This window comes from Anoplopoma fimbria, chromosome 1 (assembly GCF_027596085.1).
Source record: "Anoplopoma fimbria isolate UVic2021 breed Golden Eagle Sablefish chromosome 1, Afim_UVic_2022, whole genome shotgun sequence".
Classification (NCBI taxonomy): Eukaryota; Metazoa; Chordata; class Actinopteri; order Perciformes; family Anoplopomatidae; genus Anoplopoma; species Anoplopoma fimbria.
In genome coordinates this window covers 17,467,624-17,608,189 of record NC_072449.1, presented here as the reverse complement: position 1 = coordinate 17,608,189, position 140,566 = coordinate 17,467,624, and the positions used below count along the sequence as shown (strand labels likewise).

Below are 140,566 nucleotides of genomic sequence, written 5' to 3'. Positions count from 1 at the left end.
ACATGCCCATAAATCACTAAGACTTTATTTTTATAAAAGACACGATAACTATCACCATATTATTCAACACTTTTATATCTTCTTCAGCACAAGCATTTTGCCTGAACCACAGTGACGGAAACCTGGGACCGGGCTGATGCTAGTTAGCAGCCCCCCTTCTCCACAGGCAGCTTTTCACAATGAATGGCCTGTTTGGGATTGGCACCACTTTACCGTGCAGTCAACACAGCGGACAACAAGAGTGCACATAGCGACTAATGACACGGTGACACAACAGAAGCACTGAAACGAACCCTCACTCTCTAAGCACCTCGGTTGTCTTTTCTTTGAGTCCTTATGAATTATCCTTCACTTCTTTATTGTTTCAATTATTTTCATAAATAAGTTTGTCTTTCTGAAGGTTTGGCCACACATTGTTTTGTTTTCTTTGAGCTGAAAGAGCTCATAAACAGAACTTTAACTCCACATGGACAAAACAATATATATATAAACAGCACCATTAAGGCTGCCCTTTGCGTTAACAGTGGTGTGTTAGTCTCTTTCCATATTCCATCTCTCAACACACACACACACACACACACACACACACACACACACACACACACACACACACACACACACACACACACACACACACACACACACACACACACACACACACACACACACACACACACACACACACACACACACACACACACACACACACACAAGCAGTCCTTTATTGACCAGATGTGATTGTGCAGCAGATCTACAAAGTGATGGAGGGGGTTGTTTTCTACACAACTGGTCACATTCACACAACCCCCCTGTATTTGTAAACCACAATCCTGTTCATATGGATTAGTGAGGATATGGGATCTATGGATTAACTGTGACGGATATGTTTAAATGCACCTCTTTGAGTATGTACAGTATGGTGTGTGTCACAACTAATGTGTGTGTGTGTGCAAAATGTGTCTTATATACATGCATGCTTGTATGCGTGTGTGTATTGAGTCACATAGGGAGATTCTCACATACGGAGACAAAGCTCCCCCCCCCCTTGCCAGTTTAAATATTCATATTCACTGATAGTGAAAGGATAGTGAAGGCCTCAGGGGAATTATTGAAATCAAACAGCCTCACAATTATAGTAACACAAATGTGTGTGTGTGTGTGATCACGTGCACCTGCTTGCTTGATTAAATGGAAGGCATATCCATTAGACCCGAAACAGGAAATGATGCAATCTACAGGAATTGTAGCATGACATCACTGTGTAGTCATTGTGTGGCATTGATTGATGGTGCAGACACACACATCGTATGAACAATGAGGCCGATCTGCACATGGGGGAGGTTTAGGTTCTCCACCTGAGATGAAAATGACAATAACTGCACTACAGATTGACAGCCACAACGGTGGCTTATGTTCTTTTGTAAAATTAAATATTGATCATGTGGTTTATCAAATGAGCTTCAGATTATTTAAGGCTCTACCTGGATAGAATTATATGATCAAGTGTTAAAACCTCATTAAAAAAAGGGCACAAAACTGCCTTCAATCCCAAAATACATCAAGCCAGTCATTAAAAATCTCTGTAAATCTCTTTGGGGGTCAATGGGAGGGGTCCATGCTGATTATAGCACCCAAAAAAAAAGACACCAAAGGGTAATTTACATAAATATGAGCTCATTAACGTTGAAATGTCCAGTCAATTATCATCATAGAATTTCAAACAAAGATGCTTAACATTATGTGGCTGTGGCTTCTTAAATGTGATGTTGTGTTGCTTTACTTTATCCTATCCTACATTTCATAGACTAAATAAATTGAAAATTTGAATTAGCAGATAATAGTTAGACGCATCATCATGGGTGTAAGTTTATGCAGCGTTATTAAACATTTTGGGGTCACATAAAAGTCTCCCTCATGCACACACAGTTCGATCAGCAGCAGTGTGTCACCTGCCCTCACCTGAGCATCGTTTCTGCAGGGAGAGGATCTCCAGGTGGAGGCCGTGGAGTAAAGTGAGGTGCTCCTGCCTGAGGAACACCACGCTCCTCTCCACGCTGCCTATCTGCTGAGACAGGCTGCTCTCATCAGCCATGGCCGAGTCTGGAGGGACAGAAGATAGAAATCAGAAGGATGGGACTGATAGATGTTTTTAATGACCTGCATCCATCCCGTTCCTCTCTTCAAGAGAGCATTTTCCACTTTCATAATACACTGTAAAGCTTGAACTCCAGCTGCTAAATGTCCCTTCCCCACACTGGGAACATTGCTTATGTCAGCCACAGAGAGAGGGATGTGCAAGTTCTGAATTGAGGTCATGTGGTGGCTATAAATAAGGTATTGATGACCAGAGAAATCAGCAGAAATGGGAGAAGACATACAAATTCCAGTCAGGATGCAGCTACATCAACAATTAGGCTTTTGCAATAGATCTTAAGCCGATGAAAACATGGATCTGCTTACCTTTTAATGCGTGTTAAGTGCGGAAATCTACTAAATATGATTCTCAAGCGTTATAAAAACGTCCTCCGATCCGCGCATGCTGGCCTCCAGTGCTGGTCCAAACCCTGTCGGCTGCGGCATTCATCCAAACACATTTTTTTTTTTTTTTTTTTTTTTTTTATATCTGAAGCGTTTAAGTGCTTTTCAGCTGCAAGTGACGACGTTTTGATTAGAGGATGAAGAAACTGGACAGCTGCGTAAAAATGCAAAAGCACCAGGACGCATGGCACGGCGGCGCTCCGGCGGAACCGCTCCGCGTCTTTCCAACACCCAGCATCCTCATCAGGAAGAAGAAGAGGATGTTTTGTCTTCAAGTGCGTCGATTTATGAAAGCCCGCGAGGAAAAAGTGCGCAGTCTATTTCTCCACACGCGCACTCTTCTTCCTCGCCCACCACAGACTGAGACATCAGGCTGCTGTGGACCGGGGCTGAGCTGGGAAATGATGAAAACAAGCCAGCGGGAGGAGAACACGCGAGAACATCGTACGACGGAGTCAGCAGCACAGCTGATTGGAGGGACCAGCCCCGAAACGGCAATACGTCGACTCTGAAGAGGATCAATACCAAGAGAGTGCGTGGGGGGAGTAGTCTACAAAGGAAAACACAATACCTCAAATAATGAAATAGAAATGCTTCCTGTAAATCTGTCAGATTGTTTATTTTCTGATTCTATACAAAGTGACTGGTTTGTGTGATATATGCATCATGGAACCAGGCTCCTCTAATGGTGCTCAGGAGTTCTACTGTTACTTCTTTCACAGGTGAAGAGGATAGTGAAATATTACGGTTGCAGGCTGCTTAAGTAGAGAAGTAATTGTATCAAAGTATCAAAAGCAGTAGGTGCATGGTTCAATTTATTTAAGAAAAAAAGTAGCATCTATATTTTTTAAATGAATATTTCTGCTCAAAGTTAAATGTATTTCAATTTAAAAAAAAAAGGATAGTTCAGCTGCAACTGAAAATCTAGTCCCATTGTTTCAGATCACAGCTCTGTGGGCTGCTATTAAATCTGAAAATATCTAAAATCTATAATATCTGACAAGTAAGTTTAGCATTTAATGCAAATGATTCCAGCAAAAACAGTGCTGAAGTTTGACCAAAGAGAGAAATACTTTTTCTTCTGCTGATGTACTGTGATATTGCATAAATATTTCAAAGTGTGCTATACTGCTCAAAATTGGTAGCAACTGTGGGAACATAACTAAGTATATTTTCTTATGTACTGTATTTATAAGTGCTATTTCTGTTCTGCTTGTTTTACTAGTTATATTAATCCCAGAATCTGCAGTAATGACAGCTGTCAGACAAATTAGCTTTATTGTCAGCAAAAGAAAAACAAATTGGTATCTTCAATCTTTATTTTAACGTAAAACAAATAATGTTAATGTATAAACATATAAATTGGAGTTTTAATTACAAAACAATCTGCCAAAACATGAAAAAATAAAACTGTTATATTTACACTTAAAGGCATAATTTTGTGAAACGTGACATTGTATTGCTCCGAGAAAGCAGATGATGTTTTCTTTCAGGACCTTAGTTGATTTTGGTTGCTTCAGTGTTCCATGATTTTCCCCTTAGTGAAAGTTTTTTTAAGTCCTTGATACGCTGCACAGTGTCAACAGTCTTAACTGTTGTTGTGAATTTCATTTTTTCATAGTTTGCAACAGACAATATTTCACCAACCACCATGTACAACAATAAATGAAAAAGCAAGGGTATAAAACTGGTATTATTTTGTTATTTTTTCATTCTGTGAGATCAATGCAGTTGAACACCACATTTACAGAGTACAATGAGAAATGTGAGGCAGATCATGGCAACGTGACTTCATAACCGCTGCCACTTTCTCCTGAAATAGTTTTCTCCTTGTGTTCATCACCCACAAATATAAAAGCAAAGAATCATCCGTGGCCTTTGGACAGTTTGAAATCAAAACCGTACAGATCGCAAAAAAGAGCAGAAATCAGACTGCAGAGAGCAGAACAGTAGCTTGTTTTAGACCAGAAGTCCCTCAGTGTCATAACGACATTGATATGAGGAGGCAGCTCAACTCAGCTGTTATATTTTATCACAATTCATAAAAGCACACAGCAACATAATGTATAATTCCAATAACATTACAGCCTCATACGACACATTCACAAATATAGGCTTGCTTGTTAGAAATCACTTAAATTGTCACCAGTTGTCTTCACTACAACATAAAGTCAAGCTGCACATCAAATTCAAAGTATTGAAAAAAAAACCGAGGCAAATCTACAGTTACAATAAAAATTTAAAAAGGGTGTGACGCCTGTTCTTTAAATCTGGGAAACAGCCACGACAAAGACAATACAAACTTAACCGTCTTCCTCCCAAACCGTGCCGTTTCTTTAGTGCAGTGATGTCTTGAATTTAACGTGGACAAGAAGTTATTTTAAGGCCTGTGTTTGTGTCATTTAATCAGTTGCATTCAAGCGTACAGTTTGTGTGTCCAGTTTCCTTCCAACAGGAACAGCATACAGTATGATATGTCTGTTCACTGTGTTTGTAATGTGGTTGGACAACTTGGTTTTAGGGCTTGACGACGATGAGGTCACCCCTTTATACATATGGCTAATGTAAATATAAGACCCAAAGAGGCACAATGTCCCCCAACAACACAACTAACGCAATAATATTTACTTCACTGTCATCAAGACTTTTTTTTCATAACAGGGATTTTCATTTAAAATTATTTTCACAACTTCTTTTTTAGCACAATTAAATTACAAATATACACAATTTAACCCCCTAAACTATGATTATACACAAAGAGGCAACAATGCCAAACATATATGGCATCATATGTTTTTGTGCCACATAAGGACTGTAATGCTATGATGTGAGTGGTAATAGAAATGTGTTTTCTCTTATTCACAGATCTCAGACCTGTTTGTTCCTTTAGGGATTTTTCTCCGTGCTTCGTGGCTATTTAAAATTTAAGGCAGGAGGCAAAAGTTTACAAAGATGTTTTTTTTTTTTTTTAAAATAAGACATCTCTGGTGTTGTTTGTGATGAGATCACTGAGGTGATGTTGAGGAGTATACTGACCTCCAATGGCCTAATGAAGAATAACAACTTCTGCCTGTCTGAAAGCTCCTACTGCAAATTCAGAGACCACTTAAGGAATACATGCAAACCGTAAAGCATTAATGTTGGCTTGTTCGGTAGCGCCATCTGTTGTCATTAAACTTGACTGCTGCTGGACACTGATGTCATTGGTGGTGAAAACACAACTACCACTATCGTTTACCATCAGATATGAGAGGCTCAAATTGTTTTAAAGATTAGGGTTATACTATAATGAATATAAAGCCTGCTATACAATCGCTCATTTGTTCATGATTTCTAAATTATTTATCCTAGATGTTTTAAATCAGTTTGGCAAAGCATGAAGTTGTTTAGCTACGAAATATCAAGTTGTTCTGCACTGTGTCATCAAATCTGATCATTGTTATTTAGACGCCACTTCAAAGTATTCACTCATCACCCTATTCTCTCCTCGATTAAGGATTGGTATTTTATTTTATTTTCAATTTTTCTGCTTTATTTAACAAAGAACCTGACCGCAAAGCTTGTGTCATATTGAGGCAAAGACATAAGCTTTCTGAGGTAGCAGGTGGTTTACAGTTGAGGAGATTTGTTGGTGGAAAAAAGAAAGATACATTCACCTCTGCAGTGCTAGTTGAACAACAAGAGGGTTTGGATACCACAGATTTTTTACTCAGTGGTAAAAAAAAACCCCATTATTCTTAAGATATTTGTACTTGTTTCCTATGTTTTCTTTGGAAAAATAATGAGTTAGTGGGTTTGTTTTATGAACAGAGCGCCTTCAAGCTACATTTTAGAACAGATTTAGCTGAAACACATCCGGTGGGAACTAAGGCTATTGGTGTCGTTTTACAAGACCTTTCCTTGTTCATATAAAGAATCCTATATCCACCATTAGTGAGCCACTAATGGAACTTCAGGATTATTGGACCACACACACACACGTACACAAGCCTAAAGTTAAAACTACAACCAAGTGTAGCTTTTAACATTATGGCTGTGAGTGATCTGTGTCTGACGTAAGGCCATTTGCCATTTGTTTACCACTTGTATGCGTGTACCTGTACACTATGAGAGACAAAAAGATCCCTCCATCTCCCAGCATAAGAGCATGTCACAAAAAAAAAAAAATCGGTACCAAAACTGATTATTTAAATACAGTAACGAGTGTGTTTATAGATTATAATCCTTCCTCCCCTCATCTTTACATCTCCTTGTCTTTCTTGTTCTCCCGGGCGCTGCTCTTCAAAAAGTCGCTCCTGAGCAGCCGACAAAACAGGACAATGTTCATGGCCGTCATGATGGCCATCCCCACGCTGCCCAGTGTGTAGGCCAGCAGGGGCACGTTGTCCCTGTTGATCACCAGCCAGCGGGTCATCCAGGCCAGCGTGTTGATGCGAAACACCACGTACGTGCCCAGGTTGATGATGCTGTTGACCCGGTACAGAGTGCCCACAGCATTGCCGGCCATACGCAGCATTTGCCGGAGGTGGAGGAACACAGAGTTGATCTCCACCAGCAGGGCCACCACGGCAAAGCCAATGTAGCGGCAGGACAGCACAGAGAGGCCGAAACAGGTGATGACCTGCAGAGGGAGACAGTGAGAGAGAGAGACAAGGGAGAGGAAGGTTACAATGGATGTTGATGAGGATTAAATAACATTTTCAATACTGTAATGACCTATACCACAATAAACTGCAGGGAGGCACTGATCTGGTGTTTTGAAGCAGACAAATATGAACTATTATTTTTTTCTACAGGAATCCAATGATTTTAATGCTAAGATGTATTTTTGGTTAACTGTCCCGGAAAAAGTGCAAAACAATTTAAGCTTTTAGACTTTTTTAGTTTTTTTGTCTGTTGGATTTGCAATGGCATATAAGACAACACACATACAAATATATGGCAAAGGTGCATCTGATTGTCATAAAAATAATAAAAGTGCTGGGTGGATTTCTCTTCTACTGGCACGCAGACCAATAAAACCTCACAACATAGCATGATGAGCTGCATTCTTAAAAATAAGTAAATAAATGTACACTAATACATTAAAATTAAGATGATTGATTTACATTTAGTCAAATCAGTGGCTTTAAGAGGAAGTTTGTAATAATTCTCAGATAAACAAATTTTCCATATTACACTCCTTCCTTCCTGATGTCTGAACGCTTTGTTCACCTCAGACAGTATCTTACTCAATGACCATGGTGAAGGACACCACCCCATGACTCATATCTGCTGAGCAATTCTTATGAAAGTTTGTGTTATAACCAACTTACAAAAATCTCCACAAGGTGGCAGCAACATCTCTTGAACAACAGCTAAACACAGGCAACTCAATGTATCCTCTCCGCTGACTTTACACTGAGGAGGCGGCGGCTTCATTTACACTCCGAGCACACTTGTAGTAGCAGGAGGACAAAGGCTTGTGGGCACCTTACTGCCACGATTATAAATCAAGAGCGTATGGTGGTAGTGAAGGGGAGACAGTGAAAGAACACTTCAAGTAGAGAGCAGTCCAAAGCAAGTCATGTCTGAGGTTAATTAGTGCGGGGCAAGGGATACACATTATGTGTGAGGGAACGACCTTGACCCTTGTTCATGGCTCAGTTGGAGAAGCATCTTGTGTTTGTACACGGGTGTGTCGCGTATGGAGGTCACAGGATGCCCTCTCTAACAACCAGTCATGCGATGCTCTGCAGTGGGTTAGGCAACAAGGCATGTGAGGAAAGTCAGCAGTGTCCCTCACTGCCTCTTCATGAAAGTTACTGTGAGGAACTTTTAACTGGTTATGAAACAGTTTCAATTTTATACTGATGCCTGGCTATGACCTTTATAAGAAAACAACACAATCAGAGAGAAGTTTTTTAAATATTTAATTAGGGAAGGGAGTCACAGGAGAACCAGGACCGAGCGTAGCAGACTGTCAGACCCTGCTGCAGTGAAATGAGAGGTTTTCTAAAAGGGACTCTGGTGAACTGAAATATTACCGCTTTCAGCCCCAGGGAGCGCTAAAAACAACACGAAAGGAAAGTCAGTCAAGTCAATTTTATCTATATAATCTAAATCACAATTTTGCCTCAAAGGGCTTTACTATCTGTACAGCATATGACACCCTCGCTTCAGATAAAGAAAAAAAAATGGAAGAAACCGAGAGGGATCCCTCTCTCTGGATGGCCAAACAATCAATAGATGTCGTGTGTATATTATGTATTAACTGTTATGTATTGCCTTAGCCCTGCTCACCCTCCTCCAAAAAGTTTCAACAATTCAAAATGTCATCAAAATGGTTTGGGGTGGCACAGATCCGACACTGAGTCCTTGCCCAGTCTTGCCATTCACACAGAAACCACCATCCTCATGGCCCCGTTGCTATCTGAGGAAAACACATAATTGAACTGTGAATTCCATGGCTGCACAACAAAACAGTGGTTTGAGGATTGGCTCTGACTCACATGGCGTACATTATAATCACAACACAAATCAATGTCTTCACCCGTTGTCAGGCGATGACAGCGATGAGGAACAATGTCAGTGAACAATTAGAATGACGACTGTGAAAGCAACACAAACCACCTGCATTGTCAAGGTCAGCGAGTTGGGAGGGAAAACAGTTATGTCAACAGAACGAGTGGCTTTTCATACAACACAAAGCCCCCACACACACACACACACACACACACACACACAAACATAGATGTGTGGGATCACACTTTTGTGTTGGGCGGACATTTCACTGTGACAGCACAGGTGCCAGACCAGTATGAGAGGTGATGCAAATGCTGTGTTTGAAAACTCTTGAATTAAACAAGGTGTGTTATGACACCCTGTTATCAAAGTCACTGAGGGGGAAAAACAACAACAAACTAATCAAATGATGGGAATTACACATTTTGTGATCATTGCAGTCAATATCAGAAACCATTGGATCAATGACTTGTTTGTTCTGCACCTCAATGCTTCTGGTTCCAGGACATTTTAAAACTCCACTTTAATTTACCTCTATCACTAAAAACTGCACAAAAGATGTGAGATCTAGAACCAATTTCTTTTTTTACGCACACATAATTGGCTACACAGATGCGATTCCGTACAAACAACTAAAAACCAAGCTGAATATGAATCACACTAAACTCCAGCTTTACAAGCAAACATGAGATGAAAGCAGACAGATGACGAGATACATCGTGGAGAACATATACTGTGCATGCGCTTCCTAGTTTTTGTTCAAACCTACAGCAAAAACCACATCTAGATTAACTTCTAAAAATACCCACATACACACACACCAAGGCCACAGACACATCCATCTGTGGTCTTAAGTAAGACTCATTTTAAATCTAATCTGATCTGGGGAGATAAAATGCGACGTAACATGGGACCTGGAAGGTCAAAAGAAACTCCTTATACAACGCTGAGATAAGATGATGAAGATACATTAAGTAACAAAGACTGTGAGTTCCTTCATCATGTTGATGAAGTAGAATCACATCAAATCACGATTACATTCTGACAAAAGATGGAGACACTTTTTCACAGGTTTCTTTATTTAAAAAACGGGACCCTGTTTCTTTCCTCCTGCACGTGTTTCTAGTTTTATGGTGGTTATCTCTCTCTTTTTATAATGTTTCTTCTCCAGTTATTCGTTACCTATTCTTGGAAAACACTGATAGCATGAGGGCTCACGTGATCACACTCTATATAACACACAATAAAGATGGAGCCATTCATCACAAACACATTCACTTCACCTTTTCAAATCTACTATCAGTAAAAGAAGAAGTGATGAACCATAAAAAGTTATGTGGACCACTTTATCTCAACACACCAGGTCATCATCAGGGGAAAAATTATGGCATTAGGCTCAGCAGCCAAGCAGCCAAGCAAAATCATGGATGCTCTCTCTGTAAGCATAGATGAGGACTCTGTGAGTGCAGGGTTGGTGCTACACTTCTGCAATGACACCACCGGTCAGGATGACGTTATTAGCCGTAACCGCAAAACAATGCACAGCAGCAGTTGTGAGCTAGCTAGTAGGGCACACACACCTTCACCAACGTGCACAAAAAGCATTTGCGACCAGCCTGGCTACATCAGCTAAGCAAGGACAGGCTCAGACATTACAAGCAAAGAGGGTGAGTGAGTTCTCCGTTCTGGGAGACAGTACTATTCTATATCTTTACGTAGGAAATTGTTGCTTGCTACAATATTAATGCTCTGAATGTTGTATATTGCTCTATTAAGGTAAAGTCCCACAACCTGTAATGCTCTCAGCACCCCCAGTCGAGAGGGAATCACTGAAATCCTCCAACCAGCCCCCTGGATCCATCAGATGATGAGATGGATTCAGCATTAGCTGGATTTACCTCCATAAACTCAGCAGCCCAGAGACTACTGATCAACAAGAAACCCTAGGGGACAGACAGAAACCTGCCATGTATCATACAGATACATTGATGCTACTACCTTAGCGACACTCAATCTATTCTCAATTAATTGCAAAGTACACGATACGGTTTATATATTTAAAAAAAGGGGAAAGAGCTAGTTATGTAGCAAAGGAGTTGTTTTGAGGTAGGAAATATAATGTATAGCTCCTATATTTGAGGAAGACTATGTGATGTGATTGAAAGCACCAGAATATTTTGTTCATATTGTAACTTCAAGAATAAACTTTCAATCTAAATCTTTATCAAACAAGGAAGTTATTAAAATGCTCAGAAAAAAGGACATCTGAACATCTTGACAACTGGGCAAACTTCATCTTCTGAGGAAGACCTATACGATCGAAGGCTCCAGAATAGCTACTAAAGGACCTTATGGTGAGCTTCTTTTGCTAATTTCAAAGCTTAAGAATGAACTTTGAATCGCGACACCTAAATTATTATTCAAAAACATTCTCATTAAGCCGTGTATCAATAAGCTCAACAACCAAGCGCTACAGACAGTGAGGAAGGTGGTGTTTAGGTTTCAATAAGTAGAAGACCACAAAAGGAGTTATATTTAACCTTTGGACTATATTTATATACATGAATCTACTGTTTACAGCTACCTCAATAAAATCCAAGCAAAGGGCTGAAAAACAATGAGGCATTGGTGTTTGTTCCCTGCGTTTTCTCCCTGTGGGCTCAATTAGATGTTCTCTACGCCCTGGTGAGGGACCTCCTCATCCCACTTTCAGAGGGGAACCCTGGGTGCAAAGATGGAAGATCAAATAAAAGAGGCTCTGGCATGAGGAAAAAAACCTCGACCCTAACACTGACCTTTACAATCAAGAGGACTCGACCACACTGATCAAAGGTCAACCAAGAATTGGCATAAAGTTCTCGTAAGCAAGTTCGTGTCAAGATATCAGGTACTGGTGCTTCCAAATTGAGCGGGTATTCAGACGGCAATCTGAAAGGAAACCTTGGGCGAGATAAAACAAACAAAAAAGATAAAGTTTAGCCTCAAACAAGATTGCAAAGAAAGATAACACCTGAGAGTGCCTGTTACATTGTCAAGATTCAAGCTAAAAAGGTAAACATCTGCATCTTTTACAACCGTTGAAAAAATACTCAAATGATAAAGCTATCTTGTATTTACGGTTTTCATTTACAAGAATGAACTTGCTTGTTTAAGTATTATGAACACATTTTCTAAAGGCATGTAGCAAAATTATTATTAACCATCTGCACATAAAATCAAAAGTTGAAGGAAACTGGTTAGAAGCCTATAAACACTAGAGTCAAAGGTCTAATCAGTGTAGTAACTTTTCATATAACACATGCTTCTCTGGGCTGCACATATGCAAACATGCACATGGTAGTTTAGAGACATGGCAAGTTTGTTTACACATGTACATACAACTTATGGGTCACGCACAAACATTATTCCATCTTTAGTCAGTATGTGCAGTGATGTCGCTCAATCTCTGCCTGCAGGATTTCCAGGAGGCATTAACCTGATGTGGTAGCACCTGTTCAGCCTCTACCAGCCTTCTCCTGTCCCCCTGAGGCTAAACATTTTGCAGGTTTTGCTTTCACACACACACATCCATGCATGTCTTACACCACTGATGCAACAGACATTCACATCCCATGCTTCTCCTTTGCAAATTTTGCAAATAACCTTGATAATTTAAAACAAAACCTGGCTCGTCTTTCCTCCTTGTCACATAATTTTGTTACAGTAGATTAAAGCAGAAAGGTTGTTAAAGGTTTCCACATCAAACCTGTTCTCCTGCCTCGAGCTGATAACTGAGCTGGCTCAGTCAAAGGAGAATTTCAAGTTCATTACCAGCAAAGCATGTTTTTGTATAGCATTTCTTTTTTTTTTTTCACAACAAAAGGGAGCGTTAAATGATGAAAGTAAAAATAGAGCGATGGTGGTTTGGAGGTTCACTGAAGCTTCACACAGTCTAGTGTGTGTGAATGTTTTTAAATAACTGCACACACGCAAGACAAAGATGCTTGTGAAAGCTCACACCCATATTTGTGGAGTGATTGTTGAATGTACTTTAAACATATCACCTAGGTTGCCTTGCAAAAACTACGTGAGGCAATGTTAGCAGCAGCTTTTATGAGGGAAATTTAAGTATTAGAAATACAAACCACAAACATTTAAGATATGTGACCATCAGCACTCTGACACATGGAAAACCGCGTCCATCATCACATTCCACAAAAGTTAGTATTCAGGTTTTAACTATTGCTTGAACTGGAATAACACGGTGTGAGTACTGTCAACCTGCTGCCTGTATAAAAGCATTACAGAATAGAAATATTTAATATTGAACTGAATAAATATATAAAAGTATACTCATAAAAATATATATTATACATATACTATACTTGAACATAATTGTATCTTAGCAGCACTTACCACTTCTAACTAATTGTTAATTTTTTTTTTGTGAAAAATGTTATAAGTAATAAAAAAGTGCAGAAAAGTGTGATTTTGTCCTTAAAGGTGGTGTTAAAATATAACTGTTTACAAAGAAGGATTTAAGGAATTTAAGGTGGCATTATTGGCTCTGCTTATTTTATTGTTCATTATTTTTAATCACAGCAAAGCCTCAATAAAAACAAAACCACATGACCTGACATTGGCCTTCAAAATATAAGCAGGCTATTTTGACACATATTCTATTTTCTGATAGAGGTTTGCCTAAAACTGACACCAACAAAATTGTATTGTTTCTTTAGTTTCTCATTTTACTATAATGCAATATTTACAAAAAGCTAAATGCCTTATAGTTTCTTTCAATACCAATAAAGTTTTAGTGCGAGCAAACAATGAATCCTTACTCCTGCCCTAAAATACAGCCTACTAAGTCTAATGAGTCTTGACCTCAACATGCCATGAATTTATGTCACAAACATTAATAAGAATAATTAAAAAATCAAGCAACTGGGATCAACTTCCAATTTATCCATCAGTATTGTTTGGTGATTGCAGAGCATTTACCAACAGAGTATGCTCAGGGTGAAACCAACAGACGAGAAATACTTTTGGGCAGGAAAAATCAGGCCAAACTACAACTAACTACAGCGAGCATACGACCACAAAACCAACTTAACTAAAATTGTGCTTCGCAGACACACCTGTGACTATTTGTGACACAGATAGTTGAACTTTGAGTTTGATTATGAATGTATTTAACAAAGGCATTATTCTCTGTATTCTTAAGATAAAAGAACACGAACATTATTGCGTTTCCTAAAAATACATTATTAGACACCTGGCAGTGCTACCTTAATACGGGTCAATAAGTGATAAGAAATTGGCAAGTGAAGCAGATGGAGAGGAAACTAATAGGAAGCTCAATAGAGAGACGACGCCTTCTGGTTATAGGAAGACCAGCTGTGGACTCCAAGTCAATAAGAGTAAATGGAGGGAAGGATGTGCAGCCTAGAAACACGAGACGGTAATGATTACACACACACACACTCAGAGTTCAAAGTTTAAATATACACACACACACACTAGAGGACTGAGGGATGGTGGTCATAACTACTATCATGCGACCTGCGTTAACTCCCGTCAGCTGACAGAAGCACAGCGAGTCACTTCATCGAGTCAGAACTTCACCAGATGAGCCCAAACACAATTATTTACGGGAAAATGTGATCAATTAGGATTGCGTGGGTATTCAATTGTAAGCGTACTATATGTGCGTTTCGGCTGAGGGAGTCTTTCCCCTCATCTTCACATGAGACATCAGGGTGAGGCTCCATGACTGTTAATAGGTGTGTTTTTTTGTGAATCGTGGTCTCTTGTAGTATTCAGACAGTGGGTGTTAAAAGGGAGGAGCCTTGAGAGGAATGTATGTCATTACCTCACTTCTCAGAGTGGCCAAAGAAAGATTCCCAATGCTCTTAATGCTCATTAGGACCAGGAAGCACCAGAAAGCTCTTGAGATCTGATGATATTTTACGATTGTTCACGGGTTGCTACACTATCAGTGTTGAGATTGGACACTGTAGTGTTTACTTGTTTATCTTTGACTGCAGAGAGAAGCAGAAAATATTCACTTTCCTCAACTATTGTTATGTTTCCATAATTTTGCATCCACAATTAAGTATTAAATGCATATTCTTGAAGGCTCAATGTGTAAGATATGGCCAGAATTTGGTTTATAACATTGAAAAAAAAAAATCTAAAACACACTATGTATTATCTTGTATTATATGGAAATGAGCATGTTAAACAGCTCACACAGGTCGCCCTGTCTTTTTAACCTCTTGTACATCGAGACTCACTGACGAAGGCTTGATGCGTTTGCTTTTGGGTCTAACATGACTATCCCGTTACAATAAACATATTTTAATTGTTTAAAAACAGAGTACCTAGTACCTGAGTTTTCTTGGGAATTTCCTCTCATATTAATAAAAAAAACACTGAAATGGTTCAACTCTACTTACTACAAATGCTCAATGTGAGCTTACTGCTTGCCCGCCCGCCTACGCTGCTTTAGGAAAGCACTCTGGTATTCCCACTGCAGCTGGATCTCAGCCAAGTTCGTTCTCTATCTTTTTTCATGCTTAGGTTCTAGGCGGTTAGGTGTGTCACTCACGGAGAACAAACGCACAATTCCTACTTTGCCCCACCTAGCTCTTTGGCAATGACAAATAGCTTACAGGGTGCCAACTCCCTCCGTTTTCTAAACACGCTGATGGATGGACGCCTCAACAAACAGCATTCCTGGTCGTTATGCCAACGTCAAACAAATGCCACCTCCTTTTCTGGAGCACTCTCCCTTTCCAGCCTCCAGCCTCTTTGGGAAGCATGGCACGTGTGTGTATGAGTCTGTAACACAACAGTATTTTCTGCTTTCTACCGGTAGATATAGTTAATACAAGTTGTACTGTAAGTCTGTTTTTACACACACACTGTCAACTGATTTACTGTTCGAAAACATTTTAAAAAATGATCCGTTTTTCACAAGATGTTCCTTAACTTTAAATTCCCAACCAATGCCAACAGCTTTCTTTCTCTGTCGTTACGATCACAACACATCTCCTAGGATTTGTTTGTGCATGCATTATCTACGCTTTCTCACTCTAAAATGCTCATGTTAATGGAATATTTGAGACATGAAAACACATGATAATACATGACGATAAAGCATGTGAAATTAGTCTTGATCTCAACTTATGCTTTGCTACTTTGTAATTACATGATTTCAGGAAATATGTACCTTACTACTGAGGAAGCGCACACACATCTTGAGAGCTGAAAGCTATTTTCAAGCTTAGGTACCTCAGAGTAGCATCATTGCGCTTGATAAAGAGACAAGAAGCTGCCTCCATTAATCTGTGAATTATATTTTGTTTGTTGCCTTTTAATAGATAATCGTAAACTGTTTCTGACAAAAAACAATAGCTGTGGAAAATTCCTCAATGTAAGACAGTCTTACCATGAGAGGAAAAACAAAACACTACAGCGAGATATAATACTACCAGAGCGCGGAGGCTCTCATTGGTTTGTAGCCATGTGAGTGGGTGGTACAAGCTGCAGAGAGTGGGTGTACGAGTGGGGGAGGGGGAGATGTTTGGAGGTCTCATTAAGATAGGGGGGTTGAGAACAAGGCAGCGTGTGTGATATATGGAGGGGAGCCGCGGCACAGAAATGTTTTGAGGGGGTGGACACATTTGAAGAAGCCCCTTCAGGAAGCAGGAGGTTTAATGCATCTCTCTCTCTCTCTCTCTCTCTCTCTCTCGCTCTCTCTCTCTCTCTCTCTCTCTCTCTCTCTCTCTCTCTCTCTCTTTGGGGACTGAGGTTCATGTGGAGACCAGATGTCTGTCCTCCTGTCAGGATCCACACAGAGTGGAAGGAGCAAACTTTCTTGGGTTCCCCGCCAAAAGGATGAGACTTCTGAGACACTCACATCACCCATCTTTCCCCGCCAAAAAAACCCTCATGTGCACGTTGTATTTTCTATTTTGCAATAAGGGTCTCTCTCTGCCATCATCATCGTCAGTTCACTCAGCTTACTGTATGTTTCTACTTTTTACTTTATCTTACGATAGCGATTCTTAAACACAACCCTCGTTCCATGTGGTTTGTCACACCAGAGGGTGGGTCAAAAGGAGGAGTGGCAGCACCCACAGACTGTGGATGGCTGGAAATATATCTGTGGGCTGGCTAGCAAAAACAAAAACATAAATTCAGCTGCTGCTATAAATTATCAAGGAGCCCTCGCTGTTTCAAGAATGAAACAGAAAAACAACACAAGGATGTATTAAAAAACATGCTCTACACTTCTATTTGACATTAACACTCAACAGAATGCTTCATAACGCTCTAGTCAATGCAAGATCAACCTCTGGAGGAAGTGCCTCCATCAGGAAATGGACCAGTTGAGCTTCGGATATGTTTGAATAAACAGGGCCACCTTAGCAACAATGGAGACCTCAAACCACAGAGGCTTTAGGGATTACAAATCTGCCCACTACAGTCTGGCTGTCTGTACTGCTGCCACACTACGCTGCAGGTCGGTGCTCTTCAGACACCCAGCCGCTAGTGGGAGGAGACGCTGGAGCAAAGAAAAGGAAGCGATAAAGCAAAAGACAGTAACAGTCCTACAGGATAATCAGGTTGTACATAGTTGAAGATGTCGAGATCTGCTGCGTTCCAATGACATGTGGTGTCAAAACATGACCAACAACCAAATAAAGTGTGTCCCCGCAAAAGGAGGTGACATCCCTTATTGGTTATGCAAGACAGCTTCACGCTCTTCCCACAAATATCTGTTTTCATGCCTGGTCAACTGAGACAAGTTCCATTTATATCCGAGGTTGGTGCAAGATGAACCTTCAAGAGGGAAAATGTGTCTGAGGCTAAATGTGGAAATTACAAGAGTTCAAGCTCCTTAAAGGATTTACAGCATAAAAACAGGTTTTAGTAAATCAACTGAACTCCTTACATACTGTATATATACCATCCACCAACAGAAGGAGGTGGGTGTAGATGAAACCCTTCTCAACATTAAACAATAATTCAAAGTTTATGTTAACTAATAACACTGCATCACTCACGTAAACTCATCTCTTAAGAAAGAGCAAGAGGCAGCTCCATGCTGTGTCTGAGCTTTCTATTGGCTGAACAAGGAAACGTTTGAACTGAATATAGAAATAAACTTAAATGCCACAAATGCCCAACAATGACTTTAATCAGACAGATAAACTGCTTCAGACTTTCAAAAAATATGAAAGTTATTGGAGATGCCCAACCAAACTCTTAAAATCTATAAAAAGCTTTGAGGAAGATTAAAGTCTCCTCATCTTGGTGGAGCAACATTTATATTACTGCAGCAGAAGCTGATATATTTCTGTTTGATTAGATCAACGCATTTACCTCATTCAAACCTGAGTAAATGTGACTGATAAATAACAGTTTACTGTATTTGTAACAGGCCTCTTGGGCTGATTATTGCAGTTAAGAAATCAATTACTTTTCCAGATTGCAACAGAATCCTTTTTTTTATTCTTCATATGTGTGTGTACAAGCAACTTGTTCATTTAAGTATTCACTGGCACTAATTAGAGTATAAATGATGATGAAATGTTACACGTCTAAGATCCAGATAAGTGGCATAGTGGGGAAAATATTCAAGAGCTGACAAATATACTGCTTTCAGATTTGAAGAATGTCGGGATGAGCAGATGTGATTGGAAACGGCACGGATTCTCAAATAGCTGATTAATATGTGCAACCCTGATCTGTTTAAGAAGAGTTCTGCCTTGGGCCGTCTTAACGAAGATAATTGAATTCTGCCTAATGAGAGTAGGGTGAGAGGCATAAATGGAAGGAAACAGCAAACATGCTGCAAAACTTCATTATTCCCCTGAGAGAGGCCAAAGAGAGAGAGAGAGAGAGAGAGAGAGAGAGAGAGAGAGAGAGAGAGAGAGAGAGAGCTGGTTCACTTGGTGTTTCCACTGTGTATTATCGATGAATAGCTCAAGAGACAACATTGGACGTACTGCTATTCACATGATCTCGCCGGAGCACGGAAAAAATAATCTGCCCTTCTGCTTGGCATCCTTCACTTCTGGCTCATATTTTTAATTTCAAGCTCACTATTTCCAAGAGTCATGAGAAAACGAGGCTGAAACAAACTCAACATGCAGACAAGATTTTTCCTTTTTTTACAACAACGGCCAACAGACCTTAGTTTTACATTAACCATATGCACTGAAGTTAGTCCAGCGAAAACCATGGCAAAAAAGACTAATTTCTTTTAACTTTACTCTTTCTTAAACACAACACTTAACAGGCTACAAATTTATCTATGATTACTTCTGCACGCTATGTTTGTTCAACGATATATATATATATAGTAGGTGCATACATATTAAATCTCCTCAGAAGGAAGGCACCTTATTTCCTGTTTTCCAAAGGAAGCAGGCGGTAATGGCTGACAGGATCTCATCAGGAGTGAGTGACTGTGACAGAGCCCACATGCTTCTCAAACAGAAACAAGAAGCTGTAATCTTTATTTCAGTCAGTAAGAAGAAAAAACTTTCCATGGAATGTTTGACTTTATTATTTCTCCTGGACTGCGACAACAGGGATCAACAAAACTCATGTTACACCACGTGCTGTTTTCCTGCATGCTTGGATATCATAGGAAACCCTCAGAGGTGAGTACAGAAATGAGGATTGCCAGGAAAAAAATGTGCAAATGTGCAATTGAGCCGACATAAAGTGGTGGAAGAGGATTTGGGTCAGGACAGAGAATAAGAGCAGAGGAGAAAACACAAACAGGGATGGACAAGTGACATAAACATTTGATACAATCTCTTTTGGACACTTCAATCTTCAACCTTGGAACTTTAACACTAAAGACATGTTTAGGCTAATTTATTACTACCATTTAGATTTTAGTGTGAAAGGTCTGACCACAATTGTGACATTCAAAATGTATATTTTTGAATTTGTTTTAAGGGACAAACCACCTTCTGGCCTTACAGTTAAATCGGAATCCAGTGAAATTATCCACAAAGTCATGACTTGCCTGTTTTAGGTTTTATCCGTCAGCTCTATGTATAATAATAAAGCACCATTTTGTTTTATCATCAATTGTTGCCACAGAGTTCAAAATTTTTCCACTGAAGACACACCCCTGCGCTCCTTCTAGATTGTTTGTTCAGTCACGCATTAAAGCTTTAGATGCAGCACGGTATGTATACATTGTGATGTTTGCAGAGTTGGTACACATTAACATAAAGATGTACTGTACTTTGAACTGAATCAACCTACAAAACCAAACCACCTTGATATTTTTAGTTTGTGTATGTCAGCGTCATGGCAAGCGTCCAGGCAAAAGCAGATATTTCACTAGTAATGTGAGAAAAGAGGTGCAGGGTGAAATATGAATCAGTGGGCTCCAAATAGAAGGAGATTAACTAGAGATCAACCTCTTCAGATGACACTTACATTTGCAAATCAAGCCCTGACTTGCTTCTTTTGCTTGACAACCCTTCATGAACCTCAAACACAGTAACTTAATTTATACCCTATAAAACAAAAAAGAACAAGAAAACAGCCAACAAAACAATAAAAAAGGCCAGATGAGGACAAGCTTGTTGAAGGAGGATGGCCTTTCATAAAGATATGTGGACGTCAGGGAGTTAATATCATAGATAAGAATGAATGAAAGTCTTGATGATGGTACGACTGAGAAACAAAAGGAGGTCAGAGAAAGAGAGTTAGCTCGCTGAGAAACACAGAAAGCCATGTGAATGAGGAAGAAGTCTCTGTCCGTCCCAAACTCTAGTGACAATCCAAGGCCAGCTGGCCCGACCAAAGCATCCATTAATTTGGCTTCCAGGAAGTGAAGGAGAAAAAAAGACTTTCAGAAAAACAACAACATGTCGATCTTCCTTCAAACTTTGCCACCAACAACCGCTCGGTGTTGGAGCTGTTTCCCACAACTAATCCTGAATGACTCTTAGTATTTCCACCACTGAAACACTGGTTCTCACCTGGCAAAGATTGACTCAGATGTGGGTTTAAACTTGTTTGGAAACAAAGGGCCCCTGATGTCCCAGAATAGTACAATCATCAATCATCATCAGGTCAATGCCTAACCAGTGGCATCATGGGAATAAGGGAGGACATTGACTTTTGACTTGAGTAAAAATGACCGAAAATGACAATAAAACCATAATTTGGCGGTCTGTCAAGGAGGCCAACATTTTAATGGCAAAATGGTACTCAAAGTTAATGAAACATAAATGAAAAGTTTGCCAAGAAACTGCACAAAATAGGCAACTATTTAAAATGTACTTCTATGTTTTTTGTACATTGTTGGATCACTGAGTGAAATTACACTTTTGGGAAAATCTACTACCTCAGGTTTATGACGGCACATGATGAAATAGTGACTCTCCAGCAACCAACACAGGAAACTCTTTAAAATGTTCACTATTTTCTAACATGTGTATTATTTATTTAAGCGCAAATACAGCATGTGGTCTGTTATGGTGGTTGTTATGCTCTGCGTTTGTTGCAAGGAATACCTTATCACACTGCCATCAGACTACCTAAGACAGAAGAAATGTGGGCCAGTTGATGAAATCTTTTGACATTTTGCTGGAACATTTTAGCCTCTATGCTGTTGTAAAAGCCCTCAGTGTGTTTGTGTGAGAGAGTTACTGAAAAGGGCTACCAACTGAGATTGAGTAGTTGTTTTGTATGTTAATGTGCTGGAAAAAATCTACAGAGTACACTTAAAGGACCAGTGTGTAGGATTTAAAGAGATTTATTGGCAGACATGGAATCTAATATTATTAACTTTGTTTTTGGTAGTGTATAATCACCTTCAACTTAGAATCTTTGTGTTTTTCCTAGCTTAGAATGTGCCCCTTAAATATTCATATAGTGACTGTATCCTCTTCCACAGATTTCTTCCCCAGTCATTTTACGTTACCACCCAAGTTCTCTACACCCTCTTCACCCTCTACACACTTAGAAAGAGGCGGGTTTGCGTTGGGTATTTAGTTGGTTTGCAATGTGCAACCTTACAGTAGATGCCACTGAATCCTTCACAATGTTCCTTTAAAGTGATATTTATCAGGATAGAATATATGTCTATATCAAAGCGTATGTTTACATTTGTATATATTGTATGTCTGTATTCACACATGAAGTAAACGGCTATAACTAAGCAAGGTTTTTAAGGTTTTTCTTTTATAAATCTGTAACTGGAACGTCAGCGTGCAATACGACGCGCCGCGTACTCATTGCCCTAATTTCTAAACTCTACTAAGAATTATTTCCAAATACTTTGGGTTTTCTAAACATGTCTGCATTAACACCCAAACACACATAAATTGTGGCTTCTGCGCAGTGCAAATCCACTCCAATCCTGTCAGAGCACTTCCAATAAAACATTTAAACAAACAGCTCCTGCGAGGTGAGTGATACACTACAATAACAAGACGAGAACTTGGCAACAGAAAGCCAAAGCAGGGCGGTCTTGGATGTAGGTCACGTAGTCCCAAGTAGAGAGATAAAAATATTCAGTCAGGATGTAGATCTATGCTTCCACTTCAGGTTATTTTCCATAGTGTTCAAAAGCAGGAATGGGGGAAGGGTTAACTGATCTGACCTGTGCTTCCCCTCAACTTTCGCGAGGCATGAGAGTAGGCTGAATGCTTGGCAGGAGGAGGGGGGGGATTTACTCTTTGTTATTTTGTCACTTGTTATGTCCTTTGTTAAAACCTGGTATTTTGTCTGTCCCATGTATGTGCTTCTGAAAGGTGTGCTCGGGTTTTCCCGCCGAATTTATCTGTACAGTGACTACTGTGAAATGAAGTCATAGGTACAGGTCGAGGACTTCTACCTATTTCAAAAAAGTTAGATCTTGTCTACTGTCAGTAACAATCAAAGTGAAACAAGACCTACCACGATGTGATGAAAGAGAAGCTCCCAGGACTGAGTCAGCTTCTGGTTCACCACCATGTCAAAGAAGTCATAGATGAAGTAACCTGTGAGGATAGAGAGCATTTAGCCAATGTAAACGACATATTTAAGTTCAACAATTCATAAATCAAACAAAGGATGACGGATTTATCTGGCAAAGAGAAGCCTCGAGCATATGAAGCGTATCAGGGGGGACCCTGCTTCCATGACGACAGCCATGGCAAGCAAGATGCGTCTTGGAGAGAGGCTATTCATATCCAACCAACCCCACCCCTTCCCCACCACCAGCCGTATCCATGGTGACAGCTATTCAAAATGCTGGAGAAATAAAGAAGTGTTGAGGACGGGGATGAAGGGTTGCGAGGGAGCTCGGGGCTTTGATGCGACTGGATTTAACCTCATTGTGTTGGAAACGGGACACTGGGACCCAATATGGCGGCGTGATTGTTCTAAACATTAGCAAATGTACTTGCTACCAGCCGCATAACACATCCTTCTCAAAAGATTTAATTTGCATTATCTAGTTCATATAGTTTCATAAGAGCATTGACAATGGACAAAGGGGGGTACTCAGCGGAAATGTGGTCTTTTCAATAAAAACCTAGAATGTGTTTCTGTCAAGTTTAGCCATAAAAAGCCAATTGGAGCTGCGTGCGACTCACTAAATTAGAAATGGCAGTTAACTGATATCGCAGTATTGTGTTTTTATAATGATTCTTTCAGTGCAGATACATTTGTATTAAGACCCTACAGGGGGAACGAAGAATGGCTAACATCTACACTGAGAACAAATGAATCAGATACTACTTGATCTTCCATCGCCTACCAACCAAAGCCTGAGCAGGAAGAAAAAAATGGTTTCTAGTAAAAATCCTCCAGAGTGACTTCATTGGAACGTTTACATCAAAACCAGTTAGTCAAACAACCGGGTTGCAGGCTGATGCAACACAGTTAAAGCTAGGGTGGGCGAAAACAGCCGTTGAGATTCCGTCGCGTGCTCTCTGGCCTCTCCCTGCCACGCTACCTGCTGTAGCTCCTCCCACCGAACGTCAGTTATGCGCGTTCATGTGAATTCAGTTACATTGATAGGAAGACGAAACACGCAGGGACGCACCAACGTCGTTGCCAAGGTGACCGGACAGTCCCACAGCCAATAAGAACGGAGAATCGGAGCCTCGCTCTGATTGGTCAAAGTGTACATGAGCGGTGGCAATTTTTGGGTGCGGCCCACAGAGGCAGGGGAGAGCAAAGTTATGAGCAGATATTCTCAGAGCACTTCACCTACATATAGCTGACTGGCTATTAGGACAGTTTTGCCAAATATTACAGTAAAGAAATTAATTAATTAATACCCACCCTAGCTTTAAGTCTGTGTTAGAAGTTTAAGAAACCTGATTCAAACACCTGGCTTAGTCTGATCCGGGTCAAGTCACAGAGGCATGTAAACATCTTATCACTGTGGCTTTTTGTTTTTACAGCCTGTTTGAACTTGACTTTCATTATAAAGACTTTGTCATACTGTTTTACAAAATGTGCTGTATGTCTCTATTTTAACTGTATTGGAGGGGATTTGCTATTCTATTCTATGGGTGAACGACCACAGGTAGAGAGCATTTTTCTTTAAATTGGGCCATTTATAGCAACGTGGAGAATGCGGAGAGTGTTTAAGGTATTGTACACATGAGACGATTGTTGGGTTCCTATGCAAGACATTGTTCTAGGCATTGCACAAGGTCTTCATTCAACAAGTGGAGAATCATCTACGGCATGCCACTGCGAGGTTTGGAGCGTGGTTTCGCAGTGAATCGGGCTGAATGCACAAATCTGGAGAACAAAACTCCTCACTCCGGCCTGCTGAGGCCTCAGAATCCCACCACATCTCCGGTGGGCGGACTCTGGAGATGTGTTTTTTTGAGTGAATGACTCCCGTCTCTGTTACCACTGGCATCTGACGGGCACGGATCGCATAATCTACTGACTTTTTCTGCCTGCTTACTGTCCTGGTGATGTCACGTGACTGTAGAGGGGTTACGCCTGGTGCCTAGGACTGATAATAATGCCCTCCATTGATCACCACATACCAATGCTGCCCATTTGCTTTGCCAGCTTCCAGGGCCAGGCTTCCTGAAAGAATGTCAAACATCCTGGGAATCCTTGGGGAGACCTTGTTGACCGGCACAGATCCAATAAATTTGCGGATTTAAGATGGCTCACGTGGCCACTTGTTGCTACAAGAACACTTTAAGGATTAGTGTGAAAAAGTAAAAACAAGGCGGGTTTCTACCTAAAGGAAGTGGGGTCCCATGTGCATTTAGGTTTGAGGAATCTTAATGATATCAAGCTAAATCTGATCCATGAAAGTCTCTAATTTGGTTTACAGAGAGTCGATTGTAAAAGTGAATGTAGCCTACATTGTGGTTTCAAAGAAGCAATTTAGTAGGAAAAATAAATAAATCTACAGGTAAAGTGAACTTCAGTCAAGCCAAAGAGGATAAATGTGGTCAAAGTCAAATTAAAGTGAGGGTACACAGGAAAACATAAATAATTCATTGATAGATAAGCCAGTGAGGATGTTTACATTTGAAAGACAATGGAAAACCTTTATATTTTCCATTATACTACAATATGGTAAAAAAAATAGCAATAAACAAGCACGCAGCCATCATCCAATAATGTCAGTGAATTGTAAAACAATGAACAGCCATATGACTTAAGAAATGATGGACCATATTGACATTAACAGCTACTTCATTGATTATTCAGTTTATTACTGATTTGTTATTACTGATTTGTACCCTATGTTTGACATACAAGCTTCAGGTTATGCAACCACTGTAGTTATGTGTAATTTATGGTTCACATGCAACCCTTTGACCTGTAACTGCCCTCACACCATGTAAAGGAGACCATGGGATGGATAATGGCACCTATGGGTGCACCAAACACCACCACCCCAGCCCATTCAGAAACACAATTCATAAATGAACACTGTAGAAGTGCTGGCAGGCTACTCACCGATAGAAAAGGACACCAAAGCGTGAGAAAACACAGAGTGAGTTTCTATCAAATCTTCAGCCATCTGTGGGTGAAGGAAAAAGCTGAAAAGATGAACACAGGAGTTCAGATAAATAATTTCAAAAGTCTTTATTTTGGAGTGATATCTATATAATAAAGTACACAGTCAGTGTCACAAGCTTCTTAATAGCCTTGATCATATATTTAAATGTATCATGAGTAATTGGTAGAAAATCTGGCCAAACAGCATGACAAAGGTCGAAACTAAAATTAAGTCAAAATATATTTATAGAAAGATTGAACAAAACGGCGCCAAAAGCCTGCATCCATTAATAAAAAACCATGCTCCCGAGATGAACATATGTAAAGTGTGGATTTTCAATCAGATCCTGATTTCATTAAAAACAGAATCAACATGTTTGACTCACCAAAGCACTGCCCATATAGCAGTGATACAGCTGTGCACGAAGGACGCAGAGATGTTTCTCCACTTCCACGCATTCCTGCAGGCAGATTCAGGCATGGGCAGCTTTCTGAACCCGGTGTTGACAAGTCTGAAAAATCCCACCGAGCTCCCGGTGGTGAGGATCACTGAACTCAACTCCATGGCTGAAATATCTGTGTGATACAAGTGGAGACTTCACAGGCCACAATGGTCCCCAAAAAACGTGAAGCGCACTGGTGTGGTCCAGACAGACAGAGACCGAGAAGATCACGTTTACGCACCGATCTGTACTCAAACGCGTTTCTTTCACGCTTGTTGTGTAAAGAAAGAAGGCGTGGACGAGCCTGTCAGATGGTGAGTGTTTGTGGTATTTCTCTGTAAGTGATCCCTTTTTAAAGAAAGCTGTGTTTCCACAGGTGTGACCGGTGGAGGATGTGGGCGTGAAGCCTCGTTTGTAGTTGTGAACCGTTCTGTTGTAAAACCCCAGATACCCTCGCTTGTGTAACTTTTTGACATCAACACAGAAACCCAACGACAGCTTTTCCACGCCCTACTATAGATAGGGGGCGTGGCCAAAAGCACGTTTCATGTGTGGTGTGACGTTCAAGTGCTGTCGGAAATAGGAGCAATCAGCTACGGGTTTATTGCCTAAGTAGGTATGCATATAAAATGACTTTCATAACGATAGATAAGGTTCAAAAGTCAAGAGACGTAATAAAATGTAAAAAAAATGACAATAGAAAATTTGAAATAATTTAAGATACAGTCCCAGTCAAAAATTTGGACATACCTTCTCATTCAATGGTTTTTCTTTATTTTTATTTTTATTTTTTTCTACATTGTAGATTATTATTGAAGACATCCAAACTATGAAGGAACACATATGGAATTATGTGGTAAACAAACAAATGCTCAACAAACCAGAATATGTTTGATATTTTAGATTCTTCAAAGTGGTTGAATGAGAAGGTGTGTCCAAACTTTTGACTGGTACTGTATAATAAAAATATATCTGTTAAATTGGAAAAAAAAACTACAGTTTTGTGCATTAATATGCAAAATGATTGACCAGCGGCTTTGCAAAAGTTCACAATATAAGATGGATGGATGGATGGATATAGGGACTTTAGCTGTGTATCGAAACCCAATCATTATTTTACTACTGACAGAGTAGTCCGAACCAATACTGACTAATATTAAAAACTCCTGGTATTGAACATCTGGTCAGATTTGTATCATATTATCGTCAACATTTTGCCAAATGAGGCTGTAGTTTTTTTTAGGCAAGGTTTGTTTGTGTATTGACACTGTTACTGTGAAAGCCTGAAATACCCGTTGATCGAGAAAACACTACCTTTCTGTGAGCCTAATCCTCTCTGTGGTTCAGTGTCATAATAACTTTTAAAATTCACATTAGAAAAAACAAAAATTAGATTTGCTGATATTAAGGTGAAAGAAAGACTTGACTAGACATTTGTATTGGCAGGCAGCAGTCAACATAATGAGGAGAGTAAACATTACATTCCTGTTCATTTTTTTTTGTTTAAATAAATAAATACATTTGCTGCCAATATAGGTTTTGTTACAGTGTATATTATTTATCTCACAAACTGTGAACAACAAAGTACCGTCACAGGAAGACGCAAAGTACGAATAGCACTTGAAGGCAACATTGATGACGTATTTCTGTTGGCCAACCCCGGATTATGGTATCGCACTGGTTCCCTTAAATAAAACCAATTAGATTTTTCCACTTGATTTGGGGTTATTGCAGAAAATAAAACTCGTGGCAAACACATGTTTATCATACGTTTTGGTCAGCAAAATAATTTATGCACCACTCTTTAACGAACAACCGATGATTCATGGGAAATGGAGTTTATCTCACATATAATTAGAGAATAACGCATGGTACTTTTAATTGGCACACTCTCTATTATACATAAGTATTGTTTGATCATATAACTGGAGCTTGAAACATAATGAGTACTTCTCACTATTTCATCCAGTGGAAGTGTCCAGGGCCTGACCATGAACATGAATGACTGCTCTAATATTTGGTGACACAGCGCCACCTTCAGCAGCCTTCCCCCTCAGCTCCCATTGTACTGTCATTGGTATTGTCAGCTTCAACCTCCATTGCACAACGTGAGACTGATAGACAACAATCTAGCGTTAAAAATTACAATTACACAGAAAAAAAATAGGATTTTCTACAAATTCAAAAGCCAATCAGCTGTTTGATCAGGAGACAGACAGGCGTTTCTCGTCCTGCCCTGGTTCGTGCAGCGGCCGCCTAGATCTCGTGAGTTTATCGGTGACCACGTGTGCGTAACGTCAGAGCAAGTCTGTATCAAATCGGACACAAATCCATCCGGTATTCATCGCGCAGCGGTCGCAGGAGATCGATCCCCTCAGACTGTCTCCTCTCTGAGGAGCGATCTGCGTAAGACCAGTGTGCGTGTCGACGGATGCGTCATTTCTGACTGTAGCTTTTCAACAGAGGAGAACAGGTGAGTGCAGCTATATGGAGGTTTCATGTTTTACTGATTTAATGTCTGACTTTGGGATGAGGCTTGTGTTAAAAAGTGAAAAGCAGGTTCTAGGTGCTAGTTGCTCTACTGACCCGGGATGCTCATCCTGTCAGACTGGCATCAGTCTCATTAATTGTTACTGTTAATGACCAACCACAGCATGTTTAGTAGCAGATATGCAACCCTTATGCAGTAATTGGGAGTCAAATTAGTGTCTGTGTAAGGTATAGATAAGAGTGTCAAAACAAGCACAACTACCAGAAAACATAGGCATTTAAGTCTATCTTCAAAAAGAAAATATTCCAGCAAGCAGGCTCAACAAGAGGTAAATATATATTGTACAAATGTGAACCAAAAAAACAAAGGTTATGAGGTAAAACAAAGGTTTATTTTTTGTGGTGCACATGATGCTCAGCCATGGAATTGATAGTTATGGGAAAGAGTAGAAAACGAAGATCTATGACGAAACTTTTAAATGAAACAACACTAAATGAAACTCCTCAGTTCCTGTATCCCGTGACTCCTTTGCGGAGCCTGTTTATGGTCCATAACCCTCAAAATAGTCATATTTTCCAATATGCATTGTATTTATATTTATTGTGGTCCATCATGTCTTGCAGGAATGAGTCAGTGTCAAGGTGAGGAGCAGGAGGAGGTGACTGAGGTGGTATGTCAGGAGGAGGACCTGAAAGATGGACAGTAAGTCACAACTGGAAAAAAAAAAGATCACATTTTTGGTATAGCCACTTCTATCAGTAAAGTGCAAACCTTTAATGACCTCCTGGAGCTTTTTTCTTCACTATATCTCTTCTTCCCTCTTTTGTGTTTACAAAGGATGAAGGAAGTGACCGTGGGGGAGCAGAAGGTGTTGCTTGTTCGCACTCAGGGTCAGTACAGCGCTGTTGGAAGCAAGTGTTCCCATTACAACGCTCCCCTTGTCAAAGGTAACCCTTCTATCTCTATATAATATAATTAATGCATTGAATTTGAGAATTATTAATTCCATGTTCTCTGATAAACCAGGAGCACTGGTTGGCGACAGAGTGAGATGTCCCTTTCATGGTGCTTGCTTTAATGTCAGAACTGGAGACATCGAAGAGTATCCAGGTCTGGACTCTCTGCCTAGTTATAAGGTAAAACATGTCGGTAGAGAGCAACATTACATAGCAATTAAAAAGCTCTTTTAACATGAAATTAATCCAGGAGAGAGGTTCACTCCAGTTTCAAATTTTGTCACAATTTATATGATCTACTTGAGGATTATTTCCATGTACAAAGAGTACCACATTATGCAAACTATGCACCATGCAAACTACACTTGAATGCAATATATAAAAAGAGTTTAGCAGGGAAAAGACAGAGAAGTTGAGAGATTACATTAAATGTGTTGATGGCAGTTAATCCCACAGCCATTATGTATTTTCCAAAGAGACTAATATTTGCTCAGCTGTTACCACACAGTTTATGACTTCTGTCACTATGTAAGAACATTTAGACTTAACTCCATGTTGAGCAAATGTTTTTAATCAACTTTTTGCAAGAAAAGTGCAAATTTAGACTTATCCTTAGTTCTCTTCATTTGCAGTTCTGTTACCAGATATATCTATTGTTCAGAGTATTTCCTCACTCTTTAAAACATGTCTCTTTTGGTTGTAGAATAGATGGTTTTGTTAACATTCCACCTGCTGCAGACAAATGACTGTGATGTGATCAGTTTACACTTTTGGAACAAAAACATATTTTTTAATATTTCACAGGTAAAAGTTGAGGATGGCAAGGTGTATGTTTCCATCAACAAAAATGTAAGTGATGGCCATTTAAAAAGATGAAAAATGATCACAAGTTTCCCATATAATTCTGTGTTTTTAAGACACTATTTTAAATTGTCCCTCATTTGTTTGTGTCCCTCAGTCTCTGAAGTTGACGAAGCGCGTGAAGGAGATGTGCAGCAAGGCACCAGACAACAAACACACTATTCTGCTGATAGGAGGAGGTTAGGACTAAATGTAACACATGATACATTCATAATAAATACATTTTTCGGGGGCTCACAAATCCCTGCTTGGAGGATTAAAAAAAAGAGACTTGTGCTCAAGTGAATTTGATGGTCTAGTGCTGCCAAAAGCTCTTAAAAAATGACACATTGAATATGAGTTTTGTGATTTCAGGACCGGCCTCGCTGGTTTGTGCTGAAACACTGCGGCAGAACTGCTACGAAGGTCGAATCATCATGGTAACCAAAGACACGCTGCCTCCATTCGACAAGCCCAAACTGAGTAAGGTGAGAACTCAATCAGAGAGGAGAGGTAACCTGTAATCATCCTGCATTGTTTGTATTTTTGAGGTAGGTCTAGTCTTCTGTCAGTGTTTGGCGACAACCAGTATTTAGTCGTTTCCTCTTTCAGGCTTTGGATCTGGACAGCAGCAGCATTCTCCTCCGACCGAGTGACTTCTATCAACAGTATGGTGTTGAGGTGTGGACTCAGAAGGAGGTGAGAAGCTAAACAGACTATTTATTTGCAATGTCTTGAGGAAAACTGATCAACCTCTTTTTGGTCAAGTTAAGACATGTGTTTTGTGTTGCAGGCGGTGTCGGTGAACCCGGTTGATAAGGTGGTGAAGTTGTCTGACGGCTCTTTGCAGCGTTACGACCAGCTTCTAATCTCAACCGGCTGTCGGTAAGAGTCATCATCCTGTTTCTCAAGTTCTCCTCAAACAACAAGAGGACATTTGTGGATTGTTTTGTCACACTCTGGTGTCATAAGACTTATTTAACACAAAAAAAGACAATGGTAACATTCATGAACAAATGTCCATGTGACAACAGCAATGATTACAGTTAATTCTCCATTTTGTTCACAGAGCGCGACCGCTCCAGTGTCCCGGTTCGGACCTGAAGGGAGTGAAGTTGCTGCAGAGATATGAAGACGCCAAAGAGATTCACAACTCCGGTCTGGGCCAGAAAGCTGTTGTGATCGGATCCTCCTTCATAGGTCAACAAGTTCAGTTTTGATATCACATAGCAGAAGGAAACTAGGATTGTGCATCTTTGATTTTGTGTTTGATTAACAGGCTGAAATTAAGCTCCATTTTGAGTCTGTCATTGCGTCGTTTATAGCCTTTATCTGAATTAAATCTGTTATGTAAATATTTGTACAAGATAAAGCTTATTCACAATGCATGTATTCACAACCACATTGCAGAGGGTTAAAGTGTTTTTCCATTAACACAATAGGTATGGAGGTGGCATCCTACTTATCAAACAAAGCGTCCAGTGTGGCCGTGGTTGGCACTTCCAGATACCCGTATGAGCGCTCACTGGGGCCAGAGATCGGCAAAATGAGTATGCAAGTAAGAAGCAACGATGACCGCAGACTGTCACTGTTATCAATCAATGTGATTTCATCAAATGGAACAAAGTTTAAACACAATTTCTTCTTTTAAGATGTTGGAGGAACAAAATGTAAAGTTTTACATGAACGACGGAGTCACTGAAATCCAAGGGGAGAACGGCAAGGTGATTCTACTTTTACTCCATTAGCAGTGACTTTTTTTTCATTGTAGGAAACACACGGGTGTGACTAGATACCTTAACAATGGCTCTGTTATGTTCAAGTGAACCAGTAAGCCATGACAGCATGCACAATACCAGGACAATGAAACGGAAGCAGCTCAAAGGAAATCCAGCCATCATTAATATTACTGTTTATACCTGTGTTTTTTCTACTGTGACAAGTAAAAAGTCTTCAGTGAAAAAAGCCCATTGTCACTGAAACAGGAATTGTGCTGCTTCAAACCTTTGTGTACCTACAGTGTATTATCTACTGTAGATCCATATATAAGTCTCTTTTTTTTTTTCCAGGTGAAGGGAGTGGTGCTGAAGAGTGGTACAGTCCTGGAGGCTGATGTGGTGATTGCCGGGATTGGTAATTTTGTCCTTTTTATATTGCACAAATCCAGTTTTGGACTATTTAAAATATGTAGTTCTGCAGAAATCAAACACAAAGTTCCCTGTTTTTAGGTGTCATCCCCAATTCAGACTTCTTGGCAGGAAGCCAGTTGGAAGTGGATTCAAGGAAAGCTGTGATTGTCGACAAGGTAACACGCTAGATAACAAAGCCATTATCCCTGTGATATTGACATAACTAATGAAGGATACATTTTGGCCAAACATTAATATTGTAATGTCCCTGAATCTCTCAGCTATTGTGTGCCCAGGTGACTGAAACGTATAACTTTATAAATACACTATCTTTGTGAACATAAATGTTAAGGCTCCTGCTGTTAACTCTTTTTATCTTTTCTAACAGTTCATGAGGACCAATATACCAGATATTTTTAGTGCTGGAGACATCACATCTTTCCCTCTGACCATTCGTGGAGACCAAAGGGTCAACGTGGGTCACTGGCAAATGTCACAAGCTCAAGGTAACTGAAGGATTCAAAGAGCCAGTTGCATGTTGCAGGTAAGGCTGAGTTCTGTTTGGATATTTCTTATCATGCATGTATTGTTTCTTTAACCATCAGGAAGAGTAGCCGCCTTAAACATGCTAAAGAAACCAACCAAATGTGAGTCTGTTCCTTTCTTCTGGACTGTTTTACTTGGGAAGAGCATCAGATACACAGGTAGAGTATTTATTGAGGAAAGTATCACCCTTGCATTAGTATATTTAAACCAATAAAACCCCCCTGTACTGGATCTCATTTCCCCCCTTTCATTTCCTCTTTCTAGGCTATGGGGAAGGATACACAGAAATCATATTCAAAGGCAAAGTGGAAGAAAGAAAGTTCCTGGCGTTTTACATCAAGTGAGCAGCTGTGAAATAACTCCTGATACAGCTGAATATGAAAAGTATGCTTTGTGCTGAATGCTTTTCATTTGTCCTTTAACAGAGATGAGGTGGTGGTAGCGGCCGCCAGCCTGATGTTCGACCCAGCTGTGGCCCAACTTGCAGAGCTGATGGCGGCTGGCCGGATTATAACAAAGGCACAGGCTCAGTGAGTGTCATCCTGCTTTCACACAAACTACACTATGTTTTTATATACTGTTTGCACATTAAAGACATGGAACGATGATGGATTCTGAAGCTATGTTATGTCATTAGGGAGGAACCGCTTTCTTATTGTTCATTTTGGCCACTTGGGGGCAGCGGAAACGAGCTGTGAACAGGTCAACGTTTTATTTTGATAGGGCGAACCTGTGACCAAATATTGCTAATTTCCTCATCCAGCAGATATGGAGCAACATTATCATTAATTTGGCGTCATGTCTGTCTCAAATGTTCACTCTCCTTTAAGCTATGCTATGCTAAATGCTGCAATATGTTCACTATGTAAAACAAAAATGAGCTGAACATTCTGTAATGCCTAAGTTGATAATTCTTTGTGGGTCGTTATCTGCAAGTGACTCATTTCACGTTACACAAATTAATTTGATCCACTATTAATATGAAAAAAATGTATTAAAGCAGCAAACTATTATACTGTAACTCAGTTTGTACAGACATGACAGAGACTTGTGGGAAACCTGGATGACATTAAAGTCATGTAAACACTTCACAGGGGTATAAATCATCGGGGTACTTTATGTTCTTTAGCATCATATCTCAAAGCACAGGGCAATTTTGCTAAATATGTGTTTTCTCACTTCCTCCTGTTCAGAGCTGATGACCTGAGCTGGCTGCAGATGTAACCAGATGCCTGCTGTGTGATAACACCTGTCAGTGACGAAGGACCTCGCCTTTCTCTTTCTCGTTCCTCTCTTGTTTTAACTACAGCTCTACTATAAGCTTTTAGCCAACCAACATAACTATGCACAAACATTTTTTTTTACTTGAAACTCCAAGATGCCAAAAACACTCACTTCAATAGCATTTTGTAGTATAGTCATATTTATATAATAATAATAATAATAAAGTAATAGTATTTTTCATACTATTTTATCCACTTAAAACTTTCTGAAAACACACAAACCACTCCACAATATATTTAAGTAACTTTGAGTAACTTTTTTTAGAATCTAAAATACAAAGGTCAGTTAAAATGCTGTGCTCAACAAATACATTGATGAATAGGTTAATTATTAACAGTTTTTTTACTTTCATCAATACCGCTGTTATTTAATCGATCATAAATGTTAATAGCAAAGATATTGTTTATCTATCATATAACTTGTAATTCAAATCCGCATGAATGAATAGAAGAAGAAAGCGCTTTAAGTAATCTTACCTTTAATTTACCTTTATGCTGGATGACAATTTAAGCTCAGGTATTAAACAAACCAGATTGTCCAAATCATACTTACTGTTGTCAGCTGCAGAATGAGGATGTTTTTTCTGTCTATTCTGTGTATTTTCTTAAATAGTTTGTTACACTGATAACAATAAATCATTACTCAACAGTAGATAACCTTTTCATCGGTTTTAGATTTTCAATTGCTTCTGAGTTGGTGACGCAACAAAACACGACTTTAAAAATCTTAATCTTTAGTTATAGTTGAACATTTCTCATCAAACAGCAGAGTGATTTTCAGCCTTTGGAGTTTTACTTCCACTTTTGTTGCTCATTGCTGTTTTGAGTCTGTGTGTCCTGGTTTCTGTCAATTTGCCCTTGTGCATTTTATAAACAGCCCCACTACTGTACCTGCAAGCAGGGAAGTCCACTCTCAGAAGTCTTTGCTTCTTTGCTTACGTCACTGGCTGCAAAGAATTAAACCGGTCAGAGTCTCAGTCTCGTCATGTCTCAGCCATGTAACCGTATAACCTTGTTTGTATTCCATGCGTCGTCCAGTCCTGTTTGAAAGAAAAACAATAAGCTTATGATCTTTAAAAAAAGAAGAAACTCTCTCATGGTGCACAATGCTTTCATAATAAAGTCAAGAACACTGGCAAGATGCTTTTATTGTCATTTGTACACAGAACCTTTAGCTTGTTCCTTTACTCTAGTATATTAAAGCATCAAAAGTTAAAACAATTACTACAAAATGTTATTTTAGTATTTTCAGACTTATTTATTATATAACTCTCAGCACTATCTTGTAAAACAACTAAACCTTGACAAATTACCAATATAACAAAACTTGGTGACAACAAGCATAGAATAGTCTCTAATGTTATGAACTTTTAAAATGCATGTTATGATCTTATTTCAGTTCCATAATGTGTGCAGAACAATCTCCTTTCTCAGGATTCAGCTACATCTTTATTTGCTCGTTTTGGAGCATTGTTTCACTGAAGATCCCAGTTTGTCCGCCAGCAGAAATGGGTTGAGGTGGCAGTACTGAGGAACAAATCAGGAAAAATCATGTTTACTTTCACACGAGAGAGAAACAAATCGTTGCTACAAATAGAGCTTCTTTTTGTAAAACTTAAAAAAACTCTAGGCAACCTTCTTGCATGCAAAACATGGGTCAACATTACTTTATTTCTGAATGCAGTCACTATTTGTTTTTCAAAATGAAAGCATGTCAGCTAAGGTAAACCCAAAACATCAGCTACCTTCGGTGTTGACTCTAAGTCAGACTCTGGTTGATCCGATGCCTGGATTTTGAAATCCGTGGAGAAACGAGAGCTCTGGAGGATTGATACCATCTCTCCATTCACTGCCACCGCCACGTCTTTCTGCATAGCACAAAAGAAAACATTGATATAATCTCTCCAAAACATAACAGATTAGAATAAGATTAGAATATGCAGCATTTCTTTTTATTATAAAATACATATATAGTCCTACTTTTGCTAATACTGGATTAATAAAGGCATAGATTAGTAAATAATCTGTGTAAACATTGATAAAACAATATAATTATGGCCTGATTTGACTTCTCTGGCTGGCATTTTATTATACCTTGAAACAGTGGGAGGAATCAAAGTCTAGCTGATCTGGGAAATCTGCCACAGTTCCTTTGTAGATCACGGTCGCCCCGGACACGACTGGACTTTTGGGCAACTTAAAGAGCCGGTATGTGCCCGAAGCATAGCTGACATCACCTGAAAAAACAAACAATTGGCTCAACTGTTAAGCAAAAATTATCTTTTCATGTTATCAAAATTCAATGTTGCCTTTTTGTTACCTGCTTTTGCTTTGAGCTCACTGTTGTAGATCACAATGTGGCTGGATGAAACAAGATGTGGAGTGCTGAAACCTATGCTGTGTACCAACGAAATGAGATCCTGCCAAAACAGAGAACCGCCCATTCCTTCACCTGTGCCAGAAAGCAAAGGTCAAACACAGGAGAGATTGTCTGTCATCGATGCAGGTATTTTTCTCTTTTACAATGACTTTTTTAATAATAATGTAATATTATTTTACCCCATAGGACTGGATCTTCCTTCATGTGATCAGGAACGACTTTGCTTGCATACATGTCACTATAGTACAGCTCACCTCCCTCCTGTGTGTAAAATGAGTGATGAGAACCATAAACAGAGAGTTCCCTTTACACCTTTCTTTATACACATTAACGCAGCTGGTAGAAATTCTTCAGACTAACCTTCAGGACGTTGTAAGCTTGCTGTAGCACTGCCCTTTTATCAGGACACAAGCAGATGACACAGTTGGATCTGGATAAAATAGAGGGAAAAAGAGTTTTGTTTATAAAACTAATCAAAGCCGTCCTATTGTAATTGTAATATTGTAAGATAATTTGGAATCACATCCATGTTTTAAACCTACAACACAATATCCACCGAGTCACTCTGTATGCCAGCTTCACTGAGCTTCTCCATGTACCCCTGGACAAAGGTGATGTTGGGCTTCTCATAGCCAAACGTCTTCTGATGATACTCAATGTACTGACGAGATGCTGTGATCTGAAGAAATGCAATTCAATTAGCAGAAAGCACAGTAATATATTGTGTCAAACTTTGTGTGAACATGTTTGTGTCATCACCAGCTCTTCAGTCATATCGAGCCCTGTCACATGTCCGCTCGGCCCGACGAGTTTACTGAAGGCATAACAGTCTCTGCCAGAGCCGCTGCCGAGGTCCAGGACTCTGCAGCCCTCGAGCTTCGCTGGGAAGGGAAGACCACAGCCGAAGAATCTGGAGAAAAGAATCATTAATGAAAACATTGTATAACAACAAAATCACTGTGCAATGATGAGAAATACAGAGATATAGCTATGAGCTCTAACAGCAGATTAATAAAGACAAGAACTGAGGCTAGTTCCTCTGCAGGATGACATCTTTAATCACTAAATTAAAGCTAATCAGTAACATATTTGAGTAATGGACGATACAGGATGATGTCCACAAAGTTTTTTAACAGTAATTGTATGCTTTATGATGTGTTTACAGAGAGGTTCAATAAGTAATTCGTCAGTGAAACTGAGGCATGATCATCAATGGATTTTTTCCTGACCTGTCGATGACTGCCTGAATGTGTTTGATTTATAAGAGCCCTATCTGTGTTTTGTGCTCTTTTCGTTGCTATGTAATCAATTTAGTTCCTCTCATACCAATGACACCACCTGATGGCATGTGTAAGAAAGTTGTGTGTGGGTAATCAGTCAGAGTCAAGAGTCAGTTATTTCTAAAGAGGATGTAAAAGTAATGGTGGGGTAAGACAGCCTACCTTTTTGTTACCTCTGGGTGAACCTGGCTCAGTGCATCCTTGACACTTGTGGGCAGTGGCCGGCAAGACTTACTGCAGGAGGTAGCACTTGTTTGCAGATCACAAGAGGACTCCAGTCGGCTGCCATAGTACTTCTGCACACATAATAGTCAGTATATATGGTAAACAACTGCCTTTAAACATGCTTTCACATCTAACTACTATGGGCTCACATGGAAACTAGTGTTACATCATAACTATCATTGCATGCCTTCAACATTTGAATCCCTACATTTGAAAGAGATTACATAACATAAAATAAGGTTCATGAATGATGAAGCAATGAGTATACGTTTTTCCTCCTCCTAATCATATGCATTTGTTTTGACTGAAGAAACGTGAGTATTTTCAACTTCAGGAAAATATTCAGTTGGGTATCAATCAAACAAGGATATGCACTATTATGCAATGTCAGAACTGTTTCTGCAGAAAAACTGAAATCTGAACTACAGACCAATCTGAAGTATGCCTACCTTCACATTTTCCCTCACGTCGTCACAAGACGCCATTATGTCGGACATTGAAAAGACTATACGGAAAAGCAACAGTCTCTACAAAGCTTGGTTTATAGTTGTATTCGTCAGACCTTTGACTTACACTTTATATGTGTTAAGACCTGCCCACTGTCCAATGATCAGCGGACTCTATATTCCGGCCCATTTTATTTTTCACAATAAAAGCATACAGCATTGAAACTTCTACAATAAAAATAGACAAACACAAAACATAAGCTAAATGACATGTGGAGGCTACAAAGAAAAATATCTTGGAAAAAGCAGATACTTCAGTAGCAAAGTGTGAGTATTTTTATTCTATATATTACTTTGATCATTGTAAAAGTCTAAAAGAAAAGAATCACATTATTTATTGCTTTTCAATCAAATTTCACACAGTTCAACTTTCATTGTACCACTTCTGTACGTCTGTACTTTAAGAGCACACTCAAATGTAAGTAAAAGCAAAACAAAGCATTTTCTGTAGGCCTACTGGTTGCATATCATACTCTCAAATCTCAGTATCAAACTAAAATTGTGTCAAAATAATGCATGGGTCTACAGGGTTTGTTTTATGAGTTATTGGAGCAGATAAAAAAAAAAATAAAAACAAAATAATCACCCAATAATCAAGATATTTCCAGTGTAAAGGAAAGAAAAAAACAAACAAGTATTTTAAATAAGTAAGTAAGTAAGTAAGTAAGTAAGAAAAAACATATATAAATAAATAACATCTCAGCATATTAACTGGGAGTAGGTCCATGAAAACATTTTGAATTCATATTTAGTAAATCTATGCATAAATGGATCCACTTATCTAGAGAGGGACATAACAGCGGTATGTAGCCTTTCTGTTTGTTGTTTAAGCCCTGTAGTTACACTCCGACCCTACAGGGGGCAGCAGTGCGCCGGAACCGGACTCATCCGGGTACTTGAGAAAATTGCGCCCGTCCAACGCTTGCGTAAGTTTTGACGTAGAGCCCTGAGCATTTAGTTCTACGTCAGAACGTATATCCGGCGTAGCGGTGCTCCGTGAATCCCAGCGAGCTGCGTTCATCGTGTGGCCGCCGTCGTCCGTCGTGCGTGCTGCAGTTTTACGAAGACAAACCAACACAACAGTGGATCGGGAAAAAGGACGAAACAACGTTGAGAGAGACATGTTGTGGTAGCCGATCGTGTCTTCGACGTTAAGAAATCACCCCGGAAGTGAAGGTAGCGAGGTGAGTGGCGTCTAAAGCGTTCCCGTTTTTTGTTAGCATCCAGTTGTTAGCTGCTATGCTAGTTTTAGCAGTAGACCCACGCTTGGCCCAACTAACAAACTAACTCTAGACTGCCGACGTCGACTTGATTGTTCGTGAACTTGTTGTGCATCGATTTTAAAATAATAATTTAATTGCGTTTTGTTCTGTGAAGTTCACCGAAGTGGTAATGAGTCGAGTCCGCTGTTCTTAAAGGTCTGCACAGCGTTGTGCCGAACGGAAGCCATGTTGCTAAGCTAGCTGGCTAACCAGCTAACCAAATGAATGGCAATGCTAGTTTTACTTGGATAAGATAATGTGCAATAGTTATGTTTTATATTTAAGGAGACAAATACCAGTTTTTATTGAATTAACAAGATCAATTTTAATGTAAGGATTTCTCAAACGTCACATGGTTTTGTAATAACTGTGTCCTGATGTAATGGAGAGGCTTTCATAAATGTGGCTGTTGTGTAATCATGTTTATGTTTATTTTATTATTTATTTTTAATTCTAACTTACCCCACTCCTTGATATCAAACAGAAATCAAATCTACATGTTGAGGGCTATTGTTGATTGAAAATTGTTGTTTTGTTATTTGTAGTGACGCGCCATGGCAGCTACCTTCCCCTACAGAGGGGCCCCTCCAGGAATGCCCCCAGGTGTCCCCCCTCCGGTGCCTGTCCCAGACTACATGTCCGAGGACAAACTGCAAGAAAAAGGTATGTTGACTTTCACTCACTGCAGCATATTCCTGGAGTGGTTAAAAACTACAGTGATATATCAAAAGTGCACCTGAATAATTTTTTATTTTTTTTTTATTTCCTCCAACTTCACAGCAAGAAAATGGCAGCACTTGCAGGCAAAGCGCTACTCGGAAAAGAGAAAGTTTGGCTTTGTTGATGCGCAGAAGGAAGACATGCCACCTGAACATGTCCGCAAGATCATCAGGGACCATGGAGACATGACTAATAGAAAGTTTCGTCATGACAAGAGGGTGTACCTCGGGTAAATATAATTCACACCATAGTAAACGTATCAATGTAAAACTTAGTGTATTTTTTGGTGTAAGCTTAAAACTGATTGTCTTTGTGCATAATTTCTTGGTTTAAAAAACAAATCTTTTAATTATTTTCTTAATGATTGTCTGCTAAAAGAATATCCATCACCCCTGCCACTGCTCATCCTGTGTCTTTCTTTTTGTTGAACAGTGCTCTCAAGTACATGCCCCATGCTGTACTGAAGCTGCTGGAAAACATGCCTATGCCCTGGGAACAGATCAGAGATGTGCCTGTCCTCTACCACATCACTGGAGCTATTTCCTTTGTGAATGAAATCCCCTGGGTCATCGAGCCAGTCTACATCGCCCAGTGGGGGTAAGAGAGAGTGTGACGTTGGGTGATGCATTTGTGTATCATGTTTGTAGTTCACGGTGCTTGCATGTTTGTATTTCTAACATATTTATAATCATTGGTATCCCTTACCCTCCTCCCAGCACCATGTGGATCATGATGCGACGTGAGAAACGTGATCGTCGGCACTTCAAGAGGATGCGCTTTCCACCATTTGATGATGAGGAGCCGCCGCTGGACTACGCTGACAACATCCTTGATGTGGAGCCACTGGAGGCAATCCAGATGGAGCTGGACAACGAGGAGGACTCTTCAGTTGCAGAGTGGCTCTATGAGCACCAACCCCTCAAAGACACTGCCAAGTAAGCCATCACGTCACTCTTTAAAGACATTTTAAGTCTTGCATATTCAGCTGATTTGCATCTAGAAGAATCAAACAACAATTAATTTGTGTCCCCTTCAGGTTTGTGAATGGCACCACCTACCGTCGCTGGCAGTTCACACTGCCCATGATGTCCACACTGTACCGCCTGGCTAATCAGCTGCTCACTGACCTGGTGGATTTCAATTACTTCTATCTGTTTGACCTCAAAGCCTTCTTCACTTCCAAGGCCTTGAATATGGCCATCCCTGGGGGACCGAAGTTTGAGCCACTGGTTAGGGACATCAACCTCCAGTAAGGACTTCTTACCTTTTGATAAATTATAGACCTACAGACTTTACACTTTCCATTTTACTGCATTGTGCAGGCACTTGACATGACCACCTTGTTAGACTTTTTATTCATGTTGCATTTTGAAAATGTGTGTTTCATGTAATTGTTTAAATAGTCGTCTGTTTTACCCCAAACAAAACAAGTAGGAGTAGATGCTAGACGATTTGTGCCTTAGTTGATCCTCTGTCTCCTGCAGGGATGAAGACTGGAATGAGTTCAATGACATCAACAAGATTATCATCCGACAGCCTATCAGGACAGAGTACAAAATCGCCTTCCCCTACCTGTACAACAATTTGCCGCACCATGTCCACCTCACCTGGTAAGAAATCAATAAATGAATGAATTGGTTATTTCTTTAAGTAGCAGTTCATTGAAAGTTAATTACATTTAAATAAAAAATATTCAGATGTAACTTGCTGCTGAACATCATTTAATGACTGTCAGAAATTAGTAGATATTCATAACTACCTTTTGCAGGTATCACACACCCAACGTGGTGTTTATCAAGACAGAGGATCCAGATCTCCCAGCGTTCTACTTTGATCCGCTGATCAACCCCATTTCACACAGACATTCTGTCAAGGTGAGTGTGGATGATTGTGGCTGTTTCTCCAACTTCTGCCTTTGTCAGCTGTGAAAATATCTCGCATCACATGTCAAGTTCTGAATATAGTCCTCCTACAAAGGCGCACTTGCATTGGTCTGCTTGCCTGTGCGTAAGAACTGGAGGAATATTGAAATGAATGGGGAATTTTACCAGCTGCAGTAGCAGTTGACCCTTCACCGTTCAGATATTGCTTCTAATTATTTCAAGTTATAATTGATTTGGGGTAAAACTCCAGCAGAAATGAAAATGACTGAAATCCCTCTTCCTTACATTTAGCTGTTCTTTAACTAACCCTTAAACTCTCATTGTAATTTCCTGAACCCACAGAGTCAGGAGCCTCTGCCTGATGACGATGAGGAGTTTGAGCTTCCTGAGTATGTGGAGCCCTTCCTCAAGGAGACCCCACTCTACACAGACAACACTGCCAACGGCATCGCTCTGCTGTGGGCTCCGAGACCCTTCAACCTCCGATCTGGGCGCACAAGGCGTGCCATCGACATCCCGCTGATCAAGAACTGGTGAGAAAACCATCAACACGTTGGACCGAGACTAAATGTTTCATCATTTACAGATTGAAAACTGATGGGTCGGCTTTGTGGAAAATTGTGTGCATCTCATTCATATGTTTAATGATCATTTTTGGGATATTCTAAATGGAAGTTGTTACGTTTTCGTCCAGGTACCGTGAGCACTGCCCTGCAGGACAGCCAGTGAAAGTGCGTGTGTCGTACCAGAAACTGTTGAAGTACTATGTGCTCAATGCTCTGAAACACAGACCACCCAAAGCCCAGAAGAAGAGGTGAGCATCCTTTGACACTTCATTGGTTTCCTCTAACCCCGTCTTTCTAATTGAAGCTGTTTTCTTTAGCTCATGAGTTTTCTTCAGTTAAATTTAAAATCTGTTTTTCAGGTATCTGTTCCGCTCCTTCAAGGCCACCAAGTTCTTTCAGTCCACCAAGCTGGACTGGGTGGAGGTGGGTCTGCAGGTTTGCAGACAGGGTTACAACATGCTCAATCTGCTTATCCACCGTAAGAACCTCAACTACCTGCATCTCGACTACAACTTCAACCTGAAGCCTGTCAAGACACTGACCACAAAGGTACAATCTCCAGGGCAGATCCATCTGGTGGTGTTGTTGTTTACTGCAGAGCTAAAATGTTGATTACGCTCTGTTTTATTGTTAAAAGTCCCTTTCTGTATTCTGGTGCAAATAGAAAAAATTACAATTAATTCCAATAAATGACAACTGTGTTCTTGCTTCTGTCCCCCAGGAAAGAAAGAAGTCCCGATTCGGTAACGCCTTCCACTTGTGCAGAGAGGTGCTGCGTCTTAGCAAGCTGGTGGTGGACAGCCACGTGCAGTACAGACTGGGAAATGTTGACGCTTTCCAGGTTAGTACAGCAACAAATGTTAACCTGCAGCGCACTCACCTGGTCACAGCATGGACTCGTGTCATTAAAGCAGCACAATTCCTTTGTATCACACTAGATGAACATCATATCAATGCAATATGATAATAAAAATTGTAATGCACTCAACAAATTCAAAGGCATGTTTTCAATGAAGTCCTCTTACAAAGGCGCACTTGCATTGGTCTGCTTGCCTGTGCGTAAGAACTTGAGGAATATTATAATGAATGGTGTGTCTTTTATTTATCTCTGGCTGCAGCTGCAGTTTTCTCCACACCATTCAGATATTTTTTCTTATAATTTATACTTAATTTGTACTACATTCTTCTTTACATAAAGCTGTTCTTATGCCACATGTTTTTTATTTATAATTATTTAATACTTCAATACTGAAGCCCAGGTTTAAATTATTTTGCCATCACACTAGATGAACATCATATCAATGCAATATGTGTCTTTCAATTTAATTAAAGACATTACATTTCAAGTATTCTGTTATTCTTCAGTATTGTTTAATACATTTTCAAAAGGTTTGGTGTATTTTCTGTGTTTTTTAAAAAAACAAACAAAAATATCTGGCAATACCCAAAATTGAAAACCTAAAAACTACTGAACAATAAGCAAATGTCAAATAAGAATATTGGGGTCCTGCACTGCTGTTGCTGTTCTTGAGAAATCAGTTCTTGAAACTGTTATGTATTGAGTTCGATGGTGGTGATGTTTTAACATTTGTTAACTTTTATTATTTTACAGTCATTTCACGCTTGACTAATCCCAGCATTTTGCCTCTGAATTGTAGTTGTCTGATGGGCTGCAGTACATCTTCGCCCATGTTGGTCAGCTGACCGGCATGTACCGCTACAAGTACAAGCTGATGAGACAAATCCGGATGTGCAAAGATCTAAAGCATCTCATCTACTACAGGTTCAACACTGTAAGTATATCATCTACCAAGTGTTTGTGTATTTGAGATATTAGGTTTGGTTTCAATAGAAAGCGTTTCCACAAACTAAACAAAATTATTTTAGCCTGCCAGCTTAAGTTTGGTTCATCATGATTTTTTTCTTTTTTTTAACAGGGTCCTGTGGGCAAAGGTCCAGGCTGTGGCTTCTGGGCTCCCGGCTGGAGAGTGTGGCTGTTCTTCATGAGGGGAATCACTCCCCTGTTGGAGAGGTGGCTGGGAAATCTGCTCGCCAGGCAGTTTGAAGGTATGCATAAACACACGTGGGGGTTAGGGTTATGTTGCTTACAGGTTTGCGTCTGCAGGAACTTAAAAAACATTTAAGCAACAACTATTTTCAATTCCCCCAAACAGGACGTCACTCCAAGGGCGTAGCCAAGACGGTCACCAAACAGCGTGTGGAGTCTCACTTTGACCTGGAGTTGCGTGCCGCTGTGATGCACGACATCTTGGACATGATGCCCGAGGGCATCAAACAGAACAAGGCCAGAACCATCCTGCAGCATCTCAGTGAGTCCTGGAGGTGCTGGAAGGCCAACATCCCCTGGAAGGTCAGTGCATTACAGAGATCACTTCCACTGTAACTGAGTGTGATATGGGAGAGGGGCTGGGGTTTTTTTTGGGGGGAAAGGCAATGATTATTCACAGAATACTTAAAGCACTGCTTTGTTTAAATTTAGTATATGTCTGACTTTCATTACAGGTGCCAGGTCTGCCCACTCCCATCGAGAACATGATCCTGCGCTACGTGAAGGCTAAGGCCGACTGGTGGACAAACACTGCCCACTACAACCGTGAGCGAATCCGCCGTGGAGCCACTGTGGACAAGACGGTGTGCAAGAAGAACCTGGGGAGGCTGACTCGTCTGTACCTGAAAGCTGAGCAGGAGAGACAGCACAACTACCTGAAGGTAAAGCACAGGGGAAAAAAGAAATTTCTATTCAATTAAAAGCTGTATTTTTGTGTTTTTTGCACCGTCAATATTATTGTAATTGTAATGCACTCAACAAATTCAAAGGCATTTTCTTGATGAAGTCCTCTTACAAAGGCGCACTTGCATTGGTCTGCTTGCCTGTGCGTAAGAACTTGAGGAATATTATAATGAATGGTGTGTCTTTTATTTATCTCTGGCTGCAGCTGCAGTTTTCTCCACACCATTCAGATATTGTTTCTTATAATTTATACTTAATTTGTACTACATTCTTCTTTACATAAAGCTGTTCTTATGCCACATGTTTTTTTATTTATAGCATTTTGCCATATTTGTTAATGAAGTGTATTTGTCCTGCCTACAGGATGGTCCCTACATCACAGCTGAAGAGGCGGTAGCCATTTACACCACCACTGTTCACTGGCTGGAGAGCCGTCGGTTCTCACCCATCCCGTTCCCTCCACTGTCCTACAAGCACGACACCAAACTGCTCATCCTGGCCTTGGAGAGGCTCAAGGAGGCTTACAGGTAAACACAGTTTCAGCTTGAACAACTTCATCAGCAAATGCAGCAACATGTTTTCTACATTATCGTTTGTGTTTCTGCTTCCCCTAGTGTGAAGTCTCGTCTGAACCAGAGTCAGAGGGAGGAGCTGGGGCTGATTGAGCAGGCTTACGACAATCCTCACGAGGCCTTGTCCAGAATCAAACGTCACCTGCTCACCCAGAGAGCCTTCAAAGAGGTAAGGACCAAGACGTGATGATATTTTTAGTTAATGGTGAAGTTTCTACAGCACACTTTCTTTAAACCACTGCAGGAAAGGTTAGCTCTAAGCAGACTGTCAAAGCTTGAACTTATTGTTATTGTTATAAACGTGTCTTACACATATGCGATTCCTGTCGAGTCTAAGAACTACTTCTTCTTTGCAGGTGGGTATCGAGTTCATGGACTTGTACAGTCACCTGGTGCCCGTCTATGATGTGGAGCCCCTGGAGAAGATCACCGACGCCTACCTTGACCAGTACCTGTGGTACGAGGCGGACAAGAGACGCCTCTTCCCACCATGGATCAAACCCGCCGACACTGAACCACCACCACTGCTGGTCTACAAGTGGTGCCAAGGTCAGAACCAATAAGTGTTTACTGTGTTTAAAGTCTGATCATATTATGTTAAACCTCAGTATGCCTTTTAGGTAGGATTAAACTTTTGTTAATAACATGCATCTCATCTGATGACTACCATTCTGTTAAAAGGACCAAAAGTCAAACATAATCTTTTTGTTAATTCTCCTCAGGCATCAACAACCTGCAGGACGTGTGGGAGACTGCAGAGGGAGAGTGCAACGTGATGCTGGAGTCCCGCTATGAGAAGATGTACGAGAAGATTGATCTGACTCTGCTCAACAGGCTGCTGCGTCTCATTGTTGACCACAACATCGCTGATTACATGACAGCCAAGAACAACGTGGTCATCAACTACAAGGTAAGCACACTCTTATCGTGTGTGTAGACATACATGCAGTTATGTATTTACTTGTACTTGATCTAAACGTTTTCCTTATTGTCTCTTGTCCATCTAGGATATGAACCACACCAACTCCTACGGCATCATCAGGGGGCTCCAGTTTGCCTCGTTCATTGTTCAGTACTACGGCCTGGTGATGGACCTGCTGGTGCTGGGCCTGCACCGTGCCAGTGAAATGGCCGGCCCGCCTCAGATGCCAAATGACTTCCTCAGTTTCCAAGACACACCCACGGAGAGCGCCCACCCCATCAGACTGTACTGCCGCTACATCGACCGCATCCACATCTTCTTCAGGTGAGATTGAATCACCAGAATGATAAAGATGTTCCACACATGGCTTTTTGCACATATTGCTTTTTGGCTACACAAGCTTTAATGGACAACATGCATTTTACACTGCCTGTTCTTTTTTAAATTACTTAAGCTAGTAACGGTGTATAGCTTCTGCATTTGCTGCCAAACGGTACAGATTTCTGAACAGGAATTAAAAAGGAGGTTTTTGTTGATGAATTTTAAGTCATGGCTTTTTCATGTGTCCACCAGGTTCTCTGCTGATGAGGCCAGGGATCTGATTCAGAGGTACCTGACCGAGCACCCGGACCCCAACAACGAGAACATAGTGGGTTATAACAACAAGAAGTGCTGGCCCCGTGATGCCCGCATGAGACTGATGAAGCACGATGTCAACCTGTGAGTTCCACCTCTTAAACAAGCTGTATATTAATTATTAAAGCTTATCATATAGGGAACATTATACTTGCATTTAGAAACAAATAGCCTTAATATCTTTTTCTAATCTTATTCTTCTCAGGGGACGTGCTGTGTTCTGGGACATCAAGAACCGCCTGCCCAGATCTGTGACTACTGTCCAGTGGGAGAACAGCTTTGTGTCGGTCTACAGCAAAGACAACCCCAACCTGCTCTTCAACATGTGTGGCTTTGAGTGCCGCATCTTGCCAAAGTGCCGCACCAGCTACGAGGAGTTTACTCACAAGGACGGCGTGTGGAACCTGCAGAACGAGGTGAGGAATTGATGCCCAAAATAAGCATCTGTCATGTTACTAGGGATGCACCGATCTGATACCTGGGCTTTAGATATTGGTCAATACAGAGTATTGATCAAATACATTACTGTACTGACAAATGCATCTCATGGAATCTATCTTAAAGTTGCCATAATCACAATCTTGTTTTAAAGTTTCTGAATTGTATTGTCTTGTGTAGGTTACCAAAGAGAGGACGGCGCAGTGTTTCTTGCGTGTGGATGACGAATCAATGCAGCGTTTCCACAACAGGGTGCGTCAGATCCTGATGGCCTCTGGATCCACAACATTCACCAAGGTCAGCTGACAACCTTCTCTCAAAGAACTAGAGTGTGTAATATGTGATTTAAAAAGGAAAAGTGATAATTACCTTGTCAGAATAGTTCAGTATATGTACTCTCTTTCCCTCCAGATTGTGAACAAATGGAACACTGCTCTGATTGGTCTGATGACGTATTTCCGTGAGGCTGTGGTCAACACCCAGGAGCTCCTGGACCTGCTGGTGAAGTGTGAGAACAAGATCCAGACACGTATCAAGATTGGTCTGAACTCCAAAATGCCTAGCCGTTTCCCTCCTGTGGTCTTCTACACTCCCAAAGAGTTGGGTGGCCTTGGCATGCTGTCCATGGGCCACGTGCTTATTCCACAGTCTGACCTTCGGTAAGTCAGCATGCAGGCTGCTGTTGTCTAGATCTATTGGCAGTGAATTATCTTGTAAATTCAAGTCTTTACAACTGGTCTTTAATTCCACCAGGTGGTCCAAGCAGACAGATGTGGGAATCACCCACTTCAGGTCCGGAATGAGCCACGAGGAGGACCAGCTGATTCCTAACTTGTATCGTTACATTCAGCCATGGGAGAGTGAGTTCATCGACTCCCAGAGAGTTTGGGCCGAGTACGCCCTCAAAAGACAGGAGGCCATTGCCCAGAACAGGTATTGGATTCATAGGATCTGCTGTTCTGCTCTGATCTAATAGTATTATTAACACAAATGTGAGCTGTAATTAGACAAGCTAAATAGCAGTGCGTTTGCTGTGTTTCAGGCGTCTGACCCTGGAAGATCTAGAGGACTCATGGGACAGAGGAATCCCCCGTATCAACACACTCTTCCAGAAGGACAGACACACACTGGCCTATGACAAAGGCTGGAGAGTCAGGACAGATTTCAAACAGTACCAGGTATGATGGAGACACCACTGATGGGTTGAGAGGAACAAGTGTCTTGGGATGAAATCATGTGCCACTGATCAGTTGTATTGAGTTGATTCTAATACTAACAAACCGCTATTTACTTACAGTTTTCATGATGAAATGCTGACTTGTGTATGTTGATATACGAAGGTTGCACTTTGACACCAACATGCATACATCTATTGATATCTCTGTCTTGAATGAATGCAGGTGCTGAAGCAGAATCCGTTCTGGTGGACTCACCAGAGGCACGACGGCAAACTGTGGAACCTGAACAACTACCGCACAGACATGATCCAGGCTCTGGGTGGAGTGGAGGGCATCCTGGAACACACGCTCTTCAAAGGCACTTACTTTCCCACCTGGGAGGGTCTCTTCTGGTGAGAGCACCTTGATACTAAGAATGCTTATCGTATGAGAATTGAAGAGAAATAAGAATTTGATCCTTTTACGGCTCAAACATCTATCAAAAGAAGATAATTTCTTGTTCTGTGAGCCAAAGTGTGTTACCTGAGACACTTGCTGTACTGTGTTTTCTATTTTCCTCCCATAACACTCATATCCCTGTAGCTGATTTTTCAAGTTGTGGATGTGTTATATTCCTTCATTACAAAAAGCATCAATTGTCTCAATTTCTGGGTTTAAGGGAAAAGGCCAGTGGCTTTGAGGAGTCCATGAAATGGAAGAAGCTGACCAATGCCCAGCGGTCTGGTCTGAACCAAATCCCCAACCGTCGCTTCACACTTTGGTGGTCACCCACCATCAACAGAGCCAACGTTAGTAAAACCAACATTTGTAAATGTATCCATCAATGTATTATGAGCTACCTGAAGAAATCATGAATGAAGAACTGTCCAAATGGTCTAAACATGTCTGTCTTTGTCTACATTTTCTGTCCTCTCTTAGGTGTATGTGGGTTTCCAGGTGCAACTTGACTTGACAGGAATCTTTATGCACGGCAAGATCCCAACACTGAAGATCTCCCTCATTCAGATCTTCAGGGCTCACTTGTGGCAGAAGATTCATGAGAGCATCGTCATGGATCTCTGTCAAGTAGGTTTAATTACTTTCACCTCTTCATGGAGGTTTTCACTCAACACAACAGCAGAAGTGTATCATTCTGAAGTTTGTCCTAAATTAGATTTTCACTTGCTTTGTGATTGTTCTTCCCACATTGCTAATAACTTTTTTTCCCGTTTTTGTTTTCAGGTGTTTGATCAGGAGCTGGATGCTCTTGAGATTGAGACAGTGCAGAAGGAGACCATCCACCCCAGGAAGTCGTACAAGATGAACTCCTCCTGTGCAGACATCCTCCTCTTTGCATCATACAAGTGGAACGTCTCTCGACCATCTCTGCTGGCTGACTCAAAGTATGACTTTCCAAATTATCTTTACATGACTTGTGCTTTCAGAAAATAAATCAATGAGTTTATTCAAGTTACAGTCGGTGCTCTGAAGACAATGGGTTTCTTAAACTCCATAATGGAATAATTTTAAATGTCCTTTATCTTGTCTTCAATGAATTAAAATGTGCACCTCCTCCTACAGGGACGTGATGGACAGCACCACCACACAGAAGTACTGGATCGACATCCAGCTGCGTTGGGGTGACTATGACTCCCATGACATCGAGCGCTACGCCAGAGCCAAGTTCCTGGACTACACCACCGACAACATGAGTATCTACCCCTCCCCCACCGGGGTGCTCATTGCCATCGACCTGGCTTACAACCTCCACAGGTACATGACCAGTACGACGGCAAAGGGAAACGTAAAAATGTGGTTCCTCATAATTATTTAAGTTAAAATGTGATCTAATGATCTAGCATAAGTATCTTAGCTGCAAAAAAGCTGTAAAATTAACTATGTATGGCAAATGTTTGACAGCATTGCCTGAATTCTGTCATCCCCTTGTTCATGTCAACAAGTACGCTCTGAAGTAGCCTTGGGAGACTTCACACTATCTTCCTAACTTGTTCTTTCATTAGTAAATCCGTTCAAACGGTGTTGTTGGGTAGATGTGCTCTGACCTCCATGAAATATTTCATTCTCTGGGTATCAACAGAGGAAACGTCAAAGAAAAAAAAAATATCTAGAGTTAGTATTTAACTCTTTGTGGTTTAATTTCCTCCACAGTGCCTATGGAAACTGGTTCCCAGGAAGCAAGCCTCTGATCCAGCAGGCCATGGCCAAGATCATGAAGGCCAACCCTGCCCTGTACGTACTCAGAGAGCGCATCCGCAAAGGTCTGCAGCTGTACTCCTCCGAGCCCACTGAGCCCTACCTGTCCTCACAGAACTACGGTGAACTCTTCTCCAACCAGATCATCTGGTTTGTAGACGACACCAACGTGTACAGAGTCACCATCCACAAGGTGAGGACCGCATGAGAATGACATAATGAAAATTAAGTTTCTGAATATGTTGTTTTTGCAAAGGAATATTAAAATGTATCCTCTGAATTCAGTCACATTTATTCTGTGTCTATCTCAACAGACCTTTGAGGGTAACTTGACCACAAAGCCCATCAATGGAGCTATCTTCATCTTCAACCCCAGGACTGGTCAGCTTTTCCTCAAGATCATTCACACATCTGTGTGGGCCGGACAGAAACGTCTGGGACAGGTACGACCCGGCTCTGCTCCTCCACCCCTCACTTTAATTATCTACAGCTTTTATATGGATTTATACTGATTCCTATTGTGTTTTGAATCTCATTGGGGTTTTTTTGTTGTTGCTTTTTACATATCTTCAGAGAAAAGGCCCCCTACTGCTGTTGCATTTTTTTGTATTACAGAAACAATGCAGCTAAATTGATAATGTATCTAGATTGGTTGATCTTCTCAATACTTGTTTATTATAACTGCTATTTATTTGAATTTGTGTGTTATTTATCAAGTTCATTACTCTACAATACTCAACTTAGTGACACTGATTCTCTCAGAAACACCTTCCTACCCCTCCTAAGTGGCTAGATAGATACATTCCTTTATTTAATTCTAACTTCCTTCTTGCTTAATCCTTGCAGCTGGCCAAGTGGAAGACAGCTGAGGAAGTGGCTGCCCTGATTCGCTCCCTCCCCGTGGAAGAGCAGCCCAAACAGATCATTGTAACCAGGAAGGGCATGCTGGACCCTCTGGAGGTAAGACTCTTTCATGCTAATGACCACTCTAATAATTACAGGCCTTGAAGGATCATGGAGTGTAATTTCTAAAACTTGGATCATCCCGCCAATGCTTTCCTGATCTAATGCTGTTGTTCTCTCTTTGCAGGTCCACTTGCTTGACTTCCCCAACATCGTGATCAAAGGTTCTGAGTTGCAGCTGCCATTCCAAGCCTGTCTGAAGGTGGAGAAGTTTGGAGACCTGATCCTGAAGGCAACAGAGCCTCAGATGGTGCTGTTCAACCTCTACGACGACTGGCTCAAGACCATCTCGTCTTACACAGTGAGTATCGCTCTATCCCACAAAGAAGCTTAAACAGGATTTAATGGATCATACTGAATTATTCTCTATCGTACTGTATTGTTTACCGGAGCTGATCCATGCTAATTCCCAACAAAAACTCATTAGGGTGCAAATCAACTTATCCCCTGTGTAAATAGTTTGTGTTTTGTTGTTCGTCCCAACCTCTAGGCCTTCTCTCGACTCATCCTGATCCTAAGGGCACTCCACGTCAACAACGACCGTGCCAAGGTGATCCTGAAACCTGACAAAACCACCATCACCGAGCCTCACCACATCTGGCCCACACTCACTGACGAGGAGTGGATCAAGGTGGAAGTGCAACTCAAGGATCTCATTCTGGCAGATTACGGCAAAAAGAACAAGTGAGTATTAATGCATGGACTGAATATTTGCCTGAAGTAAATACAGTATGTTACTCAGATGGTTGTGTATGCAAATGTTCTGTTCAGTAACTTCATAGTACATAATTAAAGCCAGACTTGTATCTAGTAATCAATGCTTCTTTTGCCTTCCTCCAGTGTGAACGTGGCCTCACTGACCCAGTCTGAGATCCGTGACATCATCTTGGGTATGGAGATCTCCGCTCCGTCACAGCAGCGCCAGCAGATCGCTGAGATTGAGAAGCAGACCAAAGAGCAGTCGCAGCTCACGGCCACGCAGACCCGAACCGTCAACAAGCACGGTGATGAGATCATCACCTCCACCACCTCCAACTATGAGACCCAGACCTTCTCCTCCAAGACTGAATGGAGAGTCAGGTAAGCAGACTGAATTTGTTTTGAGCATTTCTTCACTCAGAAATGACATTAATATACATAAAGAAAAATAATCATAATAGCTTATTGTAGTAACTAGGTAATCCTAACAGGTTTCCATCTCAGTTGGCTTTAAATGTTCCTTGTGCTTCACCTGTTAGGGCCATATCTGCTGCCAACCTCCACCTCCGAACCAACCACATCTACGTGTCGTCTGACGACATCAAGGAGACGGGCTACACCTACATCCTGCCCAAGAACGTCCTCAAGAAGTTCATCTGCATCTCAGATCTGCGAGCACAGGTAGGATTCATAGAGCTGCAGTTGATGGACGAACTCTTTCCTTTTGTGTCTGTGCAAAGTAAAGCAACAAACTGCCTGTGGAAACTGATGTGCGCTGTTTTGTTCCAGATTGCAGGCTACCTGTACGGCACCAGTCCACCAGACAACCCCCAGGTGAAGGAGATCCGTTGTATCGTCATGGTGCCACAGTGGGGGACACATCAGACTGTCCACCTGCCCAACCAGCTGCCGGGTCATGAATACCTTAAAGTAAGAGAAACGTGCATTTTGAGAGAATATTGCAGCTCGTTCTTACATGTATTTTTTTTAATGGATGCTTGTTACTTGTAACCACTGCTTTGTAATATTTTTTTGGTTGTACCAACAATTTCTAACTTCTTTCCTTTCTGTAAACAGGAAATGGAGCCCCTCGGCTGGATACATACTCAGCCTAATGAGTCACCCCAGCTGTCCCCACAGGACGTCACCACCCATGCCAAGGTCATGGCTGACAACCCCTCTTGGGACGGAGAAAAGACCATCATCATCACTTGCAGGTATGTTTCATGACTGTTGACAGTAAAATCTGGAAGCTTATATTCCAGATCTAGAGTGACCTCTTTGCGTCTACATCTGTGCGCTATTTCTTGCCCGTTGTCATCGCCTTGTGCTTTTCATTGTCAGATAATAAGGATGTAAAAGACTGAAAACACCTTTTTTGCTACTGCTGGTTTTCATTTGTCTGTTTTAAAGAGATTTTTTACAGCCACATAGTAAAGTGATGGTTGTTGCTTAATGGTATTTAAACGTATTTAACCTCTATGTTTTAGCTTCACCCCGGGCTCGTGCACGCTGACAGCCTACAAGCTGACACCCAGTGGCTACGAGTGGGGCCGGCAGAACACGGACAAGGGCAACAACCCTAAAGGCTACCTGCCGTCCCACTATGAAAGGGTGCAGATGCTGCTCTCTGATCGCTTCCTGGGCTTCTTCATGGTGCCCGGACAGGTGTCCTGGAACTACAACTTCATGGGTCAGTAGCCATAGTTTATTTATTTATCAGAGGTCCTTCTATTTGTCACTTTAATTAGATGAAATTTGGTTCTTGTTTGTATCTTATTTAAAATTGGCAGAATAGGTGATTTTTAAATAACCTCTTTTGATCATCTTGTTCCAGGTGTGCGCCATGACCCCAACATGAAGTACGACCTACAGCTGGCCAACCCCAAGGAGTTCTACCACGAAGTCCACCGGCCCTCGCACTTCCTAAACTTTGCCTCACTCCAGGAGGGTGAGATCTATAATGCGGACCGTGAGGACATGTATGCCTGAGAGCTGACGTACTGCTCTCCTCACATTTTGTAGATAGCTCTGCCACAATCATGTGGAGCCAGCCCAGAAGAGTCCTTGTAATATTTCTGTTGAACACGCAACTGTGATGTTTGGAAATTTTTATGTAAAGGCTTTGGGACTTTTTTAGAACTTTTTTTTTTTGATATTTTCTACAAAGTTTGTTTTGTTCCCCACTCTTACCTCCATTATTACAGTAAAGCTTCTTCAATAAGATGCAGTCTTTCAATATTTTGTTTCTTGTGGTACATCTAAGTATAAGTGCATTTGTGTGTAGTTTGTAGTACACAATACTTTGGGGTAATATTTGATAACTAACTTTGTTTCAAAATGGTGAAGACTTATTTCCCCTTTGCCCTTGAGAAATGAAATTGAAAGTTGTATTTTCATGTCCGTAATGCCCTGTTACTATGTTGTACTGTACACCATCAACATTGTAACTTGGATTTAAATAAAGATCAGTTTTTTTTATAAAAATTTGTCATGTGATGTTGTGATGTGCTGTTATTCTAATTGCTTAATAAAACAGTGTGTAACAAAAAGAAAAGTGAAACATTTATGTTAATTTTAACTGCGTGGAAGTGTTTTTGGCTTGCTTCCCTTTTGTGGAGAACCCAGAGGTCAACACCGCCTCCAGTGAAATAGCTGGCTTTGGTTTCAGTGAGCTGCTCAAGCACACTTCAGCTATTTGGATACCAGAAAAAAACCTTTAAAAATATGGGCCTGCCATTCAAAAAAAAAAAAATTAAAAAAATGTCTTTACTGCTTTTAAGTCTGGCACAATGGAGTAATACTGGAGTTTAGCCTGTGTAGGTGTAGTTTTCTGCCTCACTTTTACTTATTTAATTGACATTTATTTGACTAATAGGTCAGCATTCATGACTGCAGATCAGCAGAGGAAATACAATGTTCACGCTCTGGTGCATGCATCAGTATGCTCGACCTGGCAGGCGAGTCTCTGCATGTAGTCGTGTGTGTGTGTGTGTGTGTGTATACTCGAATTACATTGGTCAGAAAAGTAGGAGGATCCTGCACAGAGTACTGCCCTGGACTGTCCAGCCTTGTACTTGTAGTGTAGTTTACCGCGGAGTACTCGATGTTCTTGTATTTTTTCCCTCTTTTGGCAGGCCGTGTTATTGTGAGCAAACATTAAAAATGCAAGACGTGTTGTTTGAAAGGATGCAAGTCAAGTTGAGGCGTGTCTGCAGCGTGGGCTCAACACTGTGTGCACTTTAAACTTTCCCTCTGCACTCGTGTGTTGCTTTCACATTTGCAAGCATCTATAATAAGCAGTTTTTACGGCTTTGCTGTCATGTCGCGCTGACGGGTTTCGTTCATGAGAAGTGAGCTCTTCTGACTCGGACATGGAGGCACCTGAAGCAGCACACACGGAGGGCTGTTTCCACAGGACTTTCTCCTCGCTGACTGTGGACGACGTGTATGAAATAGCCAAGCTCATCGGCACCGAGGTGGAGAGGCTGATCGACGGCTGCGGCAAAGACAGCGTCGTGGGTCTGGTGCCCAAAATAGTGAAGGTGCTGGAGCTCCTGGAGAACTTCGCGTCGAGGAACCATGCTCACAAAGTGAAGGAGGAAGAGCTGCTTAAGGCGTTTGAGACCATACAGCTGCAACAGCAGAAGAAACGAGCGGGGAAGGAGAGCGACGAGGTTCACGATAAACATGAAATACGGGTGAGAGACGTGGGAGCGTATGGTGCCTTTAAGCCCTCCGTGTTTGTGTCGTTAAAAGCAACGTCGAATTAACTTACCGTTACGACTCCCAAATGTATGATATATATATATATTAGTGAAAACAAATGAAGGTTTATACTCCAAAAGTACCAAACGGACCGTCTTTCTCTGTGTGTTGACTGTCTGGGGCCTCCGACACAAACTACCTACCGTGCGCTGGTTGTCAGTTAACTCCTAACTGACTCACTCAGTGCTACTGACCGTTAACCCTGCCGCCCCGTGTTGCCAAGGCAACCGCGGAGTGACCGTTACTGTAGGCGTTCTAGCTGAACGGTTAACAGTTGGTACATTAAACAATGTTTAATGTTACCTTTTTGTGTGTGTGTAACGTTTAACAGCATGTTAACAAAACACCCAGAAAGTATATTAAACTAGAAAAATTCAACACTGGGGATTTTTGCAAGCAATTCCAGAATTATGAGTAGTGTATAACTAATATTAGCTACAGCTAGCAAGTTCAAAAGAAGCTAGCTAGCTAATCAGCAATGCTGCTTAGGGGAAGCCATACAGTCAGACATGTTATTAATATGTATAAGTAAAGTATTAGCAGTAGCCTAAATTCACTTATTGGTGTTATTTATTAAAGTTAAAGCAGACTACTCGGTTATTATATAAAAAAAATAATGGGGAAAAAATGGTTTATGAGTTAGTGTATGGCATTAATGCTAACTATTCTGACTAGCATATTGTGTGTTGTACATTGGGCTACCAATGGGACAAAGGCCACTAGGTAGTTTAAGTGGTTTATGGCAATTCAGTTAACAGACAGTGATTGGGAATATGCACGTCATTGTTATATCAGGGGTTAACATGACCTCAGATGCTTAATTCTGCCCTGGGGCCCCCAAGCAGAATCCATTCATATGGTTGTTCAACATGGCCTACTATGTAACACTTCATTATGCAAAGTAGACAAAGAGTCATATTGGTGTCAAACATAGTTTACAAATAGAAAAATAACTACTCCAATGCTCCCAAACTGCAAATGTTAACTGGTACTTGAATACACTCCATTATACATCTCTGGTCATGCTGCATACAAGTAATGCGTCAATGTTATAAGTGTGTTGTAAGTAAGTGAAATGCATGCTCTCTGACCTAGTACATGTGGGACATAAAAAAAGACAGTAAAAAGCTGCTTTGACACGAGTAACAAAGCCAGAGGGAAGTTGTTACTGTACTATCTCTGCAGGAGCATGCACTTGTACTAGGCTGTGTTATGGTTAAATAACACACCAAAGAACTTCGTTGTTGTGGGACTGTGTGACAACTAATCTTTTAAATGTTTTTGGTGAAGGAAAAGAAAGGAATTGTTTTAAATACTTTGATCATACCATTAAAGACTTAACAACATTTTAGATTTTTGCCATTTAACCTACATTGTTGCCAATTCTCCTTCCTATGAAATCTCATCTGGTAGTGCTTATCCATCATCCGCATGTCAAACTCTATAAACTTTGATAGGTAGTATCAATGCATGACGGACAGTGTTATTATCATTACTGAGAAAGTAAATCAAGAGGTGTGGTTCTCAGAAGTCAGAATTATCTACTGAGATGTGTTGGAAACATTTCAACAAAACATCTGTATTGACTTAACAGCAAAATGACACACCCGCTTGGACACAACTTATTTAGCTGGATCCAAATATTTACATGCTCATGAGATTTTAACAGCACAAAGGGCATTACATCATTTTTTATTTTTTTTTAAGTTTAGTATCACATCTCTGAGGTTATGGTTTTACAGTCTGTCTTCCATCTTCTTCAACAGGAGCTGCAGCAGAAGGAGCAGCAGTGGAGACAGAGGTGTGAGGAGCTGGAGGCCCAGGTACAGCAGCTCCAGGTGGACAGAGGGGAGCTGCAGAGCAGACTGAAGGGCAGCCATGCACAGGAAGGTAGGTCCCAGGTTTTTATTGTTGAGTGTTAAATATGCTATGGGTTTTTGAAAACTGGACATTTGGGTAAGCCAAATCAGCTCCAAAATACATCATCGCAAAAGCATCCTTTCATCAATCCATGCTACATATTGTTTATATGCTCAAATGACAGTTTAAATCCCAACCCAAAAATGAAGATGTACATTAACATTTCATAAAGCCTGAGGGAATCATGGGGATTTCTTCCATCTTTGAGAGTTGAATGGACGATCAAAACTAGAAATGGTGAAGCCTTGGTGTTTTTAGGATGGCTCTCAATACCCAGTGTGGGTTACAAAAAGTTTGAGATACATAAAACAAATAAATGTGGATATCACAAAAACAATCTAGCACTCTTTAAACATTATTACTTGAGAATTGGAACTGAATTTGGTGTGAGTGCCAAGATGATCCCTAGAGTACAAGGACTCATCCCTGGTTACCATTAGCTCTTCTCTAAACAAATCAACTTTGAGGCCATTTGCCTATGTAGTTTTTCTCCTCCAGAATGCAAATGTATGTAACAGTACTTTCCATGAGTACTGTTTTCCCACCAATGACTGTGCACTGTGTGACGTATCTACTCTGGGCTGAAAGCAGTCAAACTGGTCGTTGCTTTGTTTATGGTTATTTTGTGAGGTGAGGCATCAGAAGTGATCACAGGTAGGAGAGGACTCAGAAGAGTGTTGTGTGAACAATAAAACATAAAGACGATGCACTGAAAAAAACATTAAATTGTGGAATTCAAATTTGGCATAGTGGTGTTATTATAATGTGAAAGAAGGGCTTCCTCTTAACACAGTAACGTGAGCCAGAAGGTGGAGTCACTTTGCTGACTCTTGTTTTCTTGTACTGACAGGAAAAACATGATGTCTTAATACTTATGTGATTTATTTAACAAGAGGCCATGTGGAAGGTGAACGTGATCATTAATTTTATGTTATGAATGTGACTGCTGTTGGGATCCCATGCTTCGCTCAGCGGACTTGAAGTTCAAATGAGCGATTATTTCAGTTTTTATTTAAGATTTTAATATTATGGGACTATATATGGTTTAAAAGACACGCCTTATTTTTTTGCTGCAGCTCCAGTATGTCTAAAGAGTTAGTTAATCCGAATCATAAAATAAACAAAAACATCTTACTATGAATGGTGTCTATCTGTGTTATAGCTTTGGTTTTGTTGCCCAAGTAGAGATATCACCGTCAATGGAGGTGATGGAAAGTCTTTTTCACCTTTTCAAACACGTTTCTATGTTGCTGAGCTTCATGAGCATTATGAAGTATTTCTGTTTCTTTTATAGTTTTAGAGATGCTTATTTCAAAACTGGTTCACAAACAACCAAAACAATCTGTGAGGCAAGTTACTTGAAGCAAGTGAGAGATACTGTATGTTTTTATTCTATTTTAGGATGAACTGAAATTCTCAGTGTAAAACGACAAGATTGTGTGCACTGTCCGCTGTCACTTAAGACAGTTAGCTAGCATGTGGTAATAAGCTTATGTGTAGATTTCTTATTTTCATGTTAATTATTGTATAATCTATTAGAGGAGAGGGCTTGATTTAGTTTGTACTACACTCTCACCACTAAGTCAATGGTTTCATTTTCTCATAAGTTGTATAATTACGATGGTCTTATTTTTCACCATGTAAATGGTAGGAATGGCTGAAATGAAAGTAGCTTTGTTGAATATTTTTATACCCAGTATGTAGCCTTCACTCTACTTTTCTCATTCGCCATGATTAGTTTATTTCACAATAGATTATTCAACTCTACAGATCAGTAAAGTGGCTTTATTAACAATAAACAAACTATATAATGTAACAATATAACACAACCTATTCCAAACCTGAATTTTGTCATCAATTGATGATCATTAATCTAAATTTATAACAATAATTGTAGCCAGCATTGAGGGTTTCCCAAAAAGGATGTATATTTAGGGCCACTGCTATTTATCTGACCCTTTTTGTTTGTGTGTTTATGTGTGCAGACCGTGTCCAGCGGCAGGAGCGAGAGGTGATGCTGAAGCTGAAGGAGGTGGTGGACAAGCAGAGAGATGAGCTGAGGGCAAAAGGCCAGGAGATAACCACCATAACCAAAGAGGCAGAGGCGGTAAGGAGAAACACACACGAATGATTTGACTTTTCTTCAGCGTATAAAAACATTCATGGATAGCAGCTCTCAAATCATATTTCAAATGTTTCCATGATTTAATTGATGAAACAGCTGATGGCAGCTGGCGGTCACTTGGTTTCTAGCCTGAAGATAAAAGTAGAAAGAAATTTGTTGTCTTTACTGGAGTGAATGACACCTAGAACATCTGGACCCACAAACACATATAATATTTATGCCTGTGGCTACAAAGGTTGGTTTCCTTAAGGCTTGGCTTTCTCATAGAAACAGGAGTGTTTGTGAAGTAACTGTCATGATAAGATGATATTTTTTTAAATAATTGTTCACAACATAGTTGTGTAGCACAAGCATTTTTAAAAGATAAGCTACAGCATGTAAACCACATCAATAAACATGCCATAAGACAAGGACTGTGTCAAGGAAAGAGGAAGGAGTGCAAAGATTATCTGCATAGTTACTGGTTGAGGATTAAGCTGCATTTATTACAAGTCTGGGCAGAGTTTTAACCCCCTCGCAGCCACTGTGTGTGTTCTTGTATGAGTGTTTGCATGTGTCCCTATGTGTGTTAAGACATGTTTAGCACGTGATTTAAATAGCAGCCATAACTGGGTGTGTGTCTGTTTTTTGCTCCCAGTCAGTTGACTCAAGTCTGAAAAAGCAGCTGATGGTAAACTGAGCTAGTTTCTCTGTTTGCTCAAAGGAATGCCTAGAATAGTTTTCATCCTTAAAATGAATGCTAAACTTGTACAGTTTCATTCTTTGTCCTCTCCGTCCCCCAGACTTCTGGTCCAAATGCCACGAATGGAGACATTATCAGCCACTCTGCTGTTATTTTTAGCCAGATGCAGATAGATTGTCTTTTTGGTTCAGCCCTGGTTTGTTCTTTTTGAGTTTAACTATACTTCTAACTTGGGGGAAATATGGAAACTTTTTGTTTGACTTTAAACCTGTTTAGTAGGTCAACTTGCTCCTGATCATGATTAAAATCTGTGTGTGTGTGTGTTTGTTTGCGTGTGTGTATGTGTGTGCAGCTCCAGGAGCAGTTGGAGCGCTTCATGAAGATGAATGCGGAGCTGCGACACAAGCAGAACGTGCTGCAGGCCCAGCTGAAGAGCACCGTGGAGAGGAAGGCCGACATGGAGGCCGACCTGAAGGAGAAAAACAAAGAGATAGAAAACCTCCAAACACAGCTGGACATAACCAACAGCAACAGTCCTGTAAGCGCGACTCTTAAACCCGTCATTCATGCGTCCTTTATTTCATGTGAAATAATAATCTACTTCTCGCGTGTATTTAAGTGGGTTTGCCTCTCAAATTCAGAGATACATTTACATTTATTAAAAATCTCCTGAGCTGCAAGTCAAAATGTATCTCGACAATTAACTAATTCTGCTGCGTCACTAATTCTAAAATGTTTTGGAAAAGAGCTGAAGATTTAAAAAGTAAATTTGTAGAAATGGTACTACTGATCAAACCACAAAGGCCACTGCTGTATTGTGTGATTGAATGAATGAATACAACCAACAATTGACTTATCCCCTGTCTACCCAAAATATAATGCAGCGTGCTGCAGCCGAATACAAGATTAACCATGGACAGACACAGGTGCACACTAATTCTCCGTCGCAAGCAAGCACCCACACACATATAAACACCACCGATCGCATGAACTCCCTGGAGGAGATAATAGCTGCTTTCAAACTTACTCCAATCAAAAAAAACATCATGTCTTTCCTCTGAGTTAGAGCCTGGACAGTTTGTTGTTGACAGTATCTTTAAGTAGTTTTGTAGTCCGCATGACCTAATGTCTCTCTGTTCTCCCATCAGCCCAGCTTGAGACAAACAGCTCGCGAGTCCAAGAAAAAGTCCACAGTTGATCAGAAGGATCCAGATCAGCCGTGTTTCACCAAGAAGGAGGTGCGAGACATCATTTTTGAGAGGAACGAACTGAAAACCAACCTCTTCCTGGTGCAGGAGGAGCTCAACTACTATCAGAGGTGGGTCTACTGTGTGTGTGTGTGTGTGTGTGTGTGTGTGTGTGTGTGTGTGAACATGTGTTGTTTGCCACCTTCTGAGAGAAAGCATTTTCCTAGAGACTTTTGTGTTGAAATGAAAATGATTGTGTGTTTCTGCAGGGAGATCCTGAATGAAGAGAGGTGTCCAGGTTTCCTGTTAGAAGCCGTCCGCTCTGTCATTAAAAAAAAGAGAAAGCTCATTAAGGCAAAGATGCTCGGCACTGGCGTCAACGACTGCAGCAGCAGGTCATTATTAAAAACACTAAACACATCATATCTAGAAATAATGGGCAAATGAAGAAATATGTTCAAAAGAGAAGGTTTTCATCGCTGTTTGGTTCTTCTCCTTCAGTGACGAGGAGGAGAGGAGATCTCTGTTTGGGCAGACAGAAGTAGACGGCTGTGAAGTAGACGGCTGTGAAGTTGACGGCAGCGACAAACCAGCTGAGTCACGCATTAGAAACCTGTAAGTACACCTTCGGCCTACACTGTTACACTTCACGGCTCAGACTAGAAACCACAGTGCTGGTCTGCAAAATATCAGAGATTATGTTTAGATAACAGCATCTGTCCCTGCTTATGTTTATGCTTTGAAATAAGTTGATTTCATTGGACCAAAGGCTTTACATTGTCAAATTCAATGCAGATGATGTGCATACAGTGTGCTTCTCTTGAGTAATTTGTCCAAAGTAGAGCTCCTCATTAAATGGGCCAGTAGATATGTTTTAATTTATCTGACTGACTCAGACACAGAGGATTTCTCCTGACATGAAAGCTCAGGATTATCTTCATGTTGTTTGCTTGAAGCTCGGGAGGGAGAAAGAGAAACATCAGACGGGTGACCAAAGTTCTCAGAGGGATGTGAACCCTAATGTCTTAAATTTTAGACTATTTACAAGCTGAAGCATGATGCCTAATTTAGGATTAATTTAAGGTCTTATAGTGTTTTATTTAAGCAATATGTTAACACTAAAACACAATTTAGAGTTCATTTACCACATAGTATTACAGAATATCCACAAAATAGATTTTTTTGATAGATATTTATTACCCTTAGATTAGTCTGTTTTCTCAGAAATGTGCATATATTAAGATAGAGGAGATCAACCTGCTTCAACTAATGAAGAAAAAGGACCGGGTATTATAGGGTGTAACATGCAGGGAAGGAAATCTTTGGGAAAGTACTATTATGTCTGAACCTCCTGACTGAAAATGTAATTAAGAGAAGAATGTACTTGACAACTCCTGTCTGGACAGGACGGAAAATACAGCTGGGTCAAGATTTGATATGGGGCTTTTTGGGCTTTATTAGACAACCAGTCTCATACATCTGTTTTGCATTTTGCATTATCACTTGGGCGACAATATATCTAAAATTTAATAAGAAACATAAAATACTTTTTTTGCAGCCTACAGTCTCCAAGAGAAACAAGTAGAGAGCATTTATTAAGAATGATACGACATTCATTTCTAACAACTGAGCACTCAAACCCATTACAACCCTCATTAAATGCAAAGCAAGAGCAATAACAACACAGCAGACATTATCTGTGATTTAAAGCATCGGTCTCATCTCTCTCTCTCTCTGCTGACGCTGTCACTGTCCTGAGATCTCCCTCAATCCTGGACTATATTTAGCTGTAATCCCTGAGAGCAGATCTGACCTCAGGCCTGTCTTTTCTACTCTTTCGGCTGCAGCTTTGGCTTCCTGACGCGGTCGGGCAGCGGCCGGAGCCCCACCCACATGAGCAACTCCCCCTCCACCTGGGAGATCCTCGAAGACTCAGAGACCACTGAAGAGACGGGACCGTCCGCCTGAGCCTGGTACTGACCACAGAGTTCCTGCTGTGAAACACCCTTCTTCTTCCCTCAGCTTGTTACAGAAAATGTGGTTCGGGGAAAAAAAAAATGACGTGGACATTTGAACGCAGCCCCAGTGTGTATAACACAAAAGCACTGCGTGAGAAAAATGAAAGTGAATGAAAGTGGACAGACTTTCTTTGCTTAACTTTCAATCATAACTAGGCCACTTTCATTTCCCCTTGTGTTAATTTTCCCAAAGTCCCCTTATTTCTTACATAGAAGTGATAAATAAGTACATTTGATATACTAGTAATACAGCATATATGGTACAATGTACCACAGTACTCAGAGGGATACTTTTTAACCTAAAATAGGATATAAGGATACCTCCATGTATGATTCAAGTATAAATACAACAATCTTTTTATGTATTGTTCATCTTGAGGAAAGTGCAAAAATGGATTATTCGCATATATATTTATATAGATCCTCAATTTTTAACAAAAACCAAAGACATTATGAAATGTATTGTTCTGAAACTAAACTCTCCCCTCCAGTTCTATTGAAACAGTGTGTATGTTAAGTTCCCCTCTGTTCCACAAGAGGGCGTTGGTTCATTTTATTACAATCAAGATTTTACCACCAGTATATCAAGTGACTTTTACCTCAGTAGGGGACCTTTTAAGCCATTTGTGAATTTGTGTATTCTTTACAAAAAAATAAGGTTGTCATAAGACCAGTCTCTTCAGGCAGCGAGTGCATTTTAAGCCAGTGAACCTTAATTTACCGCTTGTTGTGTTATACAATATATTTTCTTAATTTTCCTTGGCTGATGTGTGTTTGATGCTGGTGCCATAAATGTGCATGTGTACATGTATATGTAAGCACATGTATTCTGGTTAATGTACAGTACCAGACTCTGCAGATCCGTTATTTTACTCTGTTCCCTCTTAGAGGAACAGTGTTCAGCATTTTGGGGAATCTATTGGCAGCAATGAAATATTATATTTATAAGTATGTTTTCTTTAGTGTATAATCACCTGAAAATAAGAATACTTGTGTTTCCCTTACCTTAGAATGAGCTGTTTATATGTACATGCAATGTGCAATGTTTCTACAGTAGCCCAGAATGGACAAACCAAACACCGACAATAGAGAGGGACATTCACATTTTCACGTCGCCAATGTAGATCTCCTACATGCTTGGCTCACAGGAGAAGTTTCAGTTTGTTGCAATCAGTAACCTCACCGCTAGTTGCCCCCAAATAATACACTCTGCACCATAAATGTCTGACCAGAACACTACTCAGACAATGACAGACCAGTGGTGTATTTGTTTGGACAATGTATGACCATCAAATCAGAGCATGTTTTCGTAAGATACTGTGTTTCGCAATTTATTTTTGTAAGCATGTTTTTGCTGACAAAACAGATTTATGATGTCAATTGCCATATGAGTGAAATTTATTGATGAAATGTGATAAAAACTATTCAAAATGTGGATTTTTCTGCGATGTTGAGATTTCAAGATGCAATAAAATCCATTAAACACAAAATTTTATTGAAAAAAGAAATGTTCTCAATGCATTTTTTCCCATAATTCATGAATAAAGTCAAGACCAGATTTTCAAAAGATACGGATGCACCAAATGTTGCTCCTATTGAATGAAAGCAGGAGCTCAAAGTGTCCACGTAATCATCTTTGTACTGATTTTCAAGACTTACAAGGAAGGCGAAGGTATTTTTCATCATGTCCTGGAAGAATGTCAACAATACATTCTGGGAAAAAGGTGAATATCAGGGGCGTGTGTGAGCGTTTGTGCGAGCCCCACCAGTGTGTACGGCGAGTTTTGTGTGTGACTGTTCGACCATCTTTAAAAAGCTCTGTGTCTGGTTGAATAGAAGGAAGTGACTCTGACTTCCCCAGGAAATGGGAAGAGGAAACCTGGGGGCTTCGACCTCTCTGGCTGCAGCGAAGCCACAAGATGACTCACTGGAGAGAAAAGAAGGAGTGAAGGGTGGAGGGTAGACAGAAAGAGAGATACTGACTTACATTGTGCTCCCTCTGACTGGAAAGGGGAACAAGTTGAGAGGAGAGAAATAAGTCGGGAACAGACCGGACAAAAAGACGTGAGACAGAAAGATATTTGGTTCCTGGGTTTTGGTTTTGGACTTTGTGTGGAGATGAAGTTTCTCCTCAGAGCTCTGGGTGCTCTGCTCTGCTGCTCACTGTCCTCCTCACAAACACTGGATCCTGCTGGGAAGAACGTCTGCCACAATATCAGGTACAACTCATCCTTCACTCACACCTATAAAAAACACAATATTAGTCCTCTTCTTGTGACAAACTGTAGTTCCTTTTAGCTTTACAATGTTTAGGTCGTTTGATTATTTTCTGTATATTTAGGGCCCCCTCCATCTTGGTCTGTTGCACCGGATGGCGTCAAGAGGGAAAAGAGTGCACCATACGTGAGTTTAACTACTCTAATGGACAGAAGCAGGAATTATGCTTTTACTGCCTCCATATTTGCTTTGTTTTCATTCACTAATGTGTGTGTGTGTGTGTTTTTGTGTGTATGTGTGTAGCTGTGTGTGAGGGTGAGCAGGCCTGCCTGAAGGATGAGGTCTGTGTGTATCCTGGAGTGTGTCGCTGCCCACCTGGTTACTTCGGAGCTCAGTGTAAAACACGTGAGTTACATTAAACAACAGGAGCTATTTAGCATCAACTAATTGAGATGTCTGTTTTGTCAGTTTGATTTACAATGCACTAAATATTTCAGTTTTATTGTGTAAGAACGACCATTTAGGGTCACTTAAAATTATACTAATAATGTATTTTTTTGTGAAATGACATTCTCCTAAAATGTGACCTGTTCCTGTTTAATAATCTGTGTTAGAAGAAGTATTCAGATCTTACAAATAATCAACATACAACACATATGTACTATGTATTAATACTCCTTTACAAGTGGAGGTTCTGAATTTAAAACCCTACTTAAGTTAGAATATAGAAGTCTTATCAATGTGTGTACTATGTACTTAAAATAAAGTAAAACTACACGCTCTGCAGAATATTGCCCATATGACTGATATGTTTTTATGCAGCCCATTGCTAGATTGTTTCAATTTATATTGTTTATATATATATATTTCTTTGGTTGTTGCCTTTTTTGATGTATAAAAAAGGTAATTACAACTATTTATGTCCAACACCTATTTTTAAGATAAGCAAATTGGGACGATTAGAGGGGAAATGTTGGTTTGGTCGAACCTTTAACAGCTCATAAACATCTGAGTTATGAAATTGCGCACCAAATAGTCACTAGTGTTTTTGTGAGGGGTCACAAGACAAAAAGGTTAGAAGCCTTTGGTTTAATCTTCAAAATTTGTTTATGTGAAAAATCATAATCTGAAATGTTACCAATTATTATAGCCTTCAAATGTAGTGGAGAAAAAAAGTACAATATTTAAGTAGTATCATAAAATGGAAAAACTCACTTTAAACACAAGTACCTCAAAATTGTACCAAAGTATAGTGCTTGATTATTAGTGTATTAGTTTGAATATGTATTCCTTGTGTTTGTTTGTTTGTTACCAGGCTGTCCTCTTGAGTTCTGGGCTCCAGACTGTCGTAAAGTGTGTCAGTGTCACCCACACGGCCGCTGTCACCCTGTCACCGGTGAGTGCACCTGCAACCTCAATCGCTGGGGCCCACTGTGCCAGTACGCCTGCAAGTGTGCCCGGCACGGTCACTGCCACCCCGTATACGGAAACTGCACCTGTGACGAGGGCTGGTGGACGTCAACCTGCTCCAAGCTGTGTCAGTGCGTCAGCGGGGGCTCTGCGGGCCCCGGCTGCGACCAGCTAACGGGCCGGTGTCAGTGCCAAAGGGGCCACTGGGGGCTGAAATGTCCCGTCAATTGCAACTGCTACATGTCGCCATGTAACCAGCGTACCGGCATGTGTGAGTGCGAGGCAGGCTGGTGGGGACCCAGCTGTGACCGGCGGTGTAACTGTGACCTCACACACAGCAGCTGTGACCCGGCCAACGGGCAGTGCCTGTGCCACCCGGGGTACCAGGGCGTCTTCTGCAACCAGCCCTGTGAGGCCGGGAAGTACGGCAGTGGTTGTAAAAACAGGTGGGTGTCAGAAGATACATTGGTTTGTTTGAATACCTGTGTGTTACTGGTGACTCTCTTTGTTTTTTTTGTCTCGTCCTCAGTTGTGGTTTCTGTAAAGACAACCAGCTCTGCTCTGACACCGATGGCTCCTGTGATGCCTGTGAATCTGGCTGGAACGGTACTCGATGCGACCGCCTGTGCCCGTCTGGTACTCATGGCGACGGCTGCCAGGAGGAGTGTCCACGCTGCAGGAATGACGAGGCCTGTGACCACATAACTGGGAAATGTTGGAGGTGTGACCCCGGATGGACTGGAACCAGGTGTGCATGCGAGTTTCAAGCATACATGAGAACTTTGGATTATGTTGTATGTTGTACGTCACGGTGAAGGTTACCAGATCATGTGTGGATTTTTCAAAGTGTATGGTATGCTATGGGAAAAAAAAGGCGGTAACATAAACATTTTATGGTTAATGTGCTAATACATGCAAAAGCCAATGGTATGACATTTTCAGTCTTTGGTGATGGTTAAATTTAAGTCTGTGTGAAAATGCTCCTTGATCTTCTCTTTGCTTGCATCTTCACGTTTCTAAAGTAGCCAGCGTAACAGTATGTACGTTGTTGTTTTTTCCCCTGCATGTCCATAAGTGCTTATATGTGTGGAGCAATATCCACAAAAAGAGGGTAAATTAGTTAAAACTGTTACACATGTTGTGGTATTAAGGTTTAGGACTAGAAACCAATGTAAAATGTTTATTTGTGTACTTGGTCATGGCTCCCTGTCGCCAGGTGTGAGGAGGCCTGCTCTAACAGGACGTTTGGAGACGCCTGCAGCTCCCTGTGTAGCCCTTGTTTCCACGGTGACTGCCATCACGTGACAGGAACATGTGTCTGTCAGCCAGGCTTTCAGGGAGAGAGGTGAGTGTGAAGAGTAGCGTCAGCAGATTGAAAAAGGGCCTCTATTCTTAAGGTTGGAACATACAGTATATGATGTATTTTTGTGCAAATATTTAAACTGAGAGAAATGCTTTTGTTTCTTAAACCTGATGAGACTTTTTCAAAGCAAGACAGTAGTATAATTAAAGTAAATGCAACAAAGGATGCCTTGGAGAATAGTTGACAGTAGTGTTACCTTATATGCAATTTGAGGTTAGCAGTTATAAAACAATGCAAAACATTGTGGTCCCTTTAATTTTCTTCTCTTTGATGCAGCAATGTTTACTACAGTTGTCATTATAGTATAGTTTCACTGTACACTGAAATAGATTCAGTGTTCATACACAGGATATTTATTTTGCTGTGGTGATGTAATTGCATGTAATTTTTTTTCTTCCAGCTGTAACAGCAGCTGCCCCACCCTGCAGTTTGGCCTCAACTGTTCCTCCACCTGTGACTGTAGTGAGGGAGTCAGCTGTGACCCGGTCACTGGTGTCTGTCCCAACAGTACGTCTATCTATCTATCTATCTATCTATCTATCTATCTATCTATCTATCTATCTATCTATCTATCTATCTATCTATCTATCTATCTATCTATCTATCTATCTATCTATCTATCTATCTATCTATCTATCTATCTATCTATCTATCTATCTATCTATAATAGCGTCAGTGTATGCTGGTGTGTGGGTTATATATGACCCTGAAGGGCATCAACTGTTTCTTGATGTGTTTGTGTGTATGTGTGTGTGTGTTTCTATATCAGGTGGCAGAGCTGCTGTACTAGCAGGTGTGCTTGTTCCTTTGCTCCTGTTGCTCGTTGCTGTGCTCTGCTGCTGTTTGTGTTGTGGAGGAGGTCCTGTTGATGGCAAAGACAGGTCTGTCTCTCACTTCCTTCTATCAGTATTACGCCCACTAACCATACTGTGTAAGCATTTTGTAGAATAGCAAACATTACCGACTTCTATATGTCACTTGGATTTTGAGCCACAACTAGCTGTGGGCGGGGAACTTCAGAAAAGAACAGACCATAACGTGGCATTTGTGATATTATCATGGACTTTTGAATGATGTTAATACATTCAGTGCCAAAGATTTTAATTACTGAGATTCAACTGTACAAACAACACAAATTCAACTGAGTCAAGATGCTTAAGTGTGAAATTCGTACAATATGAACCTTCTGTCTTCCAGGGCGACTGTGGCTGATGGAGGCTTGTCGGTTCGGATGAAATATCACGTTTACAGTGTCTTGGCTAACATCGGTGCTGCCCTCCCCTGTATTTCTGATTGGTCCTCTGGCCTCCCTCGTGTCACTGGTCAGTCCTGCAGCACAGTATTTCTGGTAGAATGCTGCATAACACAATGATACATTGTTATTCATGGATTTGTACAAACTCTTCAACTATAAAAGTGGCTTATATAACCAAGGACAACATTTGACAAGATAGATTATTTTAAGATTCACCATGAATGACCTTTTCTTATGAAGAGTTTGGTTATTTTTCAGTGAAGTTGTGCTTTATGTTAATTTACTAACACATATTTGATTTTTATTAAACCTAAACTTTCTGGAGGAATGACTGCATAAATGATTAAGTAATAATTAGGTTACTTTTTGAAATGTAGGACACCTTGAAATGTCAATCCCTTTGCTCAACTCAACTCAACTCACTGATAAACACAGTGCTCACCTCTTCTTCAGGGTAACAGTCCTCAGTTGACCACCATGTTTACATAGCTTCCTGGAAAATAAATTAAATAGATGCAATGGTCTTGAAATGTATCCTCCATCTTCTTTTGGATAGGTGAGATATTTAAAGGAGAAAATGTCTTCAGTATTAATGAAAGACAATGGAGCTAAAACTTAGCAAAAACATATTCCACAACATGGACATTAACATAAACCTGAGTGAAGAACAGAAAAAATGTGTCTCTTAAAAAAAACTTTTAAAAGGGAATAAGCCTTGTATCGAATTGACTAACATTATATTTCATATTTAATCTATTTTTCATGTCCCACACACCCCCACACCTCCACAGTGTCTCACCATGACCCAGAGCTGACGTTCAACCACAGCTTCATTGAGCCTCCTTCCTCTGGCTGGGTGACTGAGGGGTCGACCTTCGACAGTGATGAGGATGAGGAAGAGGCGCTCTACTGTGTTCCTCCAAGAGAAGGTAGGATTATGCATGCACCAGACTGACATTGCCCTCTTTGTGGAGGTGAGCAGAACTGCCACTGCAAACTTCCCCGTCCATCTCTTTTAATGTCTCTGGACTTTTCTGTCTCCGTCTATTCGGCAGACATCCCGGCGGTGGCAGGCGGCGAGTTCCAAGAGATGAGCTCGAAGTGTAACATGTTCTTAGACCCATCCGGCTTCAGCAGTGAGGACATCAGCTCGCCCTTCAACATCCCTCGCACCTCCAGCATCGCCAAGTCCAAGCGGCCGTCCGTCTCTTTTGCAGAGGGCACACGTTTCAGCCCCAAGGAGCGACGAGGCTCTGCTCAGGACCCCGGCGTTCTCCCTGGACACCCACGCAACAAACCCAAGTCACCATGGGGGGTTTTGATGCTGTCTGCCCTCCAAAGTCAGGGGAGTGCAGCTAGAAATGGGGAGGAAAATGGAGCTGAGAGCGAAGAGGGGGGAGATGAAGTCAATGTGCAGGCGACAGACAATCAGGATTCCAGCTGTGAGGCAGGGGACCAGGAAGTAGACCGAACCCCTTCACGGGCCACCCTGCTTGTCCCTGGGGCTTCAGGACGAAGGCGGACCATGTCCAACACAGCAGCTCATAAATGTCCCCAGCTGCCGACATCTGATGCTCAGGTGGGGGCGTTAAATAAGGTCACCACAGTGTATGTGACGGTGGGTAAGGCAGGTCGGCCCGTATCGAAGACGGAGACGAGCTCTGAAGGCCCAGTTCAGGCCATGCTGCGGAGACTGGGAAGCCTCCAGAGACAACGGGAGCAGGATTCTGGGAGGCCCAAGCCAAAGGGAGCTGAAGGGATTACCAAACCACCAAGGAGGAAGCTCGGAACTCGGGCGAGCGTGTGGGAGGAGGGATGCCCACCTGCGGGGGAGGTGGGTATATGTAAGCCAATCAGGAGAAAGCATGCCGCTCTCAATGCTGCTGACACAGCTGGTGCCAATGACACTCCATCGTCAGAGAGTGGCACTCCAAAAAGGCCTCTGTCGTCCATTTTGACGAGCGTGCCAGAGGTTTCATCCGTCTCAGGGTCGGATCTGAGGGCTGAGGGTGGCGACCCTAGAGCAGGAAAAACTGAGGGCACCTACCTGACTGTGGGACCAGCAGGAGACGCCGTGAGTCTCACTGAGGTCATCGCCAACGAAGGTGCGGTGGTCAGTGTGAGTGACGAACCCTGCTATGAGAATGTCATTATTAAACACTCATAACCTCTGAGAGAGGTCCGAGTCAAACGCAACTGCATATTTATTACTCTGCATTTATATAGTTACAGGCACAAAGGAAACTCTTGAATTATTAGGATGTTATCTGTTACACCATGTGCAGGTACAGCTGCATATTGACATTTATTCAGCATTTCTGATAAAAACGAAGAAACAAACCTTCAACTTGAGCCTAAATCCTAAGGACATGAATTAAACACATGAAATGTATATTTTAAATTGAAATATAAGCTTAACAAAAGTGACAGAAAATCAGGTGTGGTATTTTGGTAACTTCTCCTAACTATGCCACTGGGTGCTATTGAGTATCTTTTATATGAACACGACTATTAGGGACAGTTGAGCGATAAGTGTTTTTATTTCCTCCATGTTGTATTAACTGTATACATACAAGTACTGTAATATCTGGGCGACGGTGTCGTACAAGGAAGACAGCGGCAAAAATATCAGAAAAGTCTTACTGTTGTTTTTATTTATCATTGATGCAAATACAAGTAAGACAAACTGTAACAGGTTGTGAATATGTAACAAAAGTGACTCACTCAGAAACACAGTACTTTTGTAAAACATCTGTATGTATTATAGTAGTATTGTATTTTGCTCTCTGCTACCTAAACTGGCATTTTAAGAATGTTTTTACATCTACAACCTACAGTCAAAGTCCTTGCTCACAGTCTTTGCTGTCTGACCTCTGCTTTGACAGTTACATGATGCTGCTGTTGCAATATAGGGATTTTTTTATTTTCATCACTCAAAATCCGTACGACCATGTATTAAATGTTTATGACCCTTTGATGGTTGAAGTCTTATAAGCCCTGTGTTATATTTTGTTTTTCACTGTATATATGCATATTATTAATAAAGAGAAAATAAACATTTTGAAGTTTTTATATATATATCAAAATGTAGCCTTTAAATTCAATTTGAAATCTCTTTTAGGCTTACTCAATTGAGCTTATTGCCATTATAGTTGTGTTTAATTTAGTAGGTCAGCTGATGTGAAGCTCCATCAACCAGTTGAACTTTGACCATGTTGAGGCCGACTGCTGTGTGGACAGCACATGTGTGTTTACTTCCATTGATCTCCAATATTTGCCAAAGTTAATGAGCAGTTATTTATGGGTTACTCTGAGCAGATTTTCAACAGCCTGTTTCAGGTAAAAAATAACTGTTCTGTTATACACCAACGTAGTCCAAATTATCATATAAAAATACCTAAGATATTTCAAACTACTTTTCTGCCCCCGTGGTGTCTGAACAGCCGAGCCAGTACTTGGCGATGGATCTGGGATATGGAGGCGTGGCCAAGTCCACTCTCTTGGTCCTGAGGTCCACTCTGTAGTATGTATCTGGGAAAACACAGAAACAACAAACATTAATTTCATATCTCTGAAGCAGCTCGTGGTCATGTCGTATGAAGGAAAACTCACTCTCAGTCAGTAAACATAACAATAGTTTGGACATGTCATTAGTGTCAGCATGCATCAAAGCACTTCTCTATTTTTTTACTTGTCTTCTGAAGTGAATAATAATCCAGATAACAGTAAAAAAATATCACTTAAAGTGAGATGAATACACAAGAACACTGATTTTAGTCTTCTGTTTCTTTGTCATGTGGACTAGTACACAGCATGTGAAACTAGTTATGATAAGCCTTCTGTGGCTAGACAAAGTTGGGGAAAGTTTGATTTAATTAGTTCAAATTAGTTCTTGTCTGCCCTCCCAGCTGCTTTCAACATCTGTAACTCATTTCACAAAGGTCTTCTTTCATCAGTCTGACTGAAGAAGCTGAAACATGTTCCTGGGGTTAAATGGGCACTGTGACCACTTGCCCTTGAATTTAGATAAAGAAATGAATATTATGGGAGCTTTTATTTTGTTAAATTGTTTTGTATGACTGCTGTGTTACCTCCTCTAAAGAAGTAGACGCTCTGTATGGGCAGACTCCCCCGGATCGAACCCCAGTACGACCCGTCGTCTCTGGAGTCATAGTTGCCTCTGCTGTTCTGACGGTAACCATCTCTCCGTCTGTCCTGGTCCTGGTCTTGATCCCACCGTCTGTCCCAGACTTGCCCCAGCCTCTCTTCCATCTCCATCCTCCTCTCAGCCAACCTCAGACCCATTTCCATCCCCCTTTCTGCAAAGCGCTGGCCCATTTGCGTCCCCCGCTCAACCATGGACTCCCAGGGTGGTGAGCGGCTTTGCCTCCTTCGTCCATACTGCTGTCCATACTGCTGTCCGTACTGCTGGTTCCACTGCTGTCCATACTGCTGTCCATACTGCTGTCCGTACTGCTGGTTCCACTGCTGTCCATACTGCTGTCCGTACTGCTGGTTCCACTGCTGGCCTTGCTGTAAACCCCCCTGCTGGTCAGTCCGGTCGTCGTTACGGCGTCGTGTGGGACTCAAGGGAGGTACAAACATTCTGCCGGCCATGGCGGCATCCACTGGAGACTTGAGGCCCTTCCAGTCCTTGTCAATGAAGTGGTGCTTGTCGTGATGCTGAGGCACTGAAGAAGGTTAGAAAACACATTAAGCTGTACAACACCTGCCACCACCCTCAGACAGAAACAAATGATCTATAACACCACAACTCACAGTCCGAGAAGAGCTCGCTGATCACGCGTTCATAGTTGTTGTAGAACAGGTCAGTGTAGCGCCTGAACAGCGTGGACGGAGACCTCGCTGTCATGGTAACACACTCCCCATGAGACGGCTGGTGCAAAAACTCGTACATGTGATACTGATCCCCTGTAGAAACAAACAAGAAGTAACTTCATGTTAGTTATATGTTATATGTAAGTATTTTCCATATTATCACACATTCACCAACATATTATGTGTAATGTCTGGCTGTACCTTTGAAAAAATAGACCTTCTCTTTTCCATTGGGACCAGGAGCAGGCAGAGCAAACGCTGCATCCAGATGATCAGGAATTTTGTCAAAGCCCACACTGATATCTCGAGGATAGTCGTCATCCAGCACGCCGTTGTCAAACCTCCAGTACTTGTTTCCCTATTGAAGGTTTGTTTAAACATGAAATTGTTACATCAACAGTGATGTGATATACGTGATTTATCAAAACAAAACAATTTATGGTGTTCTCACCTTGAAGATATAAGTTTTCCCTTGACAGTTGACTCGGGTGAAGGCGGCGTCGATGGGCCCGCTGATGCCCCACACGTCCTTTATGAGCTTTGGGTAACCAGGAAGTACGGCCTTCTGGTCCAGCTCGAAAAAGTAATCCCCTAGAAAGAAAACACAGAAGTTCATATCATTAAACGAGAAAGATCGTATGCTTCAAATTTGTCTTGGATCAAATATCAGATTACTACATTTGAGGGGATCACTCACCTCTGAAGGCAAATATGGAGCCATTTTTTTGTTGCATGAAGGAGTCAAAAGGCCTCCCACTGCAGACCACAGCGTCTGGGTCGGGGGCTTCAGTGGTGGCAGCTGTTGTGACGGGGACAGTGGTCGTCTCAGCTGCTGCATCAGGCGCAGTAAGTTTAGTGGTGGGGACAATATGTGTAGGTGGGACTGTCTGGGAAACTGGTGTTGTGTGTGTCACGTGGGTTTTCTGAAGTATGGTATCCATCAGTCGGGGGGGTTTGGTCATTTCTAATGCTGTTTCTGTATCGTGCTGAGGTCTGCGACCAAAGTCTGAGATGGGTTCGTCAGCTGTTGGCTTCAGCTGACGATTGACAACAGTGAAAGACGGGTCATGTGCTGAATGTCTAGCCGATGGAGTGGTACTGTCAAACAGCTCACCATCATCATCCTCTGCAAACACAAACGTGTCCCCGCGAGCTGAGGGAGAAAAGTGATATCAGTGATCATCTTTCACTGCAGCATTTTGAATGTCTGGCAACGTTATTATGAGCAGAGGGGTTTCTTACTCGTCATGCCACAGGTGACCTCAAAGTCAGAGCAGCAGCTCCTGTAGTACTTGCACATCGAGTCACACTGGCACTTCCTCTGAGAGTCAAAGCCATTCTCACAGCGTCCCATACAGGATTCTGAAGATAAAACAGCAAGAGATAAATATAACTCTATTGGTTTATTTGTGTATTCTTTGCACCTCTGACCAAATTAAGTTATTCCTTCGAACAATAAAGTAAAATTTAAGCTTTGACAGCATGTTAAAGGGATATGTTGTCCTTTATCATACAAGCACTTTTTCTATCATTGTAACTGTCTTTGTTTATGGAATGCCTTTATATCGTACCCTGTTTGTATTCATTATTGTAATTGGTGCTGAAACAAATACTTAATTTCTTAACAAATGATACTATTTTGATGCGGGCTTACATTTTTTAACTCATTAATCAAAAAATGTTTTGAATAAATGTTGTTGTTTGGACTACTGGTGAGACACAACAAGCCATTTGAAGACATCACTCTATGTTCTGCTAATTTGTGATGGGTATTTTAACTATTTGCTAGCATTTAATAAACTAAACAAGGAATTGATTGATTGTTAATAATCAGATTAATATAATTATTTGTATAATTATTAGCAGCAGTCCTGACATAAACATTTGTCCGCTTGTGAAGATCGGGCACCCAAAGTTGATACCTCTGATGGTTAAATAAATGAAAAATGAAATGAATTAATTTTTTGTTGAATGCTAATTGCTTTATGTAGTTAGCAGGAAACAGTACATTTAACACAAAGAGCAGACCCATTATCAAGTCTTACTGAAAATTGATAATAATGAAGGATGAACAACAACCAGCACTATTCTATTTGCTCCCTACAAATACTTCTCTGATCTTTAAAAGGGATTTTTAATGTTGTGCTTACCATCTGCAGCAAAAGTTTGAGCGATCAGAGCGAGCAGCAGGGCGGCCCACAGCCTCATGTTGCCTCTGTTGTGTGAGAGGACAGAATGAAAACGTAATGAAGGACCGTGTGCTCACAATCATTGGAAACATGTGTCAGTCACCCCGCTTCCTTGTTTACTTTAACCTGATTTGCTAAACTCTTTCTATTCCAGCAAATAAACAGTGACATACTAGGGAGAAAGAGGTCGATAGGAAACAGAAGTTTAAGCCAGTTGACCTCTGACTTAGTTGCTTTTTGATTTTTACTTCAACCTATAGCTCATGTAACACAGCAGCTGTTTTTCTCTCTGCAGTTTAGTTATTTTAACTTGGGCTGTTGCGATTAATCGATTAGTTAAAAATTAATTAAAAAGCACCTATTCTGATAATTGATTTAGCTGTTTGAGTAATTTATGAAGAAAAGTCTCTGATTCCAGCTTTTGAATGTAATTTTTCTGGGTTCTTTAATCCTTTGTGACAGTAAACTGAATATCTTTGGGTTGTTAACAAAATAAGACTTTCAGAGACCCCATCTTGGTCTTTGGGAAACAGTAATCAACAACTATTGTCGAAGAAATATAATCATTAGTTGCAGCCCAAATGCAACAACCGTATGCTGTCTTATCTATTAGACCTATACTCGCTTTCAGGACCAGACAAGACCAGAATTAATCTTTTAACCTGGTGTCATTGTGAGGCTTCAGTGAAGACAGAGAAGAGCAAAGTACTGGTCTGCTGTGTCGTCCCATAAAACAGTTTAATAGGTTACAAGCTGGTAAAGAAGATTTTAAAATGGCCAAAGTGACAACAGACACCTTTATCTTAATTTGTATGTATGAACTTGTGTGTGTGTGTGTGTGTGTGTGTGTGTGTGTGTGTGTGTGTGTGTGTGTGTGTGTGTGTGTGTGTGTGTGTGTGTGTGTGTGTGTGTGTGTGTGTAAAGTTAAAGCAGCAGTTCACAAAAATCATAATCAAAAGTAATCTGTCAAAGCTGCAATATTCATTCTCTTTATCCACTATTGCATGAGTCATTACAACTAAAAAGATAAATCAAATCAATATTGGATCGACTGAAATTTCTCCTTTAACACCAGTATGATCTTCTGCATTTCACATAAACAAAATATGATGGTGATGTTTAACTGGATGTCCAAATTGTATTTGGGGTAGTAAAATACTGTATCTGTATCTTATGAGCATTTCTCTACTTATTTTTTTATAAAAGTACAAAAAAGCCAAGTCTAGTGCTCTCATAACGGCAATTACAGTACCAGTCAAACGTTTGGACACACCTTCTCATTCAACTACTTTGAAGAATGTAAAATATAAAACATATTCTGAGTTTGTTGAGCATTTGTTTGTTTACCACATAATTCCATATGTGTTCCTTCATAGTTTGGATGTCTTCAATATTAATCTACAATGTAGAAAAATAAAATAAAGAAAAACCATTGAATGAGAAGGTGGTACTGGTACTGTATATAATTCCTCTTAATAAAACAATTACACAGGCTAGTGTAGATAGCTATCAGAAACAATGGTATTGTGGCTCAGAAGTGTTTCTCCTCCTCGTCCAGCAGAGGGCCTGCAGTGTTTACAGACATCTATGGGCTCAGTGAGCACGAGCCGACCGGCTGTGATGCAGGGAGGAAGGGGGTGCTCCTTTCTCCTCTTCATCACTGCTAGTATCCGGATACAGACAGCCTGCGGATGCTGATCGAAGGATGCGATCGGGCCGGAATCTTATTTAGTATTTCTGCTTAGAGACGAGCTGCTACAGTGCGTCAGATAAAGTGGGAGGAATACATTTATGAAGAAAACAGGTCTTTTTTTTATTTATTTTTAATACATATATAGACAACAATAGATCTGCTTTATCCTCTTTCAGTTCAAAGTCCTGTGTGCTGTGATCTGGCCTCTTTAAGGACTCTTCTGCAAACAGACTGTGTGGATGCATGAAGTCATCTATTGGTCGGTGGGATAAAGGAGACAAAGCAGCAGCTGATGACTCAGGATGATCAGGATCTGCTTTTGAGTCTGTATGGGCTCACTGTATGACAGAGAGAGAGAGAGAGAGAGAGAGAGAGAGAGAGAGGGTGATGCAAATGGGTGAAAGCTGTCACTTTTGATTCACAGCTGTGATTTACAACTGAGGCCTTGCGTGACTGGCGGCAGCAGGCTGGAGATCAGTGGATGAGGAGGATCTCCACAAGCCTTTGTATACAAACACATTGTTGCGTCTGCGGAGAGTGACGCGTTTCTGCCGGTAGATGCTCTTGTCTCTGACGCTCTTCCTGTGGAGGCTCTACCGACATTTCTCCATCATGTTCAGCTCAGAAAGACTCACAGTCCCGGAGTATGTCAGCCGGCTGCAGAGAGGGAGGAGCGGACCCGGACCCGCATCGGGCTCTGAACCCAAAGCAGTCTCTCCAGGCATCCACGCCGACGTCCAGGCGGTGCTGAACACCTCCATCCCCGCCCTGCGCTCCGCCATCAGGAGGCTGAAGTCCTCCAGTGAAACCTCTGATTCGGATGAGACCCGCGGTGCAGTGGCGGAGCTCTTCCAGCTGGTGGAGGAGGCCTGGGTTTTGCCCGCTGTGGGCCGCCAAGTGGCCGAGGAGATCTGCAACAGGATCCGTCTGGATGGAGGCCTGGAGCTGCTGCTGCAGCTTCAACAGACACCTGCTGTGGAGATCACCTATGAGTCTGCAAAGCTGCTGGAGCAGATACTGATCTCAGAGAACAGGTAGGCCTACTTTAACAGTATGATGCAGTTAATACAACAGCTTTAAATAACCTTTTTGGTGGCATGGATTTGTTGTTACTGTTGAGATTGTACGTTTGTTATTCTCCTTTATTTGTTTGAGGCCTTAATATATGTTTTTTGTACTTAAATGCATCAAATTGCACATTTTTCAATAGGGACAGGCAACTTAACAATATCACGCAATGCAATACAATAAAATACAATGGTAGGTGTTTCTGCCATATGATCTAGCCAAGACAAAATAACAAAAACAATTAATCAACATACAGTAATAGCCTAAGCTGACAACTTAAGCTAGTATTCTTTTTTCACTCCTTATACTATGTTTTAGGGCATATCTTTCTGATTAGTCTATTCATCAGTCTAAAACTGTGAAAAACACCTGTCATATAAGTCACATGTACCATTTTTGTTCGATCAGCAGTCTAGGACCAAACTATATATAATTTACAGTGATATAAAACAGAGAAAAGCATTCCGTACTCACATTTGAGAAGCTGGTACTGAAGACTCTTTAGTATTTTTGCTTGATGATTGACTTAAAGTACGAACCAATTCAGTCAAAATGGTTCTTTTGATCATCCTATTCATTAATTGTCTTATCGTTTCAGGCCCAGTTGATTAATAACTTGGTGTTACCAGCACTCACATGTTTGTGCCTCATTTATTCAGGAGTGTCTGTTTACTGTTCACTCACAGTGGCAGTCAGTTTAGCCATCTGATTTCATAAATCAAGTTTTGTCCTCATATTCACAAACTTCTGTTCACAGAGATTACATAGCACGTATGGGTCTGGGGGTCGTCCTCAACCTGACTCGACATCAGGAAGACGCCCAGCTGGCTCGCAGTGTCTCAGGGATCCTGGAGCACATGTTCAAACACAGCGAGGAGACGTCGGTCCACCTCATCTCTAACGGTGCCCTGGACGCCCTCCTCTTCTGGTGCCGAGGTACGGACCCCACTGTGCTGCGCCACTGTGCTGTGGCTCTAGCAAACTGTGCCATGTACGGAGGCCACCGCTGCCAGCGATTGATGATCGAGAAACAGGCCGCCGAGTGGCTTTTCCCACTGGCCTTTTCCAAAGAGGATGAACTCATTCGCTTCCACGCGTGTCTGGCCGTGACAGTGTTAGCTGCAAACAAAGAAATTGAGAAAGAGGTGGTGAAATCTGGAACCTTGGAGTTGGTGGAGCCGTTCATTGCTTCTTTGGACCCGGATGACTTTGCCCGCAGTTTGTTGGACAGTGCAGACTGCATGCAGGGTAAGACAGCGGCTGATCTGCAGCATCTTTTGCCATTACTGGATGGCACAAGAGCGGAAGGAAAGTGCATTGCAGCCTTTTACCTTTGTGTTGAGACCAGCATCAAGTCTCGCCAGCGCAACACTAAGGTACAATCAATGTCCACTCTCGTTATAGCTCAAAAGTTTAGGTGATACTGTCTGGAAGCTTTGTTGTGACTGAGTTTTAAATTGTGCTCCTTTCAAGATATTTCAAGAGATCGGAGCGGTGCAGAGCCTCAAAAGAATTGTCATGTACTCCACTAATGGCACGGCCTGCACCCTCGCCAAGCGGGCACTGAGCATGATGGGGGAGGAAGTGCCCAAACATATCCTGTCATGTGTGCCCAACTGGAAAACCTTTGAAGTGCAGACCTGGCTGCAGCAGGTTGGCTTTAGTGCCTACTGTGACCGGTTCCAGGTATGTTTGACAGTTTTATTACTCAACAGATATTTTAAAAACAGGCATAAAGGTCCAGCCAATATACAATATAGACATATCAGACACAATGTGCCTGATATGTCTATCCATCTTGCTGTGTAGGAGCTCCAGGTGGATGGAGACCTCCTGCTGAACATCACAGACCAGGAACTGAGCACTGATCTTGGCATGACTGCAGGCCTCACTCGCAAGAGGTAAGTGCTACAAACCTTTCAACACATGAGCAATGTAACACGAGTCGTAACAAAAACCTCTGTTCTGTCTCATTCTGCAGGTTTTTGAGAGACTTGCGTGTGTTGAAGACGTATGCCAACTACTCAACATGTGACCCAAACAATATGGCTGACTGGTTGGTTGAGGTGGACCCTCGTTTCCGTCAGTACACCTATGGCCTGGTCCAGTCAGGCGTGGATCGCAACATTGTCCAGAGCCTGACCGATCTGCAGCTCCAACACGACTGCCACATAGACAACGGAGTCCACAGGGCCAGGATACTCTCTGCTAACCGAAGGCCCTCAAAACCGTGCCACGCAGATGCCCAGCCTGCAGGGCCCGACGTGTTCATCAGCTATCGTCGGACCACCGGCTCCCAGCTGGCCAGGTCAGAACCGAAGCAGGACTAGTGGAGAAAAATCATGAAGAGGGAATGGACAAGGTCAGAATGTATGTGTACTCAAACTACATCTTTCTCATTTCCTTTCCATGTCCAAAGTCTTCTGAAGGTGCACCTGCAGGTCCGAGGATACAGTGTCTTCATAGATGTGGAGAAGCTGGAGTCCGGTAAATTCGAGGACAAACTGATCCAGAGCGTTCAGCGGGCCCGTAACTTCATCCTGGTCCTGTCCGCCAACGCGCTCGACAAGTGCATGGGTGACACCGCCATGAAGGACTGGGTGCATAAGGTCAGAAGTTTTTTAATTCGCTGCATGTGCGGAGACTCCATGTTGAAATGTTAGGTCACATTGTATCTATTTATTTTGCTCGAAACTTTAACTCTACTGCATCTTAAGCCCTTATCAAGATATTCTACATTTTAATTGATACAACAGCTGCTTGTGGAATTGTATTAGTCATATTCCATTCTTATTCCCTAACTGAAATATCCATCGAAATGACATGTTACATACACAATGTAGCTCAAGGGGGTAAGATGATGTTTTACATGTCTGGGCATTTTAGTATTTCACATTCTCAAAGGCATCCTCATTAATCTTTCAGGAGATAGCCACAGCCTTGGCTGGTAAGAAGAACATAGTTCCTGTCACAGATAAATTTATGTGGCCCGATCCCACATCTCTGCCGGAGGACATGAGAGCAATTCTGAACTTCAATGGAATCAAGTGAGTAACTGTATACACACAAATTAACCAAAGCCTAGCTGTGAAAAACATGTTGTTATTGTTTAGCACATCAGTGTTATTAGCAAAGCACATTTCCACATTACTCACCAACGGCTGTGTGGTGAACATGCAGTAAATTAATCAACAGGTTTGACAACTTTAGTTTGATTTGTGAACATCATTAATCTTTCAAAGCCTTTTTTATTACTTTGATGAAACATTTGTGAATACAAAGCGATAATTCTTTACTGTTTGCGATTCATGTTTAGCAGATCTGTAAAGTATGCATTAGAGAATGGGTGTGCTTTTAACGCACTTCATCAAATGCCTGTTGCACTTTTCTTGACACAGATGGTCCCATGAATATCAAGAGGCCACGATTGAGAAAATCCTACGCTTCCTGAAAGGACAACAAGACCAAACCGACGGCATAGACGCCTCCAAAGGGCAGAAAAATAAATAAACTGACATAAACTGTTTGATCTGAGCTATATAAAATACAAATGATACCAAACGCCACATGGCGTACTGTGAACATGCTGGCAGCTTTCCCCGCTCTGCCCAAATGCATGTGAAGTCAATTTGATGTAAAGCTTACATGCTCACACAAACACCTAGTATAGAAAGACCTAATATACTGCAAACAATAAATGAAAACCAAAAGGGGATTTTCAGATTGTACATAATTAACTGTAAGCCTTTAATCATAGTACCCTCATACTGCTGTTTATGTGTAATCAGGTAGAGAATATACGCCTTCCGTCTCTCAGGAAAAGAACTGTGATAGATCAGCCGTCATGGGCACTCCAGCAAACCACCAATAGCAATTTCTGAAGCATCCACTCACAAAAGTTATATGCAAACATCTTTTGTTTAACTCCAAAGCAGGTCTCTGACTTTGCTGGCGGCTGTGGCGTAGTGGAGAGCAAGGTAGTTCTCCAATCAGAGGGTCGGTGGTTCGATACCCGGCTTCGGCAGTCGATGTGTCCTTGGGCAAGACACTTAACCCCAAGTTGCTCCCGAAGGCTTGCCATCGGTGTGGACTGGATGTTGCATGAATGTTAGTTAGAGTCTGATGGTGGCACCTTGCATGGTAGCCTGTCATCAGTGTGTGAATGGGTGAATGATATGTAATATACTACTGATTGTAAGTCGCTTTGGATAAAAGCGTCTGCTAAATGACTGTAATGTAATGCTGACATACATGTTTTTATGTTATGGTCGTGATAGAAAATAAACTGTTTCTTGCAGATGCATTGAAGTGATCATGATGAGAGTATTATCTAAGCTAAAGGCATGCCATATTGTAAAAATTTAAAATGAGCTACATGCCTTAAAACTGTACCCAAAATGTAATCAATTACAGGTTTAATGAGTGTTCAGGCAACGAAAATGCGCACGTATTATTAAACCTTTCCTTCCTACTGTATTAACAACGTTAAATTTAATCAACATGAACTTCAGGAACTGTTGACTCATTGAAAATGATTCCATCTATGTTACAGAGCGTCTTGTAGACTGCCGTTACATCATACTGTAATACATAAAACTATAATTTAATACGGTTGACTTGAAATTTCATTCACCACAGTGTTAAGTCTGATAAGTTATTATTTGTACGCTTTGCAATTCATACTGTCATATAGTCATCAACATGTATTGGTCTCATATTGTTCTGTAAAATAACACTCCTGTAGCCTGAATTCAACCGCTGTTCTGCTTGGCTTTTATCTAATCTTGCCTTAATGTTGTTTGCATTTTAAGTCCAGCTGATTTTATTTATTAAATGAGTAATTGACATTAGCTTTTTTTCCCAAGTAAGACAGGATTTCATTTTTAATCATCATGTTTTTTAATGTTCTCAATGTAAAACAAACATAATTTCATCCCTTTATTTGAAACATGGTGAAAAATAAAAGGTGATGTAAATAAAATTAACAGTGAAATCCTTTATATGAACTTCACTTAATCACATGTGGCATGTAAAATGAAACAAATAGAACCATCGTTTTTTATCAAAATGATCCAGTTCTCTTACAATAAATAAAATGATTTCAACTTATAAATATTGCACAACTGATTACAACAAAGAGAAGACAGTTTTGTCACACAATTCGTCTGAAGAAAAAATCGTCATGCTGATCAATTCACAGTAGCTGAGTTAATACATAATTTAACCTCTTAACTTCCCTTTGTGCATTTTAAAGCAGATTTGGCATCTCTTGTTCCCTCATTGTGCATCTTGGACCTGACCCCTGTGTGCATGTCGGCTGTGGACCTGAGCTCTGGGACTATCCAGTGTTGTTTGTGGTGGAGGGAAGAGGGTCAACATGTAACTCATTATTCCCCGGCTGCCGTACAGTTTCTCTCCCTCTCTCTGCTGTGGATTACTGAGAGTTAGGTTTGGACATGCCCTGACATAACATGAATCTAAGGTTAAACTTCACCGTTTGAGGGTTCTAGAGAGAACATCCACTAATAGATTGAGGATACCTAGGCAAACAGACAGTAGTGGAAAAGGTACTTGGTTTGCTCAAAGTAGCAGAACCACATTTAAAAATGACTGTTAAAATAAACATTATGCATTTAAAACTTTATTTTTATAAAAATACAAAAAATGTAAAATACCAAAAACAAAAGTACCTAAATTACATTATTGGATTATAATAATTTATCACTCGTATGCAGCAGCTGGCAAAGGTGGCTCATTTTAACTACTTTATGTACTGTTGGGTAGCTTGTGAATATGCCCCTGGGGATCAAGTAAGTCTTACCCTATATATATATGAAAAACAAAATAAACTTAAGTAGTAACTTATCTAAGAAGTGATAAGTAAAAAATTACAATATTTGCCTCTGAATTGTACAAAAAGATAAGTACATTTCACCTTTGCACCGAGTTGACTAGATAGGACAAGGATGTGATAGCTGAAAACTGATTTATTTTGTCAAAAAACCAAATCTTTAAGTCAAATAAACTTAAGCTTCACCCATTCTATGTGATCTTAATTTGTAGATCTGAAGCATTTCTCAAAAAAAACGAGGTTATATCTGTCACCTCCCTTTTGACCCTCTGTGAACTCACTTTGATGCACCCATGCTTTATATGTTTTGGAGTTTCCTCCTATTAGAGTTAGCACCTTAACCTGTAGTGTGTTATCTGAGCTATAGCGATTCATACATTCAAAATGGAAATGTAAGGCACGCTCTTTGGCACTATTACGCGGTATTGAAATGTATAGAATCACAAAATAAAAGCATATATCAAACCTTATTCATTACTCCATTTGTATAAATGCCATGATGAAACATCATAGGACTGTGGTTAGTTTTTAGGGCCAGCAAAGGTTTGACAAAGCCCCAGTCTCCACTATCTAATTATTAAGACAGAGGAGGTTTAACAGTCATGTCAGTCAGTCAGATTCTTGATTCTTCATCTTCTGTTCTTGATCACTTTGGTGTGACTTGAACGGATCCCTTGTCAAAAGTCTCTCCCCTCACCACAGATGGATGTCTGTGTCAGAGCCGCTCACCTCTTAGACTGACACCAGGATGAACTTTAACTCTGTGACATGTTCCTCTCTTCAGGTCAGGACGCCATGGAGTCTCTGTGATCTCTCCTATTGTCTAAACATTGCAGGGTCCTTTAAAAACAAACATAAAAAATGGTTAATCATATATTCTGCTTGTCTTAAAAGGTGCTGATTGTCTTGCTTTTGTAACTAGAATTCACTAATAAGAAAATAACTAAAAGTTCCATTATTCCAATTAGGCAAGAGCAACACTCACCCAATTATTCCAGCAGGGATGAAGAGGATGATGGCGGCAAGAAGGAAAGGGAAGCCCTTCATGAATTGCAGTGTGGCTGGGTAGAGGGAATTGAAGAGGCCACTGCCCACCAGAAAACATAAACTCTCCACACAGGCAACACAGGCAAACAGGACACCTGGGAGGAAGTACAAACACACACCAATGTAAACAACCTGCAGGACGCAAGCAGTCCCTCATTAAAAAAGTGACATACACTGCACTGTAGCATTATAACACTGATCTATGTATAATAATTAAAATGCTGTGTTAAAAACAATATGTTTAAAACATCCGTATAGTATTTAGTTAATGTTCAGTGACTGACCTTGTTCTGATGGGCCCACCAACTTAGACAGCTTTGACCTGAGCACAGGCGTTACAGCCATGAAGAGGAAACACAGACCATAACCTGGTGACAAAACAAATCTAAAGGTATCAGCTGAAGAGTTATACTGTACATTGTGAAACAGTGTAACCAATTTGAGACATGCTAAATTATAAAATTATGTTTCTGCATTTGTATGTATGTATTTTTCTTATACGTTCTTTTTCTTCCATAAAATTAACTATACATTATTATTATTATATACTTTACAATCTCTGAAATCCTCACCACATTGCACGGTTAAACTTTTGTGGCAATAACCAGAAGTACTTAGTTTTTTTATTGCCTGGTTTCACATAAGGCTTGTTCAGTTTTTCACTTGCTGAGCTGGACTTATGAAAGCTGATAATGTGAGATTATTTTCACCTGTGGCTGAAAAAGAGTGCATGTTATCAAAACCTTTAGGTAGAGTTGGAAAAGCGCAAATAAAGGAGGATAATAAAAGTGAAAACGGTATATTACATTTCAGTGTAATATCATTCAAAGGCTATTTTAGTTATATGTCATCATTCCTTATAAAAGCTGAATGTGCTTAGATATGCTCAATAAGACATTGAAGTCATTGCATTTGCTGTTTACTTTTTCTTATGGATAGGAAACCCTTTAGACAGAAAACCATCCACAATCTGGAGGTCACAAAACTTATTCTAGATTATCTCACCTGTGAACATGAGCTGGGTGGTGTCGGCTACAGAGAAGACCACCAGCCCGATGATATTGGAGGCCAGACCCACTAGAGCCACCCAGGAGTCCTCCAGGCAGCGCTGCATGATCTTCAGCCCCAGCAGACTGCTCAGGTAGGCCAGGTGAAGAGCTGCTGATCCGTAGCCAATGAGGTCCGGCCCCCAGCACAACGGTGAGCTCAGCTCATACAACACATACAAATCCCTGCTGCCCATGTGCACAGTCACCACGACAAAGAAACACAGCATGTAAAGCCACAGCTTGCATCTGTGAAGTCTTCCACCTGCCTCACTGGTGCTGCCTCCCGTTGAGAAGAGGTGCCAGGCCACTTTATAGTGGCGAGAGGTGAGGAGCTTGGCACAGGGGTCTGGCAGGACGGACTCACAGACAAACAGGTAAGCGTACAGAGCGGAAGCCAAGTTAGTGGCCAGGACCAGCCAGAATGGATTGATGTACCTAAACAGAGGCATGACAACATAATGGTAATGATTACTAATTCAGATAGCAAAGATTTAGATTTTGACCAATGGCTAAATGGCACCGACTGTACAAAAACACACATTTCTTACCCTTGTGCTTGCCGCCACTTTCCTCCGATGATGCTTGCTAGCATCCCCGAAAGGCCCAGACAAGCCTCCAAGATCGCCACTCTGAAGGTGCGGGACCTTCGGTCGCTGGTGTCGGCCACATATGCAAAACAGCCTGCCAGGACGGCGTTGAAATCACCTGAAAGGCCACTAAGCAGCCTGCCCACTAGAAAGTAGACCACAGGCAGCTTCAGGTACATCACCACCAGGTAAACCACTGCTTGGAAGGCCATGCCCAAGTTGGGGATGATAAGGACGGGTCTGCGACCTGCGAAGTCACTCCACGAGCCCAGGAGAGGCACCACCAACAGGCCTACAGAAAAGCCCCCGAGACTGATGTACAGGTTCCAGTGGGCGGTCAAGGTTTCCACCTCCTGCAAAAAAAGTGTCAGCCGGTCAACTACATTTATACCCATAATAACATTTACCTTGGATCCTATGTATAATGTCCCAGACTACATGTGTAAAACAAATCGTCACTGCTCTGGTGACTGGGACTGAAAATTGCTGATCCATGAAACCTTTGCTACTAGTTCTCGCTTAAAGTCAGTGAACCTGTTGTTTTGTGCATGATCATCGTTTCCCAGTTGCTTAGTTTCAACTTGTGACTGCTGTTCCTCTTTTGGTAAATGCTCAAAAATGAATTGCAGTTTCTTTTATTATATTTTAATCTATGCACCTGCATTTTAGGCACTGATGATTCTGCCTCTTTGAATCTTTACACTTAATCGTCACATTGCGATTTGAAAAAAATGCTTCAAAATGCATATATGTCCTTCATTGTGGCCTTTGCTTTTGTTGTGCAAGAATAATTTATGTCTTAATTTAGTCTGTGTACTGGATGCTTTTGTGTTGCATGTTTAGTGGCTTATAATATAGAAAACAATTTAATCTTTTAAAGTACATATTTCTAATAACATACTATGATTGTTCATGATTCACACCTGGTCTGCTTCTAATTGATCAACCGACACCAGCTGTGGCTTTCAGAAGAGATTTCATTTAAAACCCGTTCAGCTGTTCAGCTGTTCGCATAAATGAGAGTGAACAGCTGCCAGGTACGACCGTGGAGGTGCCTTCGAGCAAGGCACTATAGTGAGTGAGCGGTTCGGCTGCAGACCGTTTGAAGAGGGTCTGGAGGTGCGGAGCCATTGGTGCACTCCGACCTCTTGGAGCCGTTGTAGCCCAGGTCCTCGCTGATGCGGTCCCACAGGTACTGCGTGGACAGAGGCGACTGCAGGGCCAGGGAGAACATGGAGAGGAACAGCACCGGCTCCACGGACACCGGCAGCGAGCATCGCCACGGCGGGCGTGCGGAGCGGGTTGTCGGTGACGTTACATCGGGCTGCACGTGGGTTTCATCGTCGGTCGACTCAGCGCTGAGCACGTCGCCGGGGAGGATCGCTGCGGTGTCCGGCCCGTCCATGTTGCACCGACTTGGCTTCAGCTGGGAACGTTTGCCAACTAACTCCTTCCTGTAACGCTGAATAAAGGAAACGACACGGAGGCCGGTGAAAGCGTCAACTCAGCAGCCCCACCTGGACAAGGGGACGAATTACACATTTTGTTATCTAATGGGAGCTAATGAAACTTCATGTTTTTTTTTGTTTGTTTTTTTTAAGTTAAAATGTTGTTTCAAAGTATATTCTCCCAAAGTAGTCTGCTTTAAAAAAAAACCCACTGGAATCCAGTAATGTAATAACTACCAAGTGACTTTATTTTTACCTCCCTAAAATATAAATTACCATTAGTTTTTAAAACCTCCAAATACCAGACATGACATACTCTCTCCCTGCTACACACTACTACTCAGTTTAATTTATATAAATCATTATACATGCCATACTACCGCCCTGCTACACACTACTACTCAGTTTAAATTTATATAAATCACTACTACTACTCAGTTTCATTTATATAAATCATTATACATGAGCCCTGCTACACACTACTACTCAGTTTAATTTATATAAATCATTATACATGCCATACCTTGCTTTTATGTGGACTACATATGAAATGAGAACCACGGGACTGCTTTTTTTTTTAGCTCTAATTGGGTGTACAAAGGTTATCATTCTGGTTTATTTGATGCCCATTGATTTTATCTGCAGTCCCTGGCTAGATGTTTTTAAAAAAGCAGCTTAGAAATAGATTTAAAAAAGCATGTTTCCTAATATGTAACTTAACTATCATGCACCTTGTGCAATGGACATTAATATCAGTTCACATTCATGACAAGACAAGATGGCAGCAGAGGAAACTATTAAGATAGTGCTCCTGTAGTCAATTTTGTAAATCTATGTAAAGATTATTATTTTTTTTAAACTTCTCCAAACTTCTCTACTTATGACTCATAACTAATTCTAATGAAGTGTTAAGGATACATTAATTTGACTGGTTATTTTTAATAATTTTGGAGGAAGGTATTTGGCATACTACAGCAAACTTGCAATTTTCTATTGTGTATGTTAATTCTCCAATTGGTAGCCACATTTCTTTTAATATGAAATTGCAATTCTGTCCTCATAGGCGACATGTGAAAAGCGGTTTTCTTTGATTGCATTGGAGGGCATGTAAGATATTTCAAATAAAATGCACAATATATTTTGTTAAAGATGCAATTGAATTAACCAGACATCAACCAAAAATAATAATACTGTATTATCATAGTAACTGTTCGTTCTAGTTGATAGATACTGTAAAAATGATCGGTCAGAAAAGTTTGTGCAGGCAAAATTGTTATGTGGTATGTCTCACTGCATCGTCTCATTTACAATTTACTTCTTGTTCCGTATTTATATTAAACTCTGATCCTCTGACCACACTTCAACCCTAAACGTCCAGTTTGTCCAACCCTTTAGCAGCGTTCACATGTCACAATCCTACCAAGTAAACCCACTTTTTGTTTTTCATGTTTACACATTTAAAAGTTATGATATTGTCTTTAAAATCATTCTAACACTGTTTTGTTAAGAATAACATTTTTTTTTAAACTTTTTTTCCAAGTCTCTTTGAGAATTGCACTAGTATTTTTTCCTGTGAAGTAACCGTCAAGGACTTTGACCGTAATTTGATAGAAACTCAGGGTTGCCTCAAGCAATAAATCATCAATCATCACACTGTCTTGCGAAACCTTTTAACCTTCCCACTTCACTTCACACATCAACACACAGTAGGAGGATTATCTGGTTTGTCTACATTTTAGCCTCTAGCAGGCTTTTCATAGGAAATACAACATTGTGTTTCGGAAGTCACGCCCACACAATTTATTTACAAGACTATCAACCCTGTTATCTAATGGACTTTTGTTTTTTACACATTGCCCTCTTACGCTCCCTTTACAAGACATCAACAACACATTTATGACATTGTAGTTCCTATCAGTTATATGCAGGGGTTATGTTTTTACCTTTCAGAGTATCCGTCACATCTTACAGTCAAGATCAAGTATATATATTTTTTGTCCTGGTTGCTTACCTTAATAATAATAATAATAATAATCCATCCATCCATCTTCCGTAACCGCTTATCCAATTAAGGGTCGCAGGGGTGCTGGAGCCAATCCCAGCTGTCAATGGGCGAAGGCAGGGTACACCCTGGACAGGTCGCCAGCCTATCACAGGGCAGACATATATAGACAGACAACCACTCACGCTCACATTCACACCTACGGGCAATTTAGAGTCATCAATTAACCTTAGCTGCATGTCTTTGGACTGTGGGAGGAAGCCGGAGAACCCGGAGAGAACCCACGCTGACACAGGGAGAACATGCAAACTCCACACAGAAGGTTGTCCGGGAATTGAACCCGTGCCCCTCTTGCTGTGAGGCGACAGTGCTAACCACTACACCACCGTGCAGCCAATAATAATAATGATACATTTTATTTGTATAGCGCTTTAAAAGGTACTCAAAGGCACTTTTGGTAAAGAAACAATAAAACCAATAACAATGTAAACAACGCAGGGAGATGACATAACAGTTATAAACACAACAACAAACATACTTAATTAGGATCACAGGTTGAAAGCAAACCCCCCCCCCCCTCCTAAACACATGTAAACACACCCAGTATATGCAGGGCCCTCACTCTAAAGTTAATTTTTAATCTTTCTTGCAGGGTAATCTACTGTCCACACGGCCATATATATACTGTGACTTTCTGTTACTGTCTCTTAGTTAGTACAGTGGTGCGCAAATACATTTTTTTTCTTCTCTTGACTCTTCAATACTTTGGATGTCCATCACACCTTGTGGATCATGGCTGGGTTTCTTACGTGGTTGTGGAGGTATAGGAATTACATTGTGATAGTCCTGACACCTCTTTTACTTCTGCCTCTGCCCCTCGTCATCCCGACCCTGGTAAGAAACTAACCATGTGAATGAGTTTTTCTCCATATCTGCAGACATTTGTTAGACTTCAGACCTGCAGAATGGAGATGGAGTCTAATTGCATAATGTTTATTAGTCCAAAGCTATTCAATATGATACTTTTGCTGAATATGTGTGTATGCCTATATAAGTTAAAGTATGTGTTTCTGATATTGAGGTCAGGTAAATTCGCAACGCTTCTCCCAAAACTTTTGCAAAGATGAGGTTAGCAAGAAGGCCACTCAAGTGTAGCTTCAAAATGCTAAATAATGTACAATATGGGCAATTAAAGGCAGAGTGCAACTGTTTTCTCTCCATCAGTACTGATGCACATTTGGTGCAGTTTATTCATCAACTTTTACAACTACTGATTGAGAGCCATGCTGGAGAAGGGGTAAATAAAATCAATTGTGCTGTAGTAATGTGGCTATTTGAGGTAAATTAGCTTGATATGGTATATATAAAACATTTTTTTGTAGAGCACAAATTTCTTCTAACATCCTTTAACCACCCTCACCGCATATTTAGGGTTAGTGGCATATGGTTAATGGGAGCTGATCCGACTAACTTAGATGGGTCTGTCCGGTCGTATACCAAAACATACAGCCACGAGTCCAACATCAAAGAACGGATCTGATAGGACTTCACAGTTATATTATCATATCTGACCTTTGGCCAAAGGTGTAACAAAAAGATTAATGAACTACCTCGATGGTCATCATGATTAGGATTATGGGCATTATTATGGCTTATACAGGAATACCATAAATGCCCAACAAAACACAACTAGTTCCGTCACCAACATGAGCAGGGAAGTCTCTCAGTACTGTTGGTCTCCAACTCTGCAACCAGAGTCTTCATAGAGGCCACAGACTCTACATTATATCAGGCACAGGAAACAGACATGGCCTTTCTGCTTTCAGCACCTTCAAGTAAACTCCACCACAGTGATCAGGTGGCCGCTTACCAGTATGCACATACATCCGTCTATTAAGGAGGTCTGAGTGTAGAATAAATGATGCTCAAATTTCAACTCTTGCCTATGACATCAAACATCAACAATAGTTTTAAAGTCCTATAGCAATGTGATTTATGAGGAGTAAGCAGTGCAAAGGTTGCAGTGCACTGACCTTGGGTAACGCTCTGTTGTAAAAATGACTATAAGATAAGATAAGATAAGATAAGATAAGATAAGATAAGATAAAATAATCCTGTATTAGTCCCGCAGCGGGGAAATTTGCAGGATTACAGCAGCTATTAATGATACATTAAGAAAGTAGAAGGATAGATTGTCTTGGTGGTAGAGTTTGATATCAGAGAGAGGTGTTATTTAAAGTAGAGATATGATGAAATGGTAAAGAGGCCAAATAAGAGCCCATGACTGATGAAAGTGATTGATTCATTCTACCATAGAGAAGTCAGAAGAGTGTGACTAAAGTTTGGATCTTTTATTTTTAATTGTATGCTCTCTGATAGATGTATATTCAAACATGTATTATACTTTTTTTCTAATGCATACTAACATGCAATTCACTTGGGAGGTTGTATTAATACAATTTCACTGAGTAAATTATTATACTTGGTCTTTTGAATCAAATGAAAATCTATTTTCTGCCTTTTTTTTTTTTCAAAATTAATCATTCAAGTATTTTTGAGAGAGAGATTCCTATAGTTCTGTATTCAAATCTGTAGCCACATTTTGGGAAACCAAATGAAAATGATAATCAAAAGGGATCAAGGACCTCAGTCTGGAAGGTCATTTGTTGCTTTACATTGTCTATTGCTGCAACATGGCCAGGAAAGGCCCCATTCATTGACCCTTTGTACCATGTAATCTTTGACTATGATAAATTGAAAAGTGGGATCATGTTCAGGGGCTCAATCAGTCTCATTAATCAAGGACCACAACCTCTGTTCCCATTCAGCTCATCACAACTCCTGTACATTTTCAAAGAGACGAGTGTTTTATTTTGTTTCTGGTTCAGCTGTTGTAAATGGAACATACAGCAAAACAAGCACAAGGAAGTATCGAAATAGAAAAACCAGTTTCTGACTGTTATGTGTCAGTTATTTTGATGTTTGTATTGGCTCCGGACAATTACACAGACAAAAGCTTTGCTTTGTGTTACAAATAAATGTATATGTAATTTTTTAACGCCTGGTAGGGAATATTTCAACAGCAAAATTGCTACATCAAGCATATAAATGTAGCCTTTCCTGATTAAAAGGAATTTACACATTGGTTCCGACAGGTCTCAGAGAATGGTTAACCACGCTAACTGAACTTTAGTAAGTTTGCCAAAGTTAGGAAGTTTATGGTGAGTTATAGTTCCCTTACAGGCTTTTACGTGATTCTTTCTTGAGTAGCCATCACTTGTACACAATTGTTTAGTGCATTTTGATTTGTGTAACATACAGTATATACTTTGTATTAAGGCTGTTAAGGAACTCATTCCTTGTCTGTCATTACAGCAGGCAAAATGTGGCTTTGTAATAATCCTCATGGCTCTGTACTGGTGTACAGAGTGTATCCCTCTGGCGGTGACGGCCCTACTGCCGGTCATTCTCTTCCCCATGATGGGCATCATGGAATCAAGCGAGGTATTTCCATCAGTTTACTGTATACAAGCAATTTAACAAAACCACTTCTTTGAATTAGTTTGACTCAGATTTGGGTTTCTTTACTTGTTTTTTCTTGCCTCATCCAGGTTTGTATTCAGTACCTGAAGGACTCCAACATGCTCTTTATTGGTGGGCTGCTGGTGGCCATCGCTGTCGAGCACTGGAACCTGCACAGGAGGATCGCCCTTCAAGTGCTGCTTATCGTGGGGGTGAAGCCATCTCTGTGAGACTTTTACATTCTACAAACTGCATGTACAATATAAAGTATGTGTGGAAGAACTTGCCTGGCTTGCCCAGAGCCCTGACCTCAAACCCATCCAACACCATTGGCATTAACTAATATTCTTGTGGCTAATTGGGAGCAAATCCCTGCAGCCAGGTACCTAATGTTGTGGAAAGCCTTCCTAGAGGAGTGGAGGATGTTATAATGTAATTTTCGAGTCCACACACCTTTGACCATATCATGTATATAATTTATTTTCTGTTTCTCTTTACATGCTGTCTTCAACTTCCATCTAATTATTTGTTTTGCGTCCTCTCCAGCCTGATGATCGGTTTCATGGGCACCACAGCCTTTCTGTCCATGTGGATCAGCAACACGGCCTCCACAGCCATGATGCTGCCCATCGCCAACGCTGTGCTGCAGCAGCTCTGTGACACAGAGGCCAACGCTGAAGAGAGGGATTATAACCTGTCTGCTGCAACGGATGGTCAGGATAACCAGGCATTTGAGATGGGTGACACCAAAGAGAGCAAAGAGCTTAAACTAAAGGACAGCACCATCAGCATGGGTGAGTGTGACAGTCTTTTTTATGTTCTTTAAACTTTTCCTTTTTACATGTTGAAGAGTATTTCTTTTAGTTGCAATTTTTTTTTTTTACTGTTTTTGCTCTAATGATGTTTTGCAGATAAAGATGACCACAAAGGTATGAAGGAAAATGACATATCAGGTATTTTTTTGTTTTTTTTACTTTGTCTGTGAAGTTACCCCCTTTTTTAGAAGAGAATAATAAAAGGTCAAAACAGGCCCATTGCAACGTTGTTAACTGTGTTAAACAATTACAAAAAACTGGTAAAGCATGGAAGCCCAAACAGTAAATGTATGTTTCATTTAAGACACAACAATTAAGATTTATTTTTAATGCTGAAGGTCTGGACTCTGTCCCCCCAGAGGTTTGTGACAGGAGTCCAGAGGCCGAGCAGCGCAGACTGAAGAGGGAGCAGAAGTATCTGAAGCTGACGAAAGGCATGAGCCTTAGTGTTTGTTACGCAGCGAGCATCGGTGGGACGGCCACCCTCACTGGAACCACACCCAATGTCATCCTGAAAGGACAGATTGATGAGTAAGTCCTGCACAAATGCAGATAAATACACAACACAGAGATTAACAGATTGCAGATTAACTCTCTGGTCCTGGACTTTTTTTGTTAAAGAGAATAACTAAAGTCTGTTGACTTCAAGACTAAATTCAATCTGTGGACACAAACCAAGATACCCAGTTATATCTTCCTCTTCATTGTCTGGTGGGCCAAATTGACCGATTGCCATTCATTTTCATTCACAACTACAGTAGTAGGGTAATTATTTAGTCAACATTCATATGGTTTTGTTAACATTTTCCTAACTGATTGCATTGTTGAGATCTAGGCATGTGGCAACACTAGTTAGCCACAGTCTCTTTTAGAGTCAAAGTCTGTTAGGCTACACAGATGGACTTGACAAGTTCTAAACAAGTCTCTAGTTTGTGTTATTGTTGTTGTTAGGATTATTAGGGTGTGAAAAATATGTGTAGGATCACTCTTGTAGTTGCCAAGTGACCTCAATTTTAAAGCCATGTAAAGTAGATTTAACCACTAAATGGGTATATAAAGTGTTACATTACTCACCGATAAGGAATGAACAAAACAAGAAAAACACCCTGGTTGTTTTTATTCAACATGCTGGCAGTTGTAGGCCTGCGAGTCCACCCAGGTGTTTGGGTTCTACAGTTTTTGTGATCCCAATGTTTTCTTTTCATCATTGACAGACTCTTCCCAGAAAATGGAGGCATAATCAACTTTGCAAGCTGGTTTGGCTTCTCATTCCCCAACATGGTGCTGATGCTTGTCTTGTCTTGGTTGTGGCTTCAGTTTATGTTTTTGGGCTTCAAGTAAGTTTTGTGGACTGGTGTCATACTTTGCTCTATCTTTTGACTACATCCAGATTATTAAAACATTATTTATTTCAACATGTTGTTATTCCAGCTTCAAAAAGTCCTTTGGATGTGGCACAAAGAAAGATAGTGACAGGGAGGCATACCAGGTAATCAAAGATGAGTTCAAAAAGTTGGGCAGGATGTGCTTCGCCGAGGGTTGCGTACTGACTATCTTCACGTTGCTGGTTCTTCTCTGGTTTACCAGGGAGCCTGGGTTCATACCCGGCTGGGCCACTGTGCTCTTCAACAAAGACAAACCGTGAGTACAAGTCTGTCAATGTTGTATCTTTGTCTTTTAATCACTTCACTAGCCTCAAGATAGTAGCTTGAGTATTTTCGTAATCTTGTTGCATTAAAATGCAGACATTTCAAATGTGTTTGCTCATCAGGTACGTCACAGACGGCACCGTGGCCATATTAATGTCATCACTCTTCTTCTGCATCCCGTCCAAGTTGCCCAGATGCTGTGGGAGGTCCGAGGATGGTAAGTCAGCTGGCATGTTTCTAATTTGATCAACAGGTGCATTTTTATAAATGTCTTATTATAAAAAGGTGTATAAATTGACTCCTTTTTATTGAGGATTACATCAAAGGGTAATTTAAGTAATTGGCCTATTTTCATATTTATGCTGTCCTTTTTGAGAAACATTGATAAAATAGTGATTGGAAATGTATGATTTATGTTTTAAGAGGAATAAGACTAGGCGGAAGCAAGAAGGCATGCACGGGATCTCTTTCGGGATTCATTCACTGTTGCATCACATTTTATGTTTGCGGTTTAGTCTCATATGAAGATAGGAGTGCAGTTTTATGAGCACGTCTGTCCTCTAAGATACGAAAAATAACTTTTACTGCCCGTGAAAACTCATCTTGCTGATTCAGTGCTTTTTAATATATGTTATCCCAACTCCTTCCTGAGTTGTAGCCTGATAGCCCCAAGGTCAAGCCTGTACAACGGAACATGCTGTGCTGTTACTTAGACAAATTACTTTTGTATCAATGAAATGTATCTTTTCCCTGGGTAACTTAAGTAAAGCGTGTCTTGATCCTGCCTATAAGCAACAAGTTCTTTAGTACCCGTCAAAAAGTGGAAAAGCAGTGTGTTTTGTACACAGAGAAGTGACACAATGATTAACACACACTTAAAAGTAAAAGGTTTAAAAGCTATGAGGCAGACTTTGAGGTGCCATACTCCACTGAATCCACTTACAACAACACATTTTAAATATGATTTTAATGGCTTACCTGTTCATCACATATACTTTTTATCTTTACAGAACACATTTATGGTCACGGTATCTTATCTGTACACAATAAAAGCTCGGCTTTTTTTAAAGTTGGATTAGATTTATAATTTTTTATGACTGTCCTAACCAAAAACCTTTTTTTCTCCTTGTTGTAAAAGGTGCTCCTGCTGAAGCCCCTTCACCTCTTCTTAATTGGGACATCGTCCATGAAAAGATGCCTTGGAACATTCTTTTGCTTCTGGGAGGAGGTTTTGCATTGGCACACGGAAGTGAGGTAATGCAGTTGATCCTCATGTCCACATCTTTCTAAAAAATATATTTTCTTAAAATGTTTGGACCCTGATGTGTTTTCCCACCTTGCATATAGAAATCTGGACTTTCGATGTGGCTGGGGGAAAGTCTGATACCGCTGCAGAGCATCCCTCCTTTTGCCATCTCCATCCTGCTGTGTCTAATGGTGGCAATGTTCACCGAATGTTCCAGCAACACTGCCACCACCACATTGTTTTTGCCTATACTGGCCTCTATGGTGAGACAGGACATCATTCTCTCTCAATCTTTAAAAGAATACTTAGACATTTTTGAGCAAACAAACTGCCGTTCCTCATCAACAATGTAGCCTTGAAAGAATTATACCAACATATGTGTTAATGTCCCTTTTTTTATTTATTTGTTTAATCCAGGCAACCGCTATCAAGATACACCCACTGTACGTTATGTTTCCCTGCACCATATCTGCCTCGCTGGCCTTCATGCTGCCTGTAGCCACTCCACCCAACGCCATCGCCTTCTCCTACGGCAACCTGAAAGTCATGGACATGGTAAGACCTATCAGTAAAGATAGACCCCATAAGTGAGCATGTTGACATGCACACAGTATTTTGGATAAAGGCGCATTTCTAGCTTTTGGATAAACAGGCTTATATTAATCCTTAAATCTAAACATTGTCATCTGTTTGCACACACACTATATCCTTAATATTACCATGGAAACTAACCCCAGGCAGATTGAGCACCAAATGCTGTGTGTATATTGTCAAATTAGTAATAATACCTATTCTGATAGGGAGTTCACAAAACACTGTATCCAAATCTAATAGCTTTATGTTGTTTTTCTGGTTGTTCCAGGCCAGAGCTGGATTCATCCTGAACTTTGTTGGAGTCTTAACCATCAACATTGCCATTAACACGTGGGGTGTGCCCATGTTCCAGCTGAATACCTTTCCCAGTTGGGCTAATGTCACCAAAACTCCTTGAATGTGAACTCAGGAAATTGGACACGGAGAAATTGGGGGAGAACTGGAGGACTGGGCTGACAGGTGACTTAGTATTTTTATTTAAAGCCCAATACTCCAGCCAGCACAGCGTGATGTGCATTGAGGCCTGTTCTTGAGACGGGTTATTCAAAGCAACATTCAATCTTATATCCTCCCTCACATTGTGATGCTCATCAGAAACCAGCTGGACATGCTGACTGGAAACATTGGAGCACCTTTTGTTGATGTTTTGACTGAATTTGAGTGAGTTTAGTCCATCTAGATAAAAAATCTCCTGGACTTTCAACCAAGCACATTTTTATAAATTCCATAATAACCTTTAATCATTGTAAATGGAGTGTTATCACAGGGTGAGCAGCTATCTGGAGAAGGAATGAAACAAACAAAAAAAGGCAAATATAAAATATTTGTAAATATATCCCTCAGTGTGGAGCTCTACCCTCCGCCCTGAGGCCCTCCCACCATACGGGTAAAGGCATATGCACATGCTTCATACAGTAGCCTGTACTAGTCATTTCAAACACCATATTGCATTCAGTTATACATTCAGTCAAACATCATTAGGATCGTTATTGTGATTCCGTTGCTGTTATATAGTGATAATACTATGAGAACTACCATTCCATTGTCTTTTCAAACTAGCCGTTGAGCTAGCCGCAAATGGCTACGGTTAGCATATGGCTAAACTATTAGCAACATTTTCTCTTCATTTCTGAAATGCTTCACCAATATTGTCGATCTTCCTTTTTTGATAAGTCCGTCTTCTTCTTTTGGATTGCTTTTTAGTGTATGCATGTCGTTGCCAATGCTGGAATAGAAACTTTTCTTGCAGGATATTCTGCTATTTAAATTAGATCTTCCAAAAGCCTGAAAACATTGCCAAGAGAAGGAATAATTGAATTACAATTAAGGAAGGGTTATTATGTTGTTTTTGTCCAATAATGCCAAAAATAAACTGCCTACCACAGCTTTAAGTCTTCTCTTTAAATATAATGCATAGTATAATTGTTGTCTGAATAAAATGAGTCTTGGCACAATAGAGAACCATAATTATCCTTACGTTCTCAGGTATAGAGCAAATTATACACACTGTACTACATGCATATACAACAATAGAATATTCAGCTTCCAGGAAAATAAATCTTTGGAATAGAGATGCTGCAGGATCAAGGGCTCACTGTATTTATGCGACTGTTATGACTGTTATATTTAATTTAATGATGGGATGAAATCTCATTACATCCATAGGATTAGGACCAGTGGGTCCAAGATTGATTTAAAGAGGAAAGAGGACAGAAGGCAAATCTCTTCAAAGGGTCAATGTGGGAGAAATGCAAAATGATGGAAGGTAAAAGAAATCAATTATAGGAAACTGATTGAAAACATTTCATTGAACCCCCTGACAGAGGTCTGTATACCTGCTGTATATGAAGAGCAAAAGGGATTTTAAAATGGGGAAACTACAGTGCACATTGGTCAAAAGCATAAACTGTTGGGAAATCCAAAACATTTTTGTTTAATCTAGCGACAATTCTTCTGGTGAAGACTGAAAGACGGCATCATTGAGAGGTAAACTATCACTTTTCTTGAATCGGTGCTCACAGTTATGGAAGGTAATGAACAGTTATGGAAGGTAATGATGGATATTTGTAACCGGAGGTAAGACAATATCATTATATTGTGACATCTTCTGTCTTGTTGTATGTTGATCCCTTTTGGTCTTTTCCCAATCACAAATAGAAAAACTTGCATTCAGAATGTCAAATGCTGCAGTACATTTTCTGCTTAAAAGCTCAGGTGAATTGTTATTATTTGGTATAATTATCAGGTTACTGACCATGTGCAAGATTCTGCTCTTGCACGATGCATAATTATTTGCAATTATCATAAGCTCCGGAAAGCTTTACCCCTTGGCTGTACTTAGCATTTCTAAACAAGTTTTTTTTATGATGGCACCTGAATCAGTAATGATATGGTAATTGGGAATATAACATACCGCGAACAGTCATTTGGGGAAACAGCTGCACATTTTTGTTATAAAGTATCCTTGGGACAGGCAAAGTAATTGCTGAATTTATATAACCTTACCCTGAAGACAAAAAGTGAAGTATTTAGTGATAAATCCCGCTGCCTCAGGGACTCAATGTTTTCCTCCACGTTTTCAAAAGACACTCATAAATCACTGTTATATAGAATTAGATTTTCCTTTACTTCATATTATATGCGGCGTCTGATTTATGATTATTTCTTTATTAGAGACACTTATTAGAATTGTTATAAAACTAAGAATTTTTTTTATTAAAATGGACCATACAGTAACAAACATGTTGCTTCGTGCTTTTAATTTGCTAGGACAGACAAGCTAAGTATTTGGTTCCTGTAATGTTAATAAACTTAGTTGAGAATTTATTATTACAATCCAATACAATAGTACTTTAAGAAATCCTGCTTTCAGTGTATGTTGACTGTATTAGAAAGGTTTTGAGGCTTCAGTTTGTGTTAAATTGATGGTATCTGAGGGGTTGTGAGATGCCACACAAAGAAGAAGTAGCATATTTCTGCTATTTTCAGACTTTAATATTTTCAGGCCTACTGGTTTTGAATTACTGGATAATTTTACATCTTCATGACCCATGTCTTACAGTGTGAAACCTGTGACAAGAAATCTTAAGGAGACAAAGCCTCATTTTACGGGTCACAAACCAAAATAGTTAAGCCGCACTGCTTTTAAAGTACCATATTGGTGTTTTTGCTTTTGATCAAAGTAGGTTTGGGTTATGATCATTTATTCTTATCCATCAGTCTGTTAGCTGTTTATCAGGGCTTGGGTTTGCGGCAGCAGGCTAAGCTAAGTAGCCCATATATGTCCCCGTCCCCCTCACTTTATTGACCACACAGCCATGCTGATGTAATGTGTTACTAAGTGTGTAACGGCAAGTTTTTTTTTTTATCTTCATCATTATTGCAACACACTAGGCTACAATTCTCATTGAGCTAACCATTAACATTGCCCAAAACATATTACTTGAATTGCTCTTAAATCATTCAGATCCAGATACGAGTCAAAACGACTGTTGAGTCAGCATGTCCCTTGGAGGATGATGTATTAATTTGCACATGGCAGAATATAATAAATGACATTACCTGTCACCAGGTTGTAAATTAAAATCTTGAAAAGATTGATATTTGTCATTGTAAATATTTTGACTGGTGATTAATAATACTGACCGGTAAAGGAACGCGTCTTTGATGCTTTTAGATCAAAAAAGGGTGACTAACTAGCTCCGCAAAACATAATATTGCAACTTGGAACGCCCAAGCACTGGAGCAATTATTTCCCGACACACAATGAGACTTTCACTGAAGTGCGCCCTGGAACCATTTCCCACATTACACCCTCCTTAAGAACTCCATCTTTGGCAAAAAGAGCCTTTGGGCAGTAGCTCGCTCGGCAGAAGCCTTGCACTGTAACACAAGAGTTTATTCAATCTGTAATTAATCTTCTATCTCTCTGTCATTCTGCCTCGCCCTTTCACTGAGGACAGAGTTTGTTCAAGGTATATCAACGAGCCACGGCTACAACTACTTTCCTGGTTCATGGGGAGGATAGGATAGGAATCTACCTGTATTAACATACCTCTACTCCCTCTCTGACTTTCTCCTTTATTTATCCGCCTCTCTTACTCTTTGAGCCTCATCCTGTCACTATAAAAGTTCCAGAGAGGCACTTTGGTTTAAATTTAAAAGACACGAAAGCATCTTAAAACATGCGTAGGAGCTGCCTGATGTTCTGAGATCAATTTGACTTCACATCCTGCAGACCACAAGAGCCTGATTGGTGGGTACGTTCATTAGTTATGACATTAACTCCTTAAAATTAACTCCAAATTTCTAAATTGACTGCTTCTGTTGACCAGAGTAGCCGGTGCTTTTGGTTCAGTTTGCTCCAGCTGTAACTTTAAGTGTGAGCTTGCATTCTTTGAATGCAAAAATGATTCTGCCTGCGTCTACTTGTGCACAAGTTTGTCAGAGAGTGCAACAGTTAAGTGGAACTAGATCACATTTTAGACGGTGTTTTACTTTGGGTGAGCTCAGAAACCAGGGCACTGCACCCGCTCTCTGCCACTGGCTGTGATCGGCAGTGTATCTTATGTCCCGTTCAGACAAGTAACCATTCAGTTAGGGGAAAGAAAGACTAATGTAAGGAGGAAGAGAGCGCTGCCAGCTGCCAATGACTGCACCAGTAGATGTTTTGGAACCTGTTGCAGCAGGTTTTTCTTTCTGAATATCTTATTGCCGGGCTAGCCTGGACGAGTGCCAAACAAACACACGCACATGCACACACACAGAATGAGTATGATATTCCGAGCTGCCAAAATATGAAACCAGCCCATCGTCGGTTTCAATACATATTTAGACAGTCAATTTAATCGAAGTGCTTCACTGTAAGGGTTGAAGGGGCGGGTGTGAGTTGCACAGATCCACGAGGGATAATGCGCTCGGATGTTGACAGAGGTTGTGTCTCTGACTGAGAGAATCTGACTCAAACCATAAATCCGAGTCGAGAGGGGGCAGTTATTGTTTGCAAAGTTTAGGTGAGTTCATTTGACAGTTTTCTTTGGTGTTTATGCAATTTTTGCTCTGACTTCCACTCTGATTTTCCCTCCATGTTTATGTAGAACTAAGAGAGGACGCTGTACTGCACTTATATTGTTGGCACTGCTGTAGGTGCTGAATGCTTGTAACCTCAGTTAACTTGTGAGCGGCAGCCTTCTCATGTCAACACTACTGACAAAACACTGTCAGTATATTACATGAGCAGATATACTTGTTCTTGTCTCCTTATTACCATAGACATGAAAGAACCGTACTTCATGAACACTTTGTGTGAAGCTTGTGAAAATTGGAACAAATTTGAGGTATTTTACATGAGTACCCTCCCATGTGATGAAACTTTATACTTTTCCAGAGTGAAATATTGTACTTTCTACTCCATAACTGTCAATTGAAAATCAGGTATCTCCAAATTTGGGGATTTTCTGATGGAATTTGTCCAATAAATTGAAGGAATAACTATTACTTAATGTTTAAATGTGAAATTTCTCCTACAACTTAAGCTAAATAAACTATCCACAAAGCCTCTTGGATGAGCTTGAAATTCATGGTCACAAAGCTGAAAACAGGGCTCTTTTTTAGAGATTTGTCATTCTCACATTACAGTGATGAACATATAATGATCCTATAGAACATGATGTAGATTAAACAGTATATAAATGTTTCTGGAGAGTCCCAACGTGACACTGTGGTTTTAAATCTTTTGATGAAATCAGAAACAATGTTAATAATCCGGCTGAACACGGTAGTTTTTTTAAAATCTGACACCACACCTAGGATGAATTTCCTTGTGTAAATGCCACACTGCACAAATATGCAGCAGGTGACTAATTCCTTCACAGTGTTGCTTTAAATAACCCATCACCCAGACAGGTGGGATTCATCACACAGCTGATACGGTGATCAAACTTTCTCCTACAGGGAAACCCCTAGCTTTTGTTCATTCATACAAACCATAAAGATAAGATCTTTACTGATAATGTTGTCATTAAATGCCATCTGCTCTGTTACTTTAAAAACACACAGCATTAGTTGCATATTAGGATCACGTTACTGCATGAGGGGAGAGAATGGTGGCAACAGGAGACATTTAAAGTGTGGTTTGAGTATTTTTTTTGTCCTATTGGGGCTCTTTTAGCATCACTTCAATCAAAACACATTTATCTTCTTCATAATGGGTGGAAAATAATGATTTAACGCTCAACCAACATGAGTGTGAAAGACAGAGACAGAGTTTTTCTCCTCCAGTTGCTGATAACTGATCATTTATTACAACAGTTTGCTCAATTTTAACTTCATAGATGCAAAATTGTATTGACTTTAATCATCTCATCTTTTTGTATGTATAGCTAGTTGCAAAGACTGAAAACGCTAAATCGGGTTTCCCAATTTCTTTTTTATAAAGTTGTTTATTTGAAGGTATTAATTGATAGATCCAAACATTTATTTAGGTTTATTGAGTAGGTGTGTCAGAAAATATATTGTGACACTGTATTCATTTTCAAAAAATGTATATATAGTTTTTTTTATCAATAGTTAAAAAATAGTTTGCATAGAATCTTGTCAGGCTGTGGCTTTGATTGCACAATAATTAGTGCTATGGTGTTTTCGATGTTACAGGGACTGTGATTAATGCAAATGCAGTTCCAACTTTTCTGATTGCATAATAGAGCAAATTTAATTTATTTCAAGAATGTGGTGGTTTGTTCTTTATAAAAGATAGTTTTCTTTAAATTAGAATTAACAAATTGCAATACATTACCTTGATTACAGTCGCAATATTTCTCAACATATTGAATTTTAACCCCTTTATCATGATACACATTGCCAAATTATTGCCAATACACAGCCCAGTTTTATATTAATGTAAGGGAGAAGTATACAGATCCTGAAGTGAAAGTGGCAAAACAACAATTAATACAAAAAAAAAGTTGCTGTGTTCAAAATTATACTTAAGTAAAGGTCATTAGCAAAATGAACTTACGGATCAAAGGAAATAATGATTAGCTGTAATTAATTATAATTTCTGCCTAGGTAGACATTTCTCCATAATATCTTTAATTTTGAAATAGTTGCTTGATGCTGCGTTTATGCTCTAAATATTGAATTTAGCACCTTTAACATTGATTTACTGTAGCTGGTGACGATGGGGCAATATGTCAAGGTGTATACTGACTTTAATCTACAACAGTGCATCAAGATATGAATTATATATTTCAGATCAATAAATAATTGTTTTTATGTAAATTTATATTTACAGATAATACAATTTATCTGTAAAGGAAACTATAGCTCGCAAATAAATAGTACAATAATAGTACAGGTAAAAAGTGTAAGTAGGTAAATATGTGAATATCTGATATGTAGTTGAGCAGATGCAGAGTAATTATTGTAATACTGAAGTAAAGTACCAGTAACTCAAAATTGTAAGTAAATGTGTATAGTTACAACAGATGCACCAACATCCAGCATAAAAAATAAGTGCTTTTGGTCCAGTATATTAAAATAATTTATCAACAATTCCTAGCTGTGTCTTAACAATGTAGGTTTGACAGGGTTGTGATTACTTCTAATTTCTATACCCGCAATGTTTAAAAACGACACCACAAACTATCAATGCAGCCTATAGAACAGTTTCACTTTGCTAACTTTAGAAGTCTGCTGATGGTTAAAAAAAAGAGCTAGAAAACAGGTACAGGTACAGGTAGAAAGCTGGTACATGTACAGGTTTATATTTTTCAATTGTGTGATTAAAAAAAGGTCAGGTGCCCTTATGAACACCAAAACAGATTTTTATTTCTTGCTTTAATTATTCCTCCTGCTTTAAAGGTAAGTAATAGGGGACACCATCTACAGTCCTCCTCCTGTGCAAACATTTTATCAAAAGTTTATCTGAAGCTAATATGTAGCTGAGTTTGACAAATCAAGTGTTTTTTAGTTCAAATTTCCCTCTTTGTGTTACTGTCCCTCCGCAGCTGCTCAACAGGAATACAAGACTATATTTGACTGTAACTGACTGCTGAAGACTCAGCTTAGTTATGATAAAGTTTTAAATAACTTTTTTGCAAAAACAAGGACTCTTGATTGAATTCTGTCCTTCATATTTTGATAACATCAAGCACAATCTGTTTCAATACTCCTATAGACACCTGACAGACCTACCCTAAACCTTTCCTTTAAAATGTGCAGAGAGTTGAAATAGTAGAAACATTTGTGCTCTGGCCCTATGGGTGAACTTTACAGATTGACAACGTATATGGAGCATCAATAATGCCATATGTGGCACTGGTCAGTACCCCTAAAACCATAATACACTTATCTTTGTTTGTATTAGTATAAAGAGGCACACGGTGAGAAACAATTTGAAAATGTTATTTGTGAATAATAAAGAATATTCTTTGATGATTCTGGAAATATCTCAAATGCTGTTAAATGATGATTTTTGAAAAGATCACTGGATCATTATTTTCCGAGAAAATCATATTCCTGGCGACTCGCATATAGTGTTCACATTTGAGAGGCACACAAACCTGCAGCTACAACTGCACATGTGCATCCATGGGTTACCTAAGAGACTAAAACAGCTCAGTTTCTTTTAGGGATATTAATAAAGAGAACGTGACACACACAACACTGCTGAAGTTTCTACTTCTCTTTCTGTAAGTGCATCCGTTCTGGCTGGTGTCAGCGTGTCTGTCAAGCAGATGAGAGGATTTGTTGCCACAGTGGTTAAAAGGCAATCTCTCAACTTTCACCTTGACATTTTAACCTTAGCTGATCTGAATAGAAAGAGTTATGATTGCTACTTCCCTCTCTCTCTCCACACACACTCACACACACATAGACACACATTCAGGAGAGGTGGATCCCACTTTCTCTGCCTCAGCATTATTTGGCTTTACATGACATAACAGTTATGGTTTGTTGGCAGTTTTAATGAGCTTGGTTTATGTCGGGGGCTGAGGTTACCTTCACTGGAACCTGGGCCACGTGTCTGTTATCTCCGCTGGGATCAGATAACACATCTTTAAACTTAGCCGGATAAACCCCTGCCTCATGTACATCCACTGATGTGACACTTTGGTGTTTTAATAAAGTGGCGCTAAAAGTGAACTCTTCTCACCCCTGCACTCACACTGTCAGAGGACACAGTATAGCGTATCTCGCAGATTTACAGCAGAATAAAGACTCAGTAGATATGATCTCAGAGGATCAGTAACAAGAAGTGCTTTGTCCAAACACTTGAGATTTACTTTACTTGAGATCTACTTCCTGTCATTTGCCAACGGCAATATAAATCAAAAGTAGAAAAACAGCTCTCATCAGATTCCACAAAAGAGAAATGCTTATTAGCTCTCTTGCTAAGTTTTGATGAGTAATCAATACCAATCTGGTTAACTTAGCTTAGCATAACGACTAGAAACAGGTAGCCTGGCTCTGTAAAAAAGGTAACAGCACCTCTACGATGTTTGTAGATCTTTTACCTTTGGATAGAGCAAGGCTTTCTTTATATCAACCCCCCGTCTCTACTCTTTATGCTAAGCTAAGCTAACCAGCTGTTGGTGTATTTAGTGTTTAGCGTTACTAGGCAGTACAAGAGTGGTATCAGCCTTCTCAAATCGACTCTTGGCAAGAAAGCGAACAATTAAAAATGCCACTGACCCTGTTCTCCATCTTTTCACAGGAGCAGAATTTGGTGCAGAATGTCAGACTCCCTGACATTTTCCCACAGTGGTGGCAAGCCAACATCAACCCCTCAGCCCAGCCTACACACCTGTGAGCCCTGTGGGACCTTGTGCCAGCAGATGGCAGAATCCCAGGTACTGAACTGCCTCTGGTTTTAAGCCAAAACAGCTTCTTCTCTGTGACACTGGAAATAGAAAATAATTTATGACTCTTGTACATGCCATGTACTGCTTGTATTTTGACAAGCGGTACGTTTCTTAATTTTCAATGGGCTTCACCAGGACAACAGTTTTAATCTGCCTTTGATCCGTTTTTAAAGGCAAATTAACTGGGGAACATACAGTAAACACGACATTTTTAAAGGAATAGTTTGACATTTTGGGAAATATGCGTAGTCACATTTAGCTAAGACACTCAACAACAGAGAGAGTGACATTATTCTCTGCTCAGGTAGACATTAATCAACTATATCTTTTTCATAGAAAATAGTTGCTTAAGGCTATGTTAATGCTCTGAATAACGTATAGAGAAACGTTCATATTTGTCGTAAAATGTCTAACTTCTCCTTAAACCTATCAGAAGTACTGCATTTCACAATCAAATTAATAAAAACATCTCCTGCCCCAGAAATAAAGGTTTTAGAACTTAAATTTGAAAGTAAGGGGACATGTAGGTTGATTTAATTCCATTTGATTAAAAGGCTGTTCTCTCTGTGTTTTACAATGAGAGAGAAAGTTTTTTTTCCCATTAAGCATCTTTGCAGCTTCATGGTCCAGAAATGGGAGTACAGCTAGATTTACACATTGAACACAGCCTTGATGGATTTGTCAACAGTTAGTGTAGATAGTGATTTGCATCTTTAATGATTTGTATCACTGTGATGATCATCACACCACAGACTAAAGAGGGCAGGGGCGTCTGCTTCACCCAGCAAGAGAGCAACACCTTCAGCTTGAGGACTGCAGATGTGCACAGGAGGCACAGCACTGATGGGACCATCGGTTCAGGGTCTGGATCGAACAGACGAGGTTCTGTTGACACCGACCGTTTCCATCCGTACCATCGACAGTTCAGTGATGGAGCAGGGACGGGTGCCGGTATCCTCCAACAGTGCGCGTCTTCCTTCAGCTGTCTGCAGGATGTGTGCAACCCTGATACCCGTTCACAAAGCTCGAGACGCGAGGCCTCATCATCCTGGGACCAGTACAACTGCAGCGTTCAGGTTTCTAAATTTATGCTACACTCATTTTATCCTCACTTTTAATTACAGTTTGTGAAATCAAAAACAAGTTGATATCAGGAGACACACACATGACGCATTACTTAATACGATAACTGATTGGAACGAAATGTTAAGGCAGCCATAATCTATTTTGTATAATAACAATACATCAAATGACTATGTAACAATGTGAAAGGCGTCATAATAATGATGAATTATCAGCTGAATCTGCAGCTTCCTTATTCATAGTGAGTATCAGCACATTGTTTTGCTGTCCAGCCCGAAACTTTACTTTTTGGTTCTCTCTCGCTGCTCTCATGGCATCGCTTTAAGCAAAAACTCTAAAAACCTACTGTAAACTACCTGCTCAGTACCAGACAGCAGAATGACACAGTAAGTAACTAGCTGGTGAACATAGTGCAGCATTTAGCTACTAACAAGGCAGATATTTCTCTCAGGAGTTGGTAGAAACCAAAAACAGAGCTAAAATAGAATAATTGACTAACATTCATCAGGTGAACAGAAACACGTCTTCAAATAAATGATTATAATACTCTGTAACTGCTTCATTTGTAATAAAATAACAGTTTGCTATGAAGTTCACCAATCAACTTCAAAGGTGCAATGTCTTTGTTGGGCTCACAACTTTTTCCATTGCCCCAAAGTGGCCAAATTAGGCCATTAAGTAAATTTAAGGCATAAATGTTATTAGAAATTACATTCTTGCACATGCATATGGCTTCTCTAAACAACTTTATTCTCTAATTTTTAGCAGAGTTCGTTCCCAGAAGTGCTTAGTCCACCAGTAGACCCCTCCTGCTTCCTGTCTCAAAGCTATCCATCCTACAGCTCATCGAGCCCTCTACAACAGGTGAGTGAGTGTGTCGGTTCACCGGTTGCATCAAGAAATGCTGTAGAGGAATTATCTGCGTGATAATAAATAAAAACATGAGTGAGAAATATTTAGGTTTACCTGTACGATTTGAGGGTATAACAATCATCTTTAAATCATCTTATTGTTTGCAATTTTCACGTGTGTGTGTGTGTGTGTGTGTGTGTGTGTGTGTGTGTGTGTGTGTGTGTGTGTGTGTGTGTGTGTGTGTGTGTGTGTGTGTGTGTGTGTGTGTGTGTGTGTGTGTGTCCTCTACAGGTCTCCTCTAGACTGTATCCTAATGATGATCAGTCCGAAAGCCCAAAATATTCACTCCAAAGTCTCTCCACTCAACCACACCAGGAGAGCACCACACAGTCCCCCTTCCCCAAGCCCATTTATTCATACAGGTAACATTGAATCACATTTCAAAATATTCTGCCATCTTTTATATTTCTCTCTGGCTTCATTGTGGAATCATATTTGCAGAATTTGATATGATTCTCTTGCATTAAATATTCGTGGGGTTTCTTATAGTGTTTTGTTTGTGCCACATGTAACATATAAAATGCTAATGTTAAAAAATGTTTCCTTCATGAATGCAGCATCTTGATCTTCTTGGCTCTGAAGAACAGCAAGACAGGAAGCCTGCCAGTCAGTGAGATCTACAGCTTCATGACTGAAAACTTCCCCTATTTCAAGGTACCGCGATTAATGTTTGTGTGTTACATATTTATCCAACACAAAAAACCCTCAGGCTAATCAGTGACACAACCAGAGCAGCAGTAGTTGTTGATAAATATTATTCTCCAGTAGATCAGTAGTTGGCTGTGTGTGTGTGTGTGTGTGTGTGTGTGTGTGTGTGTGTGTGTGTGTGTGTGTGTGTGTGTGTGTGTGTGTGTGTGTGTGTGTGTGTGTGGTAAGGAGTAAGTAAGGTTGTTGCAAGGACTGGTTCACAATTCAATTAATCAAATCTGATATGTGAAAGCAAAGATATATCATAATTATATGATATTGTTAAGAAAGTGCTTGGTAAAGTAAAACGCATGCATCTTTGCTTTTAATATTAATAAAATGAGGCAGCTGCAGGGTTGGACCTCTGTTTGAACCCCGGGTTGTCACAAACACTGTACATTCTTCAAAAGGATTCCAGGTATCTACAAATCAAATAAGTTCAGACTCACCTCTGGAAAGAGCTCAAAGACTTGCTGCCATTCGTTCTTAAGAAGGCACCTTACAGGTGGCTGCTTTCCAAACAGCTGCCTGTAACATTAAACACAGGCTGCAGGGCCAGAAAACGATAAATGAGGTAGATGATAAGCAATACTCTAAGGAAAGTCAAAGTATTCTGCAAAGGCTGAGATTTTTGAGAGGTCTGAATACTTTCTGGATGTTGTCAGGTATCTTTGAGATCATTTAAGTCCAGTGGACTATTACCACTACATGCAGATATTAAACGCTGCAGATTGTGGAAACATGAATACACCTTTTAACAAAAAAAAAGCTGCTTTAAACCTTTTCTTTCTCGTCTTCTGAATCTATTCACTTCTCTCTGTTATCAGTCAGCTCCTGATGGATGGAAGAACTCCGTCCGTCACAATCTCTCCCTGAACAAGTGCTTTCAGAAGGTGGAGAACAAAAATGGGAACTCATCCCGTAAAGGCTGTCTTTGGGCTCTCAATCCCGCCAAGGTGGAGAAGATGCAGGAGGAGCTGCACAAGTGGCGTCGCAAGGACCCCATCAGTGTTCGCAGGAGCATGGCGAGACCAGGTGGGCCCCTTAATCGCATTGAAAGAAGTCAGTATCCAAGAAGAGAACATTGAGCAAATTAAGCGGAAAATAATGTTTTTTCAGAACATTGATTTTTACCATGAATTCATTACAGTAATAGATTAAAAAATCTGAGATATACAGTACAGATGTTTGACTTTTCAATCCATTCTTGCTCATCTGACCTCTACTTCTTGATTTTAGAGCATCTTATTTGATTCGAACGTAATTTGATACACACTTTTTCTACAGAAAACCTTGATCGTCTACTGGGAGAGCGACCGAACAAGCTCAAGTCTCTGCCACCTTACACCAACCCAGCTCTGTTATCCAGGGTGGCCCCCATCTATGGCACCACCTCGTCATCATGCACCCCAGCCCAGCTTCGACCACCATATCGGCGTCCACAGTATCCCCATGTTCAACCCCAGCAGCCCTGTTATCTTCCCCCTGCCACTGCTCACCCCAGCAACTCCTTTGCCCTGTACTCACCCTGCAGACAGCAGCCTGCAGCTGGCGTCCCATCAGCCACTGGGGGCTTGCACTCCCCCATGGCTGGTAAGATGCCCCCTAGTTACAGTGGCGCCCTGCAGGCTGAGTACAGCTCCAGGAGCATGCAGGACTTGCTGTTGGAGGGAGATTCCAGTTATGACATCGACACGCTCAACCCCAGTCTGACTGACCTGCAGCTGCAAGGTAAAGACAGTAGAGATAATATGATTAATAGGAATAAAACTAACAAAGAGAAATGAGACTAGAATCATCATATCATCACATTCAGCTGGGCCACAGGAAGGAAACACATCACAGTCACATTAAAGTCTTGTTAGCTCTATGCTAACTAGCTGTTTTCAGCTTGTAGCATGCTCGCAGTTGCTTACCTCTAGGATGTCAAAATGTGGCAACATTTTGTTTGGGTCTGCATTTTTTTTCATTATTAATAAAATTATTGTTACTGGATTGAACCTTTTTGCTGCTAGCAGACATTTTCATATCAAAGAAGCAAAAGCACAGCTGCAATTAATACTGGGAATGATGGTTGAGACATTTTGCTTTGCTGTGTTTATCATCTAATTTACTTTTTTCACAGCAGACAATTTGACTTGTCACAGGAGGAACATCTTACTGTGACATATAAAAGGCCTGTTACAGATATTTTTATGTTTTTTTCCTCAGGTAACTTGTGGGAGGAGTTACAGGAGGACAGCTTGTTGTCTTATACACAAGTTACCACCTTGACTCCGCCCACGACCTCTGCTCTGCAGGACCATCACATCCAGACGGGCTGCCTGCAGGTCACATCTCCTGACGGCCAGAGGTCAGAGATGACAAACGTCGGTCGACTAAAAGCAGAGGACGAAAACGAACCTACAGGCAGAATCTTTGATCAGCACGGCTGTTTGAATGGACTGCACCCTGCGGTTTATTCAGGGGTAGAGAGTCTTGCTGGGTATCTGACTTCCTGTACCGCATCCATCTCCTTAATGTAAAGACCGGACTGTTTGGGCTCTTTCACACTCCCTGGCTCCTGATGTACTATATTAACCTGAATAGAGAATATTGTCACAAGGAGCTTTCTGTAACAGTATAAGCTTGGTGGATATTCAAACCATCCAATCCTCTATTTACATCCGTGTGACTTTTGAGGAAATAGTTATTTTCGTTTAGTTTTAATAAGCATTTCTCTCACCCCCACCCATTTATTTATTTGCAAGAGCTCCAGTTTAATATTATGGTGAGTTAGCTAATGATAAAAGGTTTTATACATGGAAAAGTAAAGAGGGAAACAGTGAATACATTACAAATTTGTTAAAACTTTGTGAATTTGCTATTTATTTACCTTATACATACTGTATTGTCACATTGATTCTATAATGTAACATCATTGTGGTATTAATAAATGTATTTTTAAGTAATTTTAAAAAACATTGTCATTTATGAATTTTCATATCCAATTGAATAGGATTTAGTAAAGTAGTTTATGATGATAAGGAGGATTTCCTATGCTTAAGCACCTTGCATTGAACTGGCTGCAACCTGAAAAAAATGTACAGTTGCCTGAATTATTCTGCTCTGTTATGTGAACTGACACACTGTTAATAAATGCTTTTTAGTGTTGGCTGATTGTACAACAAACAAAACAAACAAACAGCTATGGCAAGTTTGAATTTCTTATTGAGTATGTTCTTGAAAGCAAACCATATTGTATACTTTACACTTGCTCCACTGTGGTATACAGTGTTCAGCATAAGAACTACACATGAGAGTTGTTAACGCTGATGTCTGATACGGATGTCACAATATGGCATTTTGATATCAGGATTGTCAGTAGACATATCACGGAGTTATCATTTTTTACGATTATTAAACTGAGTACTTCTAATAGAGCTATAGCTAATGAACTAAAATATGCATTATCACACAAACTATATCCTTTTGTTTTGTTATTAGTCTTCAATAGTGGCTCATTGTGTAACAAACATACAATTCAAATGATTAGGAAATAAAAAGACTGAATTTTTATTGATAAAAAAATGAATGGCCTTGGCAGTTTTGATGATATATTATAAGCTGCTTAGAGCTACAGTTAGGAAGTTAAACAGGTCTTAGTTCCCTCTCTAATATCTATTTATGTTACTGTGAAAACATCATCTTCAAAGAAAATGTTCTCGCAAAAACAACATTTTACAAGATTACATTTGAACACATCATGACGCGTTGTTTTTTACTTTCATCCAATGCTCATTTTGACTGAATGGAGCTAGAACGCACCATAATATGACTAAACGGGACCTCCTACTAGAGCCGAACAACAACTTTTAGCTGCCAATTTACTACCTCTCATGCAGATTTCAACTCTGATTTGTCGATCACAATGCAGCATTATCAGACTCGCGACTAGTCGCCAGATCACATATTTATTTTTATTTTTATGATCTTTTTTTCCACACTACTATGTTTAATAGTCTAATTGCATTATCCAGAATGCTCCCACACAGCTGATACAAGGAACTATTTCCGTCGCTATAAGGCTGGAGAGTTGGTTCCCCCTGGAAAGTTTTCAGCAAAGCTTCAGGTGAGTGGCAACGATGCAATAAGACTGTTGTCACAGAAGATGGCAGCAAAGACACTTTGTGATCTGCAGCTTGTTCATAATTATTAAGAATTACCTTATATTTATATACATTAACTGTATACCTTACCTCTAGGTTGTATTTTTTTTTTTGTCTCCTCTGTTTCTCCTGATTCTGATTATTTGTAAGCTTTACTGTTTTGAAAAACTATTATCTGCTCAACCTGCTTTTTACTGTTCTGTTTACTTTATGCGTTCACTTTCATCTTTTGTGAAAAAACAAACAATGGATATCAAGACTTCGAAAAAATATTTATTGCAGTGATGGAGTATCCGCTCTCAAAACTTTACATACTTTTTCATTTTATACTTAAAACATTCATCATAATTAAAGTATACACAGTGCTCAGTACTACAGAGAACGTACTGGATATCAAAATTGGTATGGTAATGTTTTTCTGACACTTCAAAGTGGCTATTTATTTAAAAAATACTCCTTCAGCAGGCTAGTTGTACTACATGAAAACAACAAATGATACATTCACATTGACAAAGTACACATTTCTGTTGGTCGTTCAAATGAACGATGACAGAATGAATCATTCAGATGTGTGCTACTAAAAATTTAAGAAACCTCTGGAGTAAAAATGTAATGAGTTTCCTATACAAACTATATAAATGTACATCTGAATGGATTAGTTATATTGAAACTTTTTTTTTAGGGTAACTTAATTTCTCTTTATATGTCTCATGTTGTGTCTCTGACTCACTGTTGCCTTTCTCTCTTCATATTATTAGCTATTAAATCACTCATAATGTAACATCTTGCTGATGATCAAGTGGAACCGACATATACCGACTGAAATCAACAGTATGTACAGACACTTAGCTGCCCACACACTCGCTCACTCACGTTGATGCAAAATTATGATAAAACTGGCAGAATTCGATGTTCCTGCAAAGAGGCAACGGGAGAAATCTATTGGTCTGGCAGCTGAATACCTGAATGGAAAATTATGCAGTTAACAGGAGGGAGACAAGAGCGTTTAATGCCAGTGAATTGTCCATCAGTTCATCTGTTTCTGGTCCTGAAGTGGTACATGTCATGTCAAATGTCTAGACTAGGGAGGGGTGAAAGGTCGAGGGTGGTCTTCCTATGGCCCCCCACTGTAGGAATAGTCTGCCTTGTTGTGCATTACCAGCTTGTTGTCCACAAAGTAGAAGCTGTCAGACTGCGTCTCATAAGGGTGCAGGATCATCTCACGCACTGAGAGAGGAAAAGAAACACACAACACTCAGGATTTTACATAATTAAATCACGTTAGATCTTAGAAAACGTCTCTTGTGGTCAGGTGTGTGTTGGGAGTTGTGTGTGACACTCACTGATTTCCTCGGACAGCGCTGGGAACTCGTAGATGTGCTCGCATGTGTTCTTGCTGCTGGGCATGCAGAAGCCAAACTCGAAATCAAAGCTCTTGAGCAGCTGATCGCGGAAGTAGTGTCTCTCAATCATGCGGAAGTTGTTGATTGGTGTGTCTCCCACTGTGAACTCAACCCTGCAGAAACACAGGGAGGAAATTTATTTACCAATTTGGAAGCAAATACTTTGGGGATTGCTCAAAGGTCAGGTAACCTTTAAAGGTTAATTCCAGTTCAACCATAGGGACTTATTTCTGTAGTTTTGGCCTTTACAGTTAGAAAAACATAATATTTACCAAAGTAATTGCTTACATATGGGAACATCATTACAATAAAGTCAATCAGTTCATCAATTAAACAGGTTGTTATTGGCGAATTCACAGATGTCAACATCCTGCACAGAATTATGATTGGTCAGGTCGAAACCCAGCTTTTAATCAAATGTTTTGTGCGTTTCTTCGTTGTTGGTCAAATGAAAAAAGTCTGGTTCTTGGACCGCGACACAGTGCGTGGAAATATTGAGATTAAAATGGGGAGACGAATTACATCCGTGGGATCATGAAAATACAAAGAGAAGTTGGTTGAGTGTTTTTGCACAATTGCCAAATTAGAAGTAAGATTGGAGATGATGAGGAAATGAGACAGAATTGTCTTTTAAATTGGTCTTCCAGAACTACAATTAATACGTTACCTTTTCTGAGGTGCTATGCTAAATAAAACATAACACTTTTATTATATAGTGTACAAACCACATTGTATCTAACATACACTGAGCTTTTTTTAATTAAACCTAGATTATCCAAATGAGTCAGTTGTTGGATTGGATTTAAGCCTGCAGTCAGTCACAGAATAGGAGTCTGATGATGAACACAACTCAGAAGCACTGACAGCTATTTGGTGCCTGACTCAGCAGGTGGGCCTCGGCTGCTCTGTATGTTCACACTTATCATCGTCAGCCGGCCGTCCCACACTGACGCCCACACGCCTCCCACATCCGGTATGGGTCTTCTGTCTGTGCAGCAGGGTTGATCGCACATTAATGCATCATTCAGCTTTCACGGAAACTCTCCTCCTGCTCTCTCACAGTTTTTTAAAAAACACACTGAATGTTAACTTACGTGGCTCCGACCTGCCGCAACTGCAGGAAGGCTGGGGTGAACTGGTATCGGACAAAACGGCCGGCGTTGGGGTCACATTGCTTTCTTCCTCCTTCTAAAGGAGAGACATTTGACAGAAAAGAAGAGAATTGGATGAATTGAATACATACAATAAAATCTAACAAGTAAAATACCCCTTAAAGGACACTGTGGACAGTGAGATAAAAAACAAGTAACATCACAAAACGTTCACTTCAGTGGCAGACACATATAAAAGGGCACCAGCATGCCAAGAGGACCCTTTTATTGCGGTTTGTTCAAAATTCGGTGCATTCAGATGTTTGTGGAACTGTTTTATAATATGTTATTTGGTTTCTATAGTTTGGAGCTGACCTGTTGGAGGTTTAGTAATCTCAAACAGGACCGTCCCTGTTTCCATGTCACGGATCTTAAACCTGGTGAAGTCGATCATGTGGACATTTTCTTCCGGAGAGCAAAGGTAATCTGAAAAAGAGAGAAAAGACCCCTTGAGACTGTATTCTCATCCAATACTATAAACATCTATTTTTACTATTTTCATGATGTCACTGTGAAAGAAGTAGACCTTTCATGTCAGGCAGAAAGCTGTCAATTAATGATAAATTGTCACCTCTGTAGTTCTCTGCCAAGATACAGTAATATCTGTTGTTACGAGCAGGTCTGAACTGATCGCATTCATAAACCTGCTGACCTTTTCTTTTTGATGCTCACCTTGGATTTTACACATCAGATCTGTGCCAAGGCATAATTTCAAACACCCTGACAGACATGTTTTGTATTGCCAATTTAATTTTGAGTTTTTAGTGTTTGACTAAGCTCATTGTTAACGTGTGTACCACTTGTTTTATGTCTTTAATGTAGTTATGTCATCTCCTGTCGCCTCCTGTTTTGTTTTACGAGAGTTTGATTCATTTGATTTACAGCGCCTGTTGGCGATTTAAATCACAATAAAGTGTTACATCTTTAATCTTGATAGGCATAAAAGTTAAATATATAGTATTAAATAGAGAACATAAACAAGACATAATAAGACATAACACACACACACACACTTCTTTATTATAATGTTGTTGACTGAACAGGCTGCTGTTCTTTTTGCATTCACAGTCATTGCAACAGGTATTTGTTTGCATTAAACATCAGGACCGCCAAGTTGACTGAACACAAGCCCACTGGAAGAAAGAAACCTGTGTAACTGAGCAGGGTGACTGATTTGGTCATGATTGCACTGTGTGTGTGCACACGCGCGTATGTGTCAGTGTGTGTGTGCATATGTGAGACACTCCCCTCCCAACACGGCAGGATTAGACCTAAGAGGCTTATTGTGTTTTACCATCACATGGACCGGCTGGTTAGGTGGGGAGTGTCTCTCTCTCTCTCTCTCTCTCTCGCACGCACGCACGCACGCACACGCACACGCACACACACACACACACCTACTATCTCATTAGGTTTATGGTAAGGGCAGTTATTATTAGCGGTCTATATGTTGCATAAGGCTTGACGGGTCTTTCTTACTGAAGGGGGCAACAATGGAGGCCAAAATGAATAAGATAAACACACACTTGAAAGCATCCGTGTTTCTGTGCATACACAAACTGACACTGCTGCCTCCTCCACTGTTTTGAGAGGGTTAGAGAGCAGATGGGCCAAACAAGCTTAAGCCACCTGCTTGAAGGTATTTATAGTCAAGTACAGTACATCAGACCTGACACCTTGTCTAAAAATGTTCCTCTTGTAAAACAGGACTATTTAGAGCTTTTTGTTTAAAGAAACAGTATGTAACATTTAGGGGGATTAATTGGCAGCATTGAAATATAATATTCATAACTTTGTCTTAATCAGTGTATAATCACCTGAAAATAAGAATCGTTATGTTTTCGTTAGATATAAAAAAAGATTAGATTTATATCTACATAGGTAGCAGGTCGTCTTCTGAGGAGTCTGCCATCTGTCACCGCCATGTTTCTACAGCAGCCCAGAACGGACACTGGCTGTAGCGAGAGCCATCCTCTTTTTACGTTATCTGAAGGAAGGGATGAGTATCGAAACCCGGTATTGAGTATTGATAAGCCCTGACATTACTGTTTTTTTTTTTTATTAGTACATTTATATTGTTTTGATGTCATTTATTATCATGATGCAGCGCAGATTTGCTCTGCTCCTTCTGTAGAGCTGAGCTCCTCCAACTACACACACACACATAGACCCAATCATGTACACACACAAAGCGCGAGTAGATAAGCCGCTGTGGTGAAGTGAAGCAAGTGAAGTGAAAGATACTTCAGTTGACGGCAACTACACTTGAAATCAAGAATTTGCCAGTAAAAAGACAATACTTTGGCAATATTTACTAACGTTGAAACTAAAGCAAAGATGACAACATCTAGTGTCAGTTACTGTTGGTCCAATGACATAATGCCATTGACTAATTAGATAGTTAAAATACAAATGCATATGGCATATGACAAACCTTAACAACATTTTTAAGCATCAGAACATGGATAGTGTTCAGTATTTGGGGTTTTAGCAGTTCAGTGCATACGTATGGATCTTGTGACATCTTGATTAAAATTTCAGCTTTATGCCTAGAAGCAGCCCTGATAGCAAATTATTCTTCATCTGTTGACATTCATTACACCATCATCAATGTTTTTCATGTGATTTGTATTGGTTACAGGTATAAATCATGTCCATACAAATCAATTACGTATTTATGAATTTGATTCAATTAGGGCATTCAAGAACTATCTTTTATAACTATGTGAGGCACAGAACTGCAGGTTTGGCCTCTGGATGAACATTCTCTGTAAAAAGCCAAAAATCTAAGTAAAGAACGTTATGTTATCTTTTTGACTATCATAATTTTGTATGTCTTTTGATGTTCACTGATTTGAAATACTGCATTAACTTTGACATGCAGACCCCCCAAAATGTTATCTACGATAATTGAATATCCCCAGTTAGACATGTCAAGAACTAATCATCAATAGCTTTTGACTGGTAGTTAGTTGATGCAAAGGATGTTTTTAATAAGCATTGTATATATGGTATATATATAAGGAACAGCAAGGAAACACTTTTACAGGCTATTATAGAGCACTTGCTTAATAATGCGCATTCAATGTTAAGATAGTCCTTAATCCTGATTTGTTTTTGTAAATTGTTATATTAATATGTTTGTCTGTGTGAAATACTGTACTGCTGACACTGAACTGAGTCTTGTTATCATGCAGTTCATTATTAAAATATTGTTAACAGCTGTAGGAGTTCTTAAATATAATTATAATGCAGATCAAAATTGTGCCCTTTCGGATCTTAAAGTATGCAACATAATAACTTTATATTAAACAATTTTCGTAAGATATTTGTCTGTTTTTCCTCAATGGACAAAAAACGTTCTAAAACTATCTTACGAATAATCATTTCTAATATTCTTATTATGGTTTAATACCAATTGAAGTAATTGGTAAAAACTCTTTCTTTACCCTTATTGAAAGTCCATCATAAGGACTGGAGTCAGTGAGGAAAAATGTGCTCCTAAAATTTTAAATATGTGTCATCCACATAATTTATCATTTGTGAAAAAAGTAACACTTATTTGAAAATCAGTTGTCAGAGTTTTCTAGATGCATTTTGTGTATCTCTCACCGAGCAGCTCTCTTTGTGGGCAGACTACCGATAGATGCGTTTTGTGAATCAGAGATGGCTACTTTCCAGACTTGCTGAAGAAGACAGATGGAGCATTTCATCTGATAGCTCAGCCAGTGAAGCCACTTTCACCCAGTCCAGTACAAGTAATCACACATAACCATGTCACTCCCAGAGTCGTATCAAACCCAGAGCATGTTAGCATAGACTGCATCACTTTAATTTCATAGCCTCTGCACATGGAGCAGCTTGACTGATGACGTGCCACTGCTGTTTTTTAAAGGTTTTAAGGACTAGTTTACAAAGTATTTTGAGATGCACACTGTTCAGTGACAATAAAATCAAGTGTGAGCTGTGGGGGTAGAAAAAGGAACAAAATACACACACTGAACGATGAGAGTAATTTTCAATTTGTGAAAGACAGACAGGTGGTAGAGAAAGAGAAACATGGAGACGAAGGATTTGAGGAATAAAATTCTAAAACATTTTGACTGTATCTGATGAAGGTAGCCTTTGTTAGAGTGTGCATTTTGTCTTTTTCTATGATGTCTGGGCACATAACAACCTGTAAAACCATTTTTTTTTGTTTTTAACACTTAAATTGCTGTGCGGATTAAACAAAAGAGATTTAATGTGTTAATTATTGAGCTGCATTTTTTATCGTACAGACATGAGAGTTGTATCTATCTTATCGTCTAACTCTCAGCAAGAAAGATAACAAGTGTATGTCCTAAAATGTTGAACGATTCCTTTAAGGAATTACTTTGGCTCCAAAACAATTATTAGTGGTGTTGTAAAAAGTAAAATCATATGAGAAAGAGTAGTGTTGGTAATGCAAAGTCCAACCAAACAATTAAAATGAATTTGTGCAAAACAATGTTAACTGCAATTTACCTATTGCATGAATCATGATATCCATGTTCATATTACAGTTGTTTCTTTCTTCTTTCCTTCTTTTTTCACTTGACAAACACACATATACACACACACACACACACAAAGTGCTCCACTTCACTTCCTTCAACACCGTCACCTAGCAACGCTCCTTCTGATAGTGTGCCAGCTCTATTAGCCCGTCTTTTTCTTTCCCCTCATCCACCTGGCTGCTCCGCAACAACAAGGTGCAGCAACGAATCAAAGGAGAGTATCTTAGGTAAGGCATCAGTGGTATGCAAATTGAATGTGTCACGTCTGATGAAGGTATATACCTGAAGTCTTCTCCTATAGACTGAGGGCCTCCTTTTGGCAGATTTCAGAAGCATAAAGCACAGGGGGAATCAGTGTGTGCAGATCGTTGTGTGTAAACTGTGACTTCAATTACCATATAACATGATAGATTACAAAACCATTTCTTGTCCCCGTGGGGAAACACGTCATTAACTCTCAGCACAGGTGATCTACCATAATTACATACAGGACTTTCTACATTCATTTTATTGTGATTTCTATGTACGTAACACTTGCAGTGTTGTTTCTATCAGTCAATGTTATGCTAACAGGCATTAGTCATAGACCCAAAGACCGACAGCAGATTCTTGTTAAACATAATAATTTTCATTCTACTGAAATGCAAAGTCTAGAGTGTTGAAAAGATCTCTCTAAAGAGAGTAAAATTAGCACCAAGTCTTGAGTCAAGCTGTGTTCCTGTGTTCAGATACACAGAGCCTGTCTGACACCAAAGTGGCACTCATAAAGAGCAAGCAAGCTGCCATTTATAGCTCCTTAATCCCCAAGATTAGCTCGGAGTTACAGATTCTCAGCACAGGGATTGACTTCACATGCTTTATTCTTTCCATTTGACCGTGTGGTCTCCGATGCAAAGACTGCTTGTTGAATTAATCCCAGAACACGAGGAAAACCAACACAGGAATGTTTACTTGTCTTCACGTTAAAATAATCCATAGCCAAAGGCTGCAAGTGACCTTAGTGTTACACCTTGATGTTCACATCTTGATGTACAGTGCACCTGTGCATGGCATGCTGTTGCATGTCTCTACTTTAATAGCACCTATAGGCAAACTGGCAAATGCTGAAGTTCGTGGAGAGGTTGCGTTCAGAGCAACTGAATGCAGATGAGATTCTTTCCTCTTATCTTTCTCCGGCCTGCATAACAGAGTGTGAAAAAAATGTGAGATGTTTTTTTTGAGGACAAATATTGGAATCTAAGCTCCCTGAACCATGAAGACAAAAAAGACAATGTTTGATATTTACGATATGCTTACTCACTTTCTTGCCGAGAGTTAGATGAGTAGATCTATACAACTCTAATGTCTGTAAGGTGATATGAATCTAGGGCCATGAAACAGTAAGCTTAGCTTAGCATAAAACCTGCAAACAGGGCAAAACAACTAGCCTGGCTCCATCTGAAGGTACCAAAATCAGCATACTGGCACCTTTAAAGCTCACTGATTGTTCAACAAACTAGACATAAAATGTTAATTACTGAGCTTGAGAAATGCTGGTAGGCAGATTTTGTTAGCTTTACTGGCTGTTTTCAGTCAATGTGGTGAGCTAAGCTAACTGTCAGTAGCGTCATATTCAGCACACAGATATGAGAAATAAGATCTTCTCATCTAACTCTTGGCACGACAAAAGTCAATTAGGATCCTTCGTCGTGTTGGAAACACAAATTTCCAGGTTCCACAGAAAAATATTTGAATGAAAGTTTGATACCACCCTATAGAGAGTTCTCATCTAATGGTACTGTAACTCTATAGCAACTAAATTTATTTCCCCAAATTTGAATACGTTCGCCTTCAAGGGATTATGTTAAAGTGGAAATATCATGTTTGTAAAATCACTAGAAAACTGAGGAAGATATGGGCTCAATTACTAATCAATGACCGTGAGTATTTGTAATCATCAGACTGTGGTTACAACTTGGTATGTACTCGTATGTACTGTGCAGCCTGTGCATGAATGTAACTAAGTCTCCATCCACACTACTGCGTTTCCATTTTAAAACGCACATCTTTTGCAATGGTTACGCCCAGCGTCCACACTACTCCTGAGTTTTAAAACCCCTAAAATGGAGGGGTTAGTTTTAAAACTTCGGGGTTGAGATGTAGTGTGGACAGAAAAAATAGGCACCTTTGAAAACGAAGATGTACTACTTGATTTGGTCTTAGCAGTCATGCTGCCGGACAAAAATAAACAACAGCCTTGATTACCGATTGACTTCCAGTGGTTAATTCAACATGGATAACGGATTACAGACATGGCTGATCTTACTGTCTCTACTAGCAGCTGCTGTGCAGATACATTCTTCATTTTATAATTCTACTACTGCCTACATGCGAAGGAAGCAAGCTGTTATTGGCGCGCTTAGCGAGCTGTGTAGCTGCGTGTCTAGCAGCATTATCAGCCTTAAGGAGCGACGTTGAAGTCAGGGTTTGCGGCTTTGAAGAGGGGGATGTACACAAAACGGAGGACTTTCCTTTTCTTATCAATGCCTATTTTGTTCTGCACAAATATTGTGAAGTTCACAAAGAAACTGTAAACAAACAAAAGCATAGATGCTCCCCAGTGCGCCATGGACTTCAGCCACCCGGCAGAGCTACGAGGGTAACACTAGAATAACTAATAATTTTTTAATACGACGCTGAAACGCCCGCATGGATCATTTTAATTTTAAAACCCTGTTTCAAAACAGAAAAGTATAAATGTGGATGTAGCCTAAGAAGTGTATTTTCTTCAGTTGATCCAAATGACACCACTTCATTTCAGAGTATTATCTAACCTCTCTCCCCCCAACAGACACACAAACACACCTACACCCACAAAGACACACAAACACACACACTGACCACTTAGAGGAACTTGGAGGGACAATAAAGATTTGTGTTTCTCCCTCTATGGGCATGATCTAAAAAGGGAAAAAGCCTCATGGCCAGTGAAAGTTTGTACTCAGGATGTTCTGAGAAAGAAGCCCATGAAAGGGTTTCTTTGAAATTAGAGCATCGAACAACAAGAAAGGCATTGATGGTGTTTAACCAAACAAAATTTTGCATTCAAGTTATTGTGAAGCAAATTAATACAGAACATTCAATCAACGATACATATAATAGAGTAGATTTTTGTAATATTTGTGAATTAAATGCTTTTTTCTATAGGGATCACATACAAAAGTCACCCTGCAAACAAATGTGAATGTGTGATTCAAGCTTTTACTGCCTGTCCAAGTGAGCGCCCACTCGCACAACAGGTTAATATAAGCAACTTCAGCATTTCAGCTGCTCTATTTTCTCTTTTTTGTGCGCAGCCAAGACACAAAAAAGAATGTGGATCTAGTGCTGAGATATATATTTCAATTGATTTAATGAAATCGGTAAATTTCTGTATATTTTTGTATAGATTAAGGCATGTATAGATCAGTGTTGTAGTACTTGAGAAAGGTCTTAACCTCGAGACCGATCACAAATCCACTTTTATGGAACCAGTGAAGATGGGTCACAGAAAGCCATTGCTTCATTTTCCTGGGCCTCTAGGGAAAAAAAAGGTTGGGTCTTGATGCATAAGAACCTTTTTCAAAGATGTTTAGCTTGGATCATAATTATGTACTTATGTAAATACTGTTGGCTGACATGCTTTAGTCATAATGTGCAAGCCATTGAAAATTAACTTGTGCCATGTAAGAGGCATATGGTCCATGATCATGGGAACATTGGACTGTAGAGAAATGTATGTTGGCACACACTCCTACAAGGTCTTTCAGATTATTCACCTCTTATTGGTACAAAGCGGGTCTTCGTTGCATGTCCGTCTGAGTTAATAATATTTAGTACCAAATCCTGAAGGAATAGAGGTTGCTGAATTGATATGGATGGTGTCAACTTCATATTTTTTCCATTTTGTCAATTAAAAACCAAAATGCACACAGCTGGCAGTGTGGGACTTTGACACAGAGCTTCAGCCAAAAATATCAGCACCAGCTAGTAATCACTGAGTTATTGATATTGATCAATAACCCTATAAAACTCTAAAGGACAATCTTAAGTAACGCACCTTGAACGTGATAAATGGTCTGATATTGAGTTAATTTGATCCTGAGTGTGTCAACAACTGCCTGATTCAAAGAGGAAGATTAAGCACAAATAAAAGACAGTTCATGAGATTGTGTTGATTACTGATGTGGATGCGACAAGCCGTCTCTCTCCATGTCAAATCACCATGAAAGAGTAACCTTGTGACAGCTGTGCATGGGAGATTAAGAGCGGGCCGCACCAATCAATTTTAATTAAAGCTGTAGCCATTGTGTTGGCGGACATCACAGAGTGGAAATCCCGCCCGATGTAGATAAAGCACTGCTCTGTGTCGCAGACTTATTAAGGCCAAATAATTGATCACCCATTAGTGTATAAGGAAACAGGCTGCGCTGACTAAATCATTTGGATGGGGCAGGAGTAGATATCCATGTTGATTATTTGAGTCAGGATCAAGTGAGGGAGAGCTTTTGCTTTCCATAAGAAACTGTAATAGGATCTAAGAGGTTTTTTTTAACAATAATGTCCACTTCAAGCAGGAAGTGGTAGGATTGAAACTTCTATCCCAACCTTTGTGTGTCAAGTCACCTTATTGTCTTCTCTACCCCTAAATCTGCACTTTAAAGGACAGGGTCACAATTTTTCAAGTGTTTCAGACGGACATTGAATACATTTTGTGTATTTTTTCCTGTTTTATTTTGATAAGTTCAATCGCCTTGTGTCGTGTTTGGTTTTACTTCCTGTCTTTGTGTGTTTTGATTGTCTGCCCCGCTCTGATTCATTTCCTCTGCTCCTTCGTTTAGACCCACCTGTCCATGTGTATTTCAGTGTTTTCCTTTTCTCAGTGTCGCTAAGAAAAAGTAGTGTTCTAGCCATTATTTCCTAGATTTTCCGCGTTGGGTCCTTCTCCTGCTTTTAGCAATCGGGTTAATGTGCAGCTTTGGCAGCATAATAACATCGAGTTGGTCAATCCTGTCTGAGCAGCCTATTATAAACCATTGTACAGTCTTGATACACCTTTAAACGCATTAATCTGTTATTCAAACTGGACTTTCTGGATCTTAATTCTATGTGTCACTGGTACCTTAACAACACGTCCTCACCAACGTTGTGACTCCTGTGTATTGTCTAATGCATATATCTGGAGCTCTAAGGTTACTATAATCCAATTGAAGAGTGTATCTCTTAAATTCATGGTTCACATTTAAAAAACGTTTGCAATCAAATTGAAAGACTAAAGAGCATTTCCAGTAAGAGTCATGTTTTCATATTTTATCAACAGGAAATCATGCCCAGAGCACTTACATGGAAACACAATTAGACATGGTGGATTAGAGGTAAATGGGTAAAACAGAGATCTAAATAACATTTCAGAAATGCACTGAACATGATAAAACAGTAATAGGTTTAACAACAGTAATTCTTGTTATTAGAGGGTTACAAGATGTCAATTATAAACGTAAAATGTATTCTGTAACAGCAGTATTTCTGTCTGCCTGCCTGCATATCATAAATCATCCTTCATGTAAACTGATAATGTGTCATTTTTCACATCACAGTGGCGCTTCTCTGCTGCCTGGATTATATTTCTTCTCCTCTCCGACTGTGTGACAATGAGGCGCTCTGCCTCGCTTATCAGCACTGAACCAGCATGACAGACTGGAGCTGGCTTGCCCCAAAATGGTGGCATTTACCTCCCAAAAGCACAACTGTAAAAGTCATTTTCAATGCATTTTCTGTTTCCCTCTTTCCACACCGCAAGATTTCGTTCTCTTGCAGCAGAAAATAAAAGCCTGAATAGTGCGGCACGCTATGCTTTTCTCTGTGGTATGGTCTGTTGTTTAAAATGATTGGGCCTTGGAGAAACATTGTTGTGCCCTTATCACTTAACAGGAAACATGGAAGCAGATTCAATTGAATTTGTCTAAACCCGAACATCATCCAGCTATGTTAAAATAAAGAGAAATATCGTATCTACTTTGAGAAAATACTCTACATATCTTTCTTTTAAAATTTGCACCTGAACTAGGGAACAAAACAACTGCATGTCTAATCTGACATCCACAATGTAAACAAACTCACTAAACCTCCAGGCTCCAGAGTCATTAATAGCCTGAGGTGTATCGGGTTATTGCTGCGTTCCAGCCCCCCTGACATAATCCAGATTACGTAGATGTCAGTGGACAGCGGAGATTACTGCACCATCATGACTGATTTAAGTATATTTGTACTGACGGAGCTTTCGTATTGCATTTCTGCTAAGGGGATACCAAATGAAAACGGAATTGATGGTTGAGAAAAGATGAGAGCAAAGAGTTGGTGTTTTGTGTTTAAGGGGTTTAGTTTTGACTCTAGACTTCACCGTCAATCACTGCTATTAATATAAATGAATGATCGTATGCAAATTTACCTTAACAGTTAAGAGTTGTCAGTTCATTAAAAGACTAATGAATCAATTTGTGATTGGAAGCAGGTTTCAAACCTGCAACTAATAGTGACAATAAAATAGCAAATATTTACCAATTTATCGGGTTCTATAGTGGGTTTTTTCATACTATGTTTTTGGAATTGTGGTTTAGGTACGAAGTCATGAACATTCAGAATATAATTACATAAAAAAAAAAAAAAAAAAAGAATCATTACACCCCAAAAAAGGCAAGGTTCACTATACCAACCCCCAGTCACAGTTTACTCACATTCACTGATGAAGATCATGGAAAAAGGTAGAAAGCTCTGGAAAAAAAACTTTACATCTTGAATTAACTTTTTAAAAAAATGTATTTTCATGCTCATCTAATCACATTTATTTATTTGAACCATCTATATTAAATATGTAGGCCACCTGTGCAAACTGTACTGAAACCTTCATGCTTGTTTCACATTTCAGTCCCAATCTTATCCTCAATCTAAACAGCAAGATCTTGACAACAATTATTGTATCACTAGAAACAAAAAAATAACATATTTTGTTAAAAATATTATACTCATGAAATATAATTTAAAAGTTGGTTAAACTCTTCTGATTTCACTCTGTTTGAAACCAGGCAGAGTGGCCTTTGACAGATTACCCTGTCCTGTTTCCATGACATATTTTGGAAACCGTTTCCATGAAAAAGGCTGATAGTATTCTTCTCTTGTATTTGTTCCACCTGACTACAGTCTGTGACAAGCTGTAATCAGTAGATCACATCCCTGGCCACCTGTTACCTCAGAGCCACAGGTGTCTTCAGGTGAGGATAAAGTAAGAGCCAGATTTATTTTTCAGCAGGATTTGAGAAGCACACCAGGAAGTATTCAATAACCTTCTCTCTTTTTCAATGCAAACACTGACAATCACATGTTATCATTATTAGTAACAGGGAAGCTCAACATGCTGCTTGTCCCACCTCAGGTCCAATCAAAAATAGTAAATAAATCAAATAGTAGCCTGACTGTAAGAATGTATTACACCTGTAACTGCCTATTGACTGTGATACACACCCGGTAAAAAGTGATCAGTCTTACTTAAGGCTGCAGAGACTCTGTGTGTCGCTGTCCATGGTATCTGTGTCTAGTTCCTCCAGACCACCAATAAAAACCGTAAACGAACGCAGGGAATATGTAACATTATTAGAAAGACAGTGGACAAGGAGTCGACAGCAGTGGGTTGCACTAATCTCCTCTAACTGTAGGCTGAGGCACAATAATGCACAAGGTTACTTACTCTTGGTGATCTTCTGCAGCCCGAGCACATCGTCGGGCGTTATTACGGTATTTTTGCGCAATTCTTCTTCAGTTCTAACCGGGATCCCCATGTCTGATGAGTTGCAGCCCTGCTGCACTTTCATGTCCAACAGAAGAAGGCTGTTCGGTGCGCAACCTGGCAGGATCTGAGGCTTTCTGATGCTCTCGGCGTCGTAGCCGCAGGAGCAGATTTAGTTGCGTCGCAGCCTTTAGTTGCGCGCTGGCTAATTCACCGCACAGCAAACAGGCTCTGCGCTGCTACGAGAATAACTTATTCCCCGTGCCTCCTCCCCTTCTCGATCCGGTAAAAGATAAAAATCAGCCCCCTTTAGCTCCCTCCCTCCCCTCCCTCCCCGCGCTCGAGGCTCATCGGTTCTCCCACAAGCTATTTAATCCAAATCCTGTGGCTTTAAACCGAGCGGCGGTGCGTGGCCGACAGTCTGCGCGCCTCGTCATCTACTGATACACTGCTGCTGCGTGCATGGCCGGGCTTCACTCAGGAACAGTGACCGATAACTCAATATGAGCTCCCACATCCGGTGAAGAAGAGCTTCACAGGGGTCAGAAATATCATATCGAAATGACATTTTGTTTAGGTGAGCTATGTTACCATTGTGTAAAAAGAGATGGGTGCTAAATCGGCATGCTTATATCGATGTTTGCTCCTAAATTATAGGTTCACACTGTGCATTTTAGCTTCCCAGAACCTACAGTTGAAATGAAATATCTTCTTGATGATTGACTTTTAAAGCAGTATGGTTAATCTTTTTTCAAAGAAAAACACAACATTAACATATTTGAAGGCCTTACAATGTCGTTATGCCCACCAACATTTACCAAGTCAGCAGACACTAAAAAACATCTGCACCAATTTGGAGTCATGTTACTGGCTTCCTGATGAATGTAAGTCTACTCTGCTTTTAGTACTGTTAATAGTCTCTACCAACACCTGAAGGAAATATCTGGCGCTTTAGTTGGTAAATGCTATGACTTTGTGAGAGTGTAATTTGGTGCGATTGAGGTAGTGTAGGGTGGATTTATTGGATATTTATTGGTGAAAACAGCTGCCTGCAGCTACTGGAAATCATGTTAATGTGAGCGGTGAGACTGAACCCAAAACAGAAAAGTTTTGGGCCAGAAGACCAAAACATTTAGCTGAAAGACACTATGCGCTCCTCAGGGAGACACACTGTAGAGTTGGGTGATAATTATCGTCCCATTAAACATATTCCTTTGATCCATTGTTAATAAAAAAAACATTGATTAGTGACACTATAGATAACATCTGAGTATAAGACCATTATAAAGGAAAATAAAATACAAAAAAGCAGCTTTATAATGTCTTTATTTCATTTTTCTTCATTGGAAAGTTGCTTTTCCAGATGCCAGCATCCCTGAGAAAGTGTAAAAAGCAGATCTACTGGACAGCCCCATCAATGATCTGAAACAGGTCAGCCAAAAGATAATCACATCTGCAAAAACACAGCCCTGCACAGCCCCCTTTCTCTTGGTTATTCACAGACCGGCCAGGGCCCTCATCCTCACAGTGAAGTGAGTGTTTTGCTTTGAGACGAGCAGATGGTGCCTCCCTCTGCTTGGCCAGCTTTACTGCAGGGCTTGTGCAGAGTTGAGAGCTGTCCATGGTAATACTTTGTGAGGAGTGATATGATCGTTTATCCCTTAACTCTCTAAAATCTGTGGATCCCAGGAGTGGGAGAGCGCTTTGGTGAACCGGCTTATTGGCATCATGTCAGCTAGAAACACATAGGCGAGTAAATAAAAATAAAATAAAAGGGTTATAATAGCATTGAAACAATCTAATAAACAAAAACTATCAACTAATCCCCTATAATCCCCCCTTTCATAATCTTTCTACGAGGTCTGTAGACAGAGAGCATTGCTTCAGTTTTACCGGTGTTTCAGTTACTCTGGAAGTCTGTGACAATCAGAGCTTCTTATTAGAACCATCCACGATGCCACATACTCCCAAATCCTACCAGTAAAAGTGTAACAATACTCAAAAGCCATTAGTTTATGTGGCTAGGTGGCGGTTGAAGAATTTCCAAGGGATGGTTAGCAGCATGGCAAGCCTGACCCCTTTGCTATTCCCTCCTGTTAGCCCACAGTCTGCTGGACTCCTCTCTATGCGGTCATCTCGAAGCAGCCCCTGCGGTGTGTCTGCATGTCCCTCACCCTGCGGATGGACTGGATCTGGGGCTGCTGGGCTCCCCACTCGTTCCAGTGCTTAAGAGGGCCCATCTCCAACACGTACTGGTAGCCGCGGTAGCCAGGGTACTGGTAGCCCACCCAGCTATGAGGGGAAAGTAGAGAGAAACACAGGTGAACCACAGACCTCTACTTTGTCAGCTCATCTAGCTGCGTGTCCTTTTATTTTTTCATTTAATTCTGATGGACAGACATGACTTACGTTCCACCGGTGACCTGAATGCTGGCAACGCGGTCCTGGAAGCCATAAGACCACAGGCTTGGGATGTCCTCATCGCACACCTCCATCTTACGACCCTCAAAGTTTGGACATTCAAACAGGCAAATCTTGTGATCCTGGGGATCCTGTAAGAGACACAAATCACATTTAAATTAGTAACTGTTAACACTTACTCACACGGATGCTGTAGATGTTGGTTGTGCGGCTTCTGGTTTGAACAACAATGCTGTTTTAGAAGCCAGGACCAAACCTCTGGGGAACACATTAAATACTTGTAGTTGTCTCTATTTTTGTAAGTCAGAACATCATCAAGTTGAAACATAGAAATGTCAGCTAATAAAAGCTTTAATCCAAAAATACTGGCAGTGGAATGAGCCTATAAATACACATATAAGAGCATCCATAAAAAGCACTTTCCCTCGTGCAAATAGAAGACGGATGAGCGGTGAAAATGGAGCTAGACAACTTACCATTTTGACAGGCCTGACCGACATCAAGCGGTCACACCTGTAACTGTTGGACCAGGTGTTCCAGCGGGGATACTCTCCCTTCTCCAGCATGAACATCTCACCAGTCATGTTCTGCTGCTCATAACCCACCCAGCTGGAGAGATAGATAGAAAGACAAATCCATATTTAATTTAGGAAGAATGTATACAGTGTTGTAACACATATTTTGATGGCAGGTGTGGTGACTTACGGTCCACACTCCACCCTGATGGAGCCGATTCTATCGAAACCCTTCTCGCACAGGTTACGGCACTCTCCAAACAGGTCCATCCTGCGGCCTTGGAAGTTCTCATATTCGTAGAGGTATATCTGAAAAGGTAAAACAAGCTGTTTGCATTTATCTCTGAAACAAAAATATTTTCAATGCATAATTTAATTTTTATGATTAGTAGATTTAAAAAAAAAAAAAAAAAAAAAAAGTAGAAGTACCTTGTTTTTGCTCAGCCCAATGGCAGAGTGGCTGCCAATGCTACCTTGAGCACCTGAGTGAGACATGATCAGATCTAGAGACAGAAGCACAAAGTCAGTCAGACATTTTTACGTATCGCTGTGGGCTTTCAAGAGGGCAATTACTGTTTCTTTACTGCTGGAATACAGCATGTAAACTCAGAGTGGTGTGTGAGCACACCGCTTCCTCTTGTTGATAAGAGTCAGGATCCTTCCAAACAAACGTTCATTCATTCATTGTTTGCCTTTTGGCTTAAAGGGAACCTTTTCTTGTTCATACAGTATCCCTTCTGTCAATGTTCACATGAAAGAGACATTTTTAATTGGTAAAATTTGCTTGACTTTGCAGCATTATGAAGGCTTTAAAGGGTTAACTAACACTGCCCTCTGTGGTTGAAATTTTCCTCCTGTTTCACCCTGACCATAATCAGAATCCCTGAATGGTGCGGTTGAGTGAGCACCTGTAACCACACCCAACAATGATGTCACGGTGCACTGACAGTTCCTGGACTATAAAACTTTACTACAGTAGCAAGGAGAAAAATTTAACTGCTGGAAGTCAACAAAAACAACATTTTCAAGGGGTGTTAAGTTGCTCTTCAAGGTTCAAACATATTTTTTTCTCTTGGACTTCTTTTCTTTTATAATGTACTAAAACATAAACCTCAAGGCTTTCCACTCAATTTAAATTTGAAAAGGACGATAGAAAAAAGTAAGTTTGTAAAGCATGCGGTTCTTTCTTTTACTGTTTCCAGTAAAAGTGAAGAAAAACTTGTTCCTCTGTATATTTCCCAGTTCATCCCTGATGTTTTTTCTTTTCCATGAGAGCAAGAAAACTTATTAACCAGCCACAAAGAACTGATCTCTCCAAACCTTCCATGATCCATTTTTTTAAGGATAAATGATTTTGCACAGCCCCTCAAGTTTCTTTTCTATCTTACCTCAGGATGAGAGACTGAACATGAGAGCAGCACTATAATGTAAAATCATTCCCTGCTGTATTTTATAGCCAATACCTGTTCATTCAATCCAAAACGTGACCAGACAAGGAAAAAACACAATATCCCCCTTGATATCCAATAATTCTAGCAGCTCTTGAAAAGTTAGAAGACCTTAAGTGGAAACTTACAGTTACAGTTGCAGGTTGAAACGGACCTATTGAGAAAGTGATGGACGCCGGCGTTGCTAGTGGGGAGATATATATATACATTTACATCCATGCCATGTCTATATAGGCCGGAATTCTGGCTTCCCATTGGCTGTGTGCTCTTTGGAGCACGATGCGGGGTCAAAGGTCATGCTGCTTATCGACGGGCAAGTTGTGCTGACGCGGCTGCCTGTTTTGTTGTCCCGCACCATTGTGGGGGACCGGGAACAGTCACTGCCATCAGCAGAAAGTTTGCTATTCTACACACACACACACACACACACACACACACACACACACACACACACACACACACACACACACACACACACACACACACACACACACACACACACACACACACACACACACACACACACACACACACACACACACACACACACAGTCAGTTACTTTTGCACACACTGCTCTCATATTCTGTCCCTCACTTTTTTTGAAATTCTTTCCTGTATTTTCTTTCTTTATTTTTCCCTTTGGTCATTTTCTAGAGTTTCTCTGTGATCTGCTTTGTCTTTTTCTGTCTCTCTCTCTCTCTCTCTTGATCCTTGGTGCAGCCGGTCCAAGCCTTTGAGCCCTGTGTGTGTAATGTGCTGACTGTAGGAGCTGCATCCATCTCTCTATTGTTTGGAGAGGCCCGTTTTGGACGCTCTTTTGCGTATCATTGTGCTGGACATACATACACATCTCATACAACCCCACCAACACATTCATGTCATATGCATACATGCATTGGTGCATGCACACAAATAGAATATTTCCTTTATGTAACTTTTGAAAATAGATACCTTGTTAGCAATAGAACACAGATATATTAAATGTCTCTATTGGCTCTATAAGCAAAACAAAAGATTCTTTTTTTTTTTGCTTCCTGTGTGTTCTAATAAGTGACTGTACAATGTATGGATACTTGCCTAAAGATCTCTCAGACCTGTGGCACTATGATCTTTGAAATGCTTGCAAAACTAATTGCAAGCTGACAGATATTATTAGAACATTTTGATTGTCTTTTTAATGGCTTTGATGCAGCTGTCAAATATTCGCAATATAAAAGGAATTATTAGAGCATAGAAAAAAAAACACAGGAAATGTTATCTTTTGTTTGTTTTTTACATACAAAGACAATATGAACACATTTGACATCTAAGCAGTTTTAGACACTTTCTGCTGTTACTGCTCAGTTTGAATTAATAACACCAAACCATTTACTATGGGCCCTTCACAGGACTCATGCTTTTATTACCTGTCTTACTAACATGTGCCCTTTTCTGATTGTACAAATTTGCATTACCTGCTGGCCTGGGGCATTTAACCCTTTTTACTAAGACTAAGATTTACAGTAGGTGGGTTTCTGTCTCTCGGTGTGCTAATTTTTTCTTTACCTTTGCAAGTCATGCTGCATTTACAGCATCAACATTAGTCTTTATAAAGATATATACTTTGCATAGAGCATATACAAAGTAATCTGGCAGAAAATGTTAACACCATATCTCTCATCATCTTCTGGGTGTGACTCAAATATCAGTTTGCTTAGACAATTACAAAAAAAAAAGCAGATGTTTGATTGTGCAGACATGAAGCTGTTTGTTGAGCTAAGAAAAGGATCAGCTTCTAACGAATCGATATCAAACAAGTCATACAAGGGTTGTTTATCATAAATACTGAATGTTTTATATTTTAAAAGTAAAATAAAGTTAAAAATTCCTCAACGACCAGGAGTATTAATGGTATACTCTTTGTAGCTCTATAATATGGATATAACATTGATACTGTACTATTGGAGTTTTGTGAAAACTACCCAGAGTTTAATGTTAGATAGCTATGTGAAGTGCTTTGAAAACACTGACCTGTGGAAAAGCTTGTGTGAGAGTTTAAATTTTGAATAAAATGCGATGAAAATGTCCTTTTCCAGCATGTTTAGGCTTAAGTGGATGTTTCAATTGTAAGTTATTTTTATTGCCTTACAGAAAAAAACATTTATGAAATAATGTAACATTTAAAGTTTTAAACCAACAGCAAGATCAGTTGTCTCTGTCTAAATGGATGTGTAGGATGTGTAAGTGTGTGAGTTCCTTTGTATGCTCTGAATGTATTTCTGACGGCAAGAACAGGCCTTCACGTGCCTGTTTCTGTCCATGACTGTGTGTGTGCATGACTGAGCATGTGTGTGTATAGGAGAGAGTGAAAAGGTGAAAGGACCAGAGACATGGGGTCAGTTGACGTGGACATAGTGTGCAGATCGGCGACAGAGCACAACTCATTGTGGAAGGAACTCAGTAGGTACATTATTCAAATACAAATCTAGCTTATTTATCAGAAAATTCTGTCATTTTTGGTCAAATCTCTTTTAGGATCCATATTTTAAATACAAGTACCAACAAGTTAAGTTATTCGCTTTGTGGTCTGCAATTTCATTTTGCTTAACACTTGAACACTAAATGTGTTTTTACATTTGCGACAGAGTCACTGGCAAGACTTTCCACATCTGTGATGATCTGTTTACTGGACCAGGCCGTGCCAGGACTTGGTTTGGCCCGCTGATTGTGGACCATTTGGAACTTGCACTTAGCTGCAGTGGGCACCGTGCCCTATCCATCCAGTCCCAATGCAGTGGACTAAAGCCCGGCAGCTCAGTGCTGAACAATGACTGGAACAGCAATGTGCTGACTCCTGCCCCGACCCACAGGCCCGGCTGCTTTTCAGCACCAGCATGTATAAATAGGTCCGTTTACTCTGGGGTCAGGACATCGTTGTTGTGGAGCCCCCTGTGAGCACCGCACTTCTATTAACTGGGGCCGGTCAGGTAAGCCCTCCATCTCAATCCATTCATCCTATAGACATGTGCAGACTATTGTCACTTCATCTTTCTGTGTCTTTTGTCTTTGTTGTTTCTGCTGAGCCACATAAATGTATAGACTGAGGTCAGACACGCACATGCAAACACATACTGTCCATACACCGGAAGAAACAAACAGCATTTTGCCT

The 140,566-nt window shown here is 40.3% G+C and overlaps 14 protein-coding genes across 14 annotated transcripts in view; 7 read left to right on the top strand and 7 right to left on the bottom strand.

The window, feature by feature from the left end:
• The window catches only part of ccdc92ba (coiled-coil domain containing 92Ba), an 8,320-nt gene extending 6,228 nt beyond the window's left edge, over window positions 1-2,092 (bottom strand). Inside the window, exon 1 of the mRNA XM_054604561.1 lies at window positions 1,960-2,092. Within this exon, the coding sequence (XP_054460536.1) occupies window positions 1,960-2,092 (133 nt within the window). The remainder of the gene's footprint in view (window positions 1-1,959) is intronic.
• A 4,686-nt stretch (window positions 2,093-6,778) lies between these two features.
• On the bottom strand, window positions 6,779-26,608 carry tlcd2 (TLC domain containing 2). The gene is made up of 4 exons (XM_054604377.1): window positions 26,430-26,608; window positions 26,002-26,084; window positions 22,969-23,051; window positions 6,779-7,159 (listed from the first exon to the last, which is right to left on the bottom strand). The coding sequence occupies exons 1-4, from the start codon at window positions 26,606-26,608 to the stop codon at window positions 6,779-6,781; spliced, it is 726 nt and encodes a 241-aa protein (XP_054460352.1).
• A 2,029-nt stretch (window positions 26,609-28,637) lies between these two features.
• Window positions 28,638-35,772, top strand: aifm4 (apoptosis inducing factor mitochondria associated 4). The gene is made up of 19 exons (XM_054600371.1): window positions 28,638-28,959; window positions 29,601-29,679; window positions 29,815-29,924; window positions 30,004-30,113; window positions 30,738-30,782; window positions 30,892-30,973; window positions 31,149-31,261; window positions 31,386-31,472; window positions 31,567-31,658; window positions 31,843-31,973; window positions 32,216-32,331; window positions 32,426-32,497; window positions 32,843-32,906; window positions 33,002-33,078; window positions 33,291-33,408; window positions 33,508-33,606; window positions 33,713-33,788; window positions 33,874-33,978; window positions 34,642-35,772. The coding sequence occupies exons 2-19, from the start codon at window positions 29,603-29,605 to the stop codon at window positions 34,670-34,672; spliced, it is 1,605 nt and encodes a 534-aa protein (XP_054456346.1). The 5' UTR covers window positions 28,638-28,959; window positions 29,601-29,602; the 3' UTR covers window positions 34,673-35,772.
• Window positions 35,773-35,861: 89 nt separating this feature from the next.
• zgc:153372 (uncharacterized protein LOC767695 homolog) lies at window positions 35,862-39,202 on the bottom strand. Its single transcript, XM_054600385.1, has 10 exons — window positions 39,066-39,202; window positions 38,554-38,687; window positions 37,871-38,021; window positions 37,654-37,790; window positions 37,472-37,541; window positions 37,291-37,372; window positions 37,052-37,183; window positions 36,826-36,968; window positions 36,477-36,599; window positions 35,862-36,258 (listed from the first exon to the last, which is right to left on the bottom strand). The coding sequence occupies exons 1-10, from the start codon at window positions 39,111-39,113 to the stop codon at window positions 36,181-36,183; spliced, it is 1,098 nt and encodes a 365-aa protein (XP_054456360.1). The 5' UTR covers window positions 39,114-39,202; the 3' UTR covers window positions 35,862-36,180.
• An 879-nt stretch (window positions 39,203-40,081) lies between these two features.
• prpf8 (pre-mRNA processing factor 8) lies at window positions 40,082-56,393 on the top strand. The gene is made up of 43 exons (XM_054620277.1): window positions 40,082-40,306; window positions 40,930-41,047; window positions 41,165-41,333; window positions 41,537-41,701; window positions 41,821-42,039; window positions 42,141-42,353; window positions 42,589-42,714; window positions 42,873-42,978; window positions 43,330-43,520; window positions 43,682-43,801; window positions 43,913-44,102; window positions 44,275-44,394; window positions 45,212-45,346; window positions 45,491-45,620; window positions 45,728-45,924; window positions 46,077-46,283; window positions 46,669-46,832; window positions 46,920-47,046; window positions 47,234-47,426; window positions 47,600-47,787; window positions 47,885-48,123; window positions 48,373-48,519; window positions 48,641-48,851; window positions 49,054-49,170; window positions 49,285-49,532; window positions 49,627-49,806; window positions 49,916-50,051; window positions 50,274-50,443; window positions 50,710-50,839; window positions 50,970-51,116; window positions 51,273-51,433; window positions 51,612-51,803; window positions 52,200-52,437; window positions 52,559-52,687; window positions 53,091-53,204; window positions 53,335-53,508; window positions 53,698-53,891; window positions 54,048-54,287; window positions 54,446-54,587; window positions 54,696-54,836; window positions 54,984-55,123; window positions 55,397-55,599; window positions 55,744-56,393. The coding sequence occupies exons 2-43, from the start codon at window positions 40,939-40,941 to the stop codon at window positions 55,896-55,898; spliced, it is 7,017 nt and encodes a 2,338-aa protein (XP_054476252.1). The 5' UTR covers window positions 40,082-40,306; window positions 40,930-40,938; the 3' UTR covers window positions 55,899-56,393.
• Window positions 56,394-57,005: 612 nt separating this feature from the next.
• rilp (Rab interacting lysosomal protein) lies at window positions 57,006-67,098 on the top strand. Its single transcript, XM_054598892.1, has 8 exons — window positions 57,006-57,607; window positions 59,441-59,564; window positions 61,580-61,701; window positions 62,754-62,939; window positions 63,550-63,719; window positions 63,858-63,983; window positions 64,090-64,203; window positions 65,436-67,098. The coding sequence occupies exons 1-8, from the start codon at window positions 57,281-57,283 to the stop codon at window positions 65,554-65,556; spliced, it is 1,290 nt and encodes a 429-aa protein (XP_054454867.1). The 5' UTR covers window positions 57,006-57,280; the 3' UTR covers window positions 65,557-67,098.
• Window positions 67,099-67,647: 549 nt separating this feature from the next.
• Window positions 67,648-74,054, top strand: scarf1 (scavenger receptor class F, member 1). Its single transcript, XM_054602032.1, has 11 exons — window positions 67,648-67,825; window positions 67,948-68,009; window positions 68,127-68,228; window positions 69,139-69,679; window positions 69,763-69,981; window positions 70,450-70,578; window positions 70,997-71,103; window positions 71,366-71,477; window positions 71,794-71,918; window positions 72,643-72,780; window positions 72,907-74,054. The coding sequence occupies exons 1-11, from the start codon at window positions 67,725-67,727 to the stop codon at window positions 74,016-74,018; spliced, it is 2,748 nt and encodes a 915-aa protein (XP_054458007.1). The 5' UTR covers window positions 67,648-67,724; the 3' UTR covers window positions 74,019-74,054.
• A 393-nt stretch (window positions 74,055-74,447) lies between these two features.
• Window positions 74,448-78,922, bottom strand: vtna (vitronectin a). Its single transcript, XM_054602044.1, has 8 exons — window positions 78,841-78,922; window positions 77,933-78,052; window positions 77,388-77,843; window positions 77,142-77,281; window positions 76,892-77,048; window positions 76,631-76,783; window positions 75,943-76,542; window positions 74,448-75,382 (listed from the first exon to the last, which is right to left on the bottom strand). The coding sequence occupies exons 1-8, from the start codon at window positions 78,896-78,898 to the stop codon at window positions 75,264-75,266; spliced, it is 1,803 nt and encodes a 600-aa protein (XP_054458019.1). The 5' UTR covers window positions 78,899-78,922; the 3' UTR covers window positions 74,448-75,263.
• Window positions 78,923-81,130: 2,208 nt separating this feature from the next.
• sarm1 (sterile alpha and TIR motif containing 1) lies at window positions 81,131-85,150 on the top strand. The gene is made up of 8 exons (XM_054604670.1): window positions 81,131-81,606; window positions 82,398-83,016; window positions 83,114-83,326; window positions 83,450-83,541; window positions 83,622-83,948; window positions 84,060-84,249; window positions 84,566-84,687; window positions 85,039-85,150. The coding sequence occupies exons 1-8, from the start codon at window positions 81,131-81,133 to the stop codon at window positions 85,148-85,150; spliced, it is 2,151 nt and encodes a 716-aa protein (XP_054460645.1).
• A 1,405-nt stretch (window positions 85,151-86,555) lies between these two features.
• On the bottom strand, window positions 86,556-92,011 carry slc46a1 (solute carrier family 46 member 1). Its single transcript, XM_054596764.1, has 6 exons — window positions 91,274-92,011; window positions 90,136-90,527; window positions 89,544-90,022; window positions 88,823-88,906; window positions 88,477-88,633; window positions 86,556-88,331 (listed from the first exon to the last, which is right to left on the bottom strand). Exons 1-6 carry the CDS (start codon window positions 91,577-91,579, stop codon window positions 88,277-88,279), a joined length of 1,473 nt encoding a protein of 490 aa, XP_054452739.1. The 5' UTR covers window positions 91,580-92,011; the 3' UTR covers window positions 86,556-88,276.
• A 2,405-nt stretch (window positions 92,012-94,416) lies between these two features.
• On the top strand, window positions 94,417-101,847 carry LOC129089502 (solute carrier family 13 member 2-like). Its single transcript, XM_054596899.1, has 12 exons — window positions 94,417-94,518; window positions 97,000-97,128; window positions 97,236-97,372; window positions 97,693-97,952; window positions 98,300-98,492; window positions 99,176-99,298; window positions 99,393-99,602; window positions 99,733-99,827; window positions 100,749-100,864; window positions 100,958-101,119; window positions 101,274-101,411; window positions 101,719-101,847. The coding sequence occupies exons 1-12, from the start codon at window positions 94,417-94,419 to the stop codon at window positions 101,845-101,847; spliced, it is 1,794 nt and encodes a 597-aa protein (XP_054452874.1).
• Window positions 101,848-111,184: 9,337 nt separating this feature from the next.
• foxn1 (forkhead box N1) lies at window positions 111,185-116,520 on the top strand. The gene is made up of 8 exons (XM_054605617.1): window positions 111,185-111,301; window positions 112,066-112,389; window positions 113,165-113,260; window positions 113,540-113,670; window positions 113,866-113,962; window positions 114,823-115,030; window positions 115,283-115,726; window positions 116,207-116,520. Exons 1-8 carry the CDS (start codon window positions 111,185-111,187, stop codon window positions 116,518-116,520), a joined length of 1,731 nt encoding a protein of 576 aa, XP_054461592.1.
• A 2,662-nt stretch (window positions 116,521-119,182) lies between these two features.
• Window positions 119,183-133,118, bottom strand: unc119a (unc-119 homolog a (C. elegans)). The gene is made up of 5 exons (XM_054602658.1): window positions 132,995-133,118; window positions 121,013-121,123; window positions 120,641-120,734; window positions 119,487-119,659; window positions 119,183-119,370 (listed from the first exon to the last, which is right to left on the bottom strand). The coding sequence occupies exons 1-5, from the start codon at window positions 133,116-133,118 to the stop codon at window positions 119,258-119,260; spliced, it is 615 nt and encodes a 204-aa protein (XP_054458633.1). The 3' UTR covers window positions 119,183-119,257.
• A 2,038-nt stretch (window positions 133,119-135,156) lies between these two features.
• On the bottom strand, window positions 135,157-136,476 carry crybb1l3 (crystallin, beta B1, like 3). The gene is made up of 5 exons (XM_054600526.1): window positions 136,399-136,476; window positions 136,160-136,278; window positions 135,931-136,063; window positions 135,443-135,585; window positions 135,157-135,325 (listed from the first exon to the last, which is right to left on the bottom strand). The coding sequence occupies exons 1-5, from the start codon at window positions 136,462-136,464 to the stop codon at window positions 135,157-135,159; spliced, it is 630 nt and encodes a 209-aa protein (XP_054456501.1). The 5' UTR covers window positions 136,465-136,476.
• Window positions 136,477-140,566: the final 4,090 nt, after the last annotated feature.

Bases quoted from the DNA above. Each gene is read 5' to 3' on its own strand.
- tlcd2 (XM_054604377.1), bottom strand. From the start codon at position 26,608: ATGGAGTTGAGTTCAGTGATCCTCACCACCGGGAGCTCGGTGGGATTT. The intron at 23,052-26,001 runs GTGAGTAGCCTG...CTATCCTCACAG, and splicing joins TTTGGTGTCCTTTTCTATCG to GTTACTTCATCTATGACTTC. The intron at 7,160-22,968 runs GTAGGTCTTGTT...CTCCCTCTGCAG, and splicing joins TTCTCTTTCATCACATCGTG to GTCATCACCTGTTTCGGCCT.
- aifm4 (XM_054600371.1), top strand. From the start codon at position 29,603: ATGAGTCAGTGTCAAGGTGAGGAGCAGGAGGAGGTGACTGAGGTGGTA. The intron at 33,607-33,712 runs GTAGAGTATTTA...TCCTCTTTCTAG, and splicing joins GAAGAGCATCAGATACACAG to GCTATGGGGAAGGATACACA. The intron at 33,979-34,641 runs GTGAGTGTCATC...CCTCCTGTTCAG, and splicing joins ATAACAAAGGCACAGGCTCA to AGCTGATGACCTGAGCTGGC.
- zgc:153372 (XM_054600385.1), bottom strand. From the start codon at position 39,113: ATGTCCGACATAATGGCGTCTTGTGACGACGTGAGGGAAAATGTGAAG. The intron at 38,022-38,553 runs GTAGGCTGTCTT...TCTTTTCTCCAG, and splicing joins CACCCAGAGGTAACAAAAAG to ATTCTTCGGCTGTGGTCTTC. The intron at 37,373-37,471 runs GTTAGTCTGAAG...TTTTACACACAG, and splicing joins AAGCTTACAACGTCCTGAAG to GAGGGAGGTGAGCTGTACTA.
- prpf8 (XM_054620277.1), top strand. From the start codon at position 40,939: ATGGCAGCTACCTTCCCCTACAGAGGGGCCCCTCCAGGAATGCCCCCA. The intron at 45,925-46,076 runs GTCAGTGCATTA...CTTTCATTACAG, and splicing joins AGGCCAACATCCCCTGGAAG to GTGCCAGGTCTGCCCACTCC. The intron at 47,788-47,884 runs GTAAGCACACTC...TTGTCCATCTAG, and splicing joins ACGTGGTCATCAACTACAAG to GATATGAACCACACCAACTC.
- rilp (XM_054598892.1), top strand. From the start codon at position 57,281: ATGGAGGCACCTGAAGCAGCACACACGGAGGGCTGTTTCCACAGGACT. The intron at 61,702-62,753 runs GTAAGGAGAAAC...ATGTGTGTGCAG, and splicing joins TAACCAAAGAGGCAGAGGCG to CTCCAGGAGCAGTTGGAGCG. The intron at 63,984-64,089 runs GTCATTATTAAA...CTTCTCCTTCAG, and splicing joins GTCAACGACTGCAGCAGCAG to TGACGAGGAGGAGAGGAGAT.
- scarf1 (XM_054602032.1), top strand. From the start codon at position 67,725: ATGAAGTTTCTCCTCAGAGCTCTGGGTGCTCTGCTCTGCTGCTCACTG. The intron at 68,010-68,126 runs GTGAGTTTAACT...GTATGTGTGTAG, and splicing joins GGGAAAAGAGTGCACCATAC to CTGTGTGTGAGGGTGAGCAG. The intron at 72,781-72,906 runs GTAGGATTATGC...TCTATTCGGCAG, and splicing joins CTGTGTTCCTCCAAGAGAAG to ACATCCCGGCGGTGGCAGGC.
- vtna (XM_054602044.1), bottom strand. From the start codon at position 78,898: ATGAGGCTGTGGGCCGCCCTGCTGCTCGCTCTGATCGCTCAAACTTTT. The intron at 77,049-77,141 runs GTGAGAACACCA...AACCTTCAATAG, and splicing joins GGAAAACTTATATCTTCAAG to GGAAACAAGTACTGGAGGTT. The intron at 76,784-76,891 runs GTACAGCCAGAC...TTGTTTCTACAG, and splicing joins GAAGGTCTATTTTTTCAAAG to GGGATCAGTATCACATGTAC.
- sarm1 (XM_054604670.1), top strand. From the start codon at position 81,131: ATGCTCTTGTCTCTGACGCTCTTCCTGTGGAGGCTCTACCGACATTTC. The intron at 83,542-83,621 runs GTAAGTGCTACA...CTCATTCTGCAG, and splicing joins GCAGGCCTCACTCGCAAGAG to GTTTTTGAGAGACTTGCGTG. The intron at 83,949-84,059 runs GTCAGAACCGAA...CCATGTCCAAAG, and splicing joins ACCGGCTCCCAGCTGGCCAG to TCTTCTGAAGGTGCACCTGC.
- slc46a1 (XM_054596764.1), bottom strand. From the start codon at position 91,579: ATGGACGGGCCGGACACCGCAGCGATCCTCCCCGGCGACGTGCTCAGC. The intron at 90,528-91,273 runs GTCTGCAGCCGA...CTTTTTTTGCAG, and splicing joins CTCCAGACCCTCTTCAAACG to GAGGTGGAAACCTTGACCGC. The intron at 88,634-88,822 runs GTCAGTCACTGA...ACTTCCTCCCAG, and splicing joins GGTGGGCCCATCAGAACAAG to GTGTCCTGTTTGCCTGTGTT.
- LOC129089502 (XM_054596899.1), top strand. From the start codon at position 94,417: ATGGCTGGGTTTCTTACGTGGTTGTGGAGGTATAGGAATTACATTGTG. The intron at 97,953-98,299 runs GTCTTTTTTATG...TTAATGCTGAAG, and splicing joins CAGCATGGGTGAGTGTGACA to GTCTGGACTCTGTCCCCCCA. The intron at 98,493-99,175 runs GTAAGTCCTGCA...CATCATTGACAG, and splicing joins CTGAAAGGACAGATTGATGA to ACTCTTCCCAGAAAATGGAG.
- foxn1 (XM_054605617.1), top strand. From the start codon at position 111,185: ATGTCAGACTCCCTGACATTTTCCCACAGTGGTGGCAAGCCAACATCA. The intron at 111,302-112,065 runs GTACTGAACTGC...ATCACACCACAG, and splicing joins AGCAGATGGCAGAATCCCAG to ACTAAAGAGGGCAGGGGCGT. The intron at 113,963-114,822 runs GTACCGCGATTA...CTCTGTTATCAG, and splicing joins AAAACTTCCCCTATTTCAAG to TCAGCTCCTGATGGATGGAA.
- unc119a (XM_054602658.1), bottom strand. From the start codon at position 133,118: ATGAAAGTGCAGCAGGGCTGCAACTCATCAGACATGGGGATCCCGGTT. The intron at 120,735-121,012 runs GTCAGCTCCAAA...TCTCTCCTTTAG, and splicing joins GATTACTAAACCTCCAACAG to AAGGAGGAAGAAAGCAATGT. The intron at 119,660-120,640 runs GTAAGTTAACAT...GTGTTTCTGCAG, and splicing joins TTGCGGCAGGTCGGAGCCAC to GGTTGAGTTCACAGTGGGAG.
- crybb1l3 (XM_054600526.1), bottom strand. From the start codon at position 136,464: ATGTCTCACTCAGGTGCTCAAGGTAGCATTGGCAGCCACTCTGCCATT. The intron at 136,279-136,398 runs GTACTTCTACTT...TTACCTTTTCAG, and splicing joins TTGGGCTGAGCAAAAACAAG to ATATACCTCTACGAATATGA. The intron at 135,586-135,930 runs GTAAGTTGTCTA...TGTCTCTTACAG, and splicing joins CGGTCAGGCCTGTCAAAATG to GATCCCCAGGATCACAAGAT.